We start from the raw sequence: 144,179 nt of genomic DNA on the forward strand, positions 1-144,179 counted from the left end.
GCATTATAAATTTAAATTCATGTGTGAACTGCATATATAAGTACCACATTCTGTTCTGCTTGGGTGATGTATGCCTAGTGGCAGAGTTCGTGGGAATCCTAAGTGATTACAGTAGCTCAGGTCATTAAAATGCATTCAAGGAGCTCATATTGCCACACACAAGCCACGTGATAGCTTATCAGCCAACTGTTGCATTAGTCTCCTTCCATTTGAGTGTCCTACAGAGATAGACTCCCTGAGCAAAGCTCAGATCAATACCTGACTGCCTGAAGCTGGAGTGGAAGTGGGGGGAGAATGCATGTGTGTGTCTGTGTGATGGCTCAGCAGAAGCTCCTATAAAACTCCTGATTAAGCTGAATAGGAGTCTGAATTGTGGAATTTGCTTATCAAGTATGCTGTTCAAGGAGAAGAGAAGGAACTGTATATGAGATAAAGCACAACTGGATGAATGTTGCCTAGTGTTTACTTTGTACAGAATTCTTTTCTGGGATTAAACTTTGTGGTACAGCAGAGTAATTATTAAATAGTTTGAATATTTTTCAATAAAATTATACAGAATTAGTGTTTTGTGCAGAAATTTTTAAAACAACTCAGATTGTGAATAAACTGTTGTAAAATTTTATGTGTGAATAGAAACAACATATTGTGAACACAGATTGTGAAAATCATGTTTCTCATATGGAACATTTTATCTTTCTTCTTCAACAAATACACATTTGGTGTGGCCCTTCTGCTGCTTGTGCTAAAGCTGTACCTCAAATTTACAATTGGATATTGCAGAAGTGATGCTACAATCCATGGAAAGACAGTTCTCATCACAGGAGCTAATACAGGCAAGATTTGAAATACATATTTTGGCACATAGCTTGGCAACATTATTATGAACTTTTTCATTTTCCTTAAACTTTCAGTGCATTTATGCAAGTAATTGTAGTTCCAAAATGGTTTCATGATAAAAATGTGTTTTGCATGTAAAATTATGTAAACATTCTCTCTGACTGAAAGTATTTTCCTATTGTGAGGTGAATTTTGGCACTTGATTCCGAGTCAATGATTTAAAATACTGTGCTGAAGATTGTGATTTTCTGCATTGTTTCAACCTGGGTTCTAACTCTGCATCTCACTTACAGTGGGATATTATAAGCCAATTCTATTACTCAACAAAAGACAATCCTCATTGCAGAAAATAATTTATCACTTCAAAATTAAGATATAATAACTTAAGCACAGAAAAGGGAAAATATTCTCATTTCTAAATAAAAATAGTGAAGTATAAACACACAGAAGGAAAAAAGAAACAATTTAATTTCTTAATGATCACACATTTTCTTAGTAAGTACACTATTACATTTAGGAAAGTGCAATTTTTCTTTTACTGAAATTTATAATTGGTATTAAAGCCATATTAGAGCTGTGATAGGACTGAAACACTACTATTTGAATGAAGCCACACGACATGGAAACTAAGCACAACACTTAAGGCCTAACACACAATATGCACTTTGTGTTGTGTGAGTTCTTCATGGGCTCACTTTGTACAGTTGTAGATGTTGTAGAAGTGAAGTTAAAATTCATGACAAATGTATTTCTTAACACAGAAGTCAACACAGAAATGAAATACTCATTTCAATAATTTACTTTGTTTTAGTGCTCTGTGTGTATCATGTTTTGGTGTGTTGCTGTTTGTTACAAATACACCACAAATTTCTGTTAAATATTGGTAAATATTCCCTCTGTCTGAATTTTTTACATTATGTTGAAATAAATTTTAATGTTAGGATCTGATTTGGTGCCACTTTAAAAAAAGAGTAATATTCTTATAAATGGTAATAGTTAAATAACACTCACTATTTAATACATTCTTAGTAAAAACAATGCCTTTTTTTAAGGCAGTCTATTTTTACTCTTAACGTAATTTTGGGATTAGCATAAAAGTCTTGTTCAATCACTTACATATGGTACTGTTGCTAGGAGAACTGTATCACATGCCATAGAAAAATAAATGTCTCACTTAGCAAACAGTGGAAAATCCAGGATGGAATGTAACAATATTATGAAAAGGATAGTTGCTGAGTCACAGATAGGCACAACAAGACTGTCACAAAATGAGCTTTCGGTACACAAGGTCTTTGTCAAAAATAGACAACAGACACACACACACACATATACGCACATTTTTGACAAAGGCCTTGTTGTCCGAAAACTCATTTTGTGGCAATCTTTTTGTTGTGTTTGTCTGCAACTCAGCACTTTTGCCATATGGTGAGTAGCAACTATCCTTCTCATAATATTTACCACTTAGCAAACAAATATTACTGTAAAACATTAATTCTTTTATTTTTGTCAGTTCATTTAACAAAAGTTGAAGCTGGCATATAAAGCATATACACTGCTAAATATTGAGAAAACCTACTGGTTCCACAAATTAAAAAACTTAAAATAATAATTATTAGTTAAAGAATATGACTAAAATTAACAAAATGAAATATGCATTGTGATATTCCACAAGTCATATAAATGCCTCAAGCACCAGTACAGAAACTAAAAAACTGTGCAAAGCTGTTAATGATGTTAGGATGGCATATTCCATGAGAGTATCTGACAACTGGTATCTGAAATTCAGCTCAAAAGATCAAAGTAAATATTCAATGTGCTGAGCAGTCTGCTGTTGATTATAATTATATATGAGATGAGTCCAAAGCTCTGAATATATTCCCATTAAGTTTCCAAATATTAGCAAAGTTATTCTTTCAAAAATACACAGCAGAAATTAATAAAATTTAAAAAAATGAGAAGTCCAGGAATTTCAAATGTAGGAAAATATGCAGGCAAAATTAATCAAATTATCAAGGTTATTAATCTTCAAACTGAGAGCAGACATTACTGAAATTGACAAAGCTATCAACTTTAGGAAACTGCTGATCAAAATTAATAAAGAAAAAAAAGTTATTGACCTTCAGAACACGGATCAGCCCTTAATCAAATCCAATATAAAAGGCCATTGTTGTAGCCAGAAACAAAGAAAAAAGGTATTGCCTCACAATTTTATAACAGTATTAGAAACAATATTTAAATTAAATTGCACTGCCCTATCATCACAGAAGCTGGTGATAACTTAGCAACCAAATGAATTTAGCCAAGGTTAGTTGCATTGGAACACCAATCACTGTTTGAAGAACACCAAAACACTGGAAGCAAATGACTGAAATACTTGTCACTAATTCAGTTGTTGGTCAGTGATTACTGTCAGTGCATGAGGATGATGTCACCAATAGTAAGTTCCTTATCTCAGCTGATCTCAGTTTGACACTATCCTGAGCTCTAGGCCTACAACATGTCTCTCCAGAATGCAGTCCAGCCCACATGTTGTCTTTAACTCACTAGTCTGTACAGCACATGGCCTACAGCACTTGGCAGGTAGGCCCTCTCACATCTAAACTGACTCAGGGAAACTTCAATACAGAATGAGAATGAGCCCTTTATAAGGTGGCTGGCAGACAGGACACATCATCTGGTGGGACACCAGCAGACCACTTGCACATTTGCTGTCCCATTAGAAACTGACTGGTATCCAATGGATGACGTTGCTTTGGCAAGAAGACTGAGTCTAACAGTATCTACTGTTACTTTGCAAACTGGACCAGGATTCACCCATGAATAAATAATAAAATGGTCCCACAATTGTAGCATGTAGAAACAATGGTGTGAAAACTGCAGACAGTTTCTTCTGTGATCAGCAGTGGGTAGTATGTAGATGGCTGACTGCATCACATGCACTCCACATTCATGAAATCTTCTGCATATGTACTCAATTATATCATCTCTCTGGTATTCTGGTGGCAACAAATAACAGAGTTCAAAAACCTACTCCTTTGGGTGCATAACAGTAATTGCATACATTTGATCACACACACACACACACACACACACACACACACACACACACACACACACACACACACACATTTCATACTATGTGACTTTAAATTTCTGTGTATCCATATTTTTGTGATTCTGATTCAGTACACTATAGAAAGAAGGATCAAATGTGAACATTTATACATTTTTCCATATTAGAAATAAAGAGTTTTGCATTTTTCAACATATATCATGTTCTCTTTTGGTACATTTTCCAGTGGGTATGATATTTCAGATGTAACAGCATCATGATTTCTGCTCTTAAAACACTTCCTGAAGTAGCCTGAATATTGGGGAAAGCACATTGCAGGTGATCTGGACTAATGAAAGGGTATTCAAGAGTAGCCCAATTCTGTTTCCTCTCCATTAAAATACGTAACCTTGCATGGTTGTGCAGGAGTACCTTGGGTCAGATTTTGGAGTTTGTCTAGGGCAATTAGGGTGCCTGATCACTGTATGATAATGTGTAATATTAACTGGCCTTTATTTTTTTTAGAAAGTTAAGATACTAAATATCTTTATAGTATTAAAAAGTCATGTGAAAGTGGAACAGGAATTGTCAACCAAACATCAAGATTGGCAGAAATATCAAATTCAATTGCTTGGACTTTGCTGATGATCTAGCACTGCTTGCAAATAGCATGGATGAGGCTAAACACCAAATTGAAGAACAAGAAAAAAATAGCAGCAAAATGTTGGACTACGGATCTTGTTCGAAAAGACAGAAATGATGCCATCATTCAAGGCTGAAACACCAACTATTATACTGAATGATAACATACAAATTAAAATTGTAAATAAATTCAAATATCTTGGGGAGGTTATAAGTTGGAATTAAAATGAGAAAATGTCAGTAGATAGCAGAACAACTAAACTGAAACAAGTGCAAAATATCACCTGCCCAACATACAAGAAGAAATGTCTTTCGATAAATGCAAAACTCAGACACTACCACTCTGCTGAACCTGAAGCAACCTATGCTAGTGAAACACTGTTCAATATGAACACCAAATCAACCAAAGACAAACTACAGAAAGAAAACAGAAGAATCCTTAGAACAATTATAAAGAAAAAAAATACCAAGTTGAGGGACAATGGCAACTATTACGTAACAAAGCTGTATACCAAGAAACTAAGTCAATAATTGACACAATGTGGAAAAGGAGGGTTGCTTTTTTCTGTTACATTTCCAGACTACCAGAAACCAGGCTACTGAAACAACTGTTCACCTACTTTTGGAAAAGTTCATGATGATTTAGATGAGTTAGGCTTGACAATGCAACAAACTGAAGGCAGAGAATAGAAGAACCTGAAACACAGTGACCCCAGATTTAAACTAAAGACATTTACAAACAAAAATAAACCATAACTGATGAAGTGAGGGTAGCCAGTTCAGAAAGGATGAAGTAGTTTTGGTTAGAAGAAGAGGAAAGCCAAATCTACAACTAGTACTAAGACTTAAATGTATATGGTTTGAATAAAGTGCTCCAATATGGGCGTAAATTATGTAAATATATAAATAAAAAGCTTTAGCCAGGAATTCAAATTATCTTTTATGCCAATATTTGACATAAGACTTCAATAGTGTTTATTTTTTGTATTGTCTGAACAGTCTTTGCCAGCAGTTTTTGATGTTGCTGAGTGACAGTCATACAATATTTTATAAAGGAACACACTGCACTTTGACTGTTTTATTGCTTATTTAACTACAACACTAGTTTTGGCCCTTTATGGCATTTTCAAGTATTTGCTAAAAGCAAGATTGGGTACATAAGCCCGTGTAAAATTTCAAAAGATGTAAAATGTCTTTACAATGATTGTAAATTGGTGTATTATTATGAAATATGTTCTTACACTTTATGTCTTTCACATATATTGCAGGACACTTAACATGTTGTCAAGATCCAAGTTGGTCATAAATTAAGAAAATATTGGCTCCCCACGAAATTCCAGATGTAAAATCACCATGTTTTTAAAGATCAGTAAATAATTGTGGGAGCACATCATATTCAGTAAAAACAGGATTCCACTGGTAAATAAATATGAGCACATGTTCCTAAACTGTAATGGTAGTGAAATCAAAGAATATGAGTAATCCACCTTGAATCCGGCCCCCTTCCACACGCCTATCCCCTTCCAAATCACCCCCTCCTCCATGTCTTTTGGTCTCTGACATTCTCTCATCTCCTGCTCTCTGCCCTACCAGCATTACTGTATCAACCTAATCTAATGGATCACTATCCTTCCCTGCCCAACCACTCCCCCATCCCCCCATTCCTTAATGATTTGTATTTAAGTTTCTTGCCCCCCTCCATCCACCACCACAACTTTCTCCCACCTCTAATTATACTAAATATGATGTGTTCCAATGATTAATTAATGATCTACAATTTTGCATCTGGCATTCTGTGGGACACCAATATTTTTCTTAATTTACAGCCAACTTTGAGTTTGACAACATGTTAGGTGTCCTGCAATATATGTTAAAGACATAAAATGTAAGTACCTATTTTATAGCTATACACCACATTACATTCATTGATTAAGACATTTTACATCTTTTGAAATTTTATGTGGTCTTACTGTATGAAATTTTTCCTTTTAGCAAAAACTGAGAAAGGGCATACAAGGCCAAAACCTCGGTTGTACTTAAATAAACAATAAAAGAGTCAAATGGTGGTGTGTTCCTTTAAAAAAAGTATCTGCAAAATTTGATCAACTCACTATTTTCATTCACAAAATGTTTTGTCAATCCACACCACAAAATATTTTATTTGCATTTAAGCTGGAAGCTATTACCTAGTTGTAGCTATGCATGCAATGGAACTATAGTGGCAGGTCTTACACTTATGTCATATTTGACTGCTCCCCTCACATGTAACTATGCATCACAAGAAACAGAGATCACTTTATATGCGATCCATCCTGCATTAAGTTTCATATTTTCTGGCATTTAAAGCTACTTTTATGTACTGAATGGAAATATTTATGCAGGTATTGGAAAAGAAACTGCTAAGGACCTGGCAAGGAGGGGTGGAAGGATTATTCTGGCATGTCGTGACCTCGAAAAGGCCAAAAAGGCAAGAGGTAATTTTGTATTAATTTTATGATTATTATGTTAAGGACTTAAGGACTGATGTGACTTATCAATTTGTATAAATTATGTGATTCATGAAAAGTTTCATCTTTTCAGATGAGATAATTGCAAGTACAAAGAATGAAAATATCATAATCAAGAAATTGGATTTACTATCTTTATCATCTGTAAGGGAGTTTGCAGCTGATATCAAAGCCAGTGAAGAGAGGCTAGATATCCTGATAAACAATGCAGGAGTTGGTGCCATGTCACAGAGGCACACAGAAGATAACTTGCTTCCAACAATGCAAGTTAATTATTTCTCTACATTTCTTCTCACACTTCTTTTGATTGGTAAGTGTTGTCTACAACATAAAAATAATTCTATGTTGCTGTACCCATGATTAGATCCTTTGCACACCATGAGAAGGGAACTTCTGAATAATGAAACCATTTATTTGTTCTTAAAACACTCATTCACATGCACAATGAAAAAATACTGCTAAAATATTAAAGCTTTTGACAAAGTCCTCCTTCTACTGTAGAAAATGCACATACACTCACACAAGCACAACTCACACACACAGGGCCACTTCTCAGTGTAGCTTGTGTGTGTGTGTGTGTGTGTGTGTGTGTGTGTGTGTGTGTGTGTGTGTGTGTGTGTGTGTGTGTGTGTGTGTGTGTGTGTGTGTGTGTGTGTGTTTTCTATTGCATAAGAAGGACTTTGAAAGTTTTAATGTTCTGGTTGATTGGTTGGTTCATTGGGGTTGAAGGGACCAACAGCAAGGTCATCAGCCCCTTGTTTCAAAGGTGGTCCATTCAGACAGATTTACATCTCAGAAGAGTCATAATGATAAAAGGTAAAAGGCTAAAAAACATAAAAGTGCAGTTGTGTTGTCAATGGTGAAAACAAAAGGAGGGAAGTCCGCAAGTGGGCAACCCCGAGGCTATGCTAGAGGCAGGAAATATCCCACCTCTGATGCAGTACAGGCAAGACCACCTGCTATTCACAAGCATCCAACTGCTAAAAATGTAAAAGTGCGTGTTGTAAAAGGAAACTAACCAAATCTAAAAAGTGATAAAAACAGAGTAAAAGGGAGAGAAAAGAGAAAAGAGGATCTTGGCCAGGAAGGGGAGTCAGGAATTCCAAACACAGGTTACAGTGGGAGACACCCCAACCCTCACTGCCCTGCCCCTATGCCACAGGGAGATTAAAAACCTTAGAACTGAAAATAAAAACCACTTTCATGGAGGAAACTGACAACCAGTTCAACCATCCGTGAATCATCACCAATATTAAAGGTAAAGTGCGGGGAAGTCTTTACTTAGTACGCAGAGCCAAAAGAAGGGGGCATTCCACCAAAATATGGACTACTGACTGAAAGGCTCCACAACCACAAAGTTATGCAAAAGAAAACCATAGGTCAGCCTGGTATGGCCGATGTGGAGACAACACAGGGTGGTCGAGTCCTTTCAGGAGAGGCGGGAGGAAGAATGCCATGGAACAGGTGTCACCTTAGTTGCGCGAAGTTTATTAGAGAGGGAGACAGCCTACCAAGAGTTGGCCCATGATTGTACGAAGTGGGATTTGATGTTGTTGTGGTCTTCAGTCCTGAGACTGGTTTGATGCAGCTCTCCATGCTACTCTATCCTGTGCAAGCTTCTTCATCTCCCAGTACCTACTGCAACCTACATCCTTCTGAATCTGCTTAGTGTATTCATCTCTTGGTCTCCCTCTACGATTTTTACCCTCCACGCTGCCCTCCAATGCTAAGTTTGTGATCCCTTGATGCCTCAAAACATGTCCTACCAATCGATCCCTTCTTCTAGTCAAGTTGTGCCACAAACTTCTTTTCTCCCCAATCCTATTCAATACCTCCTCATTAGTTACATGATCTACCCACCTTATCTTCAGCATTCTTCTGTAGCACCACATTTCAAAAGCTTCTATTCTCTTCTTGTCCATACTAGTTATCGTCCACATTTCACTTCCATACATGGCTACACTCCATACAAATACTTTCAGAAACGTCTTCCTGACACTTAAATCTATACTCGATGTTAACAAATTTCTCTTCTTCAGAAACGATTTCCTTGCCATTGCCAGTCTACATTTTATATCCTCTCTACTTCGACCATCATCAGTTATTTTACTCCCTAAATAGCAAAACTCCTTTACTACTTTAAGTGTCTCATTTCCTGATCTAATTTCCTCAGCATCACCCGACTTAATTCGACTACATTCCATTATCCTTGTTTTACTTTTGTTGATGTTCATCTTATATCCTCCTTTCAAGACACTGTCCATTCCATTCAACTGTTCTTCCAAGTCCTTTGCTGTCTCTGACAGAATTACAATGTCATCGGCGAACCTCAAAGTTTTTACTTCTTCTCCACGAATTTTAATACCTACTCCAAATTTTTCTTTTGTTTCCTTTACTGCTTGCTCAATATACAGATTGAATAACATCGGGGATAGGCTACAACCCTGTCTCACTCCTTTCCCAACCACTGCTTCCCTTTCATGCCTCTCGACTCTTATAACTGCCATCTGGGTTCTGTACAAATTGTAAATAGCCTTTTGCTCCCTGTATTTTACCCTTGCCACCTTTAGAATGTGGAAGAGAGTATTCCAGTCAACATTGTCAAAAGCTTTCTCTAAGTCTACAAATGCTAGAAACGTAGGTTTGCCTTTTCTTAATCTTTCTTCTAAGATAAGTCGTAAGGTTAGTATTGCCTCACGTGTTCCAACATTTCTACGGAATCCAAACTGATCTTCCCCGAGGTCCGCTTCTACCAGTTTTTCCATTCGTCTGTAAAGAATTCGCGTTAGTATTTTGCAGCTGTGACTTATTAAACTGATAGTTCGGTAATTTTCACATCTGTCAACACCTGCTTTCTTTGGGATTGGAATTATTATATTCTTCTTGAAGTCTGAGGGTATTTCACCTGTCTCATACATCTTGCTCACCAGATGGTAGAGTTTTGTCAGAACTGGCTCTCCCAAGGCCGTCAGTAGTTCTAATGGAATGTTGTCTACTCCCGGGGCCTTGTTTCGACTCAGGTCTTTCAGTGCTCTGTCAAACTCTTCACGCAGTATCGTATCTCCCATTTCATCTTCATCTACATCCTCTTCCATTTCCATAATATTGTCCTCAAGTACATCGCCCTTGTATAAACCCTCTATATACTCCTTCCACCTTTCTGCCTTCCCTTCTTTGCTTAGAACTGGGTTGCCATCTGATCTCTTGATATTCACACAAGTGGTTCTCTTCTCTCCAAAGGTCTCTTTAATTTTCCTGTAGGCAGTATCTATCTTACCCCTAGTGAGACAAGCCTCTACATCCTTACATTTGTCCTCTAGCCATCCCTGCTTGGCCATTTTGCACTTCCTGTCGAACTCATTTTTGAGACGTTTGTATTCCTTTTTGCCTGCTTCATTTACTGCATTTTTATATTTTCTCCTTTCATCAATTAAATTCAATATTTCTTCTGTTACCCAAGGATTTCTATTAGCCCTCGTCTTTTTACCTACTTGATCGTCTGCTGCTTTCACTACTTCATCCCTCAGAGCTACCCATTCTTCTTCTACTGTATTTCTTTCCCCCATTCCTGTCAATTGTTCCCTTATGCTCTCCCTGAAACTCTCTAAAACCTCTCGTTCTTTCAGTTTATCCAGGTCCCATCTACTTAAATTCCCACCTTTTTGCAGTTTCTTCAGTTTCAATCTGCAGTTCATAACCAAGAGATTGTGGTCAGAGTCCACATCTGCCCCTGGAAATGTCTTACAATTTAAAACCTGGTTCCTAAATCTCTGTCTTACCATTATATAATCTATCTGATACCTTTTAGTATCTCCAGGATTCTTCCAGGTATACAACCTTCTTTTATGATTCTTGAACCAAGTGTTAGCTATGATTAAGTTATGCTCTGTGCAAAATTCTACAAGGCGGCTTCCTCTTTCATTTCTTCCCCCCAATCCATATTCACCTACTATGTTTCCTTCTCTCCCTTTTCCTACTGACGAATTCCATTCACCCATGACTATTAAATTTTCGTCTCCCTTCACTACCTGAATAATTTCTTTTATCTCGTCATACATTTCATCAATTTCTTCATCATCTGCAGAGCTAGTTGGCATATAAACTTGTACTACTGTAGTAGGCGTGGGCTTTGTGTCTATCTTGGCCACAATAATGCGTTCACTATGCTGTTTGTAGTAGCTAACCCGCACTCCTATTTTTTTTATTCATTATTAAACCTACTCCTGCATTACCTCTATTTGATTTTGTATTTATAACCCTGTAATCACCTGACCAAAAGTCTTGTTCCTCCTGCCACCGAACTTCACTAATTCCCACTATATCTAACTTTAACCTATCCATTTCCCTTTTTAAATTTTCTAACCTACCTGCTCGATTAAGGGATCTGACATTCCACGCTCCGATCCGTAGAACGCCAGTTTTCTTTCTCCTGATAACGACGTCCTCTTGAGTAGTCCCTGCCCAGAGATCCGAATGGGGGACTATTTTACCTCCGGAATATTTTACCCAAGAGGACGCCATCATCATTTAATCATACAGTAAAGCTGCATGTCCTCGGGAAAAATTACGGCTGTAGTTTCCCCTTGCTTTCAGCCATTCGCAGTACCAGCACAGCAAGGCCGTTTTGGTTAATGTTACAAGGCCAGATCAGTCAATGATCCAGACTGTTGCCCCTGCAACTCCTGAAAAGGCTGCTGCCCCTCTTCAGGAACCACGTGTTTGTCTGGCCTCTCAACAGATACCCCTCCGTTGTGGTTGCACCTATGGTACGGCCATCTGTATCGCTGAGGCACGCAAGCCTCCCCACCAACGGCAAGGTCCATGGTTCATGGGGGGTGGGATTTGATATGAAGCCTTAAATCCACTGCAGGAGGGTTTACAGAGAAGTGGGGGTAAGTGACTGCTCCCCCAGCCAAACGATCAGCAAGCTAATTACCTGGGATACCCACATGGCCAGGGACCCAAAGGAAGTCAAGCAGCATGGTGAAGATCAGTGAGAGGGACATCGATGGCCAAGACCAAGGGATGGCAGGAAAAACAATGATCAATAGCCTGAAGGCCACACATTGAGTCCATACATAACAAAACACAATTGATTTGGGAGTGTTTAATAAAGGTAAGGGCCTGGGAAATTGCCATAAATTCTGCAGTAAACACCCCACATACAGTTTGCAGGAGATGATTTTCCATGCCAACAGAGGACGTGAAGGCATATCCCACACAATCAGCAGATTTAGAGACATCATTGTAAAAAACAACAGCATCCTGAAACTCCCATAAAACTCGGTAGAAGAAACAACAGAACACCATCAGGGGAATGGAACCTTTTGGACCTTGGTGGGAGCCATCCAAATCTGGGGCCAAGGAACTAACCAAGGGAAGGGGGTTGTTGGGGAGGGAACATGGGAGACAGGACAAAGAAGGAAGCTGAAATCACGGCGAAGAGACAAGGCGGAGCCCAACCGGTAAACCCGCCCAAGGGCGGGAATCAGGTGGGCGACGTCCTTGGACTGGGAACAGGATAGAATAGGAAGGATGAGTGGGAGAGGAATGGACAGTGATTGCATAAGAAACCAGAAGTTGGGACCACTGAACAGAAAGGCGGGGGGTGGTGGTGGGGGGGGGATCCCAGCTTCAACCAGGAGACTATCAACAGGGCTAGTAGGGAAGGCACCGGTGGCCAAACGGATACCATGATACCATGATGGTGGACTGAATCCAGGAGGTGCAGTGTGGAAGGAGCAACCAAACCATAAACTTGACAACCATAGTCCAAGCAAGACAACACTAAAGCACAATAAATGTGGAGAAGAGTGGAATGATCTCCACCCTAAGAGATGTAGGCAAGGAAGCAAAGGACATTGAGTTTAAGGAAACGTCCTATCTCCGGAAGTCGGATATAAGGCAGCCAAGTGAGCTTGTTGTCGAAAAGAAGACCAAGGAAACAAACCTGTGGGACCACAGGTAATCATTGTGCATTGAGGTAGAGCTGCAGATCAGGGTGGACCATAGTATGGTGACAGAATTGGACCGCCCGCAATTTTAAAGGAGAGAATTGAAAGTTGCGTGACAGGGTCCATGCAGAGGCATGCCATATAGCTCCATGGAGCTGCTGCTCTGCAGAGGCCATCAAAGAGGAACTAACCCAAATGCAGAAATCATCCACATACAGAGCAGGGGTGACCAAAGGACTGACAGAGGCCATAAGTCCATCTATAGGAATGAGGAAAAGAAGTACATTCAGTACAGAACCCTGTGGGATGCCATTCTCCTGGGTCCATGGGGAACTAAAAACAGTGCCTACTCGAACCCTGAACAGCGAATGGAACAGGAACTGGTGGATAAAAATTTTGAGTTGGCCCCGAAGACCCCACTCATGAAGTGTAAGTAAGATATAATGGCACCAAGCCATGTCATAGGCCTCATGAAGGTAAAAAAAATACTGCAACCAAATGGTGGTGCTGGGAAAGAGCCTGCTGAACTGCGGATTCCAAGCAAAGTAAATGATTGATCAGAGACCATCCCTCTTGGAAGCCACACTGGTAAGGGGACAATAAATCCCAAGATTCGAGGACCCAATTGAGCCAACGGGCTGCCATCCATTCAAGTTACTTGCAACCAACGTTTGTCAGACTAATTGGTTGATAGCTTTCGACAAACAGGGGGTTCCTACCAGGCGTAAGGATGGGAACCACGATGCTATCCCTCCATTGAGAAGGGAAGTCACCCTGTAGCCAAATGCAGTTAAGCACCCAGAGAAGATGTTGTCATTGTGGAGCACTGAGATGTTGAAGCCATTGGTTATGAATGGAGTCTGGGCCAAGGACCATATCATGAGAAGAAGAAAGTGCGGAAAGAAGTTCCCATTCAGTAAAAGGTTTGTTGTAAGATTCTGACTGACAAGGGGTAAAACATAAGGTGGAAACTTTGGCCCACTGTTTCTAGTGAAGGAAAGCAGCCGGATAGGAGGTTGATGCTGATGCTGTTGCAAAATGGGTTGCAAGATGTTCCGTGACAATCAGTGGGTCCATGCAAAGGCCATCTGGGAGGGCAATGCCTGGGAAGGTAGACAGCCGATGGCAACCTTGGAGAGAGTGAAGTGTAGCCCACACCCACAGTGGATGGGTGCCTCTTAAATTGTTGCAAAGCTCGGCGGTGATCACGGATGGCAATGGCAATGGCAATGGCTGTACTCCATCACATGACTTTCCAGTGGCGAAATGGTGCATATGAGCATGGGATAGCAAGGCTAGCAGCACGAACAATCACATCAGACATGTCATGTAGGACGTCATCAATACAACCTGACAAGGAGGGAGGAGAAAAGACTTGTGCAGTATAGAGAGGCCAATTGGCATGTTACAAAGACCATTGAGGTTACCTGTCTATTGGGGAGTGGGGAGGTAGTGAGAGAATCACTGGGAAATGGTCACTGTCACAAAGGTCATCATGTGGCAACCAGTGTAATGAAGGGAGGAGGAGGGGGAGGAAAGAGAAAGGTCAATGGCAGAAAAGGTACCATGACCGGCACTGAAATGGGTAGGGGAGCCATCATTAAGAAGGCACAAGTCGCACTCTGCAAGAAACTGGTCTATGAGAAGACCCTGACTGGATGGAAATGCACTACCCCACAAGGGGTGATGAGCATTAAAATCCCCAAGAAGGAGGAAGGGAGGAGGAAGTTGCTGAAGAAGGGCAGTTTAGGCAGCATGTGTAAGAGTCCTGTCAGGAGGTAGATAAAGATTACGAACTGCGACCCCAGAGTCCAGGTAGACCTTAACAGCAACCCCTTCCAATGTAGTTGGAAGAGGAATCCATGTGCTAGCAACCTTCTTATGGACCAACGCACAAACACCACCAGAGGCCCACAGGGGGCCAGCCAGATTTTGGCAGAAAGCACGGAATCCACAGAGGTTCGGTGAGTGATCATCAGTAAAACGAGATTCCTGTAGAACTACACAAGCTGCAGAGTAAAAAGAAATAAGGGATTTCAACTCTGGAAGGTGACAGTAATATCTATTAAAATTCCATTGGATTACCACAGAACGATGATTCAAATGGGGCGTGAACAGTCTAAAGCCAGTCATGCCACTGGTTCACCATCCATCACCAACAAGGAGGAGGTGACATTCATGAACAGCAGGTCAGAGTCAGGTTGCGACACCAGAGGCTCCTTCCCTCCTTGGACTTATGTTTCTTCTTCTTTTGTATTTGAGATCGAGGAGGGCTGCACTGCAAAAGGGAGCCAGCTGCAGCAAGACCTGGATCAGAAAGTGAGCTGGTGACCTGGAGCCCACAGACTGTGGTTCTCGTGGTCATCGTGTGGCAGCAGACCTTTGGCCTGGAAGGTGCCGGGAAGGGAGGTTCCAGGAGGGGTGCCCTTGACCAGCAGATGCTGAAGAAGTGGACACTTCTCCAGCTGGGGAGGGGGAGCTGCACCTGGAGGGGAGGGTGTGGGAACCGCAGGGGATGGGGGGAGGAAGGGGGTGAAGATGTAACTAAAGCATAGCTAGACGTCATTGACACATGATGAAGATGTGCATACTTCTTGTGAGCCTCAGTGTAGTTTAGATGATCAAGGGACTTATTATACTCCTGTATCTTCTTTTCCTTCTTATAAGCCGGGCAATCCAGTGAACGTGGAGAATGATTGCCATGACAATTACCACACACAGGAGGGGGGGAACAGGAACTCACCTCATGGACTGGATGTCCAGACTCACCACAGAGGGGGGGGGTCTGTGAACCGTAGAAAGACATGTATCCAAAATGCAAACACTTAAAACATCTCACAGGTGGTGGGATTTATGGCTTCACATCACATCTATAAACCATAATCTTAATCTTCTCATGGAGGGTATCCCCTTCAAAGGCCAGGATAAATGCACTAGTAGCAATGCAATTGTCCTTCTGGCCCTTCTGAACATGCCGAACAAAGTGAACACCCTGCCGTGCTAGATTGTCCCTAAGTTCCTCATCAGTTTGAAGGATGAAGTCCCTGTGAAAAATTACACCTTGAACCGTATTCAAAGATTGGTAATGGACACAGGAATTGTGCCAAGATGTTCACAGGCACGAAGGGACGCAGACTGGGCAGCTGAAGCAGTTTCGATCAACAATGAACCCAACCGAATTTTGCTCAGAGAGTCCACTTCACCAAACTTGTCTTCACTGTGTTCCACAAAAAATAAAGGTTTGGTATTGGTGAAAGTATCCCCATCAGTCCTGATGCAAACCAGATAGCGGGGGAAAGGTTTCGCCCCCAGCCAACGAGCCTGACCCTCCTCCCAGAGGGTAGCCATGGAAGGGAAGGCCGAAGAAGCAGCACTAAAGAAAATCAGTTCTGTTCAAAGAGACGGCCATAGAAGAATGGTCATAGAAGAACAGCCAGAGTTCTGGACCCGTATGCGTTTCATTTGTATAGCGTCCTCCCTGGTTCCACCCACTCCGATCAGGGGCACTCCCCACGAGCGCCACCCAGCTACAGCAAGGGCCGTTTGGCTCCAGGATGACAAGCAACAACTCCTAGGCATACATGAGGTGGTCACAGCTCAGGTATCAGAAGTGTGATCCCTGTATTTTCAGGGGCTCAACCAAAAGTGTACATAGTGATCCCACCACATGGGCTGGCTATGTACCCTAGCATCAGATGATGACATGAAGGAAAAGATGGAAGAAACTAGGAGGGCACATGCTGGAGACACTAGGTAAGGTGCTCTTCCCCAAATGGCTCACATTAGGGAACAGAAATTTAGTAATGGAGGTCAAACCCCAGAGGGGGACCAAGGGATACCAAAAGGATTAGGTAATTACTCAACAAAACCAAATCGCAAAGCCAACATAAGCAGGATGATAGCGGGGCCAACATAAACAAGGACACTAAGAGAGGGAGAGGAGAGGGTGGAGGGGAAGGAGCAAGAACAGGAAAGGAGGGGACGGGAAAGGAAATGCAGCCCGGGAAAGAAGGAAGGCTGCAATAGCTTGGGGCCCATGCTTGCCATGCACGTACTAATGAAAGGACTGTGAGCCCCCTGGGGGATTTAATGTTTTGGCAGTCTTTTTCATTGTGGCTGTCTGCAACTCAGTACTTCTGTGTGGTGAGTAACAATCTATGCTTTCCTTATTGTTGTTACTCCAGCCTGGACTTTCCATTGTTGATTCATTTGCATCTATTAGATATGCATTTATTATTATTATTTCTTTCCTTTCTCAGACGTTATGTCTGGTTAAAAATGGAAAGTGACGCGGACCTTGATCAAGCGTGACTTCCTTTAAACTGTATGGTATATGTTACATTCCATTTAGGAACTTACGGGTAATTGAACATGTATCAATAATTACAGATTTCTGTAGTTGTATATGTAAGTTTGGATGTAGCTGTATTGCATTGATGTACTGGTGGATATTGTGTAGTATGACTCCTGTAGTTGATAGTATAATTGGTATAATGTCAACTTTATCCTGGTGCCACATGTCCTTGACTTCCTCAGCCAGTTGGATGTATTTTTCAATTTTTTCTCTTGTTTTCTTTTGTATATTTGTTGTATTGGGTATGGATATTTCGATTAGTTGTGTTAATTTCTTCTTTTATTGGTGAGTATGATGTCAGGTTTGTTATGTGGTGTTGTTTTATCTGTTATAATGGTTCTGTTCCAGTATAAGTTGTATTCATCATTCTCCAGTCCATTTTGTGGTGCATACTTTTATGTGGGAACATGTTGTTTTATTAGTTTATGTTGTATGGAAAGTTGTTGATGTATTATTTTTGCTACATTGCCATGTCTTCTGGGGTATTCTGTATTTGCTAGTATTGTACATCCACTTGTGATGTGATCTACTGTTTCTATTTGTTGTTTGCAAAGTCTGCATTTATCTGTTGTGGTATTGGGATCTTTAATAATATGCTTGCTGTAATATCTGGTGTTTATTGTTTGATCCTGTATTGCAATCATGAATCCTTCCATCTCACTGTATATATTGCCTTTTCTTAGCCATGTGTTGGATGCGTCTTGATCTATGTGTGGCTGTGTTAGATGATACGGGTGCTTGCCATGTAGTGTTTTCTTTTTCCAATTTACTTTCTTTGTATCTGTTGATGTTATGTGATCTAGAGGGTTGTAGAAGTGGTTATGAAATTGCAGTGGTGTAGTCGTTGTATTTATACAAGTGATTGCTTTGTGTATTTTGCTAGTTTCTGCTCATTCTATAAAGAATTTTCTTAAATTGTCTACCTGTCCATAATGTAGGTTTTTTTGTGTCTTTAAATCCCCTTCCTCTTTCCTTTCTGCTTAATGTGAATCTTTCTGTTGCTGAATGTATGTGATGTATTCTATATTTGTGGCATTGTGATTGTGTAAGTGTATTGAGTGCTTCTAGGTCTGTGTTACTCCATTTCACTACTCCAAATGAGTAGGTCAATATTGGTATAGCATAAGTATTTATAGCTTTTGTCTTGTTTCTTGCTGTCAATTCTGTTTTCAGTATTTTTGTTAGTCTTTGTCTATATTTTTCTTTTAGTTCTTCTTTAATATTTGTATTATCTATTCCTATTGTTTTGTCTGTATCCTAGATATTTATAGGCGTCTGTTTTTTCCATCGCTTCTATGCAGTTGCTGTGGTTATCCAATATGTAATCTTCTTGTTTGGTGTGTTTTCCCTTGACTATGCTATTTTTCTTACATTTGTCTGTTCCAAAAGCCATATTTATATCATTGCTGAATACTTCTGTTATCTTTAGTAATTACTATTACTATTACTATTATTATTATTACCATTACACATTTTTACCCTTATACAGTGTTCAAACTTGAATGTTGCCTTATATTCAATTTTTTCTTGCTTCCTTATTGTTTTCCTCTTCCCAAATTTCTTCATTATTTGACCATGTTCCTGTTTCCTATGTTCTGTCCATTTTTTCCTGTTTATTTCTTTCTTTTTACTTCAAATTTTGCATTCATTTTTTTGTTTCTTAATTTGTCTCTTTACTGTATCATTTACCTATTGATCCCTGATTGTGTTAGGTCTTCTTCTATTTCTTGAAGACAGTAGTCGTTTTGAATGAGCTGTTTATTGTACTAAAATCCTCTTTGCGAGTCTGTTGTTCATTCTATGTATACGTTCATAGATGTTAGTCAGCATTTTCTGATCATGTCTGTGAGTCTCTCTCTGTGTTTGTATAATTCTTTGGATTGTCAGTTCACCAATATATCATCACTGTGTGTTGCTAAGGAAAATTTTCTGAGGATTTTACATTCTGTTTACTCTGTCTCACTAAGACTGGAAGCAAAATGGTATAGTTATATGTGTTTCTTCAGTCTTTCAAAAATGATTGTAACAAGATGAAAATGGACTAGAATTGTTACAAAAGCCAGCAGTGGACTGAATAAGTACATCTTGACTGGGAGAAAAAGTGGAGATGGAAGCAGTTATCACCTAGGGCAGCATTGTGCACTCCACACCATTCTTGAAAAAGTCAAGTTGGAAGCAATATGTATTATGGGCAACTGATGTGGATTTACAACTCAGTAGATCAGCGGGAAAAATAAATTGTTTTAACTCACAAAACAATCACTCACCTTCACACTGCCATGTTATCAATGTACATGTCATCTACTGACACTATTTTGTCATATTAATATTTCTGATGTCAAGTGAATCATAGTTGCATATAAGTCAATCCAGTGACATATGTTTCTGATGTGACATGTGCCTTCATTAGTTGTGTGTTGGAATTATTAGGGCCAAACAGGCAACTTCTGGTTTAGCATATATTAACCGGTGTCTCTGTCACTACGTACATTAACTGTGACCCATAATTTTAATTGGCTACAATGAATGCATGTGGTTCTTTTCTTAGTCCTACATATGTATTTATAATGACATTACATTCAAAGCTTATCCCTCCAACCCACTTCATCCTCATCCTTGAGGATGCTTTATTCACCATACATAACATTTATCATGATGAAACATAACTGTACATGTATAAAGACCCTTATAATAATGAAACACTGTTTCCTCGAATACAATACAGAATCAGGCAGGTGTCCAGATGCTGCTCTCAGTAACTAGACGATAGATGTTCTGCCTACCACTGACAGAATTTGAGAATATTGCAAATGGAAAATAGTTTTCTGGTACAGCTTGGCTCAAATCCCCTCCCCCTCCCCCTTACTATTTCCCGCTCCTCCGTGACCCCACTCACATAATCATCTCTCTCACTCCTGGCACACATTTTCACTTGTCACTTCAGTCTGCATATATACATCACAGTGTCTGAGATCCTCTCTGGAACCACATAGTTTAATTTGACAACTCATAAACAGGGCATTTTTGATGAATTGAAATTGATGAGCAAAGTACCCAGAAAAAATGTAAAGCAAACAATTTTGTGTTAACCTTATATCATGTGTACTTATTTGTTGTTTATAAGTTTCAAAATATATAAATGTGCTGAAGTATATAATAAACTGTCAAAGCTTTACTGACCTATAGAATTCATTTTATATAAGCAGCACACCATGCTGGAACCAGCGGAAAAATGCTCCTGTCAGAGCACAAAAAAAAAAAAAAAGACAAATATGTTCATCTTTAAAAGATTCTAACAGAAAAGTGGAGAACTAGCTCCCTCAATCTTCATTCCACATTACTCACCAAAACATTTTTCCATGCAAAACATATTTATGCTTTTCTGTGCTGAAAGAGAGCAGCAGAGAGATAGAGAGAGGAGACTGTGCCAATGGGCCAAAGAGAAAGGAGATATTGAGATCAGTGAGAGAGTAACAGTGAAAGAGGAAGAGGAAGATATGTGGGTAGAGATAGATTCACTGCATGCAAAATAAAGAGGGGACAGTGTAAATAAAAAATAGAGATAAGTAAAGGCCATACAAAGGCTTGGGGTGGTCTGGACCGCCACAAATATGAACTTTAACATGGCAGTATAGGAGCAGTCACATTTTAGACAAAAATTTTAAACACATGGGTAAAGTGTAAAAAATAAGTTAATAAATTGAACCCCCCCCCCCTCCCCACCCCCCCCCAAAGAAGTTTTGACCTGAGGTATGGTGGAGACAGTGCCACTGGGAAGGAAAGATGAAAGGAAGTAGTGGGAGAGAGACACACATACAAACAGTGACAGTGAGATGGAGATTCTGAGTAATGAAGGCTCAACTACAAAGAGAGACTGGATAAAATGATTTAAAAAGTTATTTGTTAAGAGAGTGCAGATATGTTTACGTGCCAAAATTTTTGATGCTACATTGAACTACTGGCTGCATCTCTAATGTGACGTTCTGTTGATATAGTGTGATAAATTTATATGAAATTGAAGTAATATTTCCCAACAATTTCAGATTTACTGAAAAAGTCAGCACCCAGCAGAATAATAATGGTCTCTTCAGTAGCTCACAAATATGCAAAACTAGATTTGAACACCATCAATGTGCGTAAGGCATGTGGTTCTCAGAGGCTGTACAACAACAGTAAACTGTGCCTCATGTTGTTTTCCAATGAGCTGGCTCGAAAACTTTCAAAAACAGGTATGTTCTGCAACAGTTTTAATAGAGTCTCTTCTACTACTACTACTACTACTACTACTACTACTACTACTACTAATAATAATAATAATAATAATAATAATGCTGCCTGATCTGAATATGACAATAATATACACTATGTGATCAAAAGTATCCAGCGATCTGGTTGAAGATCACTTATTAGTTTGTGGTACCCTCCATCGGTAATGCTGAAATTCAATATGGTGTTGGCCCACCCTTAGCCTTGATGACATCTTCCACTCTCAAAGGCTTATATTCAATCAGGTTCTGGAAGGTTTCTTGGGGTACGGCAACCCATTATTTATGGAGTGCTGCACTGAGGAGAGGTATCGATGTTGGTCAGTGAGGCCTGGCATGAAGTTGGTGTTCCAAAATATCCTAAAGGTGTTCTATAGGATTCTGGTTAGGACTCTGTGCTGGCCAGCCCATTACAGGGATGTTATTGTCATGTAAGCACTCTGCCACAGGTGGTGCAGTCTGAACAGGTGTTTGATTGTGTTGAAAGATGCAATTGCCATCCCCGAATTGCTCTTCAAGAGTGGGAAGCAAGAAGGTGCTTGAAACATCAGTGTAGGCCTGTGCTGTAATAGTACCATGCATAACAACAAGGGGTGCAAGCCCCCTGCACACCATAACACCACTGCCTCTAAATTTTACTGTTGGCACTGCACACACTGGCAGATGACTTTCACTGGGCATTTGCCATACCCACACCCTGCCATCAGATTGCCACATTGTGTACTGTAATTTATCACTCCACACAACATTTTTCCACTGTTCAGTCATCCAATGTTTACGCTCCTTACACCAAGAAGAGCATCGTTTGGCATTTACCGGCATGATGTGTGGCTTATGAGCAGCCGCTTGACCATGAAATCAAAGTTTTCTCACCTCCCACCTAACTGTCACAGTACTTGCAGTGGATCCTGATACAGTTTGGAATTCCTGTGTGATGGTTTGGATAGATGTCTACCTATTACATATTATGACCCTCTTCAACTGTCGGCAGTCTCTGTCAGTCAACAGGCGAGGTCAGCCTGTATGCTTTTGTGCTGCCATGTCCCTTCATGTTTCCACTTCACTATCACATTGGAAACAGTGGACCTAGGGATGTTTAGGAGTGTGGAAATCTCACATACAAATACACTCCTGGAAATGGAAAAAAGAACACATTGACACCGGTGTGTCAGACCCACCATACTTGCTCCGGACACTGCGAGAGGGCTGTACAAGCAATGATCACACGCACGGCACAGCGGACACACCAGGAACCGCGGTGTTGGCCATCGAATGGCGCTAGCTGCGCAGCATTTGTGCACCGCCGCCGTCAGTGTCAGCCAGTTTGCCGTGGCATATGGAGCTCCATCGCAGTCTTTTAACACTGGTAGCATGCCGCGACAGCGTGGACGTGAACCGTATGTGCAGTTGACGGACTTTGAGCGAGGGCGTATAGTGGGTATGCGGGAGGCCGGGTGGACGTACCGCCGAATTGCTCAACACGTGAGGCGTGAGGTCTCCACAGTACAGCGATGTTGTCGCCAGTGGTCGGCGGAAGGTGCACGTGCCCGTCAACCTGGGACCGGACCGCAGTGACGCATGGATGCACGCCAAGACCGTAGGATCCTACGCAGTGCCGTAGGGGACCGCACCGCCACTTCCCAGCAAATTAGGGACACTGTTGCTCCTGGGGTATCGGCGAGGCCCATTCGCAACCGTCTCCATGAAGCTGGGCTATGGTCCCGCACACCGTTAGGCCGTCTTCCGCTCACGCCCCAACATCGTGCAGCCTGCCTCCAGTGGTGTCGCGACAGGCGTGAATGGAGGGACGAATGGAGACGTGTCGTCTTCAGCGATGAGAGTCACTTCTGCCTTGGTGCCAATGATGGTCGTATGCGTGTTTGGCGCCGTGCAGATGAGCGCCACAATCAGGACTGAATACGACCGAGGCACACAGGGCCAACACCCGGCATCATGGTGTGGGGAGCGATCTCCTACACTGGCCGTACACCACTGGTGATCGTCGAGGGGACACTGAATAGTGCACGGTACATCCAAACCGTCATCGAACCCATTGTTCTACCATTCCTAGACCGGCAAGGGAACTTGCTGTTCCAACAGGACAATGCACGTCCGCATGTATCCCGTGCCACCCAACGTGCTCTAGAAGGTGTAAGTCAACTACCCTGGCCAGCAAGATCTCCGGATCTGTCCCCCATTGAGCATGTTTGGGACTGGATGAAGCGTCGTCTCACGCGGTCTGCACGTCCAGCACGAACGCTGGTCCAACTGAGGCGGCAGGTGGAAATGGCATGGCAAGCCGTTCCACAGGACTACATCCAGCATCTCTACGATTGTCTCCATGGGAGAATAGCAGCCTACATTGCTGCGAAAGGTGGATATACACTGTACTAGTGCCGACATTGTGCATGCTCTGTTGCCTGTGTCTATGTGCCTGTGGTTCTGTCAGTGTGATCATGTGATGTATCTGACCCCAGGAATGTGTCAATAAAGTTTCCCCTTCCTGCGACAATGAATTCACGGTGTTCTTATTTCAATTTCCAGGAGTGTATATGACACAAGTGACACTCAGTCACCTGACCACATGGAAGCCCGTGAGTTCCACAGTTTTCCCCATTCTGCTCTCTCACGATGTCTAATGACTGAGGTCGCTGATATGGAGTATGTGGTAGTAGGTGGCAGCACAATGCACCTAATATGAAAAATGTATGTTTTTGGCAGTTTCCAGATACTTTTGATCACATAGTGTGAACATCTGAGAAAATTAATAAGACACTGAGCCAAAAATCAGCAGAGATGCTGAATTCATTTCACTTGTAGAATTTAGTTTATTCTGATAGCAGACATAATTTATGCTAGTTGTGAATTCAGACAGGCAATATGCTTACATTTCAAGGAAACATTCAGCCTCTGTCCTCATAATCGGGTCCATTTTATTGCATCAAAAGACTCGTCTGTGATTTGCTAGGTTTTCCAGATAACTTCAGGTATTCACTTTTCCATTCAACATAAAAGTGATTGACTGTATGGGAACCCTAAGCTGTTGTAAATAAGTCATCATCTGTGAAATACCATCACTTTATTATGTGATTGTTTCTAATTTTTTTGTTGTCTTCAAAATCATCTGTATTTCACTTGCAGCAGGCTGGGGTTGCAAGGATGGCTTTTCAATTGTCAGGAGACATTCAGCTCCCATGTAGAGTGTCCTAGGTTCCTAGGAGTGACATGGTGAACCTAATATGAATATTGAAAGAAATCAGAGACACAAGAGTGTGAAGGTTATTCAAGAGTGTTTACTCTGAACTTGTGTAGGAAAATATAAAGTGTAAAAAATAAAAATAAAAAGAACCTGTAATGTATTAGTGCTTTTGTTGCAGCTAGTTATTCAAACAGGAATACAGTCAAATAATTGGTAAACATAACAGTTCTTTATCATTCCATTAAACTTGAACCATGACCTCATCCCAGGCACACAAGCACAGTCTGACATTGTCTTGGTGCCAGTGCAGCAGCTGTGATGCTTGTCCTTGCAGGATACTTACGCAGCTAATGATGACACACCGCACATTTAAGGTGTAATGGAAGATGCAGCACTTGGTTTGATTTAGCAGACAGCTGGAGCCAAGTGAAGACTTCTAAGTTGTGGCCTGGTGTCCCAGTGATGTGACAGTTGATGAAGTTGCCCAAGAGATGAACCTGGGATCTTTAACTGCAGCACTGCAAAAGGTAATTTGGACTCCAGCAGCCGGGAGCTCGGCAGACCTCTATTCATGCCTCAGACCATGAGCTGGCTGCAAATGGAGGTGGCTTGATGGAGAGGCAGTCAGGCAATGGTCATAGGTTTGCATTCTAGCTGAGATGAGGGGGAGGTGTTGTGCATGGTCCTGCTGGGCTGACCATCATATCTACTGGCTAGGGTTTGTATATATGGCCAAAGTGGGCTTTTCAGTGCAGCAGACAAGCACTGACACATTTTGTAGGGATTTTGACACTTCATGAAGACTGGTAAGTGCATAAAGAACTGCATTTCAAATGAGGAAGTGGCCATTATGTTGATATGCTGCACTGGCTGGATGCAGCTAACATCCTGGATATGACATTGGCTCCTTGCTTTCACCTGTGTTGTTACATTTCCTCCCTCACAGGAAAAATCCAGCTCACTGCATTCCTGTCTGAACAAGTAGCTGCAACAGAAGGTCTAATATATTACAGGTTTCTTTTCTTTTTCTTTTTTTTTCCTGCACAAGTCCAGAGCGATTAACTTGAATAACCTTTACACTCTAGTGTGTCTGATTTCTTTCAATATTCACACTAGGTTCACTGTATCACACCTACAAAAGACAAACATGGAGTCTGTACATTCTATTTGCAATATTTTACTTCAACTCTTTCTTTTAAGTCTGGTGAGCAAGTGTCATTCCAGCTCATGGGTGAAAGTGGGTATCGGGGTGGTTTCCTAGCAATACAAACTTATTTGTGTTTATCTACTCCTTCTGGTATCATTGGTTCGTAGTTCATTTTAACAATTTACATTCTGTCTCTTACAGTTATCAAGCAGAATACACATACTGTGGGCTATGCCCTTTACTAACCTATGGGGAACAAAATTTACTACATGAATTGAATGACGTATGTGCTGCCCTGTTGCTTGGTGATACTGGCCTATTGTTGCACACTATCCTATTGTACAATATTTTATATCATAGCTTTTAGGAAAAATTTATAAATAACATTAAGTAATTGCTTTATTCATGTTCTCAAGAGACGGGGAGTGGGGAATCTATCCAAACTTCCATGAACTAACTTAATTCTCTTTCTACTCTTTATTAATTCCTCTTATTCCAAGAGATTTATCCAAATGCTCTGCTACAAGAGCTGTATTATACCACTGACCCACCTGTAGGTGCTACATCAGCTGCACCTGTGCTGTCCAAATGCCATAATTCTCCTTAATTCTTCCCTGGCCACAGGCACCGTACCTGTCCCATGTGTTTCGTATATAAAAATCCCTTTACTTCCACATATCTTCCTAACATTTGATTTATTTTCCTGCAGAGTGGCATCTTTTGCTAGATTGGCTCTTGTAGCTGTATCTACTGCTCTCATGAAACTTGCTTCTCGACGAATCTGGAGCAGTTCAGTTGATGACTATCTCACTTCTATGTGGTATCTTAGTGCTTTTACTGTTTTTAGACATGCTGTAAGATGTGAGGACAGTAAAAATTAATCAAACAATTCATTTGTGACTCTTTATTCTTATTATAACTCAATAGTGCTGTTTCACAGCTTAACATATATTACTGAACTAAGTGGTACCTATTACCTATTTCTGTAAGCTAATATTTTCAAGATTATATGTTCCACCATCCCTGATTTATGCTCAATAGCTATGACCTTAAATCCTGTGAGATTCCTATCCTCAGTTACTGATATTGGTATGGTGCTCATATCATTCATAATCATCCTAAAAGATTCACTCTATTCTTTAAAATTCCTACTAAAAGGAAAACACTATGGCTGTTCTGACCTATGCCTAAGCTTTTTGGGAACCCAAGATTCCCCATGCTTGAGTCAGGTGTACTCATGGCAATTGCTGGCACACAGCTCTTTTCATTGCAGTATCCAACATACTACTGCATATGACTTGGTGCACAAAGTGGAGTATCCAGGTAAATTGTACAGGATGCATGTTACAAGAGTTAATGGTTCTGCTTTTGGCTCTTTACCTAATACCCTGATACTATCTAATCCTCATATCAAGGGGAAAATAAAGAGAGGTACTGCCCAAGGATGTAGGGAAACTCATGAGTGAAGATTAAAATCAAAGCTGTTTTTACAGATGTGGCTGCTGTCCATACTGATTCTTCAGCACTCTTGTCTCCATCTATTCCATCCAATTTCTGTCACCAGAATGTACCAGATCGCTAGTGGAAGGATCACTACTGGGCACTGGGAGCCATCATGCATTGGTCAGGAGGTGTTCTTTCAACTCCCACCTAGGGCATCTTGGGTTTGTATCCTGAGGCTGCAGACAAGAGTATGTAGTGGATGACTGTAGCAAAACAATGAAAATAACAATTCTTTAATATTCCATTAATCTCAACAATAACATGTATGTGCCCTCATCCCAGATTGGCCTGGTGTTGCCCCCATGTCAGCACAGCAGACCCTGTGGTCATCCTCATGGGATGCTTACACAGTGATTGCTGACATGCCAGATGAAGATTCAGTGGCAGCGATCACAACACTTAGCTCTATTTGGCAGCTTGAAGGAGCCAAGTGCACACTTCTAACATGATGGTGCAGTGTCTCTTGAACAGGGAATGAAGGTGGGACAATTGGCGGAAGTGCTGCAGCAGATCCCAGTGGCAGAAAGCTGAGGGGACCTCCATTCATACTTTGCAGCATGAGTCTTTTGCAGAATGAAGGCAGCCTCATCACAGAGCTGTCAGGCAGCAGTATTAGGGTTGCAGCCTAATTGTGATAATGGTAGCTGTATTAGAAATACATCCACAATCCAAAGTAAAGACTGATAGAGGGCAAGTTTCATGCATGGCCCCACTGTGCTTATTATCTGCTCTGCTAGCAAGGCCAAAGTAGCCTTGCCAGTGTGGCAGACAAACACTGAAACATATTTCAGGCTTATTGACTCTTCCTGAAGTCTGTTCAGAGCCTGAAGATCTGTGCTATAAACAAGGAAGTGGCTGGTATGTTGGAGTGCTGGCTTTGCTAGCTGCAGCTAACTGCCAGAGATGGAACTGGACCTTTGCTTTGGCCTGTGCCATTCCGCGTTCTTATTCTCTTCACCATTTACAAGTTTGCTTCTCTAACATACTCATATCATATCCTTTATCTATGGCTTATTGTGAGCAGGTCTTAATGATTGAAAATTCAATTTCATATTGTTTGAGATCTTTGGATTTGGTTGGGTTGCTTTGGGTTCATTTTTTATGTTTACTAAAATTTTGAAGTTTTTGTCTCAAAACTTTTTGCTTTGAGTAGTACCTTCATCCTCTTAGATGTCTCATGTTGCAGTTGCCTGTTTTTGACGATGATGGCCCACTACTGGAATATATGAAGAATGTGTATTACTGTACTGAGCAGCAGAGATTTACTTACAGCTACATTTTCTATTTCATCTTCTGTATGACTGCATCATAGACTGTATGTGACAACTCATTCCCCTTTCATATTCCAAGACGTGTTCATCCACATAAATGTCCCATTTTATATTTGCATTTTCAAAGAAAGATTAGGAATATTTTTAACTATTAAAATGTATTTTGCAAATATTTCAACCAGAATAGCTTTTGAGATCCAACTAATTTGTTTTTTCATGCAGTTTGTGTTAACAATGTATCCATTATTTGTGGACATACTATATTCTCAAGGAAATTACACATTACTGCATTAGCTACCACAGTCATCTCCATTACACAAGTATTAAATAAGATTAGATAAATTACATATATTATATGTTTGTCCCATAGATCCACAGTGAGGAGATCCTGCCCCAACACCATTAACCAAAAATACACAATACATACTGAGAGAGTTCTAGGTGGCAAGTTCAGCATGAAATTAGTTACCAACATGTTTACTCATTTATAGGTGGTGATGATACAGAAAACTTCAGATTTCTGATGTTTATGGGAAAATTCCCAATTTTAAACAATCAAAAATTCTGTACCCCCCACATAAGCTGCTATATATAAATGAATAAGTGTGTTACAATTTTCTACATAATCTAATATGAGCAATAAATGTTACAGCAAGAATAATTTTTCATTTTTATACAATAAATATTGGACATAATTCATGTTTTTCTTTCTTTTTCATTAATTAATTATTCTTCTACTAAAGCATTTGTACCATTCTTGGTTTTTGCCTTAGAAAGCATCAGATAAATGCAGTTCTATTAATTGTCAGTTTTGTTAAGGACATAATATTTATGTATTTATTCAACAGTATCCTTTTTGCCAGCTACATTTTACTTATTGTAATCTTTTATACTTATTACAGTATTCTATTTATTGTAACAGTAGAGTCTATTGCAACCCCTCCCCCCTGCCCCCCTCCATTTTTCTCTAAAATGCCTACCTTAAGAGCTATGAGCATGTGCTCATTTTTGCTACTTGGAAACACAACTCTTCTAATGAACAATTGCTCATAACTTTTAAGGTATGCATTTTAGAGCAAATGCTTACTGGACATTTTTTCTTGTTTTGGTCCATGCTACTACTTCCCAAAATGTGAAAAGCAAAGAGCTTGCAGTAGAAGAGTTTGCTTCACAGTATTGAAGATGAAAAACTGTTCGTAGCTCTTAAGCTATGCATTTTTGACCCTACATTTACTGAGACTTTATAGTATCATGTACTTTCAACTGTATGCATTTATGTTGTTAATTATGATACACCCAGATTAATCTATCACCATTCACCATAGCAAGTGCCACCACCTAAGTAGGGCACAAAAGGACCTCAGATCACAACACATTTATACTCATAAATATTGTTGTAACCATGTAGTACACAAGAATGGTCCAAAGTAACCAAAATATGGCTTTATTCATGAAGCACTCAACTACTATGGAGAACAGACTCCCGTGAATCCACATATAACACAACACCGTACACTGAAGTGATGCCTTCCACAGGTGACCTCATGCAAAATGGTCACCCAGGCAATGGAGTAGATGCCGCGAGCCTGAAGAGAGATGCGTAAAACAGGTCCAGAGTGGCGGTAGCCGGTGCTGGCAGAGGGGGTGGAATGATATGCCAGCTGGCCACTGGAGCAAGGGGCCAGAATGTGAAGGGATACAGGTTCACCCAAGGGTGGTGGTTCCATGAGGTGCCTGATGACTGCACAAGAGGGGAGGGTGCTGGCATCACCATCTTGATGTCATCATCTGCAGGCAGATCCCAGTGTGGGGGCAGCAGGGCTGGACCCACTATCAAGGATGGCTGATGTGATGATGGAGGAGGAACCAGCAAAGGTGGCCCGACTGTAACAGCAGAACTGAGCCAGAGACCAACTGGTACCTGGCACCAGGAAGCTAGAACCCCAGGGTGCCACACATGGAGGAGACACCCAATGGGACAGGGGTGCATCCAGAGCAGCCGATGACAGGCTCAAGACAGAAGGCAGCAGCATAGGTTGTGGTGATGTGGGCTGCACCCATGAACCATAAGCTCCTGGCAGCAAGCAAGGACCCAGTTGATCAATAAGGCATGCTACCAGCTCATTGACCAAATGGACGTCGCACAGACAGCACCACTGGCTGCGGACAACAGTTGCCAGAATCCACTTGGGCCGGTGACCAAATATTTGCTCCCACACTGGTGACCCCAGCACAAAGCAGCAGCACCAACCTGACTGTGGCAGGTGTGATGCTGGCTGCAGAAGGTGGAGGAGCATGTGTGGCTGCCAACTGTGAAGCAACTCAGACTTAAAATATACAAACTTTGATGGACACCGGAGAATGTAATGAAACTGGGAAAATACATCCACAACCAAGAGCCAATAGGAATTCAAGAAGGGATATGCAAAGTCTACATAATGCACTCCCATGGCTGGTGTGGTGTGGTCAGGGGGGGAGATGCCCTGGGAGCTCCGTATTGTTGGGCAGATTGCTCACAAGCCATGGCAAAATGGACAGTGTTGCATTAATCCCTGGCCGAAAAACATCTCTCCTTGCTAATAATTTAGTGTGTGAAACTCCCCAATGACCCTATTGGAGAGGGCTGCTTATTGTTGGGCACACTGCTTACAAGCTGTGACAAACTGGACAATGTTGCATCAATCCCTGGCCAAAAACATCATGTCTCCTAGCTAATAATTTAGTGTGTGAAACTCCCCAGCGGCTCTCATGGAGGTGGTGTAGAATGTTGCAACATAATGTGGTGGGAGTGACTACTCTTGGAGAGAGGTCTTCCACTGATAACTGCAAAACACTGTCAAAAACAGAGAGGTGATGACATAAGGAAAAATAGTTGCACAAAGGGTCCCAGCATCTGATCTGGCCAGCCCTCTCAAACCGAACCATCTCGCAAAGAACTGGGTCAGTTGCAATTGCATCTGCCATGTACAAGCTCGTAATTGGGAAACCCTCAACCACAGCCTGTGTTTCAGTATCAAGATGGAAAAAAGCAATTCCTCACTCCAAAGTCTGGATCAGGATCCAGAGGAAGGTTGGACGTTGGCATGTTTAGATGTGGGTCAAAAATGGATTTCATAATTGTATCAAGACAAGAACAGTGCCCAGTGTTGGAGATGGTGTGTTGCCTTGTCAGTCAAGGAAGTTGGAGAGTTAAACAAGGAAACCAAGGGTTCATGGTCAGTAATAAGGTGAAACTTGGAGCCATATAAAAAATTTAAAAAAAAAAAAAAAAAAATTTAAAATAAAGAAGAAGAAATGTGAAATATCTTGAGAGCATAAATGATGGCAAGAGCCTCTTTTTTCCACCTGAGAGTAATGCTGCTGGGCTGTAATGAGAGATTAATAGCAAAAGCAATAGGCTCTGAAAGAGCCATTGGCATACCAGTGAGTGGTGACTGTGCCATGGCCACACTGTGTGTTTGTCTGGAGAGGAAATCCAAACTAATCTCAGCTCCTTGTTTAGCTGCATCAACATTTGAAATCTGGCCTACAGCTAAAAGGTATATTCTTGCACAACAAGACATGCAACAGGTGGGTCAATGTGGCCACCTTTGGCAGGAATTTATGGTAGTAAGCTATCTGTCCTACAAAGGCCTGAAGCTCCTGATGGATAAGGGGCAAGGCATATACATGACAACAGAGATGTGGTCTGATAGAGGGTGGACCCCATTGTTTGAGCCCTCAAACCCAAAATAAACAATGGAAGGTTGAAAAGAACTGAGATTTTGCAAGGTTACACAATAAGCCAATGGACTGTAAGACAGAAAACAAAGTGTGCAAATTTTGCAATTGAACAGCTGTGAAGGAGTCCATGACAATAACATCACCCATATAATTAATGCAACTTGTTGGAAAATAGCAGGGGTGCTAGCCACATGAAAAGGAAGGTGCAAGTATTGACAGAGAACAAAAGGAGTATTCAAAACCTGTAGATACACTTCAAACAAATCAGTTTTATAAAAATATTGGAAAACAGATAATATCAACAACAGGTCCTCCTGGCATGGGAGAGGATAAATATCCACAACTGAATGCGCATTGACAGTAGTACTGAAGTTGTCACAGAGGCAAAGCTTCCCCAACAGTTTCCAAACTACAACTGGCGATGACCATTCACTAGCCATAAAAGATTGCAGCACCCATAGACATTGGAGTCTATAAAATTCTGCTTTCACTTTATCTTTCATGGTGACAGGAGTAGGACATACATGACAAAAACAGGGCTGAGTTGTGGATTTCAAAGAAATATCATTAAAAAATTGTAGGACATCCTATACTTTCCAAAAAGAAGTCCAAATACTCCTCAAACAGTGTTTCCAGCAGAGAATTCGGCACCTGATGCAACACAACAAGGTGAACTGCATCAGTGATAGAAAATCCAAATGTCTGAAATGAATCCATACCAAACAAGTTCTTACCACCAGCATCAGCAACCACCAAAAATATAATAGGGTGAAACACCGACTTTTAAGAGGCAGATGCCATAAATTGTCCCAACAATACAGTGTTTTGTTCATTATAACTGAATACTTCTGCACGATCAGTATCAATGTAATTCCTCAAATTGTAGTTCCATTTTATTTCTAATTAATGTACAAGTTTTTCATTCTTGATTATAACTCGTTCTGAAGTACCTACCTTTTCTAGTAATACTTTTTATAACATTTGCTCTTCACATACTGGAACAGCCTCTTTTGAAATAATGTAAAAATAATGTTCAACACTGCAAACTACTGTTTATTCCTGATAGTGTAACAATCATCTAAATTGTGTATCTCTTTAAGATCTACATTAGATTGTCCTCCCTTCAATTCAGAAAACATAATATCCATTTGACAACATCTTTTGTTCAACTCAGCTTATTTCTCCTTCCATATGAGAAAACCTTTTGTCCTGCTGTGTAAGGGACTGCATAATTGATGTGAATGCTTAATTTCCTCAATGAGAGGCATTTTTGTCAGTGTCTTAACAAATATGAATGTACAAGGGTAAGTCAATTGTTATCTGCAAAGTAGTTATAAAATTTTATTGTAATCAACTAGGAATCTTACAATAACATTTTTCAACATAGTCTCCATGCGTTTCATTGCACTTGGTCCATCATTGTACAAGCTTCCTGATGCACTCATAAAAGAAGGTCCTCAGTTGAGCTGCGAGCCAGGAATGCACCGCTTCTTTCAATGTTTCGTCTGAGGTAAATTGACAGCCCCTTAATGCCTGTTTGAGTGGACCAAACAAGCTATAGTCAGAAGGGGCAAGATTGGGACTATATGGATGATGATCCAGTATTTCAAATTTGAGTTTCTGGAATGTTTCAGCAGTGTTGGCAGCAGTATGCAGACGGTCATTGTCGGGCAACAACACACCACCTTTTGACAGCAATCCTTGGCGTTTGCTTCGAATTGCATGCTTCAGCCTGGCAGTAAGCATCTCACTGTAATGTACACTGTTTATTGTTGTGCTCCTTTCCCCATAATGTTCCAGTACTGAATCTTGTGCATCCCAAAAAACCATAAGCATTAGTTTTCCTGTGGATGGTTGGGTATTGAACTTTTTCTTGCACGGTGAGTTTGGATATTTCCATTCCATAATCTGCCATTTACTCTCCAGCTTGTAATGATGGATCCATGTTTTGTCACCACTAATGATTCTGTCTAAGAAGTTGTCCCCTTTGTTACCATAGCGATCTAAGTGTTTTTTGCAGATATCCAAGTGTGTTTGTTTATGCAACTGTGTTAGTTGTTTTGGAACCCCTCTTGCACAAACTTTATGAAACCCAAGTCTGTTGTGGATGATTTCATGGGCAGAGCCATGACAAATTTGCAGATGATGTGCCACTTTGTCAATAATTAATCATCTGTCTAATAGAATCATTTCACATGAATGCTCAATGGTTTCTTTGTTTGTGACTGTAAATGGTCATCTGGGTCCTTCACTGCACATAACACTTGTGTGACCATTTCAGAATTTTTCAATCCATTCGTAGACACTCCATTGTGGCAAAACACTGTTCCTGTACTGTACTGAAAGTCTGCTATGAATTTTGTCCCCTTATATAACTTATATCTTTGCAATTTTCCAGCTGCTAGGTTAGTTTTGTTATCACTGCCATGCTGTTAATCATGGATGCTCCACTATCTATTTGCACCAAAGAAGAGCAATGTTCAGTGATCCATTTTTTGTGGTTGTAACAATGAATAAACAAAGCGTGCGTCATCAGTGTAAAATGACATTTCTACAAAAATAAAAAAAAATATAACTAAACTGCAGATAATAATTGATTTACCCTTGTACATAGTTAATTTCAATTCCAGTTCTGTGACTAAGATGGTACTAATAGTAAAGAATATTTTTTATTATATCTCTATCATTTACTAACTAATGAAATGTCCCTAACAAGTTTTTTGTTATAACTGAATACTGTCTAACAAATAGACTTTGTAAATTGGTATTCACCTAAAAAATTAACTGTACTTATTGTCAGTGTCAGTACCCAAGTTGAAATTTAGAACACACTCTACAATAAATTTTATCTTAAAGAAACAGAACCCACTGGACTTAAATGGACTGAAGCTATCTGAAAGTTCATATTTAAAGTGTCAACTGCAACTCATTGTCTGCTGTTGTTACCCTCATTTGGATGTGGTTGGACGATGCCTGCACCTGCTCACCACAGCATGTAGAAACTATTGACTGTGAACTGCAGGCTGTGTTTGAGTTGGCCAAGGCACCACTTAGAATGACAGAGCTGGTCCTATTAACATATATTAAGGTCACTAACTTGTGGTTGGAAAATGGAAACACTGTTACATCACATTGATCTTGGGCATATTTAAAATTAACAAAGATATTGTCAATGCATGCTAGTTCCCTAGTAGGTTTATTGTTAACTCACTGTATATTGAACTGTTGTAATAAGTTTTTCAGATCACTAACACTGTGCTTATCAGTTGACATGTCAAAATTAGAATTAAGATCAACACCTCTTACAATGTCATAGTTGATAAATCTTTTCTCAGTGACGTCTGATTTTCCTAAGAATACACTAATATTACTACTGGGAGACTTGTACTCTGAAAGAGGAAACTGCTTGGCAGAATTCTGGACAGAGCACAATTTAATCAACACTAACGCTTGATTTAAGAATCATCAAAGGAAGTTGTATAAGTAGAAGAGACCTGGAGACGCTAGAATGTTTCAGATTGATTATACAGAGTGGGGAATAATTTGGGAGAGAGATGAGATACAGCAGGATGTTTTAAATAAAACTTGTAGGTGGCAAAGAAGGTCATGCATTGCTACTAATGACCCTGACCTTTAATGTGATTTTCAATGGGATTTGGAGGTTAAAGTGATTTTTTAAAATTTTGAACCTAATATTTGATTTAAGATTTAAATAAAGTAGCAAATTTTACATAAAAATGAGACATTATTCAACAGCACAGCAAGATTCAGCAAAGATCAAATAAGCAAAATTCTTTTAGTTCTAGTAGGGATCAACTCAGAATAGAAGAGGGACACAGCAGAACAAAATGTTAGATGGTAATTGGAAAGGACATTTGCAACATAGAACAAACATAAATTTTATTTATTTATGTTTTTTCTGTCTTGCAAATGCTGAAATAACATTTATTTGTTGTGATGTATTTACTTTTGGCCATAAATGCATTAATTAAAACTTAACATTCAAATCTCTCTTCACTCTTTCCAAACCAGAAACCACAAATAGCGGTTTCTAGAAACAAAACTCAACCTTATATTGACCTTCGATAATTACCTTTAGATAATGGTTATTGGTAATGAGAAGTGATTCATTATCCCCCTTCCAACTTGTATCCAACATTTACTAGAACCAACAACGTATTTCCTTATTTGACCTTGACTGAATCTTGCCATGACCTTGCATAGTGTATTATTGTATATGTAAAATTTGCTGCTCTTTTTGAATCTTAAAATCAAATATTATGGTTCCAATTTTAAAAAATCACTTTAACCTTACAATCACCTAGAAAATCACATCCAATGTCACAGCCATTAGTAGCAATGTGTGTCCCTCTTTGCCACCTACACTTTTATCTGAAACGTTTTCCTGTATCTCATCTCTCTCTGGAGTTATTCCCCATTATCAGTTAAAATGGTCCACCCTTTATAATGGTAAGGCAAAAATTTCAAAACTAGATTTTAAACTGTCAGACATTTCCATGGGCAGATAGATGTGGACTCTCATCACAATTTGTTGCTTATAAACTGAAGATTAAAACTAAAGAAGTTGAAAAAAAGGAAAATTAAGGAGATGGGAGTTGGATAAGTTGTAAGAAGTAGTGGTTGTCAAGAGTTTCAGAAGGAACATTGAACAACTACTGACTAACACAGAGGAAAGGAATGCAGTAGAAAGCAAACAGTTTGCTTTGCGAGATATAGTGAAGACAGCAGAGGATCAAATAGGTAAAAAGGCAAGGCCCTGTAGAAATCCTTGGCTAAAACAGGAGAAACTGAATTTAATTGAAGGAAGGAGGAAATTCCAGCCACGACTAAACTATTCCACCTTGTGTCCATAATGTACGGGACAGGTAATAATACCCCCAGACTTCCAAAAAAATATTGCAGTTAAATTCCAAAGAAAAGAGGTGCTGAAGTATGTGAATATTACCAAACTATCAGTTCAATAGATCATGGTTGCAAAATGCTGACACAAATTATTTAGAGAGGAATGGTGAAACTGATAGAAGCCAAATTCAGTGAAGAACAGTTTGTGTTATAGAAAAATGTAGGAATATATGAGGCAGAACTGACCATACGATTTCTCTTAGGAGATAGGTCAAGGAAAGTGAACCTATGTTCATAATATATGTAGGTTTACAAAGAAGGCTTTTGACAGTGGTGACTGGATTACACTGTTCGAAATTCTGAAGATAGCAGGGATAAAGTACAGGAAAAGAATGTTATTTACAACATGCACGGAAACCAAATGGCAGTTATAAGAGGTGGAGGGCATGAAAGGAAGGCAGTGGTTGAGAAAGAAATAAAACAGGGCTGTAGCTTTCCCCTATGTTATTCAATGTGTGCACTGAGCAAGCAGCAAACAAAACTGAAGAAAAATTTGCAGAAGGAATTAAAGTTCACGGAGAAGAAATAAAAACTTTGAGGTTTGTGGATGACACTGTAGCTCTTTCAGAGCAGTGAAGGACTTGGAAGATCAGTTGAGTAGAATGGATACTATTTTGAAAGTAAGATATAAGATAAGGACCAACCAAAGGAAAACAAGGGTAATGAAATGTAGTCAAATTAAATTAGGCATGCTGAGGAAATTAGATTAAGAAATGAGACATTAATTGTTGTAGATTATTTCTGATACTTGGGCAGTAAAATAACTGATGATGTGCAAAGAAGAGATAATATAAAATGTACACTAACAATGGCAAGAAAAGCATTTCTGGAGAAGAGAATTTTTTTAACATTGAATATAAATCGAAGTATTAAGAACTGATCTTCCAAGTCGTTCACTGCTCTGACAGAGCTACAGTGTCATCCACAAACCTCAAAGTTTTTATTTCTTCTCCCTGAACTTTAATTCCTGTGTATGTGCAGATGGATATGTGTGTGTGTGCACGCGAGTGTATACCTGTCCTTTTTTCCCCCTAAGGTAAGTCTTTCCGCTCCCAGTATTGGAATGACTCCTTACCCTCTCCCTTAAACCCACATCCTTTCGTCTTTCCCTCTCCTTCCCTCTTTCCTGACGAAGCAACCGTTTGTTGCAAAAGCTTGAATTTTGTGTGTATGTTTGTGTGTCTATCGACCTGCCAGCGCTTTTGTTTGGTAAGTCTCATCATCTTTGTTTTTAGAAGTATTAAGAAGTATTTTCTAAAAGTATTTGTCTTAAGTGTCCCCTTGCATGGAAGTGAAATGTGAACAATAAGCAGTACAGACAAGAAGAGAATGGAAATATGGTGCCACAGATGAATGCTGAAGATTAGTTGGGTAGATCACATAACTAATGAGGAGATACAGAATAGGACTGGGACGAGAAAATTGTGGCATAACTTGACTAAATGTGGGAAGGGTAAAATTAGTAGAGGGGGACCAACAGATGAACACAGTAAGCAGGTTCCAATGGATGTTGGTTGCAGTATTTATTTGCAGATGGAGAGGCTTGTGCAGGATAGAGTAGCATGAAGAGCTGCACCTAACCAATCTTTGGATTGAAGATCTCAACATTTATGGTAGGCATTTCTTTGAGTCTTGCTCCAAAACTTTAGGGTCTCCAACAGCAGCTATCATTATCATGAATGGATGGAGTGTCATGAGGGAGAAGGGGTGGGAGAACCCATTTGTGTGCATGTGACACACAGTCCAGTACCTTAATTCTGAAAAGGGGATAAGACACACAACAGAAGATGGAACATGAGGTACATTTGGCTCCTCTGATATGAAACTCCCCGTAATTCATCCACAACAACTCTTTGTAGAAGCTTCCAATTACTTGACAGCTGTCATGGTGATATTGAGCTGCTTGATTTCAGAGTAACCTAATGCACCAATATCCCATGAGTTGCTTACCTTCTGCTTCATTGTCAGTCAGACAGTCATAAGGTCAGAGGGCTGAACAGCCATCAGGCATATCACGAAAAAATAGTCTGTGTAGAAGTACAACTGTGTGTTCTAAGCTTTATATGAAGAACTATGAAATTCTTGTGAATCAAGGAAACTACATATAGTGTAAAACTTAAATCATGACTTGTTTTTTTCTCATATGTGTTTGACATGATACCTTACATTTATACAAACATCATATGTTCAGACAAATCATGCATTTATACTTGTATATACATTATGATTACAAAAGTGATAAACTGATGAAAAATAACTAATAAATAAAAAATACTAAACTGTTGCATTATGAGGAACACGAGAAGAATGGTAGCTGTCAATAATTCATGAGTGCATCTGGATGGATTATACCTCGGATGCAGGTTCAGTTGCATTTCTGAAGTAGCACTTTATGTTTACACTTAGCTTACATTGTTAACATGATTCATTTCTATAATCATTTTGGCAGATGTGTTTAGTAATCAATAATCAGATGGTTTTGAAATCATCCCCTGGTAACTAAGAACAGTGCTAAAGGGAATAAGCTTGTTTCAAATTATTTTTTCACTTTCAGGTGTTACCGTGAATAGTGTTCACCCTGGTGCAGTTTTAACTGATATATTTAAGGCAATACCGAAGTTTTATTACCGTATATTCCTTGTTATTGCGAAAGCCTATTTTAAGGTAAGGTAGCAAACACATTAATGAAGATTTATTGTTTCTTTGCTTGCCCAGATATGAGTTTACCTTTTCATACTGCTTTGTTTTTATTCTCTTGTGTGAAAATCATAATTATAACGAATTAAAATCAGAGCAATAACTTTTTAGTATGTCTTTGTGAAACAAGCAAGAATCATCACAAAGATTTATAATAAGGTTGCTGCTTGATATATCTACCCTGTGTCTTCAAAAGTAACTGGTATCTCAATTTTTCCTTTTTTGATTACACACAAATGTGTGAAAAGTGCAAGCTATTCTGCAGCATTTCTCATAGATTTTCTATTGTGTCATGTAATTTGATCACAGAGGCACAACTGCAACCTGCAATTACATGTGTAGCCCTCCCAAACATAGTCTCCTAGTACAATCCTGTCATCAAAGAGAGGAGAGAACCATTTACAAATTCCAAAAATATTGCTTGCTGGAAACTTTAGTGTTATAAGTGTAAACAAGTAACTTGGCTGAGAATTACAGTAATGTGAGCATATTTAGTTTCCTAACTTTCATCATTCCAAAACCTGCCCCTGGTTCCTTAAAGAGCTGCAAAATCATTTATTTATGTTCATCCTCATTCTTAATGCGTTTTGCTGTGCACATAGGAAATGGTTTGGAAATAAAAATGATCATGAGTTACAGATTCACATATGTCTTCAACTTTTGTAGTCCTGGAAAATTCATAGTTAAGATTTTGTCAAGACACTGATCCCCATTTTCAGGAAATGAAATCAAGATTTTTGTGCCAGACACCGCATGTTTTTAAATGAAAATCATTCACTCATAAATGTTGACTTTTTTTCTCCCCTTCCATAGTAAAGAATGTAACCAACAGGGATTAATAAGCATGATGTCATAATAGCGAGTAAGTTACAAAAGTAAATAAATCACTCATGAAGACTAGGAGTGTGTTTCTGCTAATAAGAACAGATAAAGGGTTGTTAGCATGTCACTTAGAGAATGAATTGACATCATTTAGTTCATATTTGATGGACACAGAGGAATTGGGACAATGTTTAAACAGATTGTAAATCATGCACTATACAATTATGTGCCCAGTTAGTGGATTAAGGATGGACCAACCATGGTTTAAAAAGCAAAATTCAGATGATGATGAGGAAGGCTGTTGCACTCTTGGTTCAGAAGGGTATGTACAAATGATTACAGGCAAAGGCTGATAGAGATTTGTGCATCTGTGAAAAGATGTATGCGTGAAGCATACAACAAATGTCACCATCATACCTTAGTAAAAGATCTTTCTGAGAATACTATGGTCCTATGTAAAATCAATAAGTGAATCTAAGGCTTCCATTCAGTCTCTCATTGGCCAGTCTGATGAGGTAGTAGAAGACAGCAAAAGTAAAGCCAAAGTCTTAAATTTCACATTCAAGTAATCATTCACTTGAAGGGGATCACACAAACATACCGTCAAATTGTCCATTGCACAGACTTGCATATGGAGGATATAGCAATTAGCTTAGCTGACAGAGAGAAACAGCTGAAAGAGTTGAAAGCAAATAAGTCACCCACTCCTGATGTAATCCTAGTTAAGTTTTGCATAGAGAACCCTACAGCAGTGGCCCCTTACTCCGGTTTCATTTATTACAAATTTCTCGCCCAGCGCAAAGTCACAAGTAACTGGAAAAATGTACAGGTGACTCATGTATATAAGAAAGATAAAAGAATGTACCCACAAAATTACAGACCAATATCTTTAATATGGGCTTGCTGCAGAATCTTTGAACATATTCTCAGTTTGAATATGATAAATTTTCTAGAGAGGGAAAAAACTTCTGTCCACATATAAGACATTTTAGAAAGCATTGCTCATGCGAAAGTCAGCTTGCCCTTTTCTCTTATGAGATCCTGATGATGATGATGGATGATAGACAATAAATTCCATATTTCTAGATTTCTGTAAAGTATTTGACACAGTGCCACACTTCTGACTATTAATGAAGATAGAAGCACACAGAATAGGTTTCTAGGTGTGTGAGTGGCTTGAAGACTTCTTAAGTGCTCATTAGAGACAAGGGCATCATCAGGAATACGCTAGTGAACTGTGGTAGGACTGCCATGATTTTCTGTATTTATAAATGATCTGGTGGACAGGTGGACAGCAGTCAGTGGTTGTGTGCTGATTATGCTGTGATTTGCAGGAAGCCAAAGTTGAATGACTGTAGCAGGATAAAAGGTTATTTAGAAAAAATGTCTTGTCGGTGAGATGAATGGCAGCTAGCTCTAAATTTAGAAAAATGTATGTTAATATGAATGAGTAGGAAAAAACAAACCGGTGATATTCAGTTAAAGCATTAGTAGTGTGCTGTTTGACACAGTCACATCATTTAAACATCTTGATGTAATGTTACAAGCAATATTAAATGGAATGAGCATGAGAGAATTGTGGTAGGGAGGGCGAATGGTCGACTTTGGTGTATTAAGAGAATTTAGGAAAGAGTTGTTCATCTGTGAAGGAGACCACATATAGGACGCTGCTTCAGTCTGTTATTGAGTACTGATAGAGGTTTTGGGATCCATACCTGGTCAGATTGAAGGAAGACGTCAAAGCAACTCAGAGGCAGCCTGCTAGATTTGTTATCGGTAGGTTCAAGCAAACATAAGTATTATGGGGATGCTTCAGGGACTCAAATGGGAATCCCTGGAGGGAAGACTATTGAGAACATGTAAAGAATTGGCATTTGAAGCTGACTGCAGGAAATTATACTGCTGCCAACATAACATTTCATGGAACGACCATGAAGCTAAGATGCAAGAAATTAGGGCTCATAAGGAGGCATACAGATTATCAGTTTTCCCTTGCTCCATTTGTGAGTGGGGCAAGAAAGAAAATGGCTAGTAGTGGTAAAGATACCATCTACCATGCACTATATGGTGGCTTGCGGTGTATGTACGTAGATGTGGATGTGGACAACTGACTTCTTTCTGAATGTTTTGGTTATGTGTTTAAAAGTTTACTTCAGCTATTTCTTATGTAGGAATACAAAGTTAATATTTGGCATAATCCATGCTTGGCGAGACTGCTCTACATGAATATTCATTCAGTAACTTATAAAAATTACAGAAGTAATGCTGTGGTCCTGCAGACTGGTGAATGTTTCAAGAAATGCTATCAGTGGACTTTTTTCCCACATCCAAATTTTTTCTCTTTATAAGTTATGTGTAATTCACTTATTTTGTCACTGGCAACATACATCAGGCCATGAAATGTTTCGTGTTATTGATCAGACACATCCTGAATGTTGCTTGACCTGTGGAACAAAGAAAAAGAAAATAGCAAGCCAAAGCTCAGAGTCTTTTCTCAGAAGCCAAATTTTTTGTGACCTTTAGATAATTATTAGCAGCTCCACATGTGTTTTTAGTATTACAGCTAAACCCATTCTAAACCCTTTCTCCCCCTCTCCCCCACAAAAATCATCCACCACATATCTGCACAATGTTGTTCCCAGTTTGAAGGGTTAGAAGGGTTTAGTTCTAAGAAATATCTTATTTTTCACAAATTTTCATTCTTACACCTACATGACTTCCCTGCAGTTCACTCTTAAGTGCCCTGCAATGTGTTGACTGAATCATATTCACTCTATTTCTCTAACACTTCCACACTCAAAGCATCTGGGAAAAATAAACACTTAAATCGTTCCATGCAACCTCTGATTTCCCTTATTTTATTACAATGTTCATTTCTTCCTATGTATGTGGATGTCAATAAAATATTTTTATGTTCAGAGGAGAACACTGAAGAATGAAATTTCCTGAAAAGATTATGCCACAATGAAAAATGCCTTTGTTTAATGATTGCCACCTCAACTGATGTATCATATCCATGGCACTCTATCTGTTGATCCTATCTGCTAAGTATCCCATACCTCACTGCAGTACTGCTACTCTAGCAGAGGACAAACAAGAATAGTGCAGGTAGACTCTTTAGTAGACCCATTGAACCTTCTAAGTGTTCCGCCAATGAAACACAGTGTTCAGCTTGCCTTTGCAACAAAATTGTCTATGTGATCATTCAAATTTGGACCGTTCATAAATGTAGTCCCTATTTATTTAGTTGAACTGATAACTTTGAGATTTTTGTGATTTGTCTTGAATCAAAATTTAATTGATTTCTTTTAATATTCATGTGGATGATCTCACACTTTTCATTATTTAGGGTCAATTACCACTTTCTACATTATACAGATATCTTGTCTAAATCATTTTGTATTTGGTTTTGATGTTCTGGTGAGTTTACTAAGCAGTAAATATCTTCTGCTAACAATTGAAGATGGCGACTGTGATTGTCTCCTAAATCATTTAAATAGATTAGAACCCGCAGAGGACCTATAAGACTTCCTTGGGGAACACCAGATTTCACTTTTATTTTACTCATTGACTTTCCATCAGTTACTATGAACTGTCACCTTCCTGACAGGACCCTTTGCCTTTCCTTTCATGGAAATTCTCTCTTCATCTGTATTCTTCTCTTGGACGGATATATGTGTATGTGTGTGTGTGTGTGTGTGTGTGTGTGTGTGTGTGTGTGTGTGTGTGCGCACGCGCGCGAGTGTATACATGTCCTGTTTTCCCCCTAAGGTAAGTCTTTCCGCTCCCGGGATTGGACTTCCTCAAATCCTGCCCTGAAATGAGATCCATCCTTCATGAAATCCTCCCCACTCCACCAAGAGCGTCTTTCCACTGTCCACCTAACCTTCGTAACCTCTTGGTACATCCCTATGAAATCCCCAAACCATCTTCCCAACCCTCTGGCTCCTACCCTTGTAACCACCCCTGGTGTAAAACCTGTCCCATGCACACACCACCACCTACTCCAGTCCTGTAACCCGAAAGGTTTACATGATCAAAGGCAGAACCACATGTGAAAGCACCCACGTGATTTACCAACTGACCTGCCTACACTGTGAAGCTTTCTATGTGGGAATGACCAGCAACAAACTGTCCAGCTGCAACATACATCGCGTTTCTACAGAATGATCTGCCAATGTTACTCAAAAATGTCCCACTGGAAACGCGTCGACATATGTGGTATCAGCATGATGGTGCACCTGCACATTCCGCAATTAACACTAGGCTGACCCTTGACAGGATGTTCGACGGGCGTTTCATAGGATGTGGAGGATGCATAAATTGGACAGCCCGTTCTTCTGATCTCTCACCTTTGGACTTCTTTCTGTGGGGTACGTTAAAGGAGAATGTGTACCGTGATGCGCCTACAACCCCAGAGGATATGAAACAACGTATTGTGGCAGCCTGCGGCGACATTACACCAGATGTACTGCGGCGTGTATGACATTCATTACGCCAGAGATTGCAATTGTGTGCAGCAAATGATGGCCACCACATTGAACATCTTTTGGCCTGACATGTCGGGACACACTTTATTCCACTCCGTAATTGAAAACGGAAACCACGTGTGTACGTGTACATCACCCCTCATGGTAATGTACATGTTTGTCAGTGAAAAAGACCAATAAAAAGGTGTTAGCATGTGGACGTAATGTGCTGTTCCAGTCTCTTCTGTACCTAAGGTCCATTACCATTCCCTTTGGATCCCTACATAATTCGGTGCTCTTCGATACACATGATCGAACAGCGGAGGAGTGGTACCCAAGCGTCAACTTTAGGTTACAATATCTCCAGGTGTAATTAACATTTTACAATGCAACAAATGGCACTAATTACGTATTTGTTTATATGTTCAGATGTGCTAACAACACTAATGGGGTTCCATTTAAAAAAATGTAGGTTTGTGTTAAACATACTTCCATGCATTTTTTTATGGTTTGCATTAACCAATTACACTAGCCCCTCTCCTCACGTTCGGTCTGCAGAATCGATTCGTCATTGTTTGATGTGGTGTACGAAATATATCCAGCGGTAATGTCAGGGACTCACCCTGTACATTCCTCGTGGCAAAAATACATCTAAAAACAAAGATGATGTAACTTACCAAACGAAAGCACTGGCATGTCGATAGACACACTAACACACACACAAAATTCAAGCTTTCACAACCCACAGTTGCTTCATCAGGAAAGAGGGAAGAAGAGGGAAAGATGAAAGGATGTGGGTTTTAAGGGAGAGGGTAATGAGTCATTCCAGTCCCGGGAGTGGAAAGACTTACCTTGGGGGGAAAAAGGGACAGGTACACACACACACACACACACACACACACACACACACACACACACACACACACACACACACACACGTAAAGGCGTGTGCGCGCGCGCGCATACCCGCCCCCCCTCTCACCCCCGAAGGTAAGTCCCTCCGCTCCTGGGACCGGAACGACACCCCCCCCCCCCAAAACCCACATCTCTTCATCCCCCCCCTCCCCTCCCCCCCGATAAAGCAACTGTGGGCCGCGAAAGCCCGAAACCTGTGTGTGTGTGTGTGTGTGTGTGTGTGTGTGTGTGTGTGTGTGTGTGTGTGTGTCATTGTCTCCACCAACGCTTTCGTTTGGTAAGTTACAGAAATATATATATATATATATATATATATATATATATATATATATATATATAAAATAGAGGGAAACATTTCACGTGGGAAAAATATATCTAAAAAGAAAGATGATGAGACTTACCAAACAAAAGTGCTGGCAGGTCGATAGACACACAAACAAACACAAACATACACACAAAATTCTAGCTTTCGCAACCAACGGTTGCCTCATCAGGAAAGAGGGAAGGAGAGGGAAAGACAAAAGGATGCGCGCGCGCGCGCCCTCACACACACACACACACACACACACACACACACACACACACACACACACAGTAAAGACAAAGAGTTTGGGCAGAGGTGTCAGTCTAGGCAGAAGTACAGAGGCAAAGATGATGTTGAATGACAGGTGAGGTATGAGCGGCGGCAACTTGAAATTAGTGGAGATTGAGACCTGGTGGGTAACGGGGAGAGAGGATATACTGAAGGGCAAGTTCCCATCTCCAGAGTTCTGACAGGTCGGTGTTAGTGGGAAGTATCCAGATAACGCGGACAGTGTAAAACTGTGCCAAGACGTGCTGGCCATGCACCAAGGCGTGTTTAGCCACAGGGTGATCCTCATTACCAACAAACACTGTCTGCCTGTGTCCATTCATGCAAATGGACAGTTTGTTGCTGGTCATTCCCACATAGAAAGCTTCACAGTGTAGGCAGGTCAGTTGGTAAATCACGTAAGTGCTTTCACATGTGGCTCTGCCTTTGATCATGTACAGCTTCCACGTTACAGGACTGGAGTAGGTTGTGGTGGGATGGTGCATGGGACAGGTTTTACACCGGGGGCAGTTACAAGGGTAGGAGCCAGAGGGTAGGGAAGGTGGTTTGGGGATTTCATAGGGATGAACCAAGAAGTTACGAAGGTTAGGTGGATGGCGGAAAGAGACAGTTTCCTCTCCCACATCCACACTGGCTGTTCAGAGCATCCTCCTACAGGCCAACCACAAATTAGAACAGCATGCCACCCTCCACCTCAAAAAACTATCCAATCTCCTGGTTTCCCACCTCTGGAAAGGCAACTTACTTACCCTCCACAACCTTTCCAGCAAACCTCAACCTCCTCTCATTGCACACAGACCCAGTCTCTCCCATCTACTCAATCTCCCACTTCCAGCTCCACTCCCCCCAAAACCTCAAAATTCTAATCAACACAATCTCGAACCACAACACCCTAATTCAGTAGTTAACCTACCTCCAAACCTCTCTCCCAACCCGAAACCTCTGTCCTATCCAGAGGCCTCACCTTCAGCCCTACTCCCAGATTCAACCAAACAGCCCTCATCAAAGATTTACTGTCCTACACTCTTACTCTCTGCTGGAAATATCACTTTGCCATGAAGAAAAATAATCCTAATCCTACTCCTAATGATCCAACTCCCCAAGACACTATCCAAATTGAACCCTGCCTGGAACAGTTCCGTCCTCCGTCACAGCGAGACCCACCTCCTCTCCCTCAAGATCACCCTCTCCAAACCTTCCAGGAATTTCTCACTTCCAGCATTGCCTCTCAATCCTTCTTGAAAAACCTTAATCCTACTCCCAACATCACCACTGCTGAAGCCCAGGCTATCCGTGATCTGAAGGCTGACCGATCCATTGTCATTCTTCCAGCGGACAAGGGTTCCACGACCGTGGTACTTGATCGTTGAGAGTATGTGGCTGAGGGACTGCGTCAGCTTTCAGACAACACTACATACAAAGTTTGTTAAGGTAATCCCATTCCTCATGTCCAGGTGGAGCTTCAAGGAATTCTCAGAACCTTAGGCCCACTACAAAACCTTTCACCTGACTCCATCAACCTCCTGACCCCACCGACACCTCGCACTCCTACCTTCTACCTACTTCCTAAAATTCACAAACCCAATCATCCCGGCCCCCCTATTGTAGCTGGTTACCAAGTCCCCACAGAAAGTATCTCTGCCTACGTAGATCAACACCTTCAACCCATTACATGCAGTCTCCCATCCTTCATCAAAGACACCAACCACTTTCTCGAATGCCTGGAATCCTTACCCAATCTGTTACCTCCAGAAACCATCCTTGTAACCATTGATGCCACTTCCTTATACACAAATATTCCGCACATCCAGGGCCTCGCTGCGATGGAGCACTTCCTTTCACACCGATCACCTGCTACCCTACCTAAGACCTCTTTCTTAATTACCTTAGCCAGCTTCATCCTGTCTCACAAGTTCTTCACTTTCGAAGGCCAGACATACCAACAATTAAAGGGAACAGCCATGGGTACCAGGATGGTCCCCACGTATGCCAACCTATTTATGGATCGCTTAGAGGAAGCCTTCTTGGTTACCCAGGCCTGCCAACCCAAAGTTTGGTAAAGATTTATTGATGACATCTTCATGATCTGGAGTCACAGTGAAAAAGAACTCCAGAATTTCCTCTCCAAGCTCAACTCCTTTAGTTCCATCAGATTCACCTGGTCCTACTCCAAATCCCATGCCACTTTCCTTGACGTTGACCTCCATCTGTTCAATGGCCAACTTCACACATCCATCCACATCAAACCCACCAACAAGCAACAGTACTTCCATTATGACAGCTGCCATCCATTCCATGTCAAACACTTCCTTCCCTACAGCCTAGGTCTTCATGGCAAAAGAATCTCCTCCAGTCCGGAATTCCTGAACCATTACACCAACAACCTGAAAACAGCTTTCACATCCTGCAACTACCCTCCTGACCTGGTACAGAAACAAATAACCAGAGCCACTTCCTCATCCCCTCAAACCCAGAACCTCCCACAGAAGAACGCCAAAAGTGCCCCACTTGTGACAGTATACTTTCTGGGACTGGATCAGACTCTGAATGTGGCTCTCCAGCAGGGATACAACTTCCTCAAATCCTGCCCTGAAATGAGATCCATCCTTCATAAAATCCTCCCCACTCCACCAAGAGTGTCTTTCCGCCATCCACCTAACCTTCGTAACCTCTTAGTTCATCCCTATGAAATCCCCAAACCACGTTCACTACCCTCTGGCTCCTACCCTTGTAACTGCCCCTGGTGTAAAACCTGTCCCATGCACCATCCCACCACCACCTACTCCAGTCCTGTAACCCGGAAGGTGTACACAATCAAAGGCAGAGCCACGTGTGAAAGCACCCACGTGATTTACCAACTGACCTGCCTACACTGTGAAGCTTTCTATGTGGGAATGACCAGCAACAAACTGTCCATTTGCATGAATGGACACAGGCAGACAGTGTTTGTTGGTAATGAGGATCACCCTGTGGCTAAACATGCCTTGGTGCATGGCCAGCACATCTTGGCACAGTGTTACACTGTCCGGGTTATCTGGATACTTCCCACTAACACCAACCTGTCAGAACTCTGGAGATGGGTACGTGCCCTTCAGTATATCCTCTTTTCCTGTTACCCACCAGGTCTCAACCTCCGCTAATTTCAAGTTGTCGCCGCTCATACTTCATCTGTCATTCAACAACATCTTTGCCTCTGTACTTCCACCTCGACTGACAGGCTGACATCTCTGCCCAAACTCTTTGCCTTTACAAATGTTTGCTTGTGACTGTGTATGTGCAGATGGATGTGTGTGTGTGTGTGTGTGTGTGTGTGTGTGTGTGTGTGTGTGTGTGTGTGTGTGTGTGTGTGTGTGTGTGTGTGTGTGTTTTCAATGTAATTTTGTGTTTGTGATCATGTTTATGTAATGACATCATAGGCGCCATATTGGAGTTGTAGTGTATGGTTGTTTCCACCATATTTGTGATGTCATGGGACTGCTTTGACCCATGACATCACAAATATGGTGGAAACAACCATACACTACGACTCCAATATGGCGCCTATGATGTCATTACATAAACACGATCACAAACACAAAAATACATTGAAAAACTAACGCGCACACGCACACACACACACACACACACACACACACACTCTCCACAAAAACCTAATGAAACTAATGGGACAAACATGGGAGATTGGGGATTTTTGGGTGGGGACAAAGTAAATATAAACAAATTTAGACACACACCTCAATACCAAACCACTCAAAATGACGAAAAAAAACAGACTATACAAAACTCCCCAAATTTCACTAAACCCAATATCCTCTGGAATCGAAAACTTCCCTTAAGCTATATAGCTTAACAGCAGCTCCCTATCCAACAATCTGTATCGAACACTTCCCTTTACTTATATAGCTCAACAGCAGCTCCCAATCCCACAAATTGGAATCAAACACTTCCCTTGACCTATATAGCTCAACAGCAACTCCTGATACCGGAACACCCACAGCCACAGCCGAAACCACAACCACAACCACACATTGGAATTGAGCACTTCCCTTGACGTATATAGGTCAACAGAAACTACCGATTCCAAACCATAAATCCCCAAACTACCCACGTCCACAATCGTCACTACCCCAAAAAACATAACAAACCAACAAAATTGGAATCGAACACTTCCCTTGACCTGTTAGCCTTATGACATCTCCACATATAGCCGTCCCTGGTCTGAGACACCACTGGAACTTTAGCAAGCCTCATTTCTTCACGACACACTGTACACTTCACGACTTCATCCAAAAATCCGAATAGTTGAAGAAATTTTATTAGAGGCAACACACTGTCCCCCATCATCGCTGACAACCAAAAACTGTTGACCTTGCCAGTCATATCCATATCCACCAAAGACATAAAAAAAGCAATTTACCAAAATTCACACACAACAAACAGAATAAAACTTCAATAACATCGACATAACAAAACCAAAATCGTTAACTCACTGAAAAATATTCCACTGAAAGCACAGTCACTACTGATACCATACACTTGCAATGCTACCATGCAAATGAACCCCCTACACCACGTAACACGCTACCCATAAACATACCACCAGAGAGAACCACCGACCACAACAATATGCCACCTATAAACACGCCACACACGCAAACTAAACCAAAAACATCACCAAACATCACCTAACACACAACACATAAAAACACCACCAGAGAGCACCACCAATCACTTAAAAACAACACCTACAAACATGCCACTCTCACAAACTAAATTCCATGCCATCATGACGTCACACACCATAATAGCCTTATGTCACGGGTCAAAGCCAACGGGTGGGATTCCTCTCTATATAGTTCAGGTAAGTTCTTGCAACACATCCTCTATTACTAAAATCCTCCCGGGCTCAATCTACACTACCCTCTGCTGCCTACCTTCCTACACTGTGTCCCAGGATCCTACCTTCACTCATCCTGCACCCACACCCTCTTCCCTACACTCTCCCTTCCTATGTTCCTTAATGCCTCTCAATCCATTCCTCCATTTTATCAAGTCATCATCATCATCATCATCATAATCATCATCATCATCATCCACTGCACAGACTCACTGGTACCACAATGTGTTCCTGTCCCATGTGCCTACTCCATGAGGTACTCCTATCCCATGCACTAGCGCCCTCCCTCTCAGCCATCCTTTCCCAAACCACCTTCCTGCTCCGTGAGTACTTTCTCCCCTCATCCATTCAACCTGATACAGTCCCTCATCTCAGTCAAGCTGCAGAACTACAGTTCCGACATAGTTTATAGTTGTTACCTTTACCATTAAATTACTTATGTTCTGCTAGAACTATCTATTAACGTGGTAACGTAACTGTTCATTCTCTGTCTTAGTTCTTAGTATTGTTTGATACATCATTAGAATGTGTATAATCTGATGGAGATAGTAGTGAGACCTGCAGTTGTGCACTTTAGTATACTGATTTACAAGTTAAAACTGAATACACATAGTTTGCATTAAGACTGCATTCTTCATGGGCATCATTCATATACCAACAGATGAACAGAATTACAGACCTATAATTTTCCAGATAACTTCTTGTTAAACAGCAATATTTATTTATTAAAATGCCTAACAAATATAACAACTCCTCCAGTTCTGTAATAAATCTACTATGGATTAATCCACTCAAATATACAATATGGGATTTAAATCTGGGAGGGATGGGAGAGAAGGTGACAACCACAGACCACATGGATAGGGTATTCAGTTTCAGAAGAGAGCAGTTACAACAATAATTGCTAATATAAGCAAACATCAATCTGTAGGGACTATTTTATCAAGTATGTCTACTCTTGTTTTTAAGACAATTATTTTTCTAAAAGAGAATGTAGAAACAAGTGTAATGAATAGAGCCTTATTTTGTTACAATAAATGAATTAGACATGATTGACACTTGATACTGAATGGTAAAGGAGGTACAGATCACATCCTACATGCTGCTAGAAGATAGTTCTATAACCGGTTGCAAAAAATATAAAACAACTCCATGGATATATTTTAAAGAGCAAACTGAAACAGTTGTTAAATAGAAGATGTTTATACTGAATCAGTTATTTCTGACTCCATTCTCTATAGTACTGTTTTATATGTCTTCAATTGCAGTACATTAGCATGATCAAATATTTATATGCTAGTGTCTGACACATATTCATTACATTTAAAGCATTTATATTGTTTTAGGTACAAAGATTATTTTGATTATTAATGATAAGTCAAAATTTGTAACTGATACTAAAACTTTTATAAATACTTGAGAAAAATTGCTTTTTATCCTGCATTTTAAGGTAAAGACTTATATTCTTTGTAGACTCCTTATGAGGGGGCACAGACATTGGTGCACCTGGCAGTCACTCCAGGTCTAGAGAAGATTACTGGAAAATATTTTGTGGATTGTGCGGTAAGTTTAACTTTTTAAAAATCAGTTTGTTCAAAATATGCATGACTTTAAATGTAAATTCTGAATACTGAGCATAAAATACCCTTTTTCATCAGAGCTAGTTACAATTTTAGCAAAATGGTGATGTGGAATTGTTTTATTTTTGTGTCAGTTTCTCTAACAGTTATATATATATATATATATATATATATATATATCACACACTGTACAGTAAGATCTACAAAAATAATAAATTTTAAAGTAGGTAATTACATTTTTTGTTTTATAACTTTCGCTTTTCCCTATATCTCCTTTGCATAATAATTTAAAAATAGACTTTTACATAGTAGTCACCAACAGGGAGTAAATACCCTACCCTTGAAAAGTAGTTGCTGTACTGAAGTGCCACACTTCCACATTTGTAATTAATCTCGTCACAATGCTATTGTAACTAAAAACAAATAATGTTTACCGGGCAAAATGGCACAGCGGTCAGCACCCTGGACTTGCCCGCCCGGCTAGCCGCGCGGTCTAATGCTCTACTTCCCTAGCGGGAAGGCATGCCGGTCCCCAGTATGAATCCGCCCAGTGGATTAGTGTTGAGGTCTGGTATGCCAGTCAGTCTATGGATGATTTACAAGGCAGTTTTCCATCTGCCTCAGTGAATGCGGGCTGGTTCCCCGTATTCGCCTCAGTTATGCTATGTCAGCGATTGCTGCACAAACACTGTCCACTGTCTCCATGTACATGTACACCATAATTACTCTACCACGCAGACATTTGGGTTTACACTGGTCTGGTACGAGATGTTCCTGAGGGGGGGGGGGGGGGTCTACTGGGGGCCAAACTGCATGATAATCCTCGGTTCGGTGTGGGGTGGCAGTGGGCTGGGGTGGGTGGACTGCTGTGGCCTGTTGTGGTTTTTTTTTTTTTTGGGGGGGGGGGGGGGGTTTAAGGGCGCTCAACTACTGAGGTCATTAGCGCCCAGTCACAATTGTTAGAGCACATAGAATCTAGTAAAACTCAAGGGGGGGGACACCAGAAAGTTCTTACAAAGAGGCAGATAAAATAAGTGAAAAAGTTAGATGTCTTTGGACAATCCAGTCAAAGTAATGAAACAAAGAACACGAGCAGCTGCTCGAGCGTCATCCACTAAAATATCCTGTAAAGTAGATGTCAGAGACAGGACAACACGAAATTGACTAAAACGGGGACACGACAATAAAACATGGCGCACTGTTAATGCATGACCACAAGGGCACTGCAGGGCTGGGTCACCGGAGAGCAGGTAGCGGTGGCTAAACCGGCAATGCCCAATCCGCAACCTGGTCAGAAGGACCTCTTCTCACCGAGATGGTCGGGAGGAGGTTGTCCAAGCAGTTGGGAACGGTTTCACTGCCCGGAGCTTGTTTCCTTGAAGTGAGGACCAAGTATCCCACCACAAGGACACAAGCCCCTTACAAACAACCCCACTAACGTCAGATGACGGGACACAATGGGAGGCTGGCCGAGGCAGGAGGACTGCAGCCTTGGCTGCAGCATCAGCAGCCTCATTCCCAGGCACTCCTACATGGCCGGGAACCCACAGAAAGCTGACAGGAGAGCCACCCTCAGCGGAAGAATGGAGGGACTGCTGGATCCGTTGTACCAAGGGATGGACCGGATATGGAGCTCCAAGGCTCTGAAGAGCACTAAGTGAATCAGAGCAGAGTACAATCGATGAATGGCGGTGGCGGCGGGCATACTGAACGGCCTGATGGAGAGCAAAAAGCTCGGCCGTAAAGGTGGAACATTGGTCGAGGAGCCAGTATTTAAAGGTGACGGCCCTGACGACAAAGGCACAGCCGACACCATCATCAGTTTTGGAGCCATCAGTGTAAATAAAGGTGTGACTGGCAAGTCGCGCATGAAGTTCGACAAACCGCGAGCAATACACTGCAGCCGGAGTACCCTCCTTCGGGAGTGAGCTGAGGTCGAGATAAACATGAACCGGAGCCTGGAGCCAAGGTGGTGTCAGGCTCTCACCCTCTCTGAAGGTGGTAGGGAGGGCAAAATCCAATTGTCGAAGCAGGCGACGAAAGCGACTCCAGGGGGCAGCAGGGCAGACACATACAACCCATACTGACGGTCGAGAGAATCGGCGAAGAAGGACTGATAAGAGGGGTGGTCGGGCATTGACAACAGCCGGCAGGCATACCGACAAAGCAGTATGTCGCGCCGGTAGGTCAATGGTAATTCGGCAGCTTCAGCATAAAGACTCTCGACGGGACTACTGTAGAAAGCTCCGGTCGCAAGACGTAACCCCCTATGGTGGATGGAGTTGAGACGGCGTAAGAGGGATGGCCGAGCAGACGAGTAGACGAGGCTCCCATAATCCAGCTTTGATTGGACTATGGACCGATACAAGCGAAGCAGGACAGTGCGATCCGCTCCCCAAGATGAACCACTAAGAACTCTGAGGACGTTAAGGGAATGTGTACAACGAGCAGCCAAATAAGAGACGGGCGGAGACCAACAAAGTTTCCTGTCCAGTGTAGTTGTGGGGTTGTGAACCACTGAGAGCTATGATGGGACAAAGCCTCTCATCATTTCTAGGTTCCTGGTTCAATACACATACACATACACCATGGACTTCAGGAAGATGATGGTTCAAATCCATGTCGAGCCTGCTGTGTCCTGCTACTAGTGCACATGAGTGCAAGTGTGCCAAGTGCAGTGTTGCCATGCTTGTATACTTAAATCAAGCACTAACTGTACCAGCAATGGCCGGCCACTAGAGACAGTGTGTAGGAAGGGTGCACATGGCACAATCTCTGTCACAATGTCTACCAGTGACTCGCACCTATATACACGTGGAGCAGTGCTGACTCATTCTCACCATGTTCTTTCATTTTGTACCATTCACATCAGTTGTTCTGTGTATCTCTTATGTTGCAACTTCTGTATGATTCTTTTGTCTTGTTACATGTAGAGTCACAAGAGGCTTATTTCTGTTATTGTTTGGAGGTTTATGAATAAAGCTCTATTTGTGTTACTTGGTTACTAAATGATTGGTAATGAGTTTGGAATGGTTTCTGCATGTGCAGTCTTAAAGTGCTGTTTCATCTTGTTTAGTCATTGTGGACACTGTACTGCTGGCCATGACTGAATAGCTTACTTTGGCAGTGACCATTTTGTTGGATTCCATCAACAGTCAGGGTACCATTCCACCAATTCCACCAATTCCACCAATCTGTCCACCCAGTTTTCCTCCATACGATGATTCATCAAACGAGTGTTTGAAAGCTTACAAGAAAAGACTCTAGCAGCATTTTTTGGCCATCAGTGTGAATGTGCAGGTTACAGTCCAACTACTATTGCAGACCAATGCAGGCCATTGCAGAGCAAGTTGAATTCTACCTATGCTGCAAGAAACCAAACTAGTCATGCAGGCCCTGGGCAGCTGAATGTCACAGAATTATTGTTGCCTGTAATGACTTATGTAGACTGTTTGGTGCTTTACACAATTATGGCTTTACTTTGTGAAAACCTCCTTTGGCAGAAGTTTTGCAAATAGCACAATCTTTTGAAGTTTTACAGACAGCTTGTGACCATATTGAATCATGGAGCAATGTGGTGGTAGTGTCACAAGATGTGCCCACTAGGATGAAAGATAGCTTGCATGAAGAAGCAGCAGTGGTGGTGGTAAACATGCGGGCCCAGTGCAAAGCAGATCAAGGCCAGCTGAAGCAGCTGTGACCACCACAGCACAAGTGTCAGTGTTCTCTGTTTCCATCTTGTCTTTTAAATTTTATCCAGAATTGACATTAGCATGCTGTAAGAGCAGGCTACTTGTAATGCTTGCCAAAAGAAAGGCCACATTGCCTGTGTGTATCATTCAGTGAATGTTGCTCAGCATGTGGACATGGACGTAAAACTGTGTGTCTCCAATGCTTGTGACTTCTTCCAAGTTGTTCATCAAGGTAAGTGCTTTTCACCATGTGCTCTAGCTACAGGTCGACCCAAGTGTTGCAGTGGCATTATTGAATTCTCAAGCCTGTGTGTGTTTAGGCTACCTGACATTGACACCAGTCATACAGTAGCTTTTCAGTTATGAAAAAAAAAAAAAAAAAAAAAAAAAAGAAAGAAAGAAAAAAACAGACCATTGCACTGTTTGACAATTTATGACATCTGGCTCTTACAAGTCAGTGGTTCATTCCATTAAATTTTTGATTGTTGCTGATGCCAGTGCTAAGAACTTATTCAGGATGGATGCATTTCAGGTATTTTGAGCTTCTGTCATGGTGCAAGCTGTTATGTCTAGCGCATGGTTGTCTCCACTGGTTGTAGTTCAGGAACTGTCAGGCAAACTATGCCTTTGTGGTGACTTCAGTACTACTGTCAACACACATTGATTACAGATACGTTTCACCTCGCACACCAGGGAGAACTGTTGGTGAAATTATCGAGTGGCCACCTTTATCACTGCCTGCACCCCCAATCACCGCCAGGAGCAACCAGTTCACAGGTGTGGCCCCTGTCACTGCAGCCCACCCTACCACCCTCTGCCTTGGGACCATCATCAAATGCTGTGGAGTCATCCCCATCATACTGGCTGCCTCCTCCACGTGTGGGGCCCTGGTGTTCCAGCTTCCCGGACTAGGCACTGGTCTGTCTCTTGCCTAGGCTACGTCGCCACTGCCTGCTGTTTTGGTTGGGCTGCCTCCACCGTCCCCTTACCATCACCACCTCAACCATCTTCATCGGAGGGTATAGCACCATCTCTTCCACACTGAGACCTGCCTGATGATAACGATGCTGAAATGGCAATAGCACCAACCTCCCTAATGCAGTTGTTGGGGGCTGCATGGGCCCATCACCCTCAGGCATGCCTGCATTTCCATGCATTCCTACCCTGTGCTCTAGTGCTCAACCGGCACATTGTACCACCCTAGCTTTGGCACCAGCTGCCATTTCTCCAGATTCGACATGTGTGTGTCTCATCAGGCTGCCGGCAGCTCCTCCATCACCTGGGCACCCTTGTCGCATGAGGGAGAGATGTGCTGTATCCGGCTAGAGGTGGATGTGTGTGCGAGTTTGCTGAGGGTAGTGTTGCTGCACATATGTACTTGAATCAAACACAAATGATCAGCATGGGTGGCCTCTAGAGGCTGTCTGTAGGAAGCACGCATGTAGCATAATCTCCACTGCACTTTCTACTGGCAACTGGTGTCTATAAACATGTGGAGCAGTACTGACTCACTCTCACAACACACTTTTAGTTTGTACCACTAACAACAGTTGTTACTGTGTCACTGATTTTGCACCTCCTGTACGATTCTTTTGTACTGTTACATGTGGAGTGACGAGAGGCTTATTTCCATTATTTATTTTATTTGAATATTTCTTGTATTACTTCCTTGCCATAGAGCCATCATGATTAGATTGACCATAATTTCTCTAATTTGCTTCAGGTAAATGCTGGGATTGTTCCTTTGGAAGGCATGGCCAATTTCGTACCTCATACTTTTAACAATCTGAGCTGGGCAGCTATCTCTAATGGCCTGAATGTCAGTAGGATGCAGTAGTATAATGGTATACTGGTTACGTAGTGACTTACAACTCAATACTGGTTACACAGTGACTCGTCCATGGAATGGACATTTCATTATTCTACATTAATTGCATTGAATGGTATACCCACTTTACATTAAAGTAGTTCTTACTTAGATGGCTGCTGAGAAGCTGGCTTTGTTGTCTTCTTACAGAGGTATGCATGAATAATGAATTTTTGTGGATATAGTTTTATACAAGCATGTAAACTTATAAAACAAAATTTCCAATAATTTACAGTATCAGATAATTCTGATTATATCTCAAGCTTGATTATGCCCTAAGAATTCCACAGGTAAGTATTTACCAGATGGGGGGTGGGAATCCCTCAGAACAGTGATGCAACAACCCAATGCTAATAAAAAATTTCTCCTTTTCAGTATAAAACAATGGAAAATCCAGGATGGAATGTACCAATACTATGGAAAAGAAAGTTACTACTTACCATACAGCAGAGATGCTGTCAGAGACAGGCACAACAAAAATACTGTCACAAATAAAGCTTTCGGCCAGTAAGGCCTTCACAAAAAAAACAGACGACGACACACACACACACACACACACACACACACACACACACACACACACGCACACACACACACACACACACACACACACACACACACACACACACACACCACACACACATCACGACTGCAGTCTCAAGCCAAAAAAGCGAGCAGCGGTACCAGTGCATGATGGGAGCAGTGACTAGGTGGGGTTAAGGAGGAGGCTGGGGCAGGAAGGAGGAGGGATGATAGAGTAGGGGTGGTGGACAGTGAAGTGCAGCTGGGGAGTGCGCAGGGATGACATTGAGAGTGGGTGGGCTGCTATGTGCAGTTGGAAGGTTAGATGGAGGGCAGGGGTGAGGTGGTGGGGGTTCATAAAAGGAGAGAAGTAAAAGACTGGGTGTGATGGTGGAATGAGGACTGTGTAGTACTGGAAAGGGAAAAAGGGAGGTGCTGGATGGGTGAGGACAATGACTAATGAAGGTTGAGGCCAGAAGGGTTACAGGAACGTAGGATATATTGCAGGGAAAGTTCCCACCTGCACAATTCAGGAAAGCTGGAGTTGGTGAGAAGGATCTATATGGAACAGACTGTGAAGCAGTCATTGAAATGAAGGATGTCATGTTTGGTAGTGTGTTCAGCAACAGTTGTTTCGTGGCCACAGTTTGTCAGTGGCCGTTCATGTGGACAGACAGCTTATTGGTTGTAATGTCCATACAGAATACAGCAGTCGTTGCCACTTAGGCTGTAGATCATGTGACTGATTTCACAGGTAGCCCTGCCTTTGATGGGATAGGTGATGTTAGTGACTGGACTGGAGTAGGTGATGATGAGAGGATGTATGGGGGTCTTGCATCTAGGTCTATTACAGGGGTATGAGCAGTGAGGTAAAGGGTTGGGAGCAGGGGTTATGTAGGGATGGATGATTATATTGTGTGGTTTGATGGACAGCAGAATACCACTGTGGGAGGGATGGGAAGGGCAGGGTAATGGGCAGGACATTTCTCATTTCAGGGCATGACGAGAGATGGTCAAAAACCTGGCAGAGAATGCAATTCAGATGCTCCAGTCCTGGGTGGTAATGAGTTACAAGGGGAATGGTTCTCTGTGGCTGGACAGTGGGACTTTGGGAGGTGGTGGGAGACTGGAAAGATTTGTTTTTGTACAGGAGATTTGTTTTTGTACAAGGTTGGGAGGATGACTACGGTCTGTGAAGGCTTCAGTGAGAACCTCAGTATATTTTGAGAGGGTCCTCTGTCACTGCAGTTACAATGACCATGTATGAAAATTGGCAATTTGTGTTTAGTTCCTATGGGACCAAACTTCTGAGGTTATCAGTCCTAGGCTTACACACTACTTAACATAAACTATGAGGGCTATCCAAAAAGTACATACCGTTTTTGTTTGTGTCCGTTAGTGGCGGGGCTAGCGCGGCCGTCTTGGTGTCATGGCATTCCACCGCTCAGTCGGCATCCTGCCGTGCTAGTGAGAGGTTCGTGCTGTACTCTGTTGAGTTACTGTGACAGTTTGAAATGTCAGCATTAATTGAAAATGCCATGAAGTGTGAAGTGCGTGCTGTAATAAGGTTTCTGACTGCAGAAAACTGTACACCGATAGAAATCTATCGGCAGCTTTGTGAAGTGTACGGGGACAACATAATCACTGAAGGTGGAGTGCATCAATGGTTCATAAAATTTAAAAATGGCCGAACTAACATTCACAACGAAAAGCAAAGTGGAAGACCCAGCATAGTGGCTGCCGAACTTGTCGAAAAAGTCGATTACTCGGTCCGTGAAAGCTGTAATTTCACAATAACGGAACACTCTGAGTTTTCCACAAATTTCACGAAGTTTGTTGCATGAAATCATTACCAAAAAGCTTGGTTACCACAAGTTTTGTGCAAGATGAATACCAAAAATCTTGACAGAGATTCAAGAAAATCAGCGAATGGCTGCAGTGTTAATGTTTTTGGACGCTTACGAGAAAGATGGCGACTCATTACTGGATCACATCGTTACTGGTGACGAAACATGGGTTAAGCATGTAAACTGTGAGACAAAATTGCAGTCAATGCAGTGGGGGCACACAAATTCCCCCCAAAAACCCAAGAAATGCGTGCAGACAATGTCGACAAGGAAGGTGATGGCGACTGTCTTTTGGGACAGAAAAGGTGTGATTTTTGTGGTATTCCTGGAAAGAGGCACTACAATAAACTCTCAAAGGTATTGCCAAACTCTGCACAACCTCAGAAGAGCAATACAAAACAAGCGCAGGGGAAAGTTGGGCTCAAAGATCTTGCTGATTCATGACAACGCCCAGGCCCACACGGCAAATGCCACTCGTGAAGTTCTCGAATCTTTTAAGTGGGAGTTGTTTCCTCATCCGCCGTACAGTCCTGACCTTGCACCAAGTGACTTCCACTTATTCCCAGCAATGAAGTAATGGTTGGCTAAGCAGCGTTTTGATGATGACGCACAGCTTCAAGAAGAGGTAACCACGTGGTTGAAGGCGCAGGCGGCCGAATTTTACAACGAAGGAATTTCCAAGTTCATCCATCGCTACGATAAGTGCCTTAATTTAAATGGCAACTATGTAGAATAGTAGTATTTAAGTGTGGCTATCATATGTATATAATAAAAAAAATTTCCAATACTTTATTTATTTTTAATTCCAAAACGTAATGTACTTTGTGGATAGTCCTTGTAATTTACACTTAAGACAACACACAAACCCATGCCCAAGGGAGGACTTGAACCTCTGATGGGGGGAGTCATGCAAACTGTTACAAGGTGCCTCAGACCACATGGCAACCCTGTGTAGCTAGGCTGTATGGAAGGGACTCCTTGGCAATGAGTGGGTGGCAGCTATCATAGTGGAGGTATTGCTGGTGGTTTAGTCGGTTTGATATGGACAGAGGTAATGATGTAGCCATCTTTGAGGTGGAGGTCGACATCTAGGAAGGTGGCTTGTTGGGTCAAGTAGGACCAGGTGTAGCAAATGGGGGAGAAGTTGTTGAGGTTCTGGAGGATTGTGGATAGGGTGTCCTCACCCTTGATCCAGATTGCAAAGATGTCATCAATGAATCTGAACCAGGTGAGGAGATTAGGATTGTGAGTGTTTAGGAAGAATTCCTCTACATGGCCCTTGAATAAGTTGGCATAGGATGGTGCCATGCAGGTGGCCATAGCCATGCCCAGGATTTGTTTGTAGGTAATGCCTTCAAAGGAGAGTAATTGTGGGTGAGTATATAGTTGGTCATGATGACTAGGAAGGAGGTTGTTGGTTTGGGGTCCGTTGGGCATTTGGAAAGGTAGTGTTCAACAGCAGTAAGGCCATGGGCATTAGAAATGTTAGTGAATAGGGACGTGGCATCAACAGTGATGAGCAGGGCACCATGTGGTAAATGAGACAGGAACTGTGGAGTGTCGGTGGAGGAAATGGTTGGTATCTTTTATATAGGAGGATAGGTTCTGGGTAATATGTTGAAGGTGTTGGTTTACAAGAACAGAGATTCTCTCAGTGGAGTCACAGTAATCAGCCACAATGGTGAGTCCTGAGTGGTTGGGTTTATGGACTTAAGGGAGCATGTAGAAGGTAGGAGTGAGGGGAGTGGTAGGGGTGAGTAGAGAGATGGACTCCACGGAGAGATCCTGGAATGGGCCTAAAATTGGGGAGTGACTGGGGATCCTGCTGGATTTCTGGAATGGGGATGTATCTGATAGCTGGTGGAGTCCTTCTGCCACGTACCACAAGGATTGTTTTGTCTTCTGGTATTGATCTGCAATCAGTTTCTCTACTATGCTTTTATCAGCAGTTATGGTTCTTACTCTGGTGTCCATTATTTCAATACCACTTCTTCATAGCATCCATTTGCTCAAGTACATAGGCACTAATCTTTCACTTTGTTTCACTATCAATTTGGCCTACAAACATAATCTTTGCTCTAGTTCAATTGGCAAAATATACACATACTAAAACAATTAACTGATTTGGAAGGAACGGAGTTAGAAGACTGACAAGTCAAAGAAAGCAAGGTAAAATTTTCTAACATGTACCATTCAATCAACAACAAAGCAAACTTCATCATTAGCAGTTCTTACATTGAAACTGTTTTCATGTGGGATGTTAGGTGATCAGTAGCATGTTCAAATGACAATTAAACAATTGTAAGTGTATATAAATTTTATACACAAGAAAATATAATCCTTAAATGTTCTTACATTAGTGTGTACACCAACATATAAATGGACAATCATACTAGCATACTGAAACAGGTCAGGACAATGCAGTGTGTTTCACAACATGTCTGCAAGTTGATCAAGTGAAATAAATTTAACTTAGCAAAGCTTTTCATATACACTTGTCCAGAAATATTGAGCCCTCCCCCCTCCCCACCACACACAACATCCTTCGCTATATTGTTCATATTAAATTTAATGAAATGCAGATAAGTAAACAAATCCTAAGTATGTGCCCAAATGCATTGCCATGGTACCCAGAATAATTTATAATACAAAATGGTTGTCAACTGACACAGATAACACAACAAAAAAACTATGCATAAATAAATAATATCTGAAAATATTTTATAATGCTAATTGAACTGATGTATCTCATTCTGTATATATGATCAGTATTTTCATTGTGAAATTTATTTCATGTAGAAACAGACAAGATGCCTCCAAATGATGAGAAAAGTGTAATAGAGGGGAGTCAAGAAGTTTCTAGCCTAACAAATAGGTGATAGAAATTTCATAATACCAATTTATTTTTCAATATAATACCTGTGTACACTAATACACTTGTGTGCACATTCAGATAACTTCTGTAAACCATTAAAATAAAAGGTCTTCAATTTCATTTCCAACCAAGCATTCACTGCAGCATCATTGTCAAATGGTTGTCCTTTGAGGTCTTTTTTTAGGTTTGGGAAAATAAAGTCTGATAGAGCCAAAGCTGGAGAATATGGCAGATGATGTAACAATTCAAGCCCACAGTCATGCAGAGTTCCCAGTGTTACGAGGGCTTTGTGTGCCTGTGTGTTGTCCTGATGCAAAAGAACTTCGTGAGCCAATTTTCTGTGCCTTTTTTTCTTTATCTCTTCTCTCAAATGGTGCAGGAAGGTGCAATAGTATGATGCATTGACAGCTACACACTTTTGAAATTAATCCATCATAAATACCCCTTCTGCATCCTAGAAGACTGATGCCATCACCTTACTGGCTGATTTTTGCACATGGAATTTTTTTTTTAATGGGGGATGAAGGATGTTTCCAATTTTGTGACTGCTGTTTTGTCTTGCTCAAAGTGGTGAACCTACATTTGTCCATTGTCACATACTTTGCAAGAAAACCTGCTTCATCCACTTCAAATTGGCGAATGATTTCTTCACAACACTGTACATGCTCCTGTCACTGACCTGCATTCAAGCCTTTTGAGACGCACTGAGATGAAACTTTCCATACTCCCAAAATATCCACAACAATGTCATGAGCACACCCATGGGAAATTCCAAACATGGTTTAAATGTTCTGCAACATTGATTGCAATTTACAATATGAGCTTGCAGGATTGTCAGTCATTGTTTCATCAATGGAAATGGTGACAGGCTTTCTGCTACTTGGCACATCTTCTACGCTTGTTATTCCATGTTTGGAATCAGATAATCAGTTTTTCACTGTTGCATAAGATGGGGCAGTGTCCTTAAGTGTATTACGCATGTCCTCCACAATTCCCTTGAGTGTCATTGCTTTCAAATGAAGACATTCAATCACAGCATGGTTCTTGGTTCTCTTTATATTTGCCATTTTGCTTACACTATGGTATGCAATGCATCCTAGCAGCAAAGCTAATGAAGCTGGAGCCATGAAATTTGACTTGCATACCCACTGGGTCACCATAAAAGTAGGTGGTGTTCGTGTGAGACATTACTGTAACTATTTTGGACAAGACACTTTTTGACTGCCTTTGTATTTCATGAAAAAATTAGTAATGCCTACAAAGGTAATGGCAATCAGTGTATATCATGTAACTAAATGTACTGACAAATCTTATCAGCACATCATAAAATACTGAAGATTGTAAGAAATCAAAGGAAAACGTAAATATCCTTAACCAGTCACATAAGTGATAACATTCAGTCAATGTTCATTCATAAGTAATGGTTTTCTGAATGCTATTCAAAGTCAAAGTAATGTATGTGTTTGTCAGTGAAAGTAACTCATGTCTGTGATTTTACACAGCAGTGTCAAAATACTGTAATCATGTAGCAGAAAGACTAAATCACGTAGCATGACAAATCCAGTTTATCAGCCTTTTACATTACACAGACAAATATTGAAAATTCATTTGTTCAAGAATGATAAGTGTCATGACATTTTGTTAATAGTATATGCATTTAAAATTGTGTTAATGAAAAAATAACTAATTAACACATGAAAAAATATTTGGAAAACAATAAAATTTGCAAAATTAATTTATGTCAAATTCTCTGAATACATGGTTTTAGTTCAGTAAGATTCTTCAGTCCAAATGAGTTTAATTTCAGATAGGTCAGCCCATAAGTATTGGGGTATGGGTTTGCCAATACCTCAAAGGGACCCCATGTACATATCAAGATTTTTTTTTGTTACTTTACCCCTAATATCATGTCTGTTTCAATGGCGTCTCTCTCATGTGCTGAGATAGGTTTACATTCTGGAAATTCAATGAGTTTATCAATAAGATTAGGTGTTTTTTTATCAATTAGTATTTCATGTGGTGAAAAGCCTGTGGATGTGTTGCTAACTGTTCATCACGTCTTCACTGTTAACTAAGGGTTCAACCCAGGATGGGTGTCTGAGTGCAATAAGTACTGCACAGCATATTGATTTCTCTCACATACCTCCCTGCAAAACTACTGGCTGGGTGATAAACTGATATTAAAATGTGTTTTATTTCTGACCTCTCAATGAATGCCAACCATGAATTTGAGACAAACTGTGATCTGTTATCAGACATCATTGCTCCAAGCATGCCTACCTGTGTAAAATAGTCCTATTTTTTGAAATCAATGCTTTACTTGCTGTTTTTCTAATAGAATATAGTTTGATATATTTTAAAAATAAATCTACTATGACAAATATAAAACCATATCTCCCTTGTTTGTGGTAATGGACAGTAGAAACAGGCTTTTCTGGGTTTTTTTTTCATGTGACTTTGTTAAGCTCTGTTACTTATCTTCATTCATTGATGTCTGATCACAAATTGAGATTTGTTTTCATACCTTTTCCACCATATTTTAAAAGAACACATTCTCCTGTAACTTGTTTAAGTATTTTTGAGCACAAAAATATACATATTCATGAGTGTTCATAATAAATTTGACAGTATACTGTTGTGGCCAGCACAGTCTCCAATAGTTGGAGTCTAAATTTGTTGTTCCTAATAGGATTCCTTTGTATATTCTCTAATATTTGTCAGCTTTCTCAAAATTCTTTTTACCAAGGCAACTCTTCACTAGTTTCCAATTATCATCATGATTATGGTTTTTGCAAATGTCATTACAGATTGTCTTAGTTACCTCTTCATCTCTAATTCCTTTCAAAGACATAATCTATAAATCTTTGTCTTTCTCCTCCCCCTTAGTATTACTTTCACCTCCTGCTACCCACAATTGAGACACTGCATCTGCAACTACTTTGTAGGCCCCTTTACATACAGTACTTAATTTCATAGTCAAATTATTATAGGAAAATGGTCCATCTTGTTAACCTGCTGAGATACAGCTTGCACTCCTGAATCTGGTAAATGCCTAGAGTATAGCTTACAGCTCTTTCTCAGTTACAGTGAAGTTTCTTTCATATTTTTGGAGTCCGTAATAAACAGCATCAAAACAGATAAAAAATGAGAATAACTCTGGTCTTTACAGAATGTTGCAGTTACACACAGCACTTTTTATAGAACACAGATTATCTTTACATTCTGTGTCCCATACCAAAACAGATATCTTTTTCAAGTTATACAGACATGCTGCATTCATATACGAACTACTAATTTACTTTCTATAATATCCATACATTCCAAAGGAAAGGACTTCAGTTGTTTCTTATTTTTGAATACTGGAGACTCAAGAACAGCTTTAATTTTGTTAAAATCTGGCAATGAACTTTTCTCAGTAATGAAATGTTTCATAATTTTCATTTCACTCATCATAAATGTACATTTTTCCAGTTTTAATGCCATTCTTCATGATATCAGTTTGTCAAATACTACTTTTAAGAAGAAATAAGGCTCATTCCTACTCTGAGTGCAAAGCAAAATGTTAGCATATGTGGTTAATTTAGAAGGCAATTCCTGAGCTAATACAAGGTCCAAAACTCAGTTACAGAAACATTTAACCCAAAGGACACAACCCAGTACTGGTGACATTTACCACTGTACAAAAATGCTGTGTACTTTCGAGATTCTGTGGCAAGTGGAAACCTATTAAACCCAAATGTTAAATCTAGGTTATCTTCAGTTAGATACAATTGAATATATGCAATAATTCATTTATGTCCTCAGGATGGGCATTTTATCCATGTATAAATTTGTTCACATGTTTGGAATTAAAACATACTTGACACCTCCATCACATTTAGCTACAATTACCAAAGTATTATTATAATCATTGCTACTTCTCTCAATTATAGCACACTTTTCCATCTTTTGCATCTTCTTTCCAACTTCTGGTTTTCTTGCATTTGGTACATTGTACAGTTATATAAAAATGGTAAACGAGGTTTCAATTTTAATACACATTCATAATCCTTTACACTTCCTGGTACATCACTGAACAAGTCCCCATATTCCCATAACAAATCATTTAGCTCATTCTTTTCTTCGTCATGCAGCCCCACAGCTTCAGATACATTTTCCTAAATTGTTTCATCAATTCCTCTTCAGCTTACAGTACTGTATCATCCTCTACTACATGACCTCTCTCATGTTTTTACGAGTTTTTTCCTTTAACTCATTCATCATTCCGGCCAACAGCTGCATTAAGTCTGTGTAACCAGATCTTCACTTAGTTATGGAATTGTTAAACAACTACAGCCTCAATTTCGGTTGTCACTAAAGTTTGATTTCTTACCACTTTGCTGTGTCTTCCAGTAGCCCCTGTAAATCTGACTACTATTACTGCCATTTCAGTATAATTCTTACTTTGTCTAATGACATCACATAAGGCTTCTGAGGTTGCAGAAACTGCTATCTGAATCAAGTAATTCTTTTCTTTTTCAGTTACCTATTTTAATGCAAGCATATCTTATTCAACTTAACTAGAAACAAGACCAAAAGCATTCAAAACAGTGAGGATATAGAATTCGGTTAAGTCAGTTACCTTCTTCACCCATTCAATATTTAAACCAAAAATGTCACTGCTACTTATATTATCCTGGTCATACATAATCACAAATATAGTGTACAGTATCTCCATTACTCCACAACTTCTCGCCAAGTGTTCACAAAGAAAGTGTTCCATAGAAAACATTTGAACAAAAGAGCTTTACATCATGTTCAAAGACATTAAATATTATAAAAACTTAACAGATTTTAATGTACAGATTTTTATGATAAAGCTTTGAAATATATTCTAAATATACAAGACATAAGTAGTTACGTTTGACATAACAATTTTTTTTGTGAATATAGTTTTATACAGACATATAAGTTTATAAAATGAAATTACCAACAATATTGGATGGTACTGAAGAATTCTGAATGTGTTTCAGTCTTGATTACGTCACAACATTAAATCCTAATCTTTCTGTTAGTACACTGGACTTGCATTCGGGAGAATGACAGTTCAATCCCACATCCAGCCACTCATTTAGGTTTTCCATGATTTCCCTAGATCGCTTCAGGCAAATGCCAGGATGGTTCCCTTGAAAGGGCATGGCCGACTTCCTTCACCACCCTTCCCTAATCTGATGAGACTGATGACCCCTCTGTTTGGTCTCTTCCACCTAATCAACCCCCACCAACTAATCTTCCTACCTTCCGCAAATAATGTTAGCAGCCATATTTAAAAAATTTAAAAGAAAAAAACAGAAAAAGAAAAAGTTAACTACTGGTATACCATACAAGAAAAATACTGATCTATAATCTGATGATTAACAGGTGAGGCTAAAGGTATGATCTCAGTGACGACTAACTAATCCAATATACTGCTGTTAGCCAGCTTGTAGCTCAGGTACAGTTTAGAATAAACTCTTTGACACTTAGTGTTAACTGCATGCTAATCACTCATTAATAGCTGCTAGGCAACTGAAGACTGATGGCAACTGTGACAACAATTGGTGGGTAATGCATCTGGACATGAATTGGCTGAGTGAGGATGTGTGGCTGCTTTTATCCACAATCAGTGGATGAATCATCATCTGCACTCTATTTGTAAGTTGTAGGAAATAGTCTCCGGCGTCAGCAACCTCTGCGGCATCTGACAACTACTGATGTACAGATAGGATACGTTGATGTTTTGCTATGGAAGTACAGTAAGGTCCCTATTATGTGCACTATTTATGTGGTGACTGATCACAAATGAAGTGGCACAACTCTGTTAAGTACTTGGCTGGTGTAACCTTCTGAGGATACAGCTTTGTACTCTGAGAGACAGTGACTAGCAGACTCCATACTTTACAGTTAATTTTCATTTTAATATAACTGATAATTATAATAATGATACATGTTGCCTATGTAAACTGCCCTATAACACTCAGTGTGAATTCAGAACTACACTCAGCTCATAATTTTCTAAAATAAAACTGTTTATGAAGCACTAACAGAAACAAAAACACCACAGGTAAGACATATGTAAAGGCAAAGAGTTTGGCCCGCTCGTGTCTGTATACACATACACGCACACGCACCATTGTTTCACTGTGTTGCTAAACAGGAAAGTTCTGTTAAGTCACAGCATCTTTTTTTTAATATATTACAAAGCTTTGCTTCATCTCTCCCAATTTCTCTAAATCTTTCTTTTCTCAAATGTAACCTACGATTTTCAGCTTTCACCTCCCAGCATTGACCTGTCAGGTGATTGCAACTCTTAATATTAATCTTGGTTATTACTTTTGGTAACTTGTCTCCATTTTACATATATTCATTCATTCTATTATTTTTGAAATTTTACTGTTTTCCAGCTTCTTATTGCTGACAGGCATTTTTTCTTTTTGTTCTTTATTTTCATTCTTATTAAGTGAGGAAGAATAATAAATAGCAGATGAATGAAATCCAGAAACAGAATTAAACATGGTGCTGTTAAACACACATGATACTGACTTATTTGTGAATGTGAATGCCACCAGTGAGAACACTTCACACTGAGGCTTCATTCTGTTGACAATCTGCTGAAACGAATTAACAATCACAGTGGGAAGTCCAGGTTAGAACAACAATTAGTCTGGCCCCTGTGTCCCGAGGTGACAGTGGCCATGTGTGTGTATGAATGTGTGCACGTGTTTTTCTAAATATAATGAGGGACTTGGTCCAGTAGCTTATTCTACTTTTAAATGTGCTTGTCTGCTGCTCTCTGCCTCCTCTGTTTAGTGTTTACACTTACCAATCATAACTGGATATAGAAGCAAATCCACTGTTGGCTTTTATAATTGATTAAATTGTTTTATTTTCCATATGTGATTGTTTTAACCTACAATTATCTGCTTGACAAGTTATTTTCTTCTACAAACAGTTTAATCACACACACAATATTTCACGACATCTGATTCCAACAAAGTTCAACATGTTTGTATTCTTGATAAGCAATGTATCACATAGTGCAAAACAAAGTCAATAATCATTTAATGTTAGCTCCAGATTCAAAATTTGTACTTCATATCACCAAAACTGCCATGCTTTGTCACACATATTTTGAAGAAAATTACTGTTTTAACATTATGGGAACAGGATGCATGTGGAGGTATACTGAACAAACTGTCCTACAAATATAAATATATATTTCCACAGTAGACGTACACATGTACACAGCATGAGACATAAATGCAGTCTGCTAGAATAACATGGCAACTTGAATGTCCAATCTCCATCGAAGATCATGTTGTTCATGGTCAATATGACCTATCGATGCCACATCATCATCATCATCATCATCATCATCATCATCATCATCATCATCATCAGAGCAAGCAAAATTTCCATGTCCATAACTATACACCTTTCGTCCACCATTTCTTATCTGACATTTATAGTGGAGGGAGAGAGAGAGGGAGAGGGAGAGGGAGAGAGAGGGAGAGGGAGAGGGAGAGAGAGGGAGATAGAGTTAAGTCTCATGTTAACTTAATCTATATCTTTATCATTACAGGAAGACAAGCCATTACCTCTGGCAACAGATGAGGGTATGGCAAAGAAGCTCTGGGAGATCACTGAACAATTTGTGGGTCTCAAACCAGAAGAGAAATTCTGGTGAATAATACATGCCTTGGTTGTAAAAGGCTACTGTTACTAATATTTCTGTGACTCTACTAAGATATTTTGATTTTTTAATAAAATATTATCTTCATGTTGAATTACGCTTTGAGATGTCATTCCTTCTAATCAATTTTCCAATGTATTTTCTGTGTTATTGGGTGATCAGTTTCTGGCATGGTAGTTTGTTATGTATTTATTATTTGGTAGAATTTACATTAACATGTAACAAACAGGAAAAACATGGAGTAGAGACCTAAATATAAAAAGCATCAAATATATTGTTTTCATCTCAATTAGCATATTATGATCTTTGTTTATACTATAAGTAATGGATTTATTAATCTGCTGTGACAGAAACTGTGACAGGTAAATGAAAAGATATGTATGGTTTGGGTTAGTTTAGTCCATAGATCATATTTTGCATTGATATTAGGCACATTGAGAGGGTATGAGATTTTCCATGGTTTCTCCAGTAGTAATTCTGATTAAAGTCAGTGGGCTAATCAGAATCTTCCATACCATAGTAGTATGTAGATGAACCAGTTTGACAAATTTTGTGTTACTGGGAAGAGGGATAATATTGTCTTCTCAAGCACTAGAGTTACCTCTACTTGGAGTTGTTGTTTCTTTGGAATACATGCTGTTGCTGTTCTGTCTGTTTGTCTGAGGTATTCCTTTTGGACTCTGTGTGGTGCTGAGTTTGGTTGAACTGTACCTAATACCAATCCACAAGTGCAACAAAGAGATGTGTGTGCTGTACATTGCTTCAAGTAACACTAATAACCCAAATATCTGACAAACAAGAATGATAACAACATTAACCATTCTTTGTATGTTCATATTATGAGCTCATCTGTATATTACAATGAGAGTGAGTCGTCATATAAAAAGAGGAGATTAAATAGTGTTTTATCCATGAGTTGTTGAGCTGATCTTTCAGCAGAGTTACGAATAATTACAGTAACAAGTAACTAAGAAGAATCTGTTGGGAGGCCATTAACTTTTACTGCATCAGAAGAGCTTGACAGTCCTGGACTATCGCACGATGTCACATTCCAAGTTTTACACCAATTAAACAATATTGCTTAAAATTTTTGATTGATACAAAATGACAAAAAATTTATTAATAATAATGATGAAAGATAACCAACAGTAACCAACTATTGTAGATATAATAAAAAACAATAATAAATTAAATTTGTTGCAGTATAATGTAACAATGATGAACACTAATAGTCTGCATTAATTTACAAGCAGTCTTGCAGGCATATGGAGAGTATATAAATTTATGGGCATATACCATATTGCTGAAAAATACCGAGTCATTTATACAAATTGAAAAACTAGTTTCTAGTCATATTTGCATCTTTACACATCATCATAAACACAGTTTTCCACTTAGTCTATATGTTCTCTTACATTACACTTGGTTTTCGCATGAAGAAGATGCCTTTACCAATTTTAAATTTATCTTTGTATATATATATATATATATATATATATATATTGGTAAGTCTCATCATCTTTCTTTTTAGATATATTTTTCCCACGTGGAATGTTTCCCTCTATTTTTTATATATATATATATATATATATATATATATATATATATATATATATATATATATATATATATATATAAAAAATAGAGGGAAACATTCCACGTGGGAAAAATATATCTAAAAAGAAAGATGATGAGACTTACCAAACAAAAGCGCTGGCAGGTCGATAGACACGCAAATAAACACAAACATACACACAAAATTCTAGCTTTCGCAACCAACGGTTGCCTCGTCAGGAAAGAGGGAAGGAGAGGGAAAGACAAAAGGATTTGGGTTTTAAGGGAGAGGGTAAGGAGTCATTCCAATCCCGGGAGCGGAAAGACTTACCTTAGGGGGAAAAAAAGGACAGGTATACACACACACACACACACACACACACACACACACACACACACACACACACACACACACACACACACACATATATATATATATATATCCATCCGCATATACACAGACACAAGCAGACATTTGTAAAGGCCTTTACAAATGTCTGCTTGTGTCTGTGTATATGCGGATGGATATACACTCCTGGAAATGGAAAAAAGAACACATTGACACCGGTGTGTCAGACCCACCATACTTGCTCCGGACACTGCGAGAGGGCTGTACAAGCAATGATCACACGCACGGCACAGCGGACACACCAGGAACCGCAGTGTTGGCCGTCGAATGGCGCTAGCTGCGCAGCATTTGTGCACCGCCGCCGTCAGTGTCAGCCAGTTTGCCATGGCATACGGAGCTCCATCGCAGTCTTTAACACTGGTAGCATGCCGCAATAGCGTGGACGTGAACCGTATGTGCAGTTGACGGACTTTGAGCGAGGGCATATAGTGGGCATGCGGGAGGCCGGGTGGACGTACCGCTGAATTGCTCAACACGTGGGGCATGAGGTCTCCACAGTACAGCGATGTTGTCGCCAGTGGTCGGTGGAAGGTGCACGTGCCCGTCGACCTGGGACCGGACCGCAGCGACGCACGGATGCACGCCAAGACCGTAGGATCCTACGCAGTGCCGTAGGGGACCGCACCGCCACTTCCCAGCAAATTAGGGACACTGTTGCTCCTGGGGTATCGGCGAGGACCATTCGCAACCGTCTCCATGAAGCTGGGCTATGGTCCCGCACACTGTTAGGCCGTCTTCCGCTCATGCCCCAACATCATGCAGCCCGCCTCCAGTGGTGTCGCGACAGGCGTGAATGGAGGGACGAATGGAGACGTGTCGTCTTCAGCGATGAGAGTTGCTTCTGCCTTGGTGCCAATGATGGTGGTATGCGTGTTTGGCGCCGTGCAGGTGAGCGCCACAATCAGGACTGCATACAACCGAGGCACACAGGGCCAACACCCGGCATCATGGTGTGGGGAGCGATCTCCTACACTGGCCGTACACCACTGGTGATCGTCGGGGGGACACTGAATAGTGCACGGTACATCCAAACCGTCATCGAACCCATCGTTCTACCATTCCTAGACTGGCAAGGGAACTTGCTGTTCCAACAGGACAATGCACGTCCGCATGTATCCCGTGCCACCCAATGTGCTCTAGAAGGTGTACGTCAACTACCCTGGCCAGCAAGATCTCCGGATCTGTCCCCCATTGAGCATGTTTGGGACTGGATGAAGCGTCGTCTCACGCGGTCTGCACATCCAGCACGAACGCTGGCCCAACTGAGGCGCCAGGTGGAAATGGCATGGCAAGCCGTTCCACAGGACTACATCCAGCATCTCTACGATCGTCTCCATGGGAGAATAGCAGCCTGCATTGCTGCGAAAGGTGGATATACACTGTACTAGTGCCAACATTGTGCATGCTCTGTTGCCTGTGTCTATGTGCCTGTGGTTCTGTCAGTGTGATCATGTGATGTATCTGACCCCAGGAATGTGTCAGTAAAGTTTCCCCTTCCTGGGACAATGAATTCACGGTGTTCTTATTTCAATTTCCAGGAGGTGTGTGTGTGTGTGTGTGTGTGTGTGTGTGTGTGTGTGTGTGTGTGTGTGTGCGCGCGCGTATACCTGTCCTTTTTTCCCCCTAAGGTAAGTCTTTCCGCTCCCGGGATTGGAATGACTCCTTACCCTCTCCCTTAAAACCCAAATCCTTTTGTCTTTCCCTCTCCTGACGAGGCAACCGTTGGTTGCGAAAGCTAGAATTTTGTGTGTATGTTTGTGTGTCTATCGACCTGCCAGCGCTTTTGTTTGGTAAGTCTCATCATCTTTCTTCTTTATATATATATATATATATATATATATATATATATATATATATATATATATATATATATATACCTGGAGGTATTCCTTCACTGTATACCCATGTCCAGAGCTGAGATACTTTTTAGTTTTCATTCAAATGTGCTCATTTCCTTTTTTTTTATGTAAAGTTAGTTTGTTATAAAATAAGCTTCCTGCTTTTATGGGGCTCCTATGTGTCATTTTCAGCCTTTTGCTGTAGGTATGGCAATTTTCTCTAGTTCCTGTGCTGTGATGATGAAAATCTCTCTCTGAGGTGCTGTACAATTTACCGTTACAAAAAATATTGTCTCAATATGTGTGGACTTGTTAGTTAATATTTTAAATTCTTTAATTTTTTTATGCAGCGTTCTTGTGGTCTCCGTTTTGCTGTGCATCTGATGGCTATCTTTTGAAGTTTTAAAATTCTCTAATGTGTACACCTTCTCATATTGGTGTATCTGCTGCATGTCCCCATGTTGGTATTCAGTATAATGTGTGTGGGCAGATAAGCCCATAGCACATTTTAGCAAGGTGTATCCACTGCATAGGACATTTTCTTCGCTAAGAAAACATTTTTACTTATTTTTGAACCGATCTTCTCAATGTGATTTTTCCATTTGGCTGTCTCTATTCATAGAAACCTTGCATTTCCTCACGGGCTATCTTTTCTAAGTTATTTGCTAAAATATTATCTGCCAGCAGCATTGCGTCATCATCATACACAATTACTTTTTCATTTACTGCACTGCATTGCACAGGGTGATTCATGAAATATTTTAATATGTTATTCTACAAGTAAAACTAAAGAAAAAAAAGTTCATATAACAATAGGTCCACAAATGATTAGTTTCGGAGTTACAGGTAATAAAAGATTTTGCTTGAAATTTAGCAACTTCACTAATATGAAGTCCTTGCAAAACTGTATGAGGTTAAAGTAAAGCACTATTTCCATTTATTTTGTTGTTACTGGTCTGGTGAAACTAATAAAACATGACCCATGTGTGTATCCACAGTAGTTTTCCAGAACATCCAGAGAAGCAAAGAAGTAATTTCATAAAATTTTTAATTTATTAATTACTTGGACCAATTTTTTTCTAAAATCCAGCCAATTGCACTAAGTTTTCAACAGAAGTTTTAGAGAATTTAATTTTGGAAAAATGATGGTAATAACATTAACTGAAACTGTATGAATGTGTCGCATAATCTGCTTTTATTAATACCATAGCACACTTGAATTCCTGTTAAGCTGGAAAAAAAACAAAGCTCAGTGTTAAGGAAGTTGTACAGTGAACATGCAATTTCACAATACATTCACAATAGATGTTAAAAAATGCCACCACTAAGTTCAATGCATGTAGCTGCGCGTGTAAGAACAGATTTTGTTGCTCGTTTCAGTTTTACAGGGTTGTTTTTAATTTTGTCTATTGCATTCATAATGTGAGCAAGTAACACCTCACATGTATTGACTTTGTACTCATAAACTATGTCTTTAACCCATCCCCATACACAAAAATCCATTGGTGTTAAATTGGGTGATCTGGGTGGCAATAGATGTGCAGAGCCACAACCAATCCAGTTCTGGGGAAAATGTTCATTTAAATGTGTAGTAACAGTGTCAGTGAAATTTGGAGGTGTGCTGTCATGTTGAAAAACTAACTCGTTTCAAGGTTTGGAAATAACTAAAACAACTCACTAATAGTTCCCAACAATGAAATAAACATTTCTACATTCTTAATGGAAAGTAAACAAATTTACTTGTATAATAAGCTTTGCTTCTCTGGAGGTTCTGTAAAACTACCTCAAATAGACACCTGGGACATTATATATACAGAAACATCTTTATCTGGAGTTTTTACTGTAGACAGATTTTCCACTAGGTTACTGATCTGTCCATCAACCACTGTTGTGGCACATGTTCAAAAGGCTCAACTGGATTAACCTTCTATGTTAGCCATTAAATTTTGTTCGCCACCTTCTTTAAACTAGAAAACAGTGATGCTGAAAATGAAAAAGACCATCTTCACAATACTGCCACACGGTAAGTAACAAAATATTGGATCTTCACTAACAGAGACAAAAAAATGAAACAATATTCTTTAATCTATTTTTATTGGGAAAACCAATAAACAAGAACGTTGCTGATGTTGACAAAGTAGTCACACCAAAACACAATTTAAGCCAGAAACAAAAGTATGTATCTGACTTCCGATCTTATAACAGAGAATAACAAAATAAAATGTTTTCCTTACAAGTGTCTCACTCGAGAAAGCCCACCAAAGAAAAGACAGAAACAAAACTGCTAGAGAGTGGTCAGACAGCAATACAACAAAGCTGTCCAGGGAAGCCAGACCACTGTTACAGGATGCTCTTGAATCACAGTCTGAAGCTGCCACTCCTTACAATCAGGGACTACCAGCAGACAAGGTGCGTGGATGTTGCGGCTGAGATGACAGATCCCTACAACTCTGGATTGCTTGTTGAACTGCCTTCTGGCTGGCAGCGTGCTGGCTTACAAGACCAGTTGGTAGATGGATCACCTGAGACTATTTCTGATCATGTGAGTGGTGCAGGAAAATTATCTGCTTGTTGATCACGACCTTTGGTGCTGTTGTCAATATGCGTTGCTTGGGTAGTGGCCCCTGGCAGCCATTGGCCAAGACACAAGGCTGTGTTTTCATCACTGGCAGTGGCCTCGGTTGTAGTGTGAACATCTGCTTTAGTTTCATTCACTGTGATAAAGGCATTCCGCATCTCTGTTCTGTCATGTGGAATGTGGATGTTGCAGGCAGATGGAATGCACACTTTACAAAGAGCTCCCAAATATGGCCTGATATGCATTTACATTAAAGTACTAACAAACTAAAAATGCTGGACTGACACCAAACCAAAAACCCAGACCTATGTTGTTACATTTACCTCAGACTGCACAAAAGGAAGAAAAACACTCTTGATGCTCACTTTGCAAACTTCTTAAATCAGTCAGATCTCTCACCTATAATAAATGATTTGTCCAATTGCAATGGTCAAACACTAAGTTTCGTGAAATTTGGGCAAAAAAAGGAAAAACACTATTTAGCAGAATCCAGTGATTTTCAATAAATCAGATCTCACACCCGTAATTAATAATTTGTCTGATTGTAGTGCTGCAACATTCACTGAGAAACAGCTAGTTCAGTTAAAAGAAGATAAAACAGCATTGTTCAGCCAAAGCCCAAATAATGAGACATAATGGGAATGCCTACACAGAGTGGAAACTTGGGATACAGACAGGTGCAGAATATCGAATACACTATCTGTACATACAGAAACACCATTTTTTATTGATTATGATTACCTGAGACATCCAGCACATTGGTTACTAAATAGTCAGAGAGAGTCCACAGGCACTCTCATTGGTCAGTGTTGTTGTTGTTGTTGTTGTTGTTGTTGTTGTTGTGGTGGTGGTGGTGGTGGTGGTGGTTGATATCCATCATATAATCACCCCTCTCCATCCCCCCCACCCCACAGGCAGTGCGGGGCATGGGGGAAGGAAAAGAAGGAATGGCACCCAGATAAACGAGTCACTGTGGCAGTCAATCAGCATAAAGTGCCTTGTGTGGAAGTTTGCCTGACCAGCCACATCAGGGTTGGCCCAGAAAGGGGAGGGGGGCATCGCTGGAACATTTCTTGCAGGTGTGGATCTCTTCTGACTAACTGTGTCATGGCTGGGATAGGGACCAAGCACAGAAGGAATGCTTCTCATAGGTGATGACTAGTTGTACTATGGGTGGCCCTTTCACAAGACACCATTGTGCTGTTTTTTGAATTCATAGTGTGCATCATAAATATGCTGAACAGGTGGTATGTCTGTGGCTGATGTGGGAAACATCCAAAGTGTCTATACAGGATGCCACTGGTGCAACTGAAGATTTTTTTTTTTTTTTTTTTTTTTTTTTTGTGGTTTTAGGGCGCACAACTTCAATGGTCGTTAGTGCCCTGACTACTCTAAGAATGCACCGCGAGGCACAAGTTGACAACAACAACTAAAAGGGAAAACACGATAAAAGACAGACTGACAGGCATAGGATTAAAAAACAACATCATCAAATGTCCTTAGCAAGGTTTGTCAAATTGATAAAACAAAGAACACGAGCAGCTGCTCGTGGGTCATCCGCTAAAATGGCATCGAAAGGATTAGGCAGGTTAAGATCAAGGTTTCGAGTTCCCGCATGGTGAATGGGGCATTATAACTTTCACAATTCGAGGAGCGGAAGTCAGGTGCCCTAGCCTCCTCTGCCTGTTTGCGGGGGAGGAAGGCAGGGTGGTAATGAGCGGAGCTCGAAACCTCTGCGAAAAAGCGGCCGAAGGCATTGGAGACAGCCTCAGGGGCCACAAGGACTTCATTCGCGACCTTCAAGCCAGAAACTGGGGAGTGGACCTTAGTGCCAGATAGCCGGCGCAGGCTACCCCAGACAACAGAAGGAGGAGTAAAACTGTTGAAGGTGCTTGTGAAAGCAGCCCAGCTGGCTTTCTTGCTTTCGTTAATAATACGACGACACTGAGCACGTAATCGTTTATAATTAATACAATTCGCCACTGTAGGGTGGCGTTTAAAGGTGCGTAAAGCACGTCGACGAGCACGTAAAGCGTCTCTACATGCTGCGGTCCACCAGGGGACCGGTACGCGACGTGGAGACGAAGTAGGGTGAGGGATGGAATATTCAGCAACAGCGAGAATGACTTCCGTGAGGTGTGCGACCTGACGATCGCAGCTTGTGAAGGTTTGATCCTGAAAGGTCGCCCTGGAAGAGAAGAGCTCCCAGTCTGCCTTGGAGATGGTCCAACTAGAGGAGCACGGAGAGGGAGTATGCTGCAGGAGATGGATAACACACGGGAAATGGTCGCTCGAATATGTATCAGCAAGTGCATACCACTCAAACCGGCGTGCAAGTTGGGGAGTACATATAGAGAGGTCTAAATGGAAATAGGTGTGAGATGTGTCCGAAAGAAAAGTAGGGGCGCCAGTATTGAGGCAGACAAGATTGAGCTGGTTGAAAAGGTCTGCTAACAGGGAGCCCCTCGGGCAGGATGCTGGAGAGCCCCAAAGGGGATGTGGGCATTGAAGTCTCCAGTTAACAAAAATGTTGCGGGTAGCTGAGCAATAAGTTGCATCATGTCTGCCCTGGTAACGGCAGATGACGATGGAGTGTAAACGGTACAAAAGGAAAACGTAAAAGTGGGGAGAGTAATGCGGATGGCAACTGCCTGCAGGCCGGTGTGCAACATGATGGGATCGTAGTAAATATCATCACGGACCAGCAACATAACCCCTCCATGAGCTGGGATACCTACCACAGGGGGTAGGTCAAAACGCACAGAGGTGTAGTGTGCCAAGGCAATTTGATCGCATGGGCGTAGCTTCGTTTCCTGGAGGGCTACGATGAGCGGACGATGCAAGCGGAGCAGCAACTTCAAGTCCTCTCGGTTGGAGGGAATGCTGCGAATATTCCAGTGAATAAGTGCCATCATAAGAAAAGGAAGATGAGAGAAGGGGTCACCTCGAAGGCCGCTTAGGGCCTGGCTTCGAGCGAGCACTGCCGCCGCTATCGGTAGGCGGACAGTCATCGTCCATGGGGTCTATAGGGTCATCGGCCATCTCGGGAGGATGGCCGGGAGGGGGAGCTTCCTCCGCCGGTGAACGGCCAGATGTACGGCTACCAGCGGTGCGGCCAGGCGAAACGGATGACGGCCTGGGGCGGCAACCGCTGGGTGGCGCAGGAGAAGAAATGCGCCGTGGCGGAGAAGGAGAACTGTTCTTCCTATGCGCCTTTTTGGAAGGACGTTTGGTGGAAGTACCGGTCGAAGGCTGGGAGGTCGAGGGACGGAGGAAGTCTGCACGGGATGGTTCCTTCTTGAAGGCCCGTGCATCTGACTTCGGGGTCTTCGACTTAGCAGAAGCTGAGGAAGGGGCTGGTGTCTGTGGGTTGATGGGAGGAAGAGGAGACGTCGACCGCGCGATCTTAGCACTGGCCGAACGGACGACCGTGGTGCTGAAGGTCAGATCGCATGTCTGGGTTGCTACCTCCCTGGTAGTCCGAGGAGAGGCGAGGACAGTACTGTATTTCCCCGCTGGGAGCAGCGTGGGCTTCCTACTAGCCAATAGCTTGAGAGCAGCCGAGGTCGACACTTTCTCTTTGACCCGAATTTCTTGGATACAGCGTTCTTCCTTATAGACAGGACAGTTGCAGGAGGATGCGGCATGGTCACCCTGACAGTTCACACAACGAGGAGACGGAGGTGGACAGTCACCCTCATGGGCATCCCTGCCACAAGTGACACATTTAGCCGCATTGGAACAAGACTGTCGAGTGTGATTGAAATGCTGGCACTGGTAGCAGCGCGTAGGTGTCGGGACATAGGGGCGAACAGAAATAACCTCGTAGCCCGCCTTGATGCGCGATGGCAGCTTAGCACTATCGAAGGTCAAGAAAAGTGTCCGGGTCGGTACAAGGTCATTGTTGACCTTTTTCATGACCCGATGGACAGCCGTCACGCCCTGCTCAGCGAGGAAAGATTGAAGCTCCTCGTCAGTCAATTCGTCGAGGGAGCTAGTATAGACTACACCACGAGACGAATTCAAAGTTCGGTGGGCCTCCACCCGGACAGGGAACGTGTACAGGAGGGTGGCCCGAAGCAGTTTTTGTGCCTGAAAGGCACTCTCAGTTTCTAGTAATAAGGTGCCGTTACGCAACCTGGTACAAGATTTGACAGATCCGGCTATGGCATCTACGCCCTTCTGAATAACGAAAGGGTTGACAGAGGAAAAATCCTTGCCGTCCTCAGATCGAGAAACTACGAGGAACTGTGGGGCAGGCGGTAGTACTTTTGTCACTGTTGGCTGGTCACGTTTCCGTTTTTGGGTCGAAGTCGAGAGAGATGGAGTAGAATCCATTGCGGAGGAATCCCCCATGATTGCCAGCGTCTCCGATGGCGCGCTCCTTCCTTGTGGGGACCCTCTCAGAGGGCACTCCCGCCTTAGGTGAATGTTTACACCTCAGGTCACACCTCCCGAGAAACAGACGGAGGGACCAATCGGCATTGTCAGAAGGTATCAGCTCAGGCAATCACCCCTCCCCGGGCCTGGCCTTTACCAGGGGCAAGGAGAAGAAGGCAATGAGAAGGCAAGGAGAAGTCAAGGGAAAGAGTAAGGAAGACAGTGAGGTGGAGAAGAGCAAAGAAAGAAACCAACAAAAAGAAGGAAGACACGAGAAGTGAAAAACCAGAAAGACCACAATTAGAGATCGTGGAACCGTCTGTCTCCGGACGCAGGCGCTAACTACCCCCGTGAGGGGGATGGACTCCTTTTAGTCGCCTCTTACGACAGGCAGGAATACCTCGGGCCTATTCTAATCCCCGGACCCGCAGGGGGGGCAACTGAAGAGACGAGGAGGGGGGGGGGGGGGGCGTGCTGGTGGTGAGGATGTCAGCATGTGGAGGCCATGCATACCAAAAGGGCACTGATCCAAATAAAGTGATAATGTTTGTTGAGAGGTTGTGTGACCGATATGAGTCTTTCATTTATCAACCAGTTTGAGCTTCAGTGGCCATAGCCTGTGTGGTGACTGTCCATGGTGGGCTGGAGGCTGAGAGGAGGCAGGAATGCTGGCCATCTAACCATCTTGGAGTCATGCTTGAAGTCAGTGCAGGAAGAAATGGAGTCAGAGTGCCCAGCATTGTTGCGTTGGACTCGCGTCAGGAAGAGGAATTGAAGTTGCCAGCGAGAGTTGCAGGTGAATAATGCAACTCACTGGTGTCATGTTGTGTTTGATTTCTCTGATGTGTCCTGAATGTGATGATGTAGAGGATCATCAACCTGTGGTAGATATGCAGTAATTGAAGGGGGAACCAGTTGAATGTAGTCAGAGGTGTTGGTGATGTTTGAAGATGGGCAGTGGACAGTGATCGAGCTACATTCCAATGAGTCTTGCACAAGAGATGGCGACAATGTGCTGTCCAGCTGAAGGGGCATACCAGAACATGCCAGCAGCAGAGGAGCCGGATGGTGAAGAGAGACATGGTTTACCATTAGGTGTGGTTTGTTTCACATCCAGGATTGTTGACAGCCAGATGCAGATGCTGAGTGGAGCAAGGAATGGGCACGGTTGAACAGCGAGTACGCATGACTGGTTGGCAGGCTAAGGTCATGCGTGTGCTGCCACACTCATCATCAAGATGGCTTTGTGAGTGAGCTGCTCACAAACCATGGTAAGGGCAGTAGATGTGTCATTACTACATTGCAGGAGCAATGCAATCTCTGTATGGAGTACGTCCAATGATGCTTGGCTGTCAGTGTAGTGTTGATGACTCACCGACAACTCTGCTGAGGAAGCAAACTGCTTGAGTGTGTTAATGGCTGTACAACTTTCTTCCTGCTGTTTGGCTTGAATGACCCATGCACTATGTAGTGGTTGAGGTGCCTTGGCGAAAGGTCCTGCGATGTAGTGGCCCATGTCTAAGTACAGAGTGCAGCATGATGCACTAACAAGGAGAGATGGAACTGACGTAAAAAGCCCATTGCTAAGTCTGGTTTTATGATGTCCTTACAAGACCCTGCAAGTGCCATCATCTCACCAGCTCACATGGACACACTGTAATCAATGAGCTGGCAGCTTCATGCAGTTCCAATGCCATAAGTTCATCCATTGTTGAGTGGTAGTGAGTTGATGTCAGAGGTGAACTCCGCTGGAAGGTGGTCTATCAGAAGCAGGACAGTCAGAGTTGGTAGCCACACAGAATACTCATTAGAGTCTGAATCAGTGAAAAGATTATGTTCGTGGTGCAATCAATCAGAGATTTGAAAGCTGGTATCAGTCGTCGTCAGTGGAGTGAGAGGAGATTCACTGTCATGCGCAACATTGAGATGATTAGGATAATTTCCTTGAATAGATAAACTTGCTGCAATAATTGCTAAATAGTCAAGTCTTCCCTGGAGTTATTAAATGTTTTATTAGTATGATCTTACAATATTGTTGTCTACCATTATAGTCAGTACAACTACATTTGTTAATTATGTCTCTTCTATCCCAGATATTATTGGGAAACTTAATTAGTTTATGACAATATTAAAGTAGCTAAGTCATTACTGTATTTTCATTTTCCAATGTAAATTTCTCTACTGGGCCAGAAATATCAAGTACATCATTTTTCACATAGGTTCCTTTACAGAGAAAGCTATAACAACATGTTGCTTCATGCAATTAAAATTAAACTAGCATGCTACTGATATGATGATGATGATTGGTTTGTGGGGCGCTCAACTGATGCTACTGATAAATGTACATACACACGAATTCTGAAGTTTCTATTCCTGAGACTACAAGAGATGATGTTCATATGTTGTATTTGCTTTGGTGTGCAATAATATATCTGAATGATAACTTAATTTCAATAAAAGAAAATAATTATCATCAATTATTTAGCACACCAAAGTGTTGTATGTAATATTTGTTTTAATATTTTTACAGTTTATATGATTTTAAGAAGATCTGTGGTAAAAATAATTAACCATTATCTGTTTAAAAGATGATTACATACAACACATTAAAATTACACAGTACACAGATTGGTAACTCACATTTACACTCATGCACACACAGACAATACACACATATAATTACTCTATAACATACTATGCACGAGTGCGAAATAGCAACATTACACTACATCAGTTCTACAGGAATTTTTCAGCACAGTAAGAAAATAACAATAATGACTTAATTTTGTGTTTAATGTTCATCTAGCCATACTCCTCAAAATTTAAAGATTTGTAAGTGCAATTGAGTTTTCTGCATGAATAATTTTACAGGCTTTGAATGAATCCATTCAAACTAATAATAATGGTAACTGCTTCTATATTACTTTATATACAGGGTGTTACAAAAAGGTATGGCCAAACTTTCAGGAAACATTCCTCACATACAAATAAAGAAAAGATGTTATGTGGACATGTGTCCGGAAATGCTTAATTTCCGTGTTAGAGCTCATTTTAGTTTTGTTCTTCCACCTACACTCAAAGGAGCATGTTATCACGATTTCATACAGGATACTCTACCTGTGCTGCTAGAACATGTGCCTTTACAAGTACGACACAACACATGGTTCATGCACGATGGAGCTCCTGCACATTTCAGTCGAAGTGTTCGTACACTTCTCAACAACAGATCCGGTGACCGATGGATTGGTAGAGGCGGACCAATTTCGTGGCCTCCACGCTCTCCTGCCCTCAATCCTCTTGACTTTCATTTATGGGGGCATTTGAAAGCTCTTGTCCACGCAACCCCGGCACCAAATGTAGAGACTCTTTGTGCTCGTATTGTGGACGGCTGTGATACAATACGCCATTCTCCAGGGCTGCATCAGCGCATCAGGGATTCCATGCGACGGAGGGTGGATGCATGTATCCTTGCTAACGGAGGACATTTTGAACATTTCCTGTAACAAAGTGTTTGGAAGTCACGCTGGTACGTTCTGTTGCTGTGTGTTTCCATTCCATGATTAATGTGATTTGAAGAGAAGTAATAAAATGAGCTCTAACATGGAAAGTAAGCGTTTCTGGACACATGTCCGCATAACATATTTTCTTTCTTTGTGTGTGAGGAATGTTTCCCGATTGTTTGGCTGTACCTTTTTTGTAACACCCTGTATGCAACTCGGCAATTTAAAAAGTTTCAAATCTGGATTAGTGACGTTAGTAATGAATAAAAATAAACTAGAGAGAAGTTAAGCTGGGGTTTTAATGATTCAGGTGTTCAACTTAGCTTAGCCACAGCCTGGGGGGATGTTTCCAGAATGATATTTTTACCTTGCGGCGGAGTGTGCACTGACGTGAAACTTCCTGGCAGATTAAAACTGTGTGCCGGACTGAGACTAACTTGGGACCTTTGCCTTTCATGGGCAAGTGCTCTACCAACTGAGCTACCCAAACACAACTCACACCCCGTCCTCACAGCTTTACTTCCACCAGTACCTCGTCTCCTACTTTTCCAAACTTCACAGAAGTTCTCCTGCCAGGAAGATTCATATCAGTGTACACTCCACTGCACAGTGAAAATCTCATTCTGGAAACATCCCCCAGGCTGTGGCTAAGCCATGTCTCTGCTATATCCTTTCTTCTGCATGGTTTGCAGGAGAGCTTCTGTGAAGTTTAAAAAGTAGGAGACAAGATAAAGCTGTGAGGATGGGGTGTGAGTCGTGTCTGGGTAGCTCAGTTGGTAGAGCACTTGCTCGCAAAAGGAAAAGGTCCTGAGTTCGAGTCTCAGTCCGGCACACAGTTTTAATCTGCCAGGAAGTTTCACATCAGTGCCCACTCCGCTGCAGGGTGAAAATATCATTCTAGAGTGTTACGATGGTTGATATCTTGCAGCATAACAGTCAAAAGACATTCTTCTTTCTCTGGAGCAGTGTACAATATGTGCAGGTTATATATATTGGAAACATACCAGTGTGTTGTCCTCTGTCCTCCAAATGTCTATTTTTCTGCATGGCATTATACTTGACAGAGGAATTGGTTGCAGCTGCAATGGTTACATGCTGGACTATTGTTCAACAGCTGCAACATAAGTCTTAGTTGGCCGAGATCATTCTGCATAGCATGTTTAATTTTTAACGCCATTCTCCACCACCCATCAATGCACTTATTCTTCAACATTCCTTGTTACATTCTGTACTGAACAGTTACCATCTTTCTGTTTGTTGAGGGATACAGAAGTAATACAAGTGGCACTAAAAGGTAGCAGTCTATGTAACCAGAAAATTTGAACTATGAACTGTGTCTGTTTGTTAAATAAGCTGTTGTGAGGACCAAATCAAGTACTATTCAAAAGTGAAATTTTAATAAAATGAAGACACATTATTCAAATACATAGTTATGTGGACATCCTCTATATGTAAAACAGAGTTTGTATCACAGCCTCAGCATATTCCAGTCTCATGCCCTTTTCTATGATCGGTTTTTGACAGTGAAGGTTCTGTGATGATACAGTGCACTGGAGCAGCCGTGGGAATGTCCACCTCTGAACTCAGAAACAACAGGCAATAGTACCAATATTTCAGTACACAGTCCTTGCTGTTAACTTCATTTAAACTGTCAAATAGTGTACAGCCTGCTCATTAAATACACACATCAAAAAAAGCTTTGCATCACCCTAGTTCCCAGAACTCCTGAAGATACACATTGACTGTGGATACTGTATCACAGACACAGTACCTTTGACTATTCAGAGATTCACTAAACCCACCCAAAGGTGTAAACCAACGTGAATGAGCAGCACCTGTTAGATGGAGGTCGTCCGACAGCCAATCAGTTCCAGTCATTCCACCAGGAAGGAGGTACACAGCTTATGTTGTCTGTAGTTCCACTATGCCTAGACAGTCAGTAGCACAGTTCAATCATGTCCGTATTGTTACTTTGTGCCAAGAAGGGCTCTCAACAAGGGAAGTGTCCAGATGTCTCAGAGTGAACCTAAGTGGTGATGTTCGGACATGGAGGAAATACAGAGAGACAGGAACTGTCTGTGACATGCCTCACTCAGGCTGCCAAAGGACTACTACTTCAGTGGATGACCACTACCTACAGATTATGGCTCAGAGAAACACTGACAGTAACACCACCATGTTGAATAATGCTTTTTGTGCAGTCACAGGACACCATGTTATGACTCAAACTGTGTACAATTGGCTTCATGATGCACAACTTCACTCCCAACATCCATGGCAAGGCTCATCCTCGCAACCACGACATCATGTTATGTGGTACAGTTGGGCCCAACAACATGCCGAAAGGACATCTCAGGATTGGCATCACATTCCCTTCACTGATGAGTGTCACACATGCCTTCACTCATGTTCGGAGGCAACCTGGTCAGGCTGAATGCCTTAGACACACTGTCCAGCGAGTGCACCAAGGTGGAGTTTCCCCTGCTGTTTTGAGGTGGCATTATGTGGGGCCAACGTACACTGCTTATGGTCATGGAAGGTGCTGTAGTGGTTATACAATATGTGAATGCCATCCTCTGACCAATAGTGCAATCATATCAGCAGCATATTGGTGAGGCACTCGTCTTCGTGGATGAAAATTCATGCCCCATCATGCACATCTTGTGAATGACTTCCTTCAGGATAATGACATTGTTTGACTAGGGTGGCCAGCATGTTCTCCAGACATGAACACTACTGAACAAACCTGGGATGTATTCAAAAGGGCCGTTTATGGATGATGTGACCCACCAACCACTCAGAGGGATATACACTGAATCGCCATTGAGGAGTGGGACAGTCTGGATCAACAGTGCCTTGATGAACTTGTGGATAGTATGCCACGATGAATACAGGCATGCATCAATACAAGAAGACATGTTACTGGGTATTAGGGGTACCAGTGAGTACACCAATCTGGATTACCACCTCTGAAGGTCTTGCTGTATTGTAGTACAACATACAATGTGTGGTTTTAATGAGCAATAAAAAGGGCAGAAATTATGTTTATGCTGATTTTTATTCCAGTTTTCTTTACAGGTTCCGAAACAGAGGTGATGCAGAACTTTTTTTTATGTGTGTATTTTTACACTCAATTCTATACAATTAAATGTGTGCTACACATACTGATACACGACAGTTCTGTAGAATCCAGAGAATCAGCTTGTCTCTCCAAGTAGTATGCCATACTGATTTCATGTTTATATGTGCTCTCCTGTAAGAGCAAATATATGCAAGTGTATCTAATGTCGCCTGTCGTGACAAATGCAGAAGTGAGGCAAGTGGCTTGTGGGTTTGACAGACTCATCAGCATAGCACACATATATTTTGGTGAAGCTGTAGTAAGTAAAGGTACAGCATTTGTAGAGATTGTTTCTGAAACTGACACACCGAAATCATTATAGCGTATGATGGAGCTACTCAAGTGTACAAAAGCAATATTGCAAGGTGCTTAGGCAAACAGTATTAGCATATCATAATTTAATCATTTTGCTTGCTATCATCAGTGACAGGGACAGGAAGTGGTCATTTTCATGAGATTCAGGTGTATTTCAGTGCCATTTAGTTAGGCTTTTTCCATTTTATTTTAGTGCAGTGTTATTTAGGCAGACAGTGTAAAGATATGTAATTTCAAGTAAAATAATTTTATATAATATAACCCTGGATAAAACTGAAACCGTTTTGTTTGGAGACTGCGATGGGACAGTGAAGATTGATAACAGTTATCCAAGAGAATAATAGTAAGCTAAATATAGGCTATTTTATTTCATAACAACAATGGAAATTCCTGGATAGAATAATAAGTAAAGTAAAGAGTAAAAGGTAAAAAGTAAAGCACCAGTCTCACTGTGGGTGTGGTTATGGTTCCAGGCCAATGTGCCATCACTTGATGATGTGCTGGAACAATATTACTCCATCACACACATCACAGAATAATGTTGCAAAAAAGAGGAAACTACACTATTGCAGAGGATGCACATTCTGTGTTGACCTTAGTAAACCGCCTAAAAAACTGTGGACAGAAGTATGCATTACTGCTATATACCTTTTGAATCACACAGAGAAGCCCTCCATTGAAATTAAACCTCTTTATACACTCAGTAGACAACCTAAATAATCTGAGAATCTTTGAAACAGAATTTTGGCTGCATGTGCACAAGAATTTTCATTCAAAGTTTGACAATAAGACAGTGCATGGATAAGATGAAACCATTTGACAGAGTCAAGGTAATCAGACTTCCAATGGGGAAAAGGAACCAGGAAATGTCAGCCATGACAAGATGGCAGAAAGTTTAAATGAAGAGGGAGAAGATTTCGATATGATGTCAGTTCCGGAAGAAGTCAAGTGTTAAGTGAGAAATGAAGAAGCAAACATGAAAAGAATGAACCAGAATTGAGGACCAGTGGAGATTATCTATACATGGTTGGTTCTCCTGTAATTGGGAACAAGGATCCAAGTTTGTAAACTGAAGCTCAGCAGTCTAGCCACAGAAATCAGTGTTTGGAGGTCATTCATGAAGAATTAAAGTCCCTGGAAGAGAAAAATACTTGGATATTAGTTGAGAGTGGTGCACAGATTTTGCAGAAATGATGGATCTTTTCCAAGAAAATTCCAGAAAATGGGAATTTTCACTTCAAGGACTGATTTGTGGCCAAAGGATATGTGTAGTGGTAGGGAATTGATTATGAAGGAACTTTCAGCCCTGTTGCATAAGGTATGATTTGCATCCTGTTGGCAGGGGCTACTCCAAAGAAAATGAAGCTCTACCAGTTTGACCCAAAAATAGCTTTCCTAATGGTATACTAGAAAATGTGTACATGGAACAAGTGAGTTTTGGGGAGGATACTGGATGTGTACATTTTTGAAGAAAATGGTCTCCGACAGGCACTGTACTGTTGGAACAAATGTTTTGCAAACTTCATGTTGGGAGCTCAAACTTCCAAACAAGTGACACCTCTTACACTCCATGTTGACAATGCAAGTACAGTGGAGTTGGCTAAAAATACAATGTAACATCAAAATGCAAAGGACACAGTAGTCCATTACTTGTATGTTAGAGAAAGGTTACTGAAAGCGTACCTTCAATTAGAACACCATAGGACTAACCAGTCAGCTGATCTGCTACAAAATCCATTGGAGAGGGTCCGCCCCAAGATACTGTATGAAAGAACTTGAGTGCAGAAGATTAAACTTGTGAAATTCAGAACTCATTTTTATATTTTTCTTTGGGGAAGTTTCAGCACTGAAAAGAAAAATACAAAATATATTGTCTGTGTAATGTGATGTTTAATATCTTTGTTACACAAATGCAGTGGAATCTTTGAACTGGTAAAATGTCTTGTTGTGAGTGTATCTCTGAAGAACCATGTTTACTAAATCTTTCTTAGTCTGTCTGAAATAAACAATCTTAACAATAATGGAAATTCCAAAATGGAATAATACATAAAATAAAGGAAGGGTAGTTATTCACCCATAGCTCTTCTCTAGGAAAAGTACACACATTCACACTTAGACAAATTCCCCAATGCACACACAGGTTTGAAAGTGATGAAGTAATTGCTCTGAGTCATAGATGATGTTATTGGAGGGAGACCAGAAAGGATGAAGATAGTTTTCTGAGTGGAGTACAATGGGCAGTATCACACTTCAACAATGATACAACATCGGGAAAATGCATTAACTATACGAATGGCTTGATGTGAAATAACAACAATGGCATGGCACATGAGGAAGTCATGGCAGATATGACTAAGGGAGATCTAAATATAGGAGGAGAAGAGAGAGCAAGAGATCTGAAAACAAACAAACAGGAAAACTGAAACAAACAAACAGAGTGGTAGTCAGGACAGCTAATTGGTGTATGGAGCAAAGGCAACATTATGAATACTACAGCTCCAGGGACAGATGAAAACATGATGACTGGTGAGATCAAAGAGGAAATTGTGTACGAACATCCACAGCAACACAGGGTGATGGGAGGAGCAGGAAGCACAGAGACAGTATGAGTGGATGAAGTGAGGTCACCAGCAGTGATGAAGAGTGGGGTATGACAAATGGGAAAGACAGTAACACAGGTGGCACTGAGGTAATGTGCCTCTACTAGACAGGTCAAGTGTCAGTGGAGAGTTCAGTAACAAGGCTAGCCAATATCACATCACTCATGATAACACAGAGTGGAACATGGAATCTATAGAACAGGACAGATATGACAACAAGTGCTGTGATCCATAGGAGGTTTAGTCACAGATCAAAGCTCTAAAAGAAGAGAAGTTGCAGATAAAGATATAATAGAAAGTAAAATTGAATTAACATTTTCCTGATCCCTTTTGTTGCTATTACTACATACATTAAATGTCCCTCCCCATGTTTAATCAGCAATGGAGAAATTATAGGAGCAGAAATTTCTGATGAAGAAAGGGATGAGGATGATCATGAGTACAGCAGTCAGCTGAAAGGAGAAGATGAAGTTGCCGAAGCAGGAAAACAATTAGAGGATGATGAGAAGCACTGGATGGAGAAAGAAGCTCAAGGAGCTGAGACAGATGCAATGGGTGATGAAGAAGTTAAGGAAGGTGATGAGGAAGGAGACCCAAGTGACAAAGGAGGTGAATTTGATAAAATAGAAGAGGAACGAGAAGAGAGAACAGAATGGGAGGCAGATGAAGATGACTGGGAGAAGGGAGGTGAAGATAACAGAAAGGAAGATAATCTAGATCAAGAAAAGGAGGGGAAGAACCAACAGAGACACAATAGTTCAGAAGGTGTGGAAGAAAGGGAATCTGAAGCAGCAGTAGTGTTAATAGAGTTGTGTCAGCTAGAAGGAGCAAGGAATTTTCAAAACTATCATGAACTGTGTCAATAGAGAAAGACAAATTGACACTGTTTGCAGTATAATCAGATGTACCAGAAAATATTGGTTAAGAAAACGCAAGAGGATGTTAAAAAATTTGCCAGGTTACAGACAAAGCACCGAAAGATGTACCAAAACCAACACTCAAGAAACCACTGGACAAACCGGAAGAACCCAGTAAGAAGGAAACATTGATGATGTGCACACGTAAAGTAGAAGAATATTCATTAAGAGGCGATGAAAGAATTAGTCTGGAAATTGATAACTTTTTGTCTCAACAATGTGGGAAAAAGATAGATTGCTCACACACACACACACACACACACACACACACACACACACACACACACACACACACTCACTCACTCACTCACTCACTCATCGATTCAGGCTGCAGCCAAAACCTATTTGTATCTGGAGTTTCTATTATTTGAGCTTTTAGTCTCAAACAGAGATAAAGTTCAATGGAATACTAAAAGCAGCTCTTTTATACAGCAGCAGTACAGTTACAGCTATCTCAAAGATGATGTTATAGCATATCACCAAGAATAGAAAAATAGTAACATTGCAGGTATCAAAAGTCACAACTGATAGCATCACAGGAATGTTACCTTAACTGATCACTAAGCATACCTACGTAACTATAAGTCCTGAAAGTTCTGAAGTAGAGCAAGATGTTTTAATAGTGTGTAGTCAGTACAGATTTTGTATTGGGAATGGACATGCTAAGCAGGTATGAAGCTAGAATAGACTGTGGATGGAGATATGTTGAGCTTACAAAAAATGATAGGACAGAAAGAATGTCATTTCATGGGATTGTCTCAAAAAAGGAGGCACGAATATGTTGATTAAAACTCAGAGAAAGAAAACTGAATTATATGGCAGGACAGGAAGCATGTCACAAGAATGGGACAGCAACAAGCGACAAGACAATAGAGCAGCAAACATCAGAAAAAAGTGAACAAAACTGAAAATATTACCACCAAGCTAATGGAGTCATTGAAAGAGTTACTGATGGAAAAGTAGTGAGCCTTTTTTGATCTTTCCACAATCATACACGATTATGAACATAAGGTTAAAATAAACTCATCAGCCATTTGTAATAAAACCATATTCTATACCATTAGACAAAACGGCTACTTTGAAGAACAACCTCGAAAAATCGAGGAGTGGTGTGTGACAGGGTTAATTCAGCCTACGTGAATCCACTGAGTGTTGTAAATAAACAATATGGATCAGTACGAGTAGTTTTGGATGCCTTACACATCAATGAAATTAGAGGGACAGAAACTGATGGGTCAGAGAATGTGTCAGAAACTGAGCAAAAATTTAAAGGAGCTTGGTACATGATCAGTTGTGATTTAATATGTGGGTACTGGTAGATGCCACTAGCAAAAGAAAGCCGAGAGTACACAGCTGTCCTCTTCAATGAAAAATATTTTCAGTATAAGGTTGTAACTTTCAGGACGAGGTAATTATGTCTGCATTTCTAAGAATATTAGATGGAGTTTTGGGAACCAGAATAAATTTGAAACTAACTGTTTATTACACTGAAGTGCCAAAGAAACTGGTATAGGCATGCTTATTCAAGTACAGAGATATGTAAAAAGGCAGAATACGTCACTGTGATCGGCAACACGGTATATAAGATGACAAGTGTCTGACACAGTTGTTACAGCTGCTACAATGGAAGCTTATCAAGATTTAAGTGGGTCTGAATGTGGTGTTATAGTCGACAAACAAGTGATGGGACACAGCTTCTCCAAAGTAGTGATGACTTGGGGATTTTTTCTTACGATCATTTCACGAGTGTACCACGAATATCAGGAATCAGGTAAAACATGAAATCTCCGATATCACTGCGGCTGGAAAAAAGATCCTGCAAGAATGGGACTAATGACAACTGAAGAGAATCATTTAGCATGACAGAAGTGCAATCCTGCCACAGATTTCAATGCTGGGCCATCCACAAGCATCAGCATACAAACCGTTCAACAGAACATCGATATTGGCTTTTGGAGTCAAAGGCTCAGTCATTTACCCTTGATGACTACACGACACCAAGCTTTATGCCTCACCTGGGCCCATCAAAACTGACATTGGGCTCTTTGTGACTGTAAACATGTTTCCTGGTTGAATGAGTCTCGTTTCAAGTTGGATTGAGCGGACAGACATGTATAGTTATGAAGACAACCTCAAGAATCCATGGACCCTGCATGTCAGCAGGGGACTGTTCAAGCTGGTGGAGGCTCTGTAATGGTGTGGGGCATGTGCAGTTGGAGTGATATGGGATGCCCGATATGCCTACATAGATACGACTGGCAGGTGACATCCAATCAGGTGCACTCTGAAGGACTTGGGAAATTCTTGCAGGACAATGTGACACCCCAGACATACAAAATTCCTCTTCCAAGTTTAAACACTTCCACTGGGCACCAAACTCCCCAGACAATAACATTATTGTGCGTATGTTGGATGCCTTGCAACGTGCTGTTAAGAAGAGATCTTCACCCCTCGTACTCTTACAGATTTATGGACAGCTCTGCAGGATTCATGGTGTCAGTTCCTTTCAGCACTATTTGAGACATTAGCTGAGTCCACGCCACATCATGTTGTGGCACTTCTGTGTGCTTACGTGGGCCCTATACGATATCAGCCAGGTGCACAACTTTCTTTGGCTGTTCAGTGTAGATGACCTATTGATAGCTACTGGACATTGGGAAGAACAGCGTCAGTACCAGAATAATTATTCCACACACTCATTAGAGCCAGAATCACTTTGAAAACTGCAAATTTAGAATTTTAAAACAAAGGATCAAATTTTTAGGACACTAGATACCACACAGAAAGGAAGTGAAACAATCCTACAGAAGATAAGAGTCATTAAGGAAGCACCTCACCCAAAGGACAAGAAGAAATAGAATTCTCATTCCCCAAGCATTGATTTCAATCATAAATTCAGTCCTAATCAAGTGCTGAATAATCCAAAATTTGTGAAACTGTGCAATAAGAACAGCATCTGGATATGGACATCTGAATCCCAGAAAGCTCTTCAACTATCAAAGGAGTGTCAGCCAATGCTCAAATTTTGTCTTGCTTCAGATGCTAATGATCATGGGATAGGGTGTAATCTGCTTCACAAAATAGCAGAGGATGGAGTGTGTGTGTGTGTGTGTGTGTGTGTGTGTGTGTGTGTGTGTGTGTGTGTTTTGCCAGCTGCAGACTGATAGACTGTGAAAATAATTACAGCACCCACAAGAACAAAGCTCTAGCAATTATTTGGGGTCTGAGGAAGTTTATTCTGTGATGTCCCCAAAGACAATGAATAATCTTTAAGGCCTATAAAGCTTTAGCATGTCAGAAGAAGTGTCCCCACCTACATTTATACTCTGCAAACCACTGAAGTGCATGGCAGAGGCTATGTCCCAGTCTGCCATTTATTAAGGTTTCCTCCCAATCCATTCATGCATAGACCCTGTGTAGAACGACTGTTTAAATGCCTCCATGCACAGTGTAATTAATCTTCACTTGCCCTCACTGTGCATATGTGGGCAATACAAAGGAGGTTGTATATTCCTAGAGTCATCATTTAAAGCTGGTTATTGTACCTTCATAAGCAAGCTTTCTCAGGATAGTTTACCTTTATCTTCATGAGTCTGCCAGTTCAATTTCTTCAACATCTCTGGGACACTATCCCATGAATCACACAAACCAGTGATTATTCATGCTGCCCTTCACTATATCCCCCGTTAGTCCCACATGATAAAGGCCCCATACACTTGAGCAATACTCTCGAAGGGAATGCACAAGCAACTTGTAAGCAATCTTTTTTTGAAAGCTGCTTGCACTTCCACAGTATTTTGCCAATAAGAACTCTACCATGTGATTCCATGACAGAGCCTATGTGATTATTCTATTTCATATCCCTATAATGTGTTACAACTGGGTATGTGTGTAAGTTGACCAATTCCGAATGCGACTTATGATATTACAGTTATAGAACACTACTTTTTTCCCCATTTTGTGAAGGGTACATTTCTGGATGTTTAAAGAAAGTTGTCGCTGTTTGCGACACTCTGAAATCTTGTCAAGATCTGACTGAATATTGATGCAGCTTCTTTCAGAGAGTACTTCATTATAGAAAACTGTATTACCTGCAAAAGTTTGAGGTAACTATTAATATTGTCCACGAGGTCATTAACATAAATATGAACAGCACTCAGCACAATTCCCTGAAATTTCTTCTACCTCTGTTAATAACTTTCCGTCCAATATAACTTGCTGATCCTCCCTACCAAAAATCCTCAATCCACCCAGAAATTTTGCTTTACACCCCTTATAATCATAGTTTTGATAAGTGTAGATGTGGTACTTAGTCAAATGGTTTTTGGAAATCAAGATATACTGCACTGACCTGACTGCCCTCAGTATGTCATGTTAAAAGTGCTGGTTGGGTTTCACATTATCTATGTTTTTGAAATCCACACTAACTGTCATTCTGCTTTAGATATCTCATAATATTTCAGCTTAGAATATGGTCTATGATTATACACCAAATCACTATCAAGGATATTGAAAAGTAGTGTTGTGCACTACTTTTGTCACTTTTCTTGTAAATGGGTGTGATCTTTACTTTTTGTAACTACTGGGCATGTTTTTATATTTGTGGGATCTATGATAGATTATAGTTAAAAGAGGGGCCAACTCTGCTGAAAATTTCTTGTAGAATCTGATAGGGCTTCCACTGGGTACTACAGCTGTGTTCAGTTTTAATGATTTCAGTCATTTCTCAATGCCACCGACACTAATACTTATTTCACTCATCTTTTCAGCGGTTTCTTCTGCCTTTTGCTTTGAAAAGGAACATTAGAAAATGTAGTTAAGATTTATACTTTTGCTTTGCTATGCTCAGCTACAGTCCCTGTCTCATCTGCGAGTGATTTGACATTAAGTTTTCGTATGACTGCTACATGATAGAGTCATGTGGTGGTCATTGTTTCTATTACAATTTGACATCAAAATGTGTTATGTGAAAGGGAAACCGAATATGGTACCAGATGCATTTCCCCAAATGTTCAGAGACAATCAACAGAAAGAGATCTTATTAGAATCAAAGGAAAATACAGAATTATGTGGATAAAGGTATCCATTAGGAAACTGCGATTAAGAAGGGATTACAGCAGTTGCAAGAGGCATGAGATAAAACTGACCAATAAGACAATAAAATAGGTAAGAATTACCCCATTCACATATGAATTCTATTTTGGAGAAGAGGGGAGGATGATTGAGATTGGAAGATTTGTTGGCAATGGAAGTTTATCAATAAACTGATTATGCCCTTGTCAACCATGGTTATTTTGGAATGCAAAAATATTAAGAAAAGTTGAGAGGAATCATTATTTTCAAGATTATGGAAAGGAGAACAAAGCAGTGCATCAGTTCTTGTGATAGATGCCAAAATGAGTAACACATGAATAAAGCAACTCAAGGGAAGTCACAGAATATTCTAGCACATGAGATGTTGGAGTTAGGAGTATTTATCCAGAGCAAAAGACCACATAAAACAAATAGTTGGGAAAGCATATGCCAGACACATCCACATTAAGGAAATGTAATTCATCTTCTTAACAAGTGGCTTACAAATGGCTTGTTCGAGTATTATCTTGAGTATTGTTCATCAATGTTGGAACCTTACCAGTTAAGATTGACAGGAAATACAGAGAGAGAGAGAGAGAGAGAGAGAGAGAGAGAGAGAGAGAGAGAGAGAGAGAGAGAGAGAGAGAGACAGGAAATACAGAGAGAGAGAGAGAGAGAGAGAGAGAGAGAGAGAGAGAGAGAGAGAGAGAGACAGACAGGAAATACAGAGAGAGAGACAGGGACAGACAGGAAATACACAGAGAGAGAGAGAGAGAGAGACAGGAAATACAGAGAGAGAGAGAGAGAGAGAGAGAGAGAGAGACAGGAAATACAGAGAGAGAGAGAGAGAGAGAGAGAGACAGGAAATACAGAGAGAGAGACAGGAAATACAGAGAGAGAGACAGGAAATACAGAGAGAGAGACAGGAAATACAGAGAGAGAGACAGGAAATACAGAGAGAGAGAGAGAGAGAGAGAGAGAGACAGGAAATACAGAGAGAGAGACAGGAAATACAGAGAGAGAGAATATCCAATGAAGGGCGGCACGTCTTGTCAAGAGCATTACAGAGATACCCAACAAATTCCAGTGGCAGGTGCTACAAGAGTGGCATTGTGCATCACAGAGAGGTTTACTCTTGAAATTCAGAGAGAGTATTTCCAGGAAGAGATGGATAATAAATTGCTTTCTCCCCATATATGCCTCATGAAATGACCACAATGAGAAGATTTGAGAAATTAGAGCTAATACAGAGGCTTACTGACAGTCATTCTTCCCGTGTGCCATTCTTTCATGACGAACAGAAAAGGAGGGGTGGGGGGGGGGAGGGGACAGGACAGTTAGTGGTACCAGAAGCACCCACCACCACACACCATCAGGTGGCTTGTGGAGTGTTGATGCAGATGTAAAAGGAGTCTATTTGTTTGATCCATTGTCTACAACTCTCAGTGGGGGCCAATATATTTTTCTCGTATGATGTAATTAATAACTTTATAAAACTATCAAATTATCAGAGTAATAGGATAAGAGTAAGAAAATAGCTGACTGATATGTGGAAGAAGTGGGTGCACTTAAAGTCACATTATCATACAATGGCCCACAATTCATGCCCACGGACTGGTGGGATAAATTAACAGTTCTTGGCAGAAAAATATTAGGTGTAGGCAACACCCTATCATCCAGCAAGTAACTCATCAGTACACTATGGGAGAGAAGTATTGCAGCTATCCAAAACCTACTGTTTAGATAAGCATGCTGACTGGGATGTTGAGTGTGTTAAAGAGATGGAAAAACGCAATGCAATCAGTAATAAGAGAAAGTGAAGTATCAGAGTGTGTGTATGTACTGGCCAAGTCTGTGGTCCATTGTACAAATAGAGCAATAAAATAACTTATACAGTTTATTACAGTTGCCTTTCCTTTATTTCATATATTGTTTTAAATATACATGCAACTTGTGTATTAAGTAATCAAGGGCTTAGATTAGGCTAATACTAATAAGAAAGGAGCCCTTTTTGTTCATATTGTACCTACATTTGTATATATTTAGTAATGTACACTCATAATTATCTTTGAGAATATTTAAGCAAAAATTCAGGTAAGGAAGATGGATAACGAGCCAAGAAAGAACAAAGGAGATGAGAAACACTAAAAAATTTTCTGTATCAATGTACACACACAATGCAGGCAGCTACACAAATTAGGTTTGTTAAAAAAGACAATTTAAGCATTTACTCTTTACAGAGGCACCTATAACAAACCAATACCTACACTGATTCAGTTTGGTCTGTATCATTGTAAGTAACTTCTAAATTTTTCTTTCCTTGTGTGTCTCATGCATATTCTGGCCAAATTGCATGAATAAATTAATGCAAGAAATTCTTTCTGTGTGTAACTTAATAGATCGAGATTTCATACTGGATTACACGATACAGATGATTAATGAAGAATCTGATACACTGTATTGTATTGTTTGTATTATTGCTGTATGCCTATATTTCTATTTATTATTCCTTATATAAGGCTGTGTGAAAAATCTGAATTGAGCACCTATTCATGATAAATACAACATAAAATTACAAAATTTTAATAATTTGAAATAGCATATTTATAAGTTTGTGGTGCAGGCATTCTCGTATAAAATTAAAAAACAGAAAGTGATATAAACACTATACAGTGTTGTGACTAATTACTGAAATTGTGAACTGTTTAGTATAGGTAGATAATAATGTTAAACATGACTGATAAGATAGATGGATGTACAAAGTAATGTAGCTTTAGTACTGAAGCCTCTGTAAGTGGTAGTGATCAAAATAATTAAGAACTTTAGCATGAACTTTTAACTGTTTGACATATGTCTTCATTCTCTGCTGACCTTAAAGTAACATGTGAAATGACCTGTATTGATCTTTTTTATTATAATTAGCATATAACATAAATGTTTATAGTACCTAATGTTTTTTTACATTGTCATAATATTATATATGTGACCACTGCTGTGACTGCACAAAGAACCCAGATTCAATCAAAATTTTCCTCAGTTCAAAACAGTTGTGTGTCACTGTTTGTAAATGAAAATTTATGAAGTTACAAATAAATCATAAATGTTGAGAAAGACCTATGGTTGTGGGAAAGTCATTTATTAAGTCATAAGAATGCAATGTATTTCCGAGAGATACCCACAAATACTTTCTGCAGCAAACGAATACAATGAGTTAACTTGTTCAGTTGAAGGTGTCTCATCAGTATCATCAAATTTTTCAAATGATAGCATCCTTTCCCCTTAATCACTGATCTCAAAATAGTTTATGGGTGAACGGCTGTATTCCAATGCCCAATGGCCACAGCCAGGCACATGTGCTAGTGGCATCTCTGCTCTTGCTCTGTTTACCCCTTTAAGTCAGTTTGTTGTTGGATATATCTACCCCTTCTTAATCAGACTAAGTGTATGTTCCCAGGCCTTAAACACACAGGGTGATTCAGGAGGAATGTTGCATAATTTGTGAGGTGAGTCTACATGTGAAAATAAACGGAAAAATTCCTATGAATGTGTGTTCAGTTTTCAATTATTATGGAACTGGAGTGGGTTGAACACTACACAGATCCATGAATGAATATGAAGACATGTGAAAATATTACTCATCAGAATGCTGTATAGGCACTGTGATGGACAGAATAATGGTGGTACAGATGACTGATCCATTGTACAAAAGGTTTGGGGGTTTTGCAACAGATGGCTGAACAGTGATGCTGCACCGAGCCAACAGCTGCAATCATATCCTGTGTGCAATCATGGGATGGATCAGTGAGCAGTCAGTCATGAAGCCGTGTGTGTGTGTGTGTGTGTGTGTGTGTGTGTGTGTGTGTGTGTGTGTGTGTGTGTGTGTGTGTGTGTGTGTGTGTGTGTGTGTGTCATCATTGAGTGTTGTTTAATTGAGAAAGTCCATTGTATCCGTGAATAACAACATACTGCATATGTTCACACATGCAGAATGTGTAGACATGTTCCTGTACTGGTAATGTAATGGCAGTGCCTGTGGTAAAATATGCAGACATGTTGTTTATACAGGTACTATAATGGCAGTACCTATGCGGCTGTACAGAATATCAGAGATGTTTCTCTGGTCAGTGAAGCCCTGTGCAAAGGTATTTCCCAAAGTTTTTCAGACATTATGTGAATCTGGAACACTACCTATTGTACAGGTTGAGCCGTGGAAAAAATTGGTATTTTGAAGAGTGCGCCGCAGCGCGTTGTGTGAAGCAGTCGCCCTCAGTTTCTGGCGGTGGCGCCGCTGTGGCAATCACAGCTTTGGTGTATCCCTCTTGTGGATAAGGGGAAAGGTTGCCTGTTCACGTGCATTTAAGGGGAGCGATAAGCTCACTAATGGGGGTCAGTTGGTCAGTCGGAGTGAGTCTGGGTCAGTCACTCGTCACCAGTTGCTGGTCTGTCTCGTTCGCATTTGTACGGCAGTTAGTGTGTGTGTCGTGTGGAGTGCTAGTATGTCTGTCATTTGGATCAAACTTTAAAGCCAGGAAAATGAGAGTCTTGCCACTCCACCAGTAACAGAACTCGGCTAGTGGTCGCCCGGTTGGGGCTGAGTTCCTGCATCTGAGTCTGCGCGTTAGGCCGCCAGTCAGCTCGAGTTGCTCAGGCAACGGTCATTGGTGGTTGGATCGATCAGTTGGTCGGTCGCGCACTGAGACACAAGATGAATTGTCCACCTTGAGCGTTGGCACATGTGAGGTTGCCATGTGAGTCCAGTGGGTTGTGCTGTATAGCGAGGAGTAATGGCTTTGCAGCCGACATGAGAGCAACAGGAGTCAACCCACAACATCAGCCTGGCCGGTGCGAGCTGCGACGCCATGAGACATGAGATCAGCGCACCTTCCTGCGTCCATTGAAGCGGCTGGCAATGGCCAGTTCAGGAGAGCATTTTGGGGGTGCTGCACCAGGTCTTTGCCAGAAATCAGTTTATTAGAAGTTAAGGCTTTTAGGAATAAAATTTTCCATTTGTTAAAAGAAATTTGATTTGTTTTCATCAGCTACCCGCTGGCAACTACTTCCACTCTCACATAGTGTGATTAAATGTGTTAAAGTTCTCGATGAATTGCTAGTAAATAAAGCAAATTCTAAAAATAAAAAAGGTTTTGGAAGTAAATTCACAGTTCACAGCTAACACCTGTACATCGTATAATCTGGTCAGTTGAGGAAAGGGAAGACATTATTGCAATGGTACTATGGAGTCCCACCAACAGTACATGGTGCACTAGTTGTCAGCTCAGTATTCCACAAACACGAGTGTGAAAACCAGGATGGAACGTAACAATATTACGAAAAGGGTAGTTGCTACTCATCATATAGTGGAGATGCTGAGTTGCAGATAGGCACAACAAAAGGACTGTTGAAATATAAGCTTTGAGCCAATAAGGCCTTTGTTGAAAATAGAACACATGCGCATGCTCGTACAGAGCATCAAAGTGACTCAGTAAACAGACAACAATTTTATGAATGGTTGGCTGCATACAGATATTTTGTGCAATACCTTTTATTTACAGATGAGGCTACATTTACATGCATTGGTATTGTGAACACCCGCAGTTCTCATACATGGGGGATGGAGAACCCACATGACAATAAGGAGACAAGATTTCATGTTAGGTTCTCAGTGAATGTCTGGTGTGGTATGGTATGGTATGGTATGGTATGGTATGATTGACAACCTGGTTTAGTGCCCTATTTTCTTGCCAAATTATGTGACAGTTGCAACATATGCACATTTTCTAATAGAATATCTACCTGCACTTTTGGGAGACATAACATTAGAGCAATGATGGCAAATGCATCTGAAACCTGATGGATCACTGATTGATTGTACCAGACAACTATCCCATAACACATTTCCACAACAGTGGATTGCCCCTGGTGGTCCCATTAACTAATCTTCCAGATCACCATCACCCAACCTAACCCATGTAAACCTGTTTACATGGTTGGTTAAAGGGAAGTGTGTATGCTCTGAATATGGACACGCCTGAAGAGCTGGTTGCTCACATAGCCGACACTGTTGCCTGCATTGAAGCCCACCAAGATAACGACTGATATACAGCACAACACACCCTCCAATGCATTGACAAATACATTGATATAGGTGGGGGACTTTTTGAACATTTCTTGTAGGATGGGTTAGTCATCTGTCTCACCATTATTCTGTTCACCATAGCACCTATGCAGCATTTTTGGTATGTAATTGTCACACTTGCCTTCATGATCATTCATGAATGTGTGTAGTCTTCAAACTGCTCCTATTCCCTAAAGATCAAAAATCGAGAACATTTTCACAGGATTTTTTTAGTTTATTTGAAGATATAGAATCACCTCAGAAGTTATGTGACATTCCTCCTGAATCACCCTGAGTCTCAGTTCCAAACAATTCTATCATTGAAGTTTAAGTGCTCCTCTCTGAAAGTACTGGTAAAAAAAAAACACAGCATGTACTCAAAAAAGATTCAAACTAACCTATACTCATATGCAAACAGCTGCTGCCATTGCGTGGCACAGAGGAATTGTATGCATAAAATACTGGAACATAGGTCTCACAACTTATCTGACTATGAAAATCTCAACCAAGAACTTTAAAATATAAGTACAGTTTTCTAGAAGAATGGCTACATGGAGCAGCAAATTTGGAGAGCCCTACAACCCTAGACCCTTTGTGCAACTGATGGAAACAGAAGAGGAACCTCAGGAGTATGTAGCCATTGTGTTTGTTCCATTTTGTGGTGCATTATCCAGAAATATACGACAAATTCTCCAGAAATGTCAAGTGAAAGTAGTATTCCACCCATCAGCTAAAACAAATGCACTGCTTGTTGGTGCCAGATGTGGCCTTGAACTATGGAAATCCAGGATCTATCAGATGACTTGCCAATATGGCAACAAATATATAGGTCAGATGCAGTTTGCTTTTGAAGATTGTTGCCGAGAACACCGACTGCACACCACACTGCACCAGTCTGATAAGTCACCAGTCGTAGAACATTGCCTACTGGAATTACATAGAATGGGCTATGACCGTACAAAGGTTCTTGCAAGGACATCTAGCTTCTGGTACTGTGTCATTAAAGAACCCTCCAGATTAAGGGAACTGCTGATTAGTCATGATAGTGGCTACCTCCTTAGGAAGGCTTGGAATCCAGCATTTAGTCTGTTTAAAAACTGGAAGGAGATATCCTACAATGAACTTACATTGCTAGTAGCTGTTGCTCTGCCTACCGCCACTCATCCCTGGGTGCAAAATGTCAATGGGAAGACCATGGACGGAGTGGCAGGTCAGAAGGTGGGGTGGGGTGGGGGGGTGGGGGGGGGGGGGGGAGAAAAGAGCCATGCCCACTGCTAAATGGTCACTTCATCAGAGGATCTTATGATGAGATTGTGGTTGCCAAAATATTGTGCCTGTCGGACACTGGCATCCACCCGTTCACCTGTGAACTACTTCATCATGAGTTACACCAGGAGAAGCTGAGGAATCCTGCATACTAGCAGGTGGGAAAAATATATATAAACACAAAGATGCTGTAACTTAGCAACACACACACACACACACACACACACACACACACACACACACACACACACACACACACACGTGTAAATGCAAAGAGGTTGGGCAGAGATATCAGTTGAGACGGAAGTACAGAGGCAAAGATGTTGTTGAATGACAGGAGAGGTACGAGCAGCAGCAACCTGAAATTAGTGGAGGTTGAGGCCTGGTGGGTAATGGGAAGAGAGAATATATTGAAGGGCAAGTTCCCATCACCAGAGTTCTGATAGGTTGGTGTCAGTGGGAAGCATCCAGATAACCCAGATGGTGTAACACTGTGCTAAGATGTGCTGGCCGTGCACCAAGGCACGTTTAGCCACAGGGTGATCCTCTTTACCTATGAACACTGTCTGCCTGTGCCCGTTCATGTGAATGGACAGTTTGTTGCTGGTCATTCCCACATAGAACGCTTCACAGTGTAGGCATGTCAGTTTGTAAATCATGTGGATGCTTTCACACATGGCTCTGTCTTTGATCGTGTACACCTTCCGGGTTACAGGACTGGAGTAGGTGATGGTGGGAGGGTGCATCGGACAGGTCTTACACCGGGGGAGGCTACAATGGTAGGAGCCAGAGGGTAGGGAAGGTGGTTTGCGGATTTCATAGGGATGAACCCTGAGGTTACAAAGGTTAGGTGCATGGCGGAAAGACACTCTTGGTGGAGTGCGGAGGATTTTATGAAGGATGCATATCATTTCATGGTAGGATTTGAGGAAGTCATATCCCTGCTGGTGAGCCACATTCAGAGTCTGATCCAGTCCTGGAAAGTGTTCTGTCGCAAGTGGGGCACTTTTGGGGTTCTTCTGTGGGAGGTTCTGGGTTTGAGGGGGATGAGGAAGTGGCTCTAGCTATATACTTCCGTACCAGGTCAGGAGGGTAGTTGGCGGATGCGAAAGCTGTTTTCAGATTGTTGGTGTAATGGTTCAGGGATTCAGGACTGGAGCAGATTCGTTTGCCATGAAGACCTAGGCTGTAGGGAAGTGACCGTTTGATGTGGAATGGGTGGCAGCTGTCAAAATGTAGGTACTGTTGCTTGTTGGTGGGTTTGATGTGGACGAATGTGTGAAGCTGGCCATTGGACAGATGGAGGTCAATGTCGAGGAAAGTCGCATGGGATTTGGAGTAGGACCAGGTGAATCTGGTGGAACCAAAGGAGTTGTGGTTGGAGAGGAAATTCTGGACTAGTTCTTCACTCTGAGTCCATATCATGAAGATGTCATCAATAAATCTGTACCAATTTATTTATTTATTTATTTTTTTGTGGTTTTAGGGCGCACAACTTAAATGGTCATTAGCGCCCTGACGACGTTAAGAATGCACCGCGAGGCACAAGTGGACAACAACAACTAAAAGGGAAAACACGATAAAAGACAGACTGACAGGCATAGGATTAAAAAACAGCATCATCAAATGTCCTGAGAGAGGTTTGTCAAATTGATAAAATGAAGAACACGAGCAACTGCTCGTGGGTCATCCGCTAAAATGGCATCTAAAGTACTTGGCAGGTTAAGATCTAGACGCAGTGTGTTAAAATATGGACAGGACATTAAAATGTGTTGAACCGTCAGCAAGTGCCCACATGGGCAGAACGGCGCTGGCGCAGCCGTCAGCAGATGGCGATGGCTGAACCGGCAGTGTCCAATTCTTAACCGGGCCAAAACTACCTCCTCCCGCCGAGAAGGGCGTGAGGACGACGTCCAAGCCACGGGAAGAGGTTTTAAGGCCTGAAGCTTGTTGTCTGTAAGTGCAGCCCAATCGGCATGCCACAGTGACACAATGCGCCGACAAATGACCCTGCTAAAATCGGACGAAGGGACACAACAAGAAGCTGTCCGAGGCTGGAGGACCGCAGCCTTGGCCGCGGCATCTGCAGCTTCGTTCACAGGGATACCGACATGGCCAGGAACCCACATAAAGCTAACCGGAGAACCGACGTCCACCAGCTGCTGAAGAGAGCGTTGGATCCGGTGTACGAAAGGGTGAACCGGGTACGGATCACTGAGGCTCTGGATGGCACTCAGGGAGTCGGAGCAGATGACATAAGCAGAATGTCGGTGGTGGCAGATGTAAAGAACAGCCTGGTAGAGGGCAAAGAGCTCAGCTGTGAAGACCGAACAATGGCCATGGAGCCGGTATTTGAAACTTTGTGCCCCGACAATAAAGGAACACCCGACCCCGTCATTGGTCTTAGAGCCATCTGTATAAATGAAAGTCATGTTGATGAACTTCGAACGAAGTTCCAAAAAACGGGAGTGGTAGACCGAACCGGGGGTGACCTCTTTTGGGAGCGAGCTGAGGTCGAGGTGAACGCGGACCTGAGCCTGGAGCCAAGGTGGCGTGTGGCTCTCGCCCACTCGAAAGGTTGCAGGGAGTGAAAAATTAAGGTGTTGAAGGAGGCGACGAAAGCGAACTCCAGGGGGTAGCAGGGCAGAGACATACAACCCGTATTGACGGTCGAGAGAGTCGTCAAAAAAGGAACGATAAGACGGATGGTCGGGCATTCACAGTAGCCGACAGGCATACCGACAAAGCAGTATATCGTGCCGGTAGGTGAGTGGCAATTCGCCAGCGTCAGCATGAAGACTCTCTACGGGACTAGTATAAAATGCTCCGATCGCAAGTCGTAAACCCCGATGTTGTATGGAGTTGAGGCGGCGTAAGATGGATGGCCGTGCAGAGGAGTATACGAAGCTCCCATAATCCAGCTTGGAGCGGACGATTGACCGATATAGACAAAGTAGGACAGTTCGATCCGCTCCCCACGACATACCACTGAGAACACGGAGGACATTTAAAGAACGGGTACAACGGGCAGCCAAATATGACACATGTGGAGACCAGCTAAGTTTCCTGTCAAATGTAAGGCCTAAAAATTTGGTTGTCTCCACGATTGGGAGAGCAACACGACCGAGTCGTAAGGACGGTGGGAGAAACTCTTTGTAGCGCCAGAAGTTAATACAGACCGTCTTCTCGGCAGAAAAACGGAAGCCATTGGCGACACTCCAGGAGTAAAGACGGTCAAGAGAACGCTGAAGACAGCGCTCCAGGACACGTGTACACTGCGCGCTGCAATAGATGGTAAAATCGTCCACAAAAAGGGAGCCTGATACATCAGCTGGGAGGCAATCCATTATTGGATTGATCGCGATGGCGAAGAGAGCGACGCTCAAAACTGAGCCCTGTGGCACCCCATTCTCCTGGCGAAAGGTGTCGGACAGGACAGAACCCACACGTACCCTGAACTGTCGATCCATTAAAAAGGAACGAATAAAAAGAGGGAGGTGACCGCGAAGGCCCCATGTATGCATGGTGCGGAGAATGCCCGCCCTCCAACAGGTGTCGTAAGCCTTCTCCAAATCAAAGAACACAGCCGCGGTCGGGCGCTTCCGCAAGAAGTTATTCATAATGAAGGTCGACAAGGTAACCAGATGGTCAACAGCAGAGCGGCGCCTACGAAATCCACATTGTACATTGGTAAGTAGGCGTCGAGACTCGAGCAGCCAAACCAATCGAGAGTTAACCATTCGCTCCATCACTTCACAGACACAGCTGGTAAGCGAGATAGGTCGATAACTGGAAGGCAAGTGCTTGTCCTTCCCCGGCTTAGGAATCGGGACAACAATAGACTCGCGCCAGCATGCGGGAACATGTCCCTCAATCCAGATGCGATTGTATGTACGAAGAAGAAAACCTTTACCCGCAGGAGAAAGGTTCTTCAGCATCTGAATATGAATAGAATCAGGCCCTGGAGCAGAGGACCGTGATCGGCCAAGTGCGTTTTCAAGTTCCCGCATGGTGAATGGGGCATTATAACTTTCACAATTCAAAGAGCGGAAGTCAGGTGGCCTAGCCTCCTCTGCCTGTTTGCGGGGGAGGAAGGCAGGGTGGTAATGAGCGGAGCTCGAAACCTCTGCGAATTAGCGGCCGAATGCATTGGAGACAGCCTCAGGGGCCACAAGGACGTCATTCACGACCTTCAAGCCAGAAACTGGGGAGTGGACCTTAGTGCCAGATAGCCGGCGCAGGCTACCCCAGACAACAGAAGAAGGAGTAAAACTGTTGAAGGTGCTTGTGAAAGCAGCCCAGCTGGCTTTCTTGCTTTCTTTAATAATACGACGACACTGAGCACGTAATCGTTTATAATTAATACAATTCGCCACTGTAGGGTGGCGTTTAAAGGTGCGTAAAGCACGTCGACGAGCACGTAAAGCGTCTCTACATGCTGCGGTCCACCAGGGGACCGGTACGCGACGTGGGGAAGAAGTAGGGTGAGGGATGGAATATTCAGCAGCAGCGAGAATGACTTCCGTGAGGTGTGCGACCTGATGATCGCAGCTTGTGAAGGTTTGATCCTGAAAGGTCACCCTGGAAGAGAAGAGCCCCCAGTCTGCCTTGGAGATGGTCCAACTAGAGGAGCACGGTGAGGGAGTATGCTGCAGGAGATGGATAACACACGGGAAGTGGTCGCTCGAATATGTATCAGCAAGTGCATACCACTCAAACCGGCGTGCAAGTTGGGGAGTACATATAGAGAGGTCTAAATGGGAATAGGTGTGAGATGTGTCCAAAAGAAAAGTAGGGGCGCCAGTATTGAGGCAGACAAGATTGAGCTGGTTGAAAAGGTCTGCTAACAAGGAGCCCCTTGGGCAGGATGCTGGAGAGCCCCAAAGGGGATGGTGCGCATTGAAGTCTCCAGTTAACAAAAATGGTGCAGGTAGCTGAGCAATAAGTTGCATCATGTCTGCCCTGGTAACGGCAGATGACGATGGAGTGTAAACGGTACAAAAGGAAAACGTAAAAGTGGGGAGAGTAATGCGGATGGCAACTGCCTGCAGGCCGGTGTGGAACGTGATGGAATCGTAGTAAATATCATCCCGGACCAGCAACATAACCCCTCCATGAGCTGGGATACCTACCACAGGTGGTAGGTCAAAACGCACAGAGGTGTAGTGTGTGAAGGCAATTTGATCGCATGGGCGTAGCTTCGTTTCCTGGAGGGCTACGACGAGCGGACGGTGCAAGCGGAGCAGCAACTTCAAGTCCTCTCGGTTGGAGCGAATGCTGCAAATATTCCAGTGAGTAAGTGCCATCGTAAGAAAAGGAAGATGAAAAAAGGGGTCACCTCGAAGGCCGCTGAGGGCATGGCTTCGAGCGAGCACCGCCGCCGCTATCAGTAGGCGGACAGTCATCGTCCATTGGGTCCATAGGTTCATCGGCCATCTCGGGAGGATGGCCGGGAGGGGGAGCTTCCTCCGCCGGTGAACGGCCAGATGTACGGCTACCAGCGGTGCGGCCAGGCGAAACGGATGACGGCCTGGGGCGGCAACCGCTGGGTGGCGCAGGAGAAGAAATGCGCCGTGGCGGAGAAGGAGAACTGTGCTTCCTATGAGCCTTTTTGGAAGGACGTTTGGTGGAAGTACCGGTCGAAGGCTGGGAGGTCGAGGAACATAGGAAGTCTGCATGGGATGGTTCCTTCTTGAAGGCCCGTGCATCTGACTTCGGGGTCATCGTCTTAGCAGAAGCTGATGAAGGGGCTGGTGTCTGTGGTGTGATGGGAGGAAGAGGAGACGTCGACCGCGCGATCTTAGCACTGGCCGAACGGACGACCGTGGTGCTGAAGGTCAGATCGCATGTCTGGGTTGCTACCTCCCTGGTAGTCCGAGGAGAGGCGAGGACAGTACTGTATTTCCCCGCTGGGAGCAGCGCGGGCTTCCTACTTGCCAATAGCTTGCGAGCAGCCGAGGTGGACACTTTCTCTTTGACCCGAATTTCTTGGATACAGCGTTCTTCCTTATAGACAGGACAGTCGCGGGAGGATGCGGCGTGGTCACCCTGACAGTTCACACAACGAGGAGACGGAGGTGGACAGTCACCCTCATGGGCATCCCTGCCACAAGTGACACATTTAGCCGCATTGGAACAAGACTGTCGAGTGTGATTGAAACGCTGACACTGGTAGCAGTGCGTAGGTGTCGGGACATAGGGGCGAACAGAAATAACCTCGTAGCCCGCCTTGATGCGCGATGGCAGCTTAACACTATCGAAGGTCAAGAAAAGTGTCCGGGTCTGTACAAGGTCATTGCTGACCTTTTTCATGACCCTATGGACAGCCGTCACGCCCTGCTCAGCGAGGAAAGATTGAATCTCCTCGTCAGTCAATCCGTCGAGGGAGCTAGTATAGACTACACCACGAGACGAATTCAAAGTTCGGTGGGCCTCCACCCGGACAGGGAACGTGTACAGGAGTGTGGCCCGAAGCAGTTTTTGTGCCTGAAAGGCACTCTCAGTTTCTAGTAATAAGGTACCGTTACGCAACCTGGCACAAGATTTGACAGATCCGGCTATGGCATCTACGCCCTTCTGAATAACGAAAGGGTTGACAGAGGAAAAATCCTTTCCGTCCTCAGATCAAGAAACGACGAGGAACTGTGGGGCAGGCGGTAGTACTTTTGTCACTGGTGGCTGGTCACGTTTCCGTTTTTGGGCAGAAGTCGAAAGCGATGGAGTAGAATCCATTGCGGAGGAATCCCCCACGATTGCCAGCGCCTCCAATGGCGCGCTCCTTCCTTGTGGGGACCCTCTCAGAGGGCACTCCCGCCTTAGGTGAATGTTTACACCTCAGGTCACACCTCCCGAGAAACAGACGAAGGGACTAATCGGCATGGTCAGAAGGTATCAGCTCAAAAATCACCCCTCCCCGGGCCTGGCCTTTACCAGGGGGTATGCGCGTGCCTTACATGTCTACCCAGGGCGGGGACTTACGCGTTACCCCGTCACCGGCTATGCGTGCGAACGCGTGGGTCGGCCTTCAGGCACGCACAGGGAGGAAGGAAGAAGAGGAAAAAGAAGAGAGAGAGGGAGAAAGAGGACAGACTGTCTCAAACGCCGAGGCGGAGACCAGAGAAGGCAAGGAGAAGAAGGCAATGAGAAGGCAAGGAGAAGTCAAGGGAAAGAGTAAGGAAGACAGTGAGGTGGAGAAGAGCAAAGAAAGGAACCAACAAAAGGAAGGAAGAAACGAGAAGTGAAAAACCAAGAAGACCACAATTATAGGTCGTGGAACCGTCCGTCTCCGGACGCAGGCGCTAACTACCCCCGTGAGGGGGATGGACTCCTTTTAGTCGCCTCTTACGACAGGCAGGAATACCTCGGGCCTATTCTAATCCCCGGACCCGCAGGGGGGAAATCTGTACCAAACTTTGGGTTGGCAGGCTTGGGTAACCAAGAAGGCTTCCTCTAAGCGACCCATGAATAGGTTGGCGTACGAAGGGGCCATCCTGGTACCCATGGCTGTTCCCTTTAATTGTTGGTATGTCTTGCCTTCAAAAGTGAAGTTGTGGGTTAGGATGAAGCTGGCTAAGGTAATGAGGAAAGAGGTTTTAGGTAGGGTAGCAGGTGATTGGCATGAAAGGAAGTGCTCCATCGCAACGAGGCCCTGGATGTGCGGGATATTTGTGTATAAGTAAGTGGCATCAATGGTTATAAGGATGGTTTCCGGGGATAACAGATTGGGTAAGGTTTCCAGGCATTCAAGAAAGTGGTTGGTGTCTTTGATGAAGGATGGGAGACTGCGTGTAATGGGTGGAAGGTGTTGATCTACGTAGGCAGAGAGACGTTCTGTGGGGGTTTGGTAACCAGCTACAATGCGGCGGCTGGGATGTTTGGGTTTGAGCATAATGTGCAGATCATTCCCTTAAGCTATCTGTATCTCAACGTCACAAACATGTAACTGCTTCTTCCAACTTTAAAAGCATATTCTCAATCCAAGCACAGAGTAGTACACTCCTTTGTCATATTTCACAAGTTTGTTGACAGAACAAGAATAACCACTTGTAACAGATGTCCTCAGCCACAACTGTTGACAATTTTTATCCAAAATCTAAACAGCAGCTGGAATCAAGCATGGGACCCAGGAACTTTTAATTAATAGTCTTAAGAAATATGAATGAATTTTAGTAATAAAGTTAAGCAAATGAGAAGATTTCAAGTGCAGCTCTTAAGATATTGATGTATGGAAGAGGATAGCACGGCAGATTAACAGTAATTTCCAATTATATTTTACTGCTGATGTCTTCAACTGAAAGAATTGAATTTTACTCACAGGAAACGATAAAGGGCACTAAAGAATGTGTAAACTTGTGAAGCAATCATTTGGAAGTTACCAGAAGAATATTTGTAAAAGCATCTACATTATGATGAATTTGTTGTTGTCCATAAAATTTTGATTAGTTTAATAATTTGTGGTGATACAAAATTGGTGAAAGATCTGTCCCATGTTACTTATTGTAAGATGGTCCCTAATACAGTGTTACTAGTGCTACTCCGTTTTATAAAATCTGTCAACATATGCATTATAGATAGAACCGAACACTTTCAGCCTTTCAAATACAATTTTATTTTGGAGTTAACTAATAGGCACACAATTTGTTGAGTGGAACAGCAGTGCAAATTTTGAGCATTATGATATGTGGTTCATAAAAAAATTTTGATTCAGTTTCATGTTCCATCAGTAGTAGTTTTGATGGAAATTGTTTCTCATACATGAGTCTGACAGGTCTGATTAATATGAAAAAAAAATAATAATTAAAGCAAATATATTCTGTGAATATCCTAAAATATCTCCACAATTATTGAAGAGTTGTCATATTGTCAGTTGTGTTCTCAAGATTCAGTCAACATCATTTATTCCCTTGAATCTGATAGAGCATGTTGAATAAAGTGTAAGATCCATTCAGGAGCTGCAAAAAAGAAAAAAAAAAAAAATAGTCATCGATATGAAATTATTAAGTGTCTGCACATATTAAGAATTAACAAATAATGAGTAGCATTAGTTCCCTTATGTTTATTACAGTTTTTTCCTAGCAAAACATTCACAAGTTTACATGTGATTTTGTGACTATAGCTTTCTGGAATGCTTGAAGACTTATTATTAGTACTTTCAATCACCTAAATGTGTTACAAATCTCTTGGATATCTCATTAGTAGACATAAATAAGTATTATTTGTTGAATTCACCACCTCAGCCATCACAAATATACATGAACTAAACAATTTTTATAAATATTAAAATACTTTATAAGATAATGTTATGTACAACAAAAATAGAAGTGTTACTTTGGGAAACAGTTTTAGTAAATAAATAAATCCTTTAATGATTTTCCCCATGATTTTCATAGGAGAATTTTATTTATTGGCCAATAGATGATAAAGTAGTTTTTGGGAATAAAAGTTCCACAGCTATACTTTATTGTTTTTATTTAAGTTAGTGATATTTCATTCTTTTCAACTAGTTTCGGAGTTCCAGCCATATTCTCAAGCACTCATTCCTGTAATCAGTCCTGTAATTTGGTATCTTAACTGGTCACATATGGTGTCAATGAATAATGCAAAGTTATTTAATAAATACCTTACCCAAACAATGAAAAACCCAGGATGCAATGTAACAAATTATAAAAAGGAAAGTTTTCAGGCTTTCCCAGCAAGGTGTTGTCATGTTGACTAATCGTTTCTGCCAGTTATTCGCGTCTCTCCTGAACTGTATTTCATCTGTGTGACTCGCAATATTCTTCAGGTGCTGTTTGATACTGATTTATGCCTGCGTTGTGCTAGGCGTTCCCTCTGCAGTCCGTGCCACATCTTTCTGTCCGTGGTGTGTGCTGACCAGTAACAATGGCTGTAGAGTTTTCTTCTGGTAGTGGCTGTTCCAAACACTGAACGCATACTTTGTGGCCATTATCTATTGTCAATATAGTTGAATTAAGTTGTGAATGGAGTCCAAGCTGTGCTAGATGTTTTATCTGCCGACTGTCGTCATTTGAGTCGTCCTGTGAATTGAGATATTCTGTTACTGCAGTGTGCCATGTCAAGCATTCCATCCAAAGTTCTTGTCCTCCAGGAGCAGCTGCAATGTCATTTCAGGCAGATCTTGTTCAAATTTTTGCTTGAGACTTGGAACAATGCCCTCAGATATCATGTCTGTTGTCTGAGGTAGCATTTCACGTATGTCCTTTGTTACATGTACTGGGCTGTTATCGCTAACTACATCTTTATACTGGTGTTCTTTGGTATCTGGATGTTGCCTACATTAAGTCTTCAGAAGATCGAGTGCTGGGTTCCAAGCTGAGCTCAGCTGGAAACCGGTGTCCCAGTTAATGAGATTCTCCACAACCTTAATCTCAATAGATTCTCTGATGATGCTGCTGCTCGATGCTTGTGTTAAAATCTTGGCTTCATTAAACTTCATAGACTGATTAAGTTCTAAACAATGCTTGGCAATCACTGACTTGGTCGCCTGTCTCAGCCTGGTGGGTCTTTGGTGCTCTTTGCACCTCATGTCAACAGTCCTGGTCATCTGGCCAATTTATGCCATCCCACATTCACATGGAACATGGTAAACGGTAAACGCCCAGTTTCTGTAGGTGCAGGACATCGTTCACACTCCCTAGCAGAGACAATCTTGGTAGATGGATGGAACATGCTTTTTTTTGGTTTGTGGTTTTTTAGGGCGCAAAACTTCTATGGTCATTAGCGCCCAGCCCGTGACTTAAGACAGTAAAAAACCGAAATTGAAAACCAGCAGCAATGGGAACAAAGTCAGAAAATTGGAGAAACTAAAAATAGAAGAATGCTTAAAAATCTGCTACAGAAAGGGGGTGGTTGTCCCCAAAAAAAGCTTCAAATGACTGACGTCATTTCACTGTCACTAATAAACTGGAGAACGCGGTCGGCTGAGCGCGTGTCATCTGCTAAAATCGACGATAAATCAGGCGATAGCTGTAGACGGGAGCGTAACGGATTAAAATAGGGGCATTCAATTAAAAGGTGTCTTACCGTCCACAGCTGAGAGCAGTGGGGACAGAGTGGGGGAGGATCGCCGCTTAAAAGATGTCGATGGCTAAAACGACAGTGCCCTATCCGGAGTCTAGCTAAAATTACCTCCTCCCGACGACGCGTTCGGGAGGAAGAGGTCCAAGCGCAAGGAAGGGCTTTCACTTCCCGCAATTTATTACGGGGAAGTGCCGACCAATGCGCATGCCATAAATGAGCAACTTGGCGACATAAACCGCTCCGTATATCGGTGAAGGGAAGCGACTGAATAGCTGGCCGAGGAAGAGAGACTGCAGCCTTGGCCGCTATATCGGCCGCCTCATTCCCACAGATACCAGCGTGTCCCGGGAGCCAGAGGAACGCCACCGAGACGCCCCCCAGGTGGAGCAAGCGCAGACAGTCCTGAATCCGGTGGACCAGAGGGTGCACAGGGTAAAGAGCTTGGAGACTGAGGAGAGAGCTGAGAGAATCTGAGCAGATAACGTACTGTATCCGCTGATGGCGGCGGATGTAGTGGACAGCCTGGAGAACAGCGTAAAGCTCCGCAGTATAAACCGAACATTGGTCGGGAAGCCGAAAGCGATTTGGGGTGTCGCCAACAATATAGGCACTCCCTACACCTAACGATGTTTTCGAGCCGTCGGTGTAAATAAATGTGGCGTCCGTCATTTGGGCACATAGAGCAGCAAATGCCCGACGATAAATAAGTGTAGGGGTACCATCCTTGGGAAATTGACAAAGGTCACGGAGCAGGCAGATCCGGGGACGGAGCCAAGGCGGTGCTGTACCCCAAGTTGTCAAGAAGGTTTTAGGAAAGCGGAAGGAAAGAGAATGGAGCAGTTGACGGAAGCGGACTCCCGGGGGTAGTAGGGAGGAGGAGCGGCCTGCATACCCTACATCAAAGGAGGCGTCGAAAAAAAGGTCGTGGGTTGGATTAGCAGGCATGGAAGACAGATGGCTAGCATAACGACTCAGGAGGACTGCTCGCCGATTGGACAGCGGAGGTTCAGCAGTCTCAGCATAAAGGCTTTCCACAGGGCTAGTGTAAAAAGCTCCAGACACTAAACGTAATCCACGGTGGTGGATAGAATCGAGACGCCGAAGAATAGACGGCCGAGCAGAGGAGTAGACTATGCTTCCATAATCCAATTTCGAGCGCACTAAGGCGCGATAGAGGCGGAGAAGGACCACTCTGTCCGCTCCCCAGGAGGTACCATTCAGGACACGGAGGGTGTTGAGGGATCGCAGACAGCGAGCCGAAAGATAGGAAACGTGGGAGGACCAGCATAGTTTTCTGTCAAACATAAGACCCAAGAATTTAGCGACGTCTGAAAACGGAAGGTTGACAGGACCTAGATGTAAGGAGGGCGGAAGAAACTCCTTACGTCGCCAAAAATTGACACAAACGGTCTTACTGGGTGAGAAACGGAAGCCAGTTTCGATGCTCCACGAGTGGAGGCGATCGAGACATCCTTGAAGACGTCGTTCAAGAAGGCTGGTCCGTTGAGCGCTGTAGTAGATCGCAAAATCGTCCACAAAGAGGGAGCCCGAGACATCATGAGGGAGACAATCCATAATTGGATTTATGGCGATGGCAAACAGTACAACACTCAGCACGGAACCCTGGGGTACCCCGTTTTCTTGGGAGAAAGTACGGGAGAGAGTAGTGTTCACCCGCACCCTAAATGTGCGCTCTGCCATAAATTCGCGAAGAAAAAGGGGCAGCCGGCCTCGAAAGCCCCAAGAGAACAGTGTGCGGAGGATGCCTGTCCTCCAACAGGTATCGTATGCTCTCTCCAGATCAAAAAATATTGCTACCGTTTGGCGTTTCCGAAGAAAATTGTTCATGATGTAAGTGGAGAGAGCAACAAGATGGTCAACTGCAGAACGATGCTTTCGGAATCCGCATTGGGCAGGTGTTAAAAGACTGCGGGATTCCAGCCACCAAGCTAAACGGTAATTCACCATACGCTCCAAAACCTTACAGACACTACTCGTGAGAGACATGGGGCGATAGCTAGAGGGGAGATGTTTGTAGTTTCCAGGTTTCGGAACGGGAACGACAATAGCTTCCCGCCACCGTCTGGGAAAGGTACTGTCGGTCCAAATTCGATTATAAAGGCGAAGGAGGTAACGCGGACTATGGGTTGATAAATGTTGCAACATCTGGACATGGATTCCATCCGGTCCTGGGGCGGAGGAGCGAGAAGAAGAGAGGGCATGTTGGAGTTCCCGCATGGAGAAAACAGTATTGTAGCTTTCGTGATTTGGAGAGGAGAAAGCAAGATGTCGCACTTCTGCTGCACGTTTCTTCGGGAGAAACGCTGGCGGGTAATTTGAAGAGCTCGAAATCTCAGCAAAGTGCTGACCCAACGAGTTAGAAATTGCGACGGGGTCCACTAAGGTATCATGCGCGACAGTGAGCCCAGAGACCGGGGAGAAACTAGGCGCGCCTGAGAACCGTCGAAGCCGACTCCAAACTTCCGAGGAGGGAGTGAAGGTGTTAAATGAGCTAATAAAGAATTTCCAGCTTGCCTTCTTGCTATCGCGGATGACGCGACGGCATCGCGCACGGAGCTGCTTATAGCGGATACAGTTGGCCAAAGTAGGATGGTGACGGAAATTGCGTAGAGCACGTCGCCGCTCACGTAGTGCGTCACGGCATGCCTCGTTCCACCAAGGAACTGGGGGGCGCCGGGGCAATTCGGAGGTGCGTGGTATTGAACGTTCCGCAGCTGTAAGAATAACGTCGGTAATATGTGTGGCCTCATCGTCGACGCTGGAAAAGCGACGGTCATCGAATGTCGCGAGAGACGAAAAGAGTGTCCAATCGGCTTGGGCAAATTTCCAGCGTCGCGAGCGCATATATGGCAGTGGAGACTGCAGTCTAAGGACACATGGAAAGTGGTCACTCGAGTGTGTATCATCAAGGGCGAACCATTCGAAGCGCCGAGCTAGCGGAACAGTACCGACCGCAAGGTCCAAATGAGGTAAATTTGTCGTGGAGGCAGACAAAAATGTGGGGACCCCAGTGTTGAGGCAAACTAGATCCGCTTGGTGGAAGACGTCTAGCAATAGAGAGCCACGTGGACAAGGATGAGGAGATCCCCAAAGCGGGTGGTGGGCATTGAAGTCCCCAACCAGCAAACAGGGGGGTGGAAGCTGACCAAGAAGATGAAGGAGATCAGCTCGTGCCATTGGTGTGGATGATGGAATGTATACAGTACAAAGAGAGAACGTGTATCCAGCAAGGGAAAGACGGACGGCGACAGCTTGGAAGGAACTGTTTAAGGGGATTGGGTGATAATGGAGAGTATCATGGAGAAGAATCATGAGTCCGCCATGGGCTGGAGTGCCTTCAACAGAGGGGAGGTCATATCGGACGGACTGAAAGTGAGGGAGAACAAAGCGGTCATGGGGACGCAGCTTTGTTTCCTGAAGACAGAAGATGACCGGCGAGTAGGAGCGTAAGAGGACCGACAATTCATCCCGATTGGCTCGAATGCCGCGGATATTCCAGTGGATAATGGACATGGGGTGAAAAGAAAATGGAGGAATGTGACCAAAGTTGCTGTCAACTCAAAGACTGCTCGGAGCTAGCAACCGACAGCATGGAATGGCATTTAGCCGAAGGCAGAAGATCCTGATCCATAGGTTGGTCAGGAGCAGTCCCTGCCACCAGCGATCGGCCGGTTGACCGGCCACCAGCAGTGCGCCTCGGCGACACAGAAGATGGCCGAGGGCGATTTCCGCCAGGTGGTGCTGTAGAGGGGGCACGCCTTGGCGGAGAAGGAGAGGAACTGGGTTTCTTTGTAGCCTTCTTGGAAGAATGTTGTTTAGATGAAGGAGGAACCGATGGTTGTGAAGTTGCGGTACGTAAAAACTCTTCACGAGTATGTTCTTTTTTCGAAGACTTGGCGTCCGACTTTTGGGCTCGAGGTGTAGCAGAACCCGACGAAGGGTGAGCCATAGAGTGGGCAGGCGAAAGTGGTGAGGTTGAACGAGCGATCTTTGCGCTGGCCGATCTGACGACCGTGGTACTAAAGGTGAGGTCGCAAGTCTGCGTGGCCGCCTCCTTTGTTGGCCGAGGAGAAGCAAGGACAGTGCTGTATTTTCCTGTCTGAGGCACGGTGGGCTTGCGACTGGCGAATAATTTTCGAGCAGCAAAGGTCGACACCTTTTCCTTCACCCTTATTTCCTGGATGAGCTTCTCGTCCTTAAAAACGGGGCAATCTCGAGAGGAAGCAGCGTGGTCACCCATACAGTTGATGCAGCGAGGGGATGGAGGTGGACAAGCACCCTCATGGGCATCCTTGCCACACGTAACACATTTGGCTGGATTGGAACAGGACTGGCTGGTGTGATTGAACCGCTGACATCGATAGCAACGCGTAGGGTTTGGGACGTAAGGGCGAACGGAAATTATCTCATAGCCTGCTTTGATTTTCGATGGGCGTTGAACTGTGTCAAATGTCAAGAAGACAGTGCGGGTTGGAATGATGTTCGTGTCAACCCGTTTCATTACTCTATGAACTGCCGTTACGCCCTGGTCAGACAGATAGTGCTGAATTTCTTCGTCAGACAATCCATCGAGGGAGCGTGTATAAACGACTCCACGCGAGGAATTTAAGGTACGGTGCGGTTCCACCCGGACAGGGAAGGTGTGGAGCAGAGAGGTACGCAGCAATTTTTGTGCCTGGAGGGCACTGTGTGTTTCTAACAACAGGGTGCCATTCCGTAATCTGGAACAAGACTTTACAGGACCTGCTATTGCGTCGACACCTTTCTGAATAATGAAAGGGTTGACCGTGGAGAAGTCGTGACCTTCATCAGACCGAGAAACAACAAGGAACTGTGGCAACGATGGAAGAATCGTCTGTGGCTGAGACTCAGTATACTTAAATTTGTGAGCAGACTTAGTGGAAGGTGAGGAAACCATTGCGGAAGAATCCCCCATGATTACCGGCGTCTCCGATGGCGCGCTCCTCCCTTGTGGGGGCCCTCTCTGAGGGCACTCCCGCCTTAGGTGATTGTTCACACCTCAGGTCACACCTCCCGACAAACGGACGGAGGGACCAATCGGCATTTTCGGAAGGTATCAGCTCGGGTAATCACCCCTCCCTGGGCCTGGCCGTTACCAGGGGGTACGTACGTGTCCTACCTGTCTACCCGGGGCGGGGAATTACGCGTTACCCCGTCACCGGCTACGCACGAAGGGCGTGGGTCGGCCTTCAGACACGCATAGGGAGGAAGAAAGAGAAAGAGAAAGGAAGGAAGAGAGGTCTCAAACGCCGCAGCGGAGAAAAGGGAAAGAGAAGAGGTAAGGAAAAGAGAAGGACAAAGGAAGGAAGAAGACAGAGAAGGACAAAGGAAGGAAGAAGACATAAAAGCAAGGAAGGCAAAGAATGCAGTACATTTACGAGCGTCCGTCTCCGGACGTAGGCACAAACCATACTCCCAGATGGGGAGAAAGGGAAGAAAAGAGCCAGAGGTGAGGGGAGGAGGGGCGAAGATAGGGATGGGGAAGGATGCGGAATGGGAAGGTATGCAGCCCGGAAAGGAAGGAAGGCCACATTAGCTCGGGGTCCCGTGCTCGCTACGCACGTATCCACAAAAGAGTTGTGGACCCCCTGGGGGGGGAACATGCTTTGTTTGTCCCTCCTTTTGTCCCTTCTTTTATCGCTTCAGGAACCTCTGGTGGTGAAAAAGGGTGCAGCTCCTTTTGAACATCTCAAGGAGAGTATCCATTTTCGTAGAACACAGATTGTAGATGTTCTGTCTCTGTCAGATCCGCAAAATTTGGTGACAGAGTTTGTGCCCGGTGAACCAGTGTTCTGAGTACACCGTTTTTCTGTGCTGGGTGGTGGCGACTGCTGGCTTGCAAGTACAAGTCGGCATGAGTGGGTTTGCGGTACACACCATGGCTAAAGGTACCATTTCCCTTCCTCTTAACTGTTACATCTATGAAAGGGATTAGTCCATCAGTCTCCAATTCCATGATGAATTTAATGTTAGGGTGGTCCATAGAAAACAAATTTGCTACTCACCATACTCACAAATAAAGCTTTTGGGCCATAAGACCTTCATAAAACACGCACACACGCACACACGGGCGCGCAGGCGCGCGCACGCGCACACACGCACACACGCAGAGAGAGAGAGAGAGAGAGAGAGAGAGAGAGAGAGAGAGAGAGAGAGAAAGAAAGAAACAGAGAGAGAGAGAGAAACAGAGAGAGAGAGAGAAACAGAGAGAGAGAGAGAGAGAGAGAGAGAGAGAGAGAGAGAGAGAGAGAGAGAGAGCGCAACTGTAGCCATACTGCCTGTTTTTTTTTTTTATGAAAGTGCTATAGGCTGGAAATTTTGTGACTATCTGTGACTCAGCATCTTTGCCATAAGATACATATCTTACATATTTGGTTCCTGTGATCACAGGATTTTGTACGAGAGAGGGTTATCAGCTCAACTACGCAGTCCAACAATATGTAAATTCAAAAATTAAGTGTTATGACATGCAGCTGATACACTATGTGGAGGAATTATATGCTGTTATATCTGGACCACCATTTACTGTAACATTTTCTATCCTTTTACCAACTTTAATGTGCCATGTTCATAACAACTGTGAGGCTTACCACACAAATCACATATTTGACTCTTAATACATTCTTCATAAGAAAATGTTTATAACTTGGAAAAACTTGACACCCAGAATAAGCTGCAATGAAATGGTGCAACCCTTTGTGGACACTGGAGACAAGCAGAAGGAGATGGTATCAATCCCATCTTGACATAATAATATTAGTTTCTTTCATTCACTGACAACTCATGTTCTGCACATCCCATCATGAAGAAGAGCTTTCATGGATGTGAAATGAACTAACTTAAACATTACCAGGCAGGAGCAACCATTCTGGAACAGTGGTTCTTTGTGAACATTGTGCTTCTGTAGATTATTCCATTAATTCCTGTTTAGTGGTGAATCCCTCCAATTAAATTTCTCCCAGTTCCTTCAGGCACTGCACTGAATATCTTATTAATAATTCTGCTGTTAGCTCTCAGTACACGTCCTGCCCATTTGAGCCTTTTAATGTCTATGTAACTAACAATGTCTGGTAAATTACACAGTTTACACAATTCCTAGCTTAATCTCCTCCTCCACACAGCATTTTCTTCCAATGATAAGATATTTCCTTCAAATATCCACGCTGCTTTTCATCAAGTTTTGTTAGTGTCCAGGTTTTGGAACCATATATTAGCAAACTGTTTCACTAAAAATCTACACATCATAAATTTAGTTTTCCTGAACAGCAACTTAGATTTTAGATGTTTTCTGAGGTCACTTGTTAGTAGAAAATATTCATTTGTGGATTTCAGTGCTGAAATTATTCCTGCAGTTTACTTGTGATCCAAGGTAAGTCGAACTATGACCACATCAAACTTACTTGAAGCAATTTTTGTGAATGGGGTTTTATTAGGATAATCTCTAAGTAACTACCTCTAACTTCGAGTTTTCCTTTCATTTATCTGTACGTTCATCATTCTAGCAGCTCATTTAAGATGTGCAAAGACTTCATCTATTGCTCTCTGTCGTGCGGTAGCGTTCTCGCTTCCCGCGCCCAGGTTCGATTCCCAGCGGGGTCAGGGATTTTCTCTGCCTCGTGATGACTGGGTGTTGTGCGATGTCCTTAGGTTAGTTAGGTTTAAGTAGTTCTAAGTTCTAGGGGACTGATTCCCATAGATGTTAAGTCCCATAGATGTTAAGTCCCATAGATGTTAAGTCCCATAGATGTTAAGTCCCATAGATGTTAAGTCCCATAGATGTTAAGTCCCATAGATGTTAAGTCCCATAGATGTTAAGTCCCATAGATGTTAAGTCCCATAGATGTTAAGTCCCATAGATGTTAAGTCCCATAGATGTTAAGTCCCATAGATGTTAAGTCCCATAGATGTTAAGTCCCATAGATGTTAAGTCCCATAGATGTTAAGTCCCATAGATGTTAAGTCCCATAGATGTTAAGCCCCATAGATGTTAAGCCCCATAGATGTTAAGCCCCATAGATGTTAAGCCCCATAGATGTTAAGCCCCATAGATGTTAAGCCCCATAGATGTTAAGCCCCATAGATGTTAAGCCCCATAGATGTTAAGCCCCATAGATGTTAAGCCCCATAGATGTTAAGCCCCATAGATGTTAAGCCCCATAGATGTTAAGCCCCATAGATGTTAAGCCCCATAGATGTTAAGCCCCATAGATGTTAAGCCCCATAGATGTTAAGCCCCATAGATGTTAAGCCCCATAGATGTTAAGCCCCATAGATGTTAAGCCCCATAGATGTTAAGCCCCATAGATGTTAAGCCCCATAGATGTTAAGCCCCATAGATGTTAAGCCCCATAGATGTTAAGCCCCATAGATGTTAAGCCCCATAGATGTTAAGCCCCATAGATGTTAAGCCCCATAGATGTTAAGCCCCATAGATGTTAAGCCCCATAGATGTTAAGCCCCATAGATGTTAAGCCCCATAGATGTTAAGCCCCATAGATGTTAAGCCCCATAGATGTTAAGCCCCATAGATGTTAAGCCCCATAGATGTTAAGCCCCATAGATGTTAAGCCCCATAGATGTTAAGCCCCATAGATGTTAAGCCCCATAGATGTTAAGCCCCATAGATGTTAAGCCCCATAGATGTTAAGCCCCATAGATGTTAAGCCCCATAGATGTTAAGCCCCATAGATGTTAAGCCCCATAGATGTTAAGCCCCATAGATGTTAAGCCCCATAGATGTTAAGCCCCATAGATGTTAAGCCCCATAGATGTTAAGCCCCATAGATGTTAAGCCCCATAGATGTTAAGCCCCATAGATGTTAAGCCCCATAGATGTTAAGCCCCATAGATGTTAAGCCCCATAGATGTTAAGCCCCATAGATGTTAAGCCCCATAGATGTTAAGCCCCATAGATGTTAAGCCCCATAGATGTTAAGCCCCATAGATGTTAAGCCCCATAGATGTTAAGCCCCATAGATGTTAAGCCCCATAGATGTTAAGCCCCATAGATGTTAAGCCCCATAGATGTTAAGCCCCATAGATGTTAAGCCCCATAGATGTTAAGCCCCATAGATGTTAAGCCCCATAGATGTTAAGCCCCATAGATGTTAAGCCCCATAGATGTTAAGCCCCATAGATGTTAAGCCCCATAGATGTTAAGCCCCATAGATGTTAAGCCCCATAGATGTTAAGCCCCATAGATGTTAAGCCCCATAGATGTTAAGCCCCATAGATGTTAAGCCCCATAGATGTTAAGCCCCATAGATGTTAAGCCCCATAGATGTTAAGCCCCATAGATGTTAAGCCCCATAGATGTTAAGCCCCATAGATGTTAAGCCCCATAGATGTTAAGCCCCATAGATGTTAAGCCCCATAGATGTTAAGCCCCATAGATGTTAAGCCCCATAGATGTTAAGCCCCATAGATGTTAAGCCCCATAGATGTTAAGCCCCATAGATGTTAAGCCCCATAGATGTTAAGCCCCATAGATGTTAAGCCCCATAGATGTTAAGCCCCATAGATGTTAAGCCCCATAGATGTTAAGCCCCATAGATGTTAAGCCCCATAGATGTTAAGCCCCATAGATGTTAAGCCCCATAGATGTTAAGCCCCATAGATGTTAAGCCCCATAGATGTTAAGCCCCATAGATGTTAAGCCCCATAGATGTTAAGCCCCATAGATGTTAAGCCCCATAGATGTTAAGCCCCATAGATGTTAAGCCCCATAGATGTTAAGCCCCATAGATGTTAAGCCCCATAGATGTTAAGCCCCATAGATGTTAAGCCCCATAGATGTTAAGCCCCATAGATGTTAAGCCCCATAGATGTTAAGCCCCATAGATGTTAAGCCCCATAGATGTTAAGCCCCATAGATGTTAAGCCCCATAGATGTTAAGCCCCATAGATGTTAAGCCCCATAGATGTTAAGCCCCATAGATGTTAAGCCCCATAGATGTTAAGCCCCATAGATGTTAAGCCCCATAGATGTTAAGCCCCATAGATGTTAAGCCCCATAGATGTTAAGCCCCATAGATGTTAAGCCCCATAGATGTTAAGCCCCATAGATGTTAAGCCCCATAGATGTTAAGCCCCATAGATGTTAAGCCCCATAGATGTTAAGCCCCATAGATGTTAAGCCCCATAGATGTTAAGCCCCATAGATGTTAAGCCCCATAGATGTTAAGCCCCATAGATGTTAAGCCCCATAGATGTTAAGCCCCATAGATGTTAAGCCCCATAGATGTTAAGCCCCATAGATGTTAAGCCCCATAGATGTTAAGCCCCATAGATGTTAAGCCCCATAGATGTTAAGCCCCATAGATGTTAAGCCCCATAGATGTTAAGCCCCATAGATGTTAAGCCCCATAGATGTTAAGCCCCATAGATGTTAAGCCCCATAGATGTTAAGCCCCATAGATGTTAAGCCCCATAGATGTTAAGCCCCATAGATGTTAAGCCCCATAGATGTTAAGCCCCATAGATGTTAAGCCCCATAGATGTTAAGCCCCATAGATGTTAAGCCCCATAGATGTTAAGCCCCATAGATGTTAAGCCCCATAGATGTTAAGCCCCATAGATGTTAAGCCCCATAGATGTTAAGCCCCATAGATGTTAAGCCCCATAGATGTTAAGCCCCATAGATGTTAAGCCCCATAGATGTTAAGCCCCATAGATGTTAAGCCCCATAGATGTTAAGCCCCATAGATGTTAAGCCCCATAGATGTTAAGCCCCATAGATGTTAAGCCCCATAGATGTTAAGCCCCATAGATGTTAAGCCCCATAGATGTTAAGCCCCATAGATGTTAAGCCCCATAGATGTTAAGCCCCATAGATGTTAAGCCCCATAGATGTTAAGCCCCATAGATGTTAAGCCCCATAGATGTTAAGCCCCATAGATGTTAAGCCCCATAGATGTTAAGCCCCATAGATGTTAAGCCCCATAGATGTTAAGCCCCATAGATGTTAAGCCCCATAGATGTTAAGCCCCATAGATGTTAAGCCCCATAGATGTTAAGCCCCATAGATGTTAAGCCCCATAGATGTTAAGCCCCATAGATGTTAAGCCCCATAGATGTTAAGCCCCATAGATGTTAAGCCCCATAGATGTTAAGCCCCATAGATGTTAAGCCCCATAGATGTTAAGCCCCATAGATGTTAAGCCCCATAGATGTTAAGCCCCATAGATGTTAAGCCCCATAGATGTTAAGCCCCATAGATGTTAAGCCCCATAGATGTTAAGCCCCATAGATGTTAAGCCCCATAGATGTTAAGCCCCATAGATGTTAAGCCCCATAGATGTTAAGCCCCATAGATGTTAAGCCCCATAGATGTTAAGCCCCATAGATGTTAAGCCCCATAGATGTTAAGCCCCATAGATGTTAAGCCCCATAGATGTTAAGCCCCATAGATGTTAAGCCCCATAGATGTTAAGCCCCATAGATGTTAAGCCCCATAGATGTTAAGCCCCATAGATGTTAAGCCCCATAGATGTTAAGCCCCATAGATGTTAAGCCCCATAGATGTTAAGTCCCATAGATGTTAAGTCCCATAGATGTTAAGTCCCATAGATGTTAAGTCCCATAGATGTTAAGTCCCATAGATGTTAAGTCCCATAGTGCTCAGAGCCATTTGAACCATTTGCTCTCTTTGTTCTTGCAACTATGTAAATATCATCTGTATATGCCAGCACCTAAACTGATTTGTACAGGACAGACTCCATTCTATTGATGCCAACACCACCTACAACCATTTACAAGGCTTCAGTTTGTTGCAGGTAGCCAGACACCCTTTTTACTCTGGCCCAGTGAGAAATACATGATTTAGAATTGAAATGACTCGATCTTCCTGCAATAAAGGCAGTATCAGCCACGGTACACTGTGGATATACAACAAACAACCCTCTGCCTTTTGGTACAGTTTTTGACCAAATGGGTTGTCATTCTCATCTTCACCAAAATGGTTATCATTACATCATGTAGCTAGGTCGTTGCATTCATGCATTCTAAATTCTCTTAGTGTCTGCAGAATGTTGGTACTTCAGTTTAATTTCACCTGCCCTTGAGACTGTTTATCCTCATGTCGTAGAATAAACACGTCATCCATTTCTTTAATGTTAATGTGAGATTTCAAAGTATTCTTGAATGTTAAAATCCTCTCTTTCTTGCCTATTATAACAACACTGTCAACATGAACCCCAATGATCAAATTATCAGAGAGGAATACATAAGGATATCTTCACACCATTTCAAACCTAACTTTACCATCACAGAGGAAAAAACCATTCCAATCCTTTCCTGCCTGGTAAAACCCACAAAAACTCTTATTCAATAAACACATTTTATTCCTCACTCTAAACAGTTTTGGTTGCTCCTTGAAAACAGTGCCACTTGTGGGGGGGGGGGGGGGGGCTATTAAGATAAGCAGTTCAGTCATTTTGGTTTTTCATTCCCTTAGTACTGCAATTGTTATCAGAACTCTCAAGCTATTTCATCTCATCACTGGGTTGTGGCTTCCCCAATAATCTACTCCAAATATCTGGCTATAACCAAAAGCTACTTACAATGGTTTAAATTCAGTGAACAGGAAATAGGAATAAAACTTCTGAGTGTTGAGGCGACTGCATAAACTAGATACTGAACATCTCATTTTCCCAAGAAGTGGATTATTGTCATGTCAAACACTTTTTCACGCCAACGGATTATTCAAATCAAGCGTTTTCATTTTAAACGATTGTCACTGTACTAACTTCAAAACATGATCTCTTGGGGTGCGATAAAACTGCCAATGTAATTTCTACAATGCAACAATGCTTCACAAAGAAACAAGTTCGTTTATTTGACTGTAATTAATCAACACTAATTTGAGAAAAGTTTGCATAAATGAAAGCTATAAGGCAAACAGAAACAGATACAATGATCGACTATCAAACAAAAAACACATGGTGCGAAAAAATTTACGAAAATTTACAAATTTTCTCTGTTATTAGAGTTGTTATGAAGAAAGAGAAGAGCATCAACATTGTCTGGGTCCAAAAAGTGACAGTTGTGCACTTAGAATGAAAACTGCTGAACTACAATTTGTCCGATTCAAAGCCGGATGACTGTAAAACACAAAATTTCGGGCGATCATTTTGACAGTTGTAAACATTTCTCTGTTTTCATTGCAGTAAGAGACCACATATTCGCCCAATCCACAATTCAAAATACAGGATGTCGAATAAAACACCTTTCAGCTGTCTAAATTTCCAATTGTTATTTTATTTTGGCAGCCACTTTCTGCACCACTTTACGCCATCTTCAGACCCCCATGACCAACCAGTAGGAAGATTTCCACCTGTGGTGACCGAGTGAGGTGGCGCAGTGGCTAGCATACTGGACTCGCATTCGGGAAGATAACGGCGGTTGAAACCCCGCGTCCGGCTATCGAATTTAGGTTTTCCTTAATTTGCCTAAATAGCTTCAGGCAAATGCCGAGATGGTTCCTTTGAAAGGGCACTGCCGATTTCCTTCCCCGCCCTTCCTTAATCCGAGCTTGTGCTCCGTCTCTAATGACGTCGTTGGCGACCGGACGTTGAACATTAATCTCCTCCTCCTCCTCTGGCAGAGTCAAAATAGGGGCCAGCATTCGGTGACTGGAGTCTGTAGATAATGATTGCAGGCCCCCATTTTTTCCTGGATCAGAGGTGGAAATCTTCCTGGACGTCGGTCATGGGGCCTCAAGACAGCGTAATGTAGCATCATAACTGGTTGGTAAAATAAAATAACAATTGGAAATTTAGACGAATGTAAGGTATTTTGATTCAACATAATGTATTCAACAGGTGAAGTCCCATAACAGTGTATAAAGATGGGCTTACAGAGAATTTACATATACAATTCCGATTTAAGTACCTATCTAACATATATGCGGGATTCAGATTGTCGTCAACATCTGCCTACAGAGCAAACTTCTTTATGTTTGTTCATGGTTGTAAAGCGAAGACTTTTGATGTACCATTTGGCAAATCAGCAGAATGCAAGAGTACTACTGAAAACTAAACCAAATGTTCCGTTCTTAAAAATACTTGAATTATTTTCCGGCATTTCAGGACTTCACCAAAGTTGCTCTCAGATTCTACTTGGACAGCTGACACACATTTCACGTAGTCTATATTTGGCTATTCTTTAGGTGAGAATATATTTGAGATATTCGTATTTTCTGTGGCCAAATTTAGTTTTGTTTGGTGGACGGCGCTTCACGACAGAGCGTCCTTTTGTTACTGGTCATTCGATATTGATGCAGTAGTTAGTGAACTGTATGCTTTAGTTCTCCCATGAGTCCACGCCTCTAAGATTCAGACATTTTCAGATGGCTAAACTGTACCCACACTCCACGGGAAAGTAGCTAGTTCATGGTGCCTTTCCCTCTACATAAATTTTGAGGTGGATTCGCAATACTTATTATTCAAGAGGCTTCTCCATCCTGAAGTTCTCTACTAAGTTCATCAGGAGTGTCATCTTCCTTGGCAACAGGATGTGCAGTGTACGCAACCTTTCTGTTTCCAGTTCTTTTGAGGCCTCCTTGAAGGGATGTAAGAAAAATCATTCCTTTATAGTTCCTGAAATAATTTACGTGCTAATGTATACCAGTTTAATACAAAAACATGACAGCATACTTACCGTCAGAACAGAAACCAGTTCGTCCATCAACATGATGTCAATTCCTTTTATTCTATGTTTCTCATTTCTCAGAGTGCTTTTCACACAATATCGAATACTTCCTTATGACCGATTCAAGCATGGTCAATGGGTGTTCCAGCGATTCTCGTTAGACTGCTCCAGCGTTCTCTTTAGGTTACTGTTTTGCAAATGTCATAAGTTCCTTCACTGCGTCGATCTTTAATTTCTTATAGAACCTTTACTCTTAGTTACTATCCTTCTCCTTTTAAATGCTTATTACAGAAATATTATTGAAATACTTTTCCGAAATGGTTTGTCGGAAGAAGGAACGAATTAAAACTATCTGCTAATAATCCACCAAAATGAGCGAATGGTTACATTAGTTACCTGGAGAAACGTGTGCCTGGAGAGAGTGTACATCTGGCCGACGGTGAGCTGGAGAGGCTGGGATGCCCTCAGCATGAAGACGAGCAGCACCCGCCGGAAACGAACCCCGCATTCGGGCCACCCGCTGCTGAAGGCCGACGTCGCCAGCCGCTCGCCCTGAAAAGTTTACCTGACTTATTAACGGCTACCAGTCGGTAAGCAATAGCTCTTTCGTGGTGTGCAAGTAAGAGGCCTGATTGATGTCGGATAAAAGAAAAGGCGAAGGAAGGAGGAGGACTGTGTGTCGCAAATTGCTTCACTTATGGTGCGTTTCAGAATCACTGAAGTGAAAGTGTACGTATCGAGATTAGTGTCAAAGTTCGGGAAAAGTATCAAATTTTTTTATGAGATGGTTTGTCTAAAAATAAGAAATAAACCAGATTAGAGACACATCTGATGCGAAACACTGCACAACAAATGAGACTGCACGGCTACATAATCCATCAGACAAAACTCTCTACACTATTCTTTAAAACTCTAAGATTGTAAGTCAAACATTGAACTTTAAATTATCACTTATCACCTCACCTGCAGTACATTACTTTGAGCATAATTCAAACGCGTGTCCAATACACTGTAGAGCCAAAGAAACTGATACGCATGCCCAATATCATATAGGGCCACCGTGAGCATGAAGAAGTGCCGCAACACGACGTGGCATGGACTCGGCTAATGTCTGAGGCTATGTTGGAGGGAACTGACACCATGAATCCTGCAGGGCTGTACATAAATCCCTAAGAGTACGAGGCGGTGGAGATCTCTTGTGAACAGCACATTGCAATGCTTCCCAGATATGCTCAGTGATGTTCATGTCTGCGGAGTTTCGTAGGCAGTGGAACTATTTAAACTTAGAAAAGTGTTCCTGGAGACACTCCGTAGCAGTTCTGGACGTGTAGGGTGTCGCATTGTCCTGCTGGAATTGCCCAAGTCCGTCGGAATGCACAATGGACATGAATCGATGTAGGTGAGCAGAGAAGATGCTTACGTACGTCACCTGTCAGAGTCGTATTTAGACGTATCAAGGGTCCCATATCACTCCAATTGTACACGCCTCACACCATTACAGAGTCTCCATCAGCTTGAACAGTCCCCTGCTTACATGCAGGGTCCATGGATTCATGAGGTGGTCTCTGTAACCGTATACGCCCATCCGCTCGATACAATATGAAACCAGACTCGTCAGACCAGGCAACATGTTTCCAGTCATCAACCATCCAATGTCGCTGTTCACGGGCCCACGCGGTGCGTAAAGCTTTGTGTCCTGCAGTCATCAACGCTACAAGAGTGGTCCTTCCACTCCGAAAGCCCATATCGATATTTCGTTGAATGTTTCGCACGCTGACACTTGTTGATGGCCCAGCATTGAAATCTGCAATCAATTTGCGGGAGGGTGGCACTTCCTTGACAGTAAACGAATCTCTTCAGTCGTCGTTGGTCCCATTCTAGCAATATTTTTTCCGGCTGCATCGATCTCTCAGATTTGATGTTTTTCTGGACACTCGATATTCACAGTACACTCGTAAAACGGTCGTACGGGAAAATCCCCACTTCGTCGCTACGTAGGAGATGCTGTGTCCCATCACTCGTGCGCCGACTATAACACCACGTTGAAATTCACTTAAATCTTGATAACCTGCCACTGTAGCAGCAGTAACCCATCTATCGTCTGCGCCTGACACTTTTTGTCTTATATAGGGGTTGCCGACCGCAGTGTCGTATTCTGTCTGTATTTGAATGTGCATGCCTATACGATTTTCTTTGGCGCTTTATTGTATGTCTCTAACCTATTTTACTTCTTACTTTTAGACAAATCTTTTCACAAAAATTTGAGCCTGCTAATTCAATTTTTTATTCAGAATTGTTTTTACTAAAGCTAAATATCACTCCAATGTGACATTTTGTGCGCAAAATGTTAGGTCTTGAGATAATGTTTTTAACACTTCATATACACTCATGCTCATAAATTAAGGATAACTGCAGAATGTGGTGCCACACAACGTGGTACTACACAAAACTGGCGCTAATAGCATAGGCACACACACGACACACTTCTCTAAGTCCACGGTATTGGTGATAAGTTGAGAAAACCGTCCCGAAACGCATGTGCTACAAAACGCCACTGTTTCCTGCGCGTGTACCCCTACATCAATATGGGATATGATCACCATGCACACGTACACAGGCCGCATAACGGGTTGTCATACTCTGGATCAGGTGGTCGAGCAGCTGCTGGGGTATAGCCTTTCATTCTTGCACCAGTGCCTGTCGGAGCTCCTGAAGTGTCCTAGGCGTTTGAAGACGTGCAGCGATATGTCGACCAAGAGCATCCCAGACGTGCTCGATGGGGTTTAGGTCTGGAGAACAGGCAGCCCACTCCATTCGCCTGATATATTCTGTTTCAAGATACTCCTCCACGATGGCAGCTCAGTGGGGGCGTGCGTTATCATCCATCAGGAGGAAGGTGCGACCCACTGCACCCCATAAAAGGCGAACATACTGGTGCAAATGAAGTCCCGATACACCTGACCTGTTACAATTCCTCTGTCAAAGACATGCAGGGTCGTACGTGCACCAATCATAATCCAATCCCACCCCACACCATCAAACAACGACCTGTCCCTTTCGAGGACATTAAGGGGTTGTCATCTGGTTCCTGGTTCACGCCAGATGAAAACCCGGAGAGAATCACTGTTCAGACTATACCTGGACCCGTCCGTGAACATAGTACATGGTCATTGGAACAATTGTCCCAGGTTGTGTTCTTGACACCAGCCTTTACGGTCTCTCCTGTGACCAGGGGTCAGTGGAATGCACCTTGCAGGTCTCTGGGCGAATAAACCATGTTTGTTCACTCGTCTGTAGACTGTGTGTCGGAAGACAACTGTTCCAATGGCTGCGGTAAGGTCCCGAGCAAGGCTACCTGCAGTACTCCGTGGCAGTCTGCGGGCACTGATGGTGAGATATCGGTCTTCTTGTGGTGTTGTACACTGTGGACGTCCCGTACTGTAGCGCCTGGACACGTTTCCTGTCTGCTGGAATCGTTGCCATAATCTTGAGATCACACTGTGGCACACAGAGGGCCCGTGCTACGACCTGCTGTGTTTGACCAGCCTCCAGTCGCTCATAACGTCATCAGTATCTGTTCTTTGAGCCATTTTCAACACACAGTCTCCATTAGCACGTCTGAAAAGGTATGCACACTTACTCGCTGCACCGTACTCTGACATGCACCAACACACCTCTGCGTATGTGGACTGCTGCCAGTGCCACCATGCGACGACCGCAGGTCAAATGCAACGCATGGTCATACCGCAAGGTGATTTCAACCCGAAAACCGCCCACCAGAGCGTTGTTTCACCATGTATCAGCATTATTCTTAATTTATGAGCATGAGTTTAGTTAGATAGTAGCCGCTTTTCGTTAAATATTCCAATTTTTCCTCAAATCACTAAGATTTCTTAATTAACCTGATTACTTTCGAACAACTAAATCTTTCTTTGCTAAACTAGACCTCACGCTGGTCCGTTTGATTACCCATTTCTCCATTTGCCACTATTCGTTTGGCTATGAAAATTCGGACAAAAAATCCATTGCGTAATTTGTAGGAAGACTTGTTTTCGTTCGGCTCGAATTTTTCTTTTTTTTTTTTAAATAGAGGTTGCGGAGAAGATCCGAATGGTTAAACTATAGTCAGATCGTTGCCCGTTCAAGTGGCAGTTGCGGTACGCGCGTACACCTGCTATTCTACAGAAGCAAGCGAGAGACGTAATTTGCAGAATTTGTCGCTTACCACCACCTCCAGCGATGAATACTCACAACAAATGGAATAAAAATTCACTAAATAACTTGCTACGACCACGTTTAGTACTGACATTGGCTACGAAGTTCACAGCAGCACGCTCAGAACACTACTGAACACTCGCTGCCTTTGGGAATATGTGTGACGTAGGTGCGCGAAACAAGCCAAACTTGACCGCCATACACGTTACGGAGACTTTAGTAATCAACAATATATTCTCCTCGTGGAATCAAAAAAAGAAGGGAGATGACACTATAGACTTACGCTGTACGTTGTTTTGAACCCAGATTGGACGGGGCCTGCCGCCAGCTTAGAGAGCCCAAAACATTAGCAGACTGCTGTTACAATTGCTTCTTGTTCATTATTTTTGTCGTGTGCATCCAACAGCTCTTTTATATACTAATTATAGAGCTTACAAGAATAACAGAGTCAGGAGGCAATTTGGAACGTTTACGCGCATTTACTGTAGTAATACAGCACATCTGACCTCGTTAATGTAACTTATTCTTTCCTTGGTTTATTTTGAATAACCAAGAAGAGAAGGTTATGATGTGAAAATGATGCTTTCGTAATCCATGTAGTGTCACTTTTACTGTATTTGCATCGATACCAAATTAAGCTGGAATTCCGAAACCAATGCTTTACTGGCACCGCTTCTTGTTGGTTACATTTTCAGCTTTCAGCTCGTATACACATTTTTAACGTTAATTTTTGCAAAAAAAGTACCTACGAGTTTTTTGTTAGCCCATAAACGTGTAAAATGAGGAAAGAAGCAAGGCATGCTGTCTTAGCTTGTGCATGTCAATGTTGTGAACGATTATTGAAACGTCAATTTCTTATGGAAGAACTACGTCTCCAGACAATCAAAGCACCAGATGTTATATGGCATACGATCACGGAAGTCGATAGATATACCCAGTCGTCAAAACTGCGTATGGGCACGTCAGAGTGACATCACAGGTAAGTATCACTACGATGAACCATGGAGGTAAAAATGTGGTGAACCAAATCTTTTTGGGCTATATAAGGCGGCGGACGTTGGATTCAGGTTTGTGACCACGGTTCTCCATTATTTACAACAGGCTGCCAAGGATGGGGTAACTTTTCTACTCAGCTGCTGTAGAAATCACGTGATTTTGGGACTCATTTTTATCCGGAAAGTAATTTCCTTGAAGGTTGTTCGACAGAGCGGGAAAGGTGAAAATCCGAGAGCGCAAGATCAGGTGAATAAAGTGGGTGCGGAGTGACTTCTCGACCCAACTCGTGTGTACTGTTTTTTGACAGTCTAGCAAAATAACTCCTGTGTACTGGTTTTTGTCAGTCTAGCAAACTGCGCGCGGGTGTTACCATGGAATAGCACCACTTCATGCAATCTTTCTGGTTGTTCTTGGAATGCGTCTACAAGAAGTGCCAATTGTCGACAGTAAACGTCAGGAGTGATGGTTACACCTCGGGAAAGCAATTCGTTACACACCACACCATCGCTGTTCCACAGATGCATAGCAATATCATTTGTGGACGAGCGCAGGTCTTAGTACAGGGAGGTGCATGCCACCTGCTGATTTTTGTGATTTTGGCTTAGAGCATGCACTACCCATACACCTGACTTTTGAATTTCCTCCTCATTGCATGCAAATGTCGCACTACGGTGGAATGATCACAGTTAATCTCCTCTGCCAGTTCTCGAGTACACTGATGTAGATCATTGTGGATTAACGCGTTTAAACGATCTTCATCAAACCCTGAAGGCCCTCCTGAACGTGCAGAATCACTAACGCCAAAACGATCCTTCTTAAAACGAGAAAACCATTTTCTTGCCGTGCTCTGACCAATGACATTATCTCCATACACGGCGCCAAAGTTTCTGTCTGCCTCCGCTGCTGGCAAGTGTCTATCGAACTCAAATAGAAGAGTATGTCGGAAATGTTCAGATTCCTCCACTAGTCACTCCTTTTTTCAGCCTCCACAGCTCCATTCACTATCACCAAATGAGAAAATGACAATATGTAAACTCAAATGGCAACAGTGAACGACAAATTAAAAACGACAATCGATAAATAAACCCATAGCAACCACGATACCAACAGGCAAAAAAGAAACGCTACCAATTTATGCACCGACTTAATACGATTACATGTGGCAACGCTAGCGCAATGCAATCCATCATCACAAATTGTCAGAGGTGCAAACGACAGAAAGTTGAACCTGAATGACACAGCCGAGGTACGGTCTACTTTTAATGCAGTGCTGAATATTTGAAACAGGTAAAAACACATAGTTCGAATGGACATTGCCGAAATACCTCATGCTTTGATTAAAACGAGGAGGATGTGAATAAGTGCATTAATGCCCAATAGTAATACAAGCGTCGTACATACAGAATAAACAGCATTTTTGTACTCTTAATACTTCCTGGCATACATTTTTTTTTGTTTAATTAATTCCAAAGGAATAAAAACGTAACCAAGTTAAAAACAACTGGGATCACTTGAGATGCAAAACACAAGTTCAGGATGTCGTAGATTGAATACGAAGGAAGTTAGGCACAATCACGCACATAAGACGTGGTGGTATTACTCCAAATAGTACACGCATTGAAATTAGTTGCATTTATTAATATGTGGCGTAGTTTGCTATATGTTAATTAGTTCTATTTCGTGTCACTTACAAAATGTCAGTTTACAATTTTCAAAGCCGCCAGTCTTTTTCTATCGGACTACTGAGAACTAGATCAGAAAGTTATCGACCTCTTCTTTCCCCTCGTCGTCGGAACTGAATCGCTTTCCGGCCAAATGTTCTTTTAACTTGGGGAACAGGTGATGGTCACTAGGCGTCGAGTCAGGACTATAGGGTGGGTGGGTGGGTTCTGATTATGTTCCACTGGAACTATTGCAGGAGAGCAACGGTTTGCCGAGCGATTTGTGGGCGAGCGTTGTCATGGAGAATGATTACGCCCTTGCTCAACATTCCTCTTCTCCGGTTTTGAATTGCCCGTTTGAGTTTTTTCAGAGTCTCACAGTACCTGTCAGCATTAATTGTGGTCCCAGCGATTCAGCTTCGCCGACGAGGTGAAAGAAGTTCTAAACAGCATGGCGGCGAGCTTGTATGACATGGGCATACAGAAACTGCCACAGCGTCTACAAAAATGTATAGACAGAAATGGTGATTATGTCGAAAAATAGCTAAATGTTCAAGCTGTAAACTGATGTAAACCATTGTAGAAATAAAGAGGTCTATGTACTTATAAAAAAATAGGAGACCTTACTTTTGGGATTGCCCTCGTATAATCAGCATTGGAGTTTTACAAAATTGTGGTAATAGTAACGATCTTTTGAAAATAATTTAGTTTCGTGACTGAAACAAAATCGAATCGTTTAGTTTTTACCCCTCGGAAAAAATTCATTCTACCCATCAGTCGGCAAAAACTCTCTCAATCAAGCACAAGTGCCGGCCTACAAATTTCATCTGTGATCTGGTATTGTTGCATTTGCGAAGAGGATCGTGTAGCTCGTATGAGGCTTTGTATTCAGTGCAACAGTTACGTTCATAAAGAGTATGTTGGACTAACAAAAAATGATTCAAAGGCCTAAGTGTGAAAATTAATTTATTTTCAAACTGGAATGATATTACCACATTGTATCCTAGGTTTATGTTATTCAATTCCATGTCAACAGTTGAAAAACACATTTATTACTGACTTCAAATGCAGCTTTTTTTTTGTTTGAAAACATGTCCATCTAGTAATCGAGGTATTAAGTAAATAGAAATTTTATACTTAATTACATCTGTGAATTCTGACACTGTAAGTTGGCTTTTTTTTGTGGTTTTAGGGCGCACAACTTCAATGGTCATTAGCGCCCTGACTACTCTAAGAATGCACCGCGAGGCACAAGTGGACAACAACAACTAAAAGGGAAAACACGATAAAACACAGACTGACAGGCATAGGATTAAAAAACAGCAGCATCAAATGTCCTGAGAGAGGTTTGTCAAATTGATAAAACGAAGAACACGAGCAACTGCTCGTGGGTCATCCGCTAAAATGGCATCGAAAGTACTTGGCAGGTTAAGATCGAGACGCAGTGTGTTAAAATATGGACAGGACATTAAAATGTGTCGAACCGTCAGCAAGTGCCCACATGGGCAGAACGGCGCTGGCGCAGCCGTCAGCAGATGGCGATGGCTGAACCAGCAGTGTCCAATTCTTAGCCGGGCCAAAACTACCTCCTCCCGCCGAGAAGGGCGTGAGGAGGACGTCCAAGCCACGGGAAGAGGTTTTAAGGCCCGAAGCTTGTTGTCTGTAAGTGCAGCCCAATCGGCATGCCACAGCGACACAATGCGCCGACAAATGACCCTGCTAAAATCGGACGAAGGGACACAACAAGAAGCTGTCCGAGGCTGGAGGACCGCAGCCTTGGCCGCGGCATCTGCAGCTTCGTTCCCAGGTATACCGACATGGCCAGGAACCCACATAAAGCTAACCGGAGAACCGACGTCCACCAGCTGCTGAAGAGAGCGTTGGATCCGGTGTACGAAAGGGTGAACCGGGTACGGATCACTGAGGCTCTGGATGGCGCTCAGGGAATCTGAGCAGATGACATAAGCAGAATGTCGGTGGCGGCAGATGTAAAGAACAGCCTGGTAGAGGGCAAAGAGCTCAGCTGTGAAGACCGAACAATGGCCATGGAGCCGGTATTTGAAACTTTGTGCCCCGACAATAAAGGAACACCCGACCCCGTCATTGGTCTTAGAGCCATCTGTATAAATGAAAGTCATGTTGATGAACTTCGAACGAAGTTCCAAAAAACGGGAGTGGTAGACCGAACCGGGGGTAACCTCTTTTGGGAGCGAGCTGAGGTCAAGGTGAACGCGGACCTGAGCCTGGAGCCAAGGTGGCGTGTGGCTCTCGCCCACTCGAAAGGTTGTAGGGAGTGAAAAATTAAGGTGTTGAAGGAGGCGACGAAAACGAACTCCAGGGGGTAGCAGGGCAGAGACATACAACCCGTATTGACGGTCGAGAGAGTCGTCAAAAAAGGAACGATAAGACGGATGGTCGGGCATTGACAGTAGCCGACAGGCATACCGACAAAGCAGTATATCGCGCCGGTAGGTGAGTGGCAATTCGCCAGTGTCAGCATGAAGACTCTCTACGGGACTAGTATAAAATGCTCCGATCACAAGTCGTAAGCCCCGATGTTGTATGGAGTTGAGGCGGCGTAAGATGGATGGCCGTGCAGAGGAGTAGACGAAGCTATCATAATCCAGCTTGGAGCGGACGATCGACCGATATAGACGAAGTAGGACGGTTCGATCCGCTCCCCACGACATACCACTGAGAACACGGAGGACATTTAAAGAACGGGTACAACGGGCGGCCAAATATGACACATGTGGAGACCAGCTAAGTTTCCTGTCAAAGGTAAGGCCTAAAAATTTGGTTGTCTCCACGATTGGGAGAGCAACGGGACCGAGTCGTAAGGACGGTGGGAGAAACTCTTTGTAGCGCCAGAAGTTAATACAGACCGTCTTCTCGGCAGAAAAACGGAAGCCATTGGCGACACTCCAGGAGTAAATACGGTCAAGATAACGCTGAAGACAGCGCTCCAGGACACGTGTACACTGCGCGCTGCAATAGATGGTAAAATCGTCCACAAAAAGGGAGCCTGATACATCAGCTGCGGGGCAATCCATTATTGGATTGATCGCGATGGCGAAGAGAGCGACGCTCAAAACTGAGCCCTGTGGCACCCCATTCTCCTGGCGAAAGGTGTCGGACAGGACAGAACCCACACGTACCCTGAACTGTCGATCCATTAAAAAGGAACGAATAAAAATAGGGAGGCGACCGCGAAGGCCCCATGTATGCATGGTGCGGAGAATGCCCGCCCTCCAACAGGTGTCGTAAGTCTTCTCCAAATCAAAGAACACAGCCGCGGTCGGGCGCTTCCGCAAGAAGTTATTCATAATGAAGGTCGACAAGGTAACCAGATGGTCAACAGCAGAGCGGCGCCTACGAAATCCACATTGGACATTGGTAAGTAGGCGTCGAGACTCGAGCAGCCAAACCAATCGAGAGTTAACCATTCGCTCCATCACTTTACAGACACAGCTGGTAAGCGAGATAGGTCGATAACTGGAAGGCAAGTGCTTGTCCTTCCCCGGCTTAGGAATCGGGACAACAATAGACTCGCGCCAGCATGCGGGAACATGTCCCTCAATCCAGATGCGATTGTATGTATGAAGAAGAAAACCTTTACCCGCAGGAGAAAGGTTCTTCAGCATCTGAATATGAATAGAATCAGGCCCTGGAGCGGAGGACCGTGATCGGCCAAGTGCGGTTTCGAGTTCCCGCATGGTGAATGGGGCATTATAACTTTAACAATTCGAGGAGCGGAAGTCAGGTGGCGTAGCCTCCTCTGCCTGTTTGCGGGGGAGGAAGGCAGGGTGGTAATGAGCGGAGCTCGAAACCTCTGCGAAAAAGCGGCCGAAGGCATTGGAGACAGCCTCAGGGGCCACAAGGACGTCATTCGCGACCTTCAAGCCAGAAACTGGGGAGTGGACCTTAGTGCCAGATAGCCGGCGCAGGCTACCCCAGACAACAGAAGAAGGAGTAAAACTGTTGAAGGTGCTTGTGAAAGCAGCCCAGCTGGCTTTCTTGCTTTCGTTAATAATACGACGACACTGAGCACGTAATCGTTTATAATTAATACAATTCGCCACTGTAGGGTGGCGTTTAAAGGTGCGTAAAGCACGTCGACGAGCACGTAAAGCGTCTCTACATGCTGCGGTCCACCAGGGGACGGGTACGCGACGTGGAGAAGAAGTAGGGTGAGGGATGGAATATTCAGCAGCAGCGAGAATGACTTCCGTGAGGTGTGCGACCTGACGATCGCAGCTTGTGAAGGTTTGATCCTGAAAGGTCGCCCTGGAAGAAAAGAGCCCCCAGTCTGCCTTGGAGATGGTCCAACTAGAGGAGCACGGAGAGGGAGTATGCTGCAGGAGATGGATAACACACGGGAAGTGGTCGCTCGAATAAGTATCAGCAAGTGCACACCACTCAAACCGGCGTGCAAGTTGGGGAGTACATATAGAGAGGTCTAAATGGGAATAGGTATGAGATGTGTCCGAAAGAAAAGTAGGGGCGCCAGTATTAAGGCAGACAAGATTGAGCTGGTTGAAAAGGTCTGCTAACAAGGAGCCCCTTGGGCAGGAGGCTGGAGAACCCCAAAGGGGATGGTGGGCATTGAAGTCTCCAGTTAACAAAAACGGTGCAGGTAGCTGAGCAATAAGTTGCATCATGTCTGCCCTGGTAACGGCAGATGACGAGGGAGTGTAAACGGTACAAAAGGAAAACGTAAAAGTGGGGAGAGTAATGCGGATGGCGACTGCCTGCAGGCCGGTGTGCAACGTGATGGGATCGTAGTAAATATCATCCCGGACCAGCAACATAACCCTTCCATGAGCTGGGATTCCTACCATAGGGGGTAGGTCAAAACGCACAGAGGTGTAGTGTGCCAAGGCAATGTGATCGCATGGGCGTAGCTTCGTTTCCTGGAGGGCTACGACGAGCGGACGATGCAAGCGGAGCAGCAACTTCAAGTCCTCTCGGTTGGAGCGAATGCTGCGAATATTCCAGTTAATAAGTGCCATCGTAAGAAAAGGAAGATGAGAGAAGGGGTCACCTCGAAGGCCGCTTAGGGCCTGGCTTCGAGCGAGCACTGCCGCCGCTATCAGTAGGCGGACAGTCATCGTCCATGGGGTCTATAGGGTCATCGGCCATCTCGGAAGGATGGCCGGGAGGGGGAGCTTCCTCCGCCGGTGAACGGCTAGATGTTCGGCTACCAGCGGTGCGGCCAGGCGAAACGGATGACGGCCTGGGGCGGCAACCGCAGGGTGGCGCAGGAGAAGAAAGGCGCCGTGGCGGAGAAGGAGAACTGTGCTTCCTATGCGCCTTTTTAGAAGGACGTTTGGTGGAAGAACCGGTCGAAGGCTGGGAGGTCAAGGGACGGAGGAAGTCTGCACGGGATAGTTCCTTCTTGAAGGACCGTGCATCTGACTTCGGGGTCTTCGACTTAGCAGAAGCTGAGGAAGTGGCTGGTGTCTGTGGTGTGATGGGAGGAAGAGGAGACGTCGACCGCGCGATCTTAGCACTGGCCGAACGGACGACCGTGGTGCTAAAGGTCAGATCGCATGTCTGGGTTGCGACCTCCCGGGTAGTCCGAGGAGAGGCGAGGACAGTACTATATTTCCCCGCTGGGAGCAGCGTGGGCTTCCTACTAGCCAATAGCTTGCGAGCAGCCGAGGTGGACACTTTCTCTTTGACACGAATTTCTTGGATGCAACGTTCGTCCTTATAGACAGGACAGTCGCGGGAGGATGCGGCATGGTCACCCTGACAGTTCACACAATGAGGAGACGGCGGTGGACAGTCACCCTCATGGGCATCCCTGCCACAAGTGACACATTTAGCCGCATTGGAACAAGACTGTCGAGTGTGATTGAAACGCTGACACTGGTAGCAGCGCGTAGGTGTCGGGACATAGGGGCGAACAGAAATAACCTCGTAGCCCGCCTTGATGCGCGATGGCAGCTTAACACTATCGAAGGTCAAGAAGAGTGTCCGGGTCGGTACAAGGTCGTTGTTGACCTTTTTCATGACCCGATGGACAGCCGTCACGCCCTGCT

At 42.4% G+C, this 144,179-nt stretch overlaps 1 protein-coding gene across 1 annotated transcript; it reads left to right on the forward strand.

The window, feature by feature from the left end:
- Positions 1-268: 268 nt before the first annotated feature.
- LOC126175752 (retinol dehydrogenase 14-like) lies at positions 269-71,957 on the forward strand. Its single transcript, XM_049922717.1, has 7 exons — positions 269-833; positions 6,913-7,005; positions 7,112-7,348; positions 21,390-21,575; positions 39,932-40,041; positions 53,243-53,332; positions 71,753-71,957. The coding sequence occupies exons 1-7, from the start codon at positions 668-670 to the stop codon at positions 71,855-71,857; spliced, it is 987 nt and encodes a 328-aa protein (XP_049778674.1). The 5' UTR covers positions 269-667; the 3' UTR covers positions 71,858-71,957.
- The last annotated feature ends 72,222 nt before the right edge of the window (positions 71,958-144,179 follow it).

This window comes from Schistocerca cancellata, chromosome 3, assembly GCF_023864275.1.
Source record: "Schistocerca cancellata isolate TAMUIC-IGC-003103 chromosome 3, iqSchCanc2.1, whole genome shotgun sequence".
Taxonomy (NCBI): domain Eukaryota; kingdom Metazoa; phylum Arthropoda; class Insecta; order Orthoptera; family Acrididae; genus Schistocerca; species Schistocerca cancellata.

What these genes read in the sequence shown, in the direction of transcription:
- LOC126175752 (XM_049922717.1), top strand. Translation starts at nt 668, where the DNA reads ATGTTTCTCATATGGAACATTTTATCTTTCTTCTTCAACAAATACACA. An exon ending in TCTCACACTTCTTTTGATTG is followed by an intron (nt 7,349 to 21,389) that starts GTAAGTGTTGTC and finishes CAACAATTTCAG; the next exon opens with ATTTACTGAAAAAGTCAGCA. An exon ending in TCGAAAACTTTCAAAAACAG is followed by an intron (nt 21,576 to 39,931) that starts GTATGTTCTGCA and finishes TTTCACTTTCAG; the next exon opens with GTGTTACCGTGAATAGTGTT.